Here is a 144,179-nt window from a genome sequence, read left to right as displayed (position 1 = left end):
ACCCAAACAACTCAAATATCATTAATCTTTATGCCAACATCTGATAAGCAAAGCCAAAATAGTTGACATATATAATTACATTCGGCTATGTTACTAAATGTCAATTTCTATAATCCATATTTAAACATCAACTGCTATCCTTTTGTTCATTCACATGTACAAATGTTTCACACCATAAAAAATTCTCAGTCTGAATATAAGGTCTTGTCTTTTAAATGTCACTTTTGGAAGAGCTAGGTATTACATAATACCTTACTCACTTCAACTAACTCATTCATTATTTATATTCTTTTAAATAAAAATCCAAGCAAAGAGCTCTGGTCTTGTGGAATTGAGGACAAGTAACAATGATGAATTTTAGAAGAGACAGGAAACCTGCTATCCCACAGCTTTGTCAATAGATGCTTATCTTTGATTTTGGAGAATTTACAATGTTATGAACTTAGACTTTTGCTTACACTTTCTGTGAACTGTATGAAATTGAGTAAATTATGAAATAGGTTTATGGTAAGAAGACAATGACCTGGCAGCAGAAGCCAGGAGAAAACACTGGCCTTTAAGTTGGAAAAAATACAATCTTGTGATATTTGTAAAAGAAATTGCCAAAATTCCATGGGTATTTTGTCAAAATATAATAGTGGCTATGGCAATTGTGGATGCAGCTGGGACTATTGTTCTTTCAGTTCTTCTGAAATATTTACCACTGCAAAGAATGAGAATTTCTAACATTTACCTTTCAACAGAGCCCAGAAATGCTACTGTTTATATTTGAAAACAAAGATCATAACACATTCTCTTGGAAAAAAATTCATGATGTGAAATGCGATTTCAAAACAATATCCTGTGAACACTGAGGAATTGAGAGATTTTAGACACAACCCCCCCACACACACCCACACACACACACACAGTTTGATTAAAGTTACTGATTCTTCCAAAGCCTAAAGTGGGTATTATTTTAAAATGTCTACATCTTAAACACCTTTTCTTAATTCTCTAGGTAATTCTTTTCATAATTTTCTAGGAAAGATAAAGGTGGATGGATAATGGTATGTATTATTCACACATGCTTTCGTTCATTCATCAAACATTAATTTAGCTCATGCTGTATGCCAGGTTCTGAAGATACAAAGTCAAGCAACACATAGTTCTTGTGTTTTGGGAGTTCATAATCCATTTGGGAGAGACAAATAACACTTTATAAAGACTACAGTATGAAAAGTGCTAACTCAGAAGTTTCTAAAGATTGCTAAAAGAGACCAGAAGAGGGAAACCTTAATCAAATCTGAGTATTAGGTAAATACTAAAAGAAAGGTCATTTTATGCCAATTATTCAAGGTGTTACCTATAGGCATTAAAGGGGTCCAGGAGGATTAGCAGAAGAGAATTCCAAACAGAAGGAACAGCATGTGGAAGGCACGGAGTAGTACAATATGGTTGATAAGTACAAAGTGATGAGAGGATCAGGCAGCAAGTACTTCTATTCTGATTCTTTCTCCTACCACATTAAGCATCACTCCCAGTTCACCATCCAATCTGTAAAAGAGAATTCCTTTTTAGTTGCTCAGATTCTGCCTTCTGAGGCATGCAAAACCACCTGTATACACAAAGGTGGCAAGGGCCTCCTTTCTGAAATCCTCTTCATTAACACCAATCTGGAAGGTTAATTTTTAAGAAACTGATGAAGGTGCCATGCTATCTAGGATGTAAATGTAAATGAGTTAATTAGCACATTTCTGCCCTTGATGGTTTCAAAGATCAGAACTTGCAGGCAAGTGAATTTATAGTTCATTTTTGGGCTCCCTGGAGTTGCAAAGGAATGGAGAGGGAGAGGCAGAAGAGAACAGTGGGGAATGAAGGCAGCTTAGTTAGTATCAAGTCTCCCAAGAGGTGGAAAAAGAAGGAGGCATGGGTCCTGAATGAAGAGCTGGGGCAGCTTCCAGAAAAATACTTGCGTGGTACCATGGAAAGAGCAGGGAGATTTGAATTTTGATTCCTATTTGAGAGTTAATTTTTCTTTCCTACCTAGGACAAATCATTTAATTCTCCACACATATTTTTTTCTACAAAAAAGAAATAATAATAACTAAAAGTGGAGAATTTCTGCAACCCTTTCAATGTCTAATATTTTAATGTTCAACTATTTCAAAATTTTGCCCAAGGCTGCTCCTTACATATACACTTTATTCTTGGTCTTTTTTTTTTTTTTTCTTCCAAATGTCTTTAATGTTCTTGTTCCTGAAAAATTAGTAGTGATAAAAACAACCAGGGAGTTTTGAAGGGGCGTGGGGTGGGAGGTTGGGGAACCAGGTGGTGGGTAATAGGGAGGACATGTACTGCATGGAGCACTGGGTGTGGTAAAATCAATGAATACTGTTACACTGAAAATAAATTAAAAAAAAAAGCATTAAACTAACTTAGTGAATATTATGTAATGTATATGTATAATATTGAGTTTGTTTTGAAAAGGATGGCTGTTATATAATAATTTGCCTTGTCTTTGTCCCAGGTTCTTGGGAGACAGTTCCCAAATCCTTGGAATTTCCTGAGTGATAGGACTCTCTTTGTTTTTTTTCATGGAGAGCCTCTGAGGCCACACCTGCATTTATACAAATAAGGTGGGTCTCTTCATGGTGGGTCCCTAGACCCAGAATGTGAGCTAGACATATCAGAAAAACTACGCATATGATTAGATGATTGGAGTCACATGATATCTGCCTTTCCTCTGACCTCCAGGGAGTAGGCAGAAACTGGAGAGTGAATTCAATCCTGTGATCAATGAATCAATTAATCATGCCCACACAATGAAAGCCCAATAAAAACTCTGAACTCTGGCATTCAGGTGAGCTTCCCCGGTAGGTAATCTGTCCCCGGGCTAGGAGGGTGATGTCTCCTGATGACAGGCGAGCTTCACATTTGGGACCCTCATAGGCTCTACCCTATGTGTCTCCAGCTGGTTCAGATTTGTACCCATTTGTTAAAATAAAAGTGTAATTATATATACAGCATGTTCCCAAGTTCTCAAGTGATTCCAGTGAATTATTGCATCTGAGGGGATAGTGGAAGGCCCCAAATTGGTAGACTGTTGATTAGAAGTGTGGGTGGTCTGGACAGCCCTAAACTTTTAATTCATGTCGGTATAAGGGCAGTCTTATCAGGGACTCTTCCTTTAACCTGTGAAGGCTGGGTTACATGTGGGTAGTTAGTATCAACATTGCACCGTAAGGGCTTATTGAACATTTCAGCAGATTTTCAAAATTAAATTTTTTAAGAAAAATTATTGACGCCTTTTTCACAATTAAACTCTGGTGTTACTGCTTTGTTATAATATCCACGAAAGAGTTAAATGTGGATGAAACAGGAGCACATGGTATCTTCAAAGCAAAGAATTAACATTATTGGGTTGCTGCTAGAAGAAAGGATTAAATGAAGAGACAGGATCTTCTGCCACCATGAAACAGAAAAAAAAGGACAGAGAAAAACTTTGATTGTGGAGGGGAGGGTGGTTCAAACTTCTTAAAAATTTTTTTCAAAGAGTCAGTGTGTAGAGTAAAAATAAAAGAAGAAATAAGAAAAGATAGAACTACCCTATGACCCAGCAATTGCACTACTGGGTATTTACCCTAAAGATACAGACGTAGTGATCCGAAGGGGCACGTGTACCCGAATGTTTATAGCAGCAATGTCTACAATAGCCAAACTATGGAAAGAACCTAGATGTCCATCAACAGATGAATGGATAAAGAAGATGTGGTATATATACACAACGGAATACTATGCAGCCATCAAAAGAAACAAAATCTTGCCATTTGCGACGACGTGGATGGAACTAGAGCGTATCATGCTTAGTGAAATAAGTCAATCGGAGAAAGACAACTATCATATGATCTCCCTGATATGAGGACATGGAGAAGCAACATGGGGGGTTAGGGGGATAGGAGAAGAATAAATGAAACAAGATGGGATTGGGAGGGAGACAAACCATAAATGACTCTTAATCTCACAAAACAAACTGGGGGTTGCTGGGGGGAGGTGGGATTGGGAGAGGGGGAGGGGGCTATGGACATTGGGGAGGGGAGGCGAACCATAAGAGACTATGGACTCTGAAAAACAACCTGAGGGTTTTGAAGGGTCAGGGGTGGGAGGTTGGGGGAACAGGTGGTGGGTAATGGGGAGGGCACGTTTTGCATGGAGCCCTGGGTGTTGTGCAAAAACAATGAATACTGTTATGCTGAAAAAAATAAATAAAATGGGAAAAAAAAAAGAAAAGTTGATACCAGGAATCATTAGAATATTACATAAATTCAAGGATGTGAGTTTCGAGTACAGCACACTGGAAAAACACCACCTGCATTTGAAAAATGTGGCGAAAGAAAAGTATGGTACAATTCCATGAGAAATGTCACTGATTGATTAATGTATAAGAAATGTTGGAATTCTTTATCGTGAGATATAATTGTGACCCACCTTAAAAATGTGATACAGCCTTTTTCCATTTGAGAGAATATAAATTTCTAGGAAAAAATGATGCCAGGAGAGCCCAATTCCTTTTTCATAATTCTTTCAATTATGAAAATAAGCTGGAAAACACATATTGATTTTCATGAGACAGTTTGAGTTTAGTTTAACTTAAGAAAATGTAGTTGAATCATCATGTGCCTTTTAAAGAAATATAATTTCAAATGTGAGTTGCTTTGCGGGATGGCAATGTTGTGCTTTAGAGGGAAGCATTTAATTCAGAGGATAGTCCATGTGACAGACGATCCCCATTCCTGGAAAATACAGGAAGAGCACATAGAAAGATGCATCATTAAAAATACCATCATATTCTGTGAATGTATTTTTCAGAGACTCTACACATGGCAAAAGAAACATAGACCTCTTATAATCAAAACACTCAGTATTCAGGTGTCAATTGTCTGTGCTAAAACACCTGTCACTTCCAGAGGTCTGGTGATCATCCTCGTGTGAGGTGGGAATGCAGGTAAGTGATTTGCCTAAAACAGAGTGTCAGCATGACTCCGATGGTCACCACAGCTATCTACATAGCTACCACCATCTCTTTCTGGATGAAGGCCTTTGGAGTTGTGAAACCAGAGCACAGTCCTTCATTGGTTCATTAATCTTTCTGACAAACTTATTCATCACTTACAGCCCAGAAGCCACATTGGCAGAATTAATTACTCCATTATCTAGGTTCCTATAGTTTTTCAGGAATATTCTTACATGCCCATGCACTTACTTACATAATTTTGCTCTTCCTAAATGTCTTGCCTAACCAGAATTTTGTACATTGATCATACATGTGTGTGCGCATGGGTATAAAACATATGTGCATGGAATCATCCATATATTCTACAGCTGTCAGAATTCTAAGAGATGGGATCAGAAAGCCTAAGTTTCTATGGCAAAGAGACAACAAGACACATTGGCTTCAGTGTTCTAGGGTGTTACCTTTCTTGCATTGTTGAAGCTGGGTGACTCCTGTCCATGGTCCAGCTCTCAGTAAATAGGAAGGGTAAGTAGAAAAGAGTTTGCTTGCTCTTTATTTCAATGCCAATGCTTACAAGTGTCACTAATAGCTTACTTAGTTACTAAATGAAGTCAAAGGGCTACATCTACCTGCAAAGGAAGTCAGGGATATAGTCTCTAATGGGGTACCCCTGTGCTCCCATACTGTAGAAGAAGGAAAGAATGAGTTCAGAGGAGGTCCAGGAATTTGCCACTTTGACTGCATCTATGACAAAAAAATAACAAAGGAGGATGATACAGCAAAAATCCAAAGAGTCATCGAAATAAGAACGAACCAAATGCTCTGCAGCAGTGGTTTTCAACGGGAGGCATTTTGTCCCCTAGGGGAACAGCTAGCAATGCCTGGGGACATTTTTGGTTGTTACAACTGGGGGTGCGTTGCTACTGGCATCTAGTGCATAGAGGTCAAGGTCCTTGCGGTTGACGGCCATTGTTTGTATTATTTCTCCTTATCCTCCCCCAGTATCAGTGGTATCTCTACTCATTTCTGTCATATTTGCAATCCAAGTTGCTCTAACACTGAGTTCACCCTACTTGGAAGGTCCAAGTTAGGGACCCAGAGCCATGCCCATCACATTAAGAAGTACTTCAAACATCTTCTGTTGAATAAGCACGCCAAAGCAGGAAGCAGCTCTAGATTAACTTTTAAACAACTCAGCTCAAATGGAAACAGAGTTAAGATTTACAGGACTATAAAAGAGGTGGTTGCTATTTAACCAGTCAAAGTAGGAAATAGAAAGAAAACCCCAGGCTTTAAACAAGATCCTGTGGCATAACCAGCATACTCAAAAAGCTGAGAGGAATGAATTAGGGAAATGAGCATTGATGAATTTCATATGAACTTTTGACCTCAAGAGTTGCAAAATTGCTCTCCTACCAGATGATCTAGCCTAAGAAATTCCCGTTTTTCCTTTGTCTTCTCTCTTTATGCCTGTCTCTTCTCCTTCCCTCTCTCTCCTCCCATTTTTCCCTTCTTCCTTCCCTTTTCAAACTGCTCCAGTCTTCGTTTCTGGGCCATCAATTCAGCCTTGCCTCGATGTCATCTAATGCCCTCTTGCTAATTTCTTCAATTCAGGTCAGAAATAATAAAATACGAAGGCTCATCTCACTTAATTTTCATATATCCCCTAATTTGCACAGAGACAAAGTTTGATTTGGGGGCATTGCCTCTGTGTTATGATCATTATCAACCGCACCAGAAGGAATCACATGAAAGGCAACGTTGTGCATGGAGCTTACTGAATTGCAAGCAGTCTTCTCAGAAATCAAGGCCGCCCCCTGATGCAAATCAGATGCTTACATAATACTATTTGCTTGGAGGGTGACAAAGGAGTGATGGGATTAAGATGCCCCATTGTGGTGTGGCAAAAGCTTTTCTGTCTTCTTGCTTAAAGCAGAACATTTTGACATATTAACTGGATGGACAAAAAAAAAAATGTCTCTAAACCTATTGAATGCACCTATTTTTCTTGATAGAAATTGTACCAAACCTCTTTCTAAGGGATTCGAAGCAGCTGAAGTTACTATGATATTTCTGCCCTTTTTCCCCCTCCCTTTTCTCTGTCTCTCTGTATCCATCCCTACCTTTTTCATAATCCTTAGTTATGCATATTTAGGGGAAAAAAAAAAAACCTGGTCACAGCATGAATGGAAAAAATCCATCTTGTTCTCACTGGATTTCATAATTTAGCATCATTTCATATCAATCGTACACATATGTGCTACAGTGCTCTTTTTTCCTTTCCTTTTTATTCTTTCTTTCTTTTTTTACAGATGGCACACTGAATTAGGACCAGTGATCCAGCAGTCATTTTGCATAAAGCCAGATTCCAGTTTGACAGGCGCTATGCATCACCACACATCCTCAAGAAAAATGCTCTGCTGTGTTTACACGTGTCTTCCCAGCAGCTGATTTCTGAATATGGGCGCTGATGCATGGCATGTATTAGAGACTGGAATATACCTCCTATTGTGCAATCCAAATGAAGCCAACTGCATTTCCTACAAGATTACCCTGCCTTCCTTTCCTTCCTCTTTGATCTTCTCTTCCCCTTTCTCTTCCTGATTTCCACCCTTCCCTCCTTCATCGTTTCTTCTCTTATTATTTTTCTCTTTTGATCATATTTTCCCTTTCCTACTAATCTAGAGACTCCTTGAAAATGCACTGTATCTTAGTCTTTATGCCTTCAGGATCTGGCCATAAAAGGCTGTCCATAAATGTTTATGAAGTAAACTGTCGATGCTATATTTCTATTAGTTATAATCATATCCATCTAAGATGATGGCATAATGCTGATGCACAGAAATTTTATCCTTGTCACTGTTATCACTATTACACTTCTGTCATCATCACTGACATAATTACCATCATATGAGTGCCTACTCATATTTTCATTTACGTCTATAGTGACCTTGATGGTGCTTGATCTATAAAATACAGATAATAATAGCATCTTCTCCATAAGTCTGTAGAAACTGAATGGAATGATATACAGAAAGTGTTTAATATATTACCTGAGTAAGAAGTACTCTATAAAGGATTATCATATTAATCTCAACCTGCAAGTGAAGAAATAGGAACCTAGAGGTTAGGTGGTTTGCCAAAAGCCACTCAGTTGATAAGAGGAAATGGAAACAGATTCCCAGTTCTGCCTTTCCATCATGAGAGCATCTAAAGCTCTTGACAAGAGTAGCAATAGTGAGTCAAATAAAAAACTGTGACAATTTTAGGGAGAGAAATCTTTTTCTTAAAAAAAAAGCGGAGGTTCAATAAAATTCTAAAATAAAGTATCTTAAGGTTTTACTCTTGCCATTACCACCTTCTTTATCACAGGTTGGAAGCACAGGACAATTACAGTTATGTCAGAAATTTATCTAGAAGTTACTCTTTCTGCTAAAGCAATAATATTCCATTTTTACAATTGTTATACTTTGATATCAAACAAAGGTTTGAATATTTGATGAATCTCATTGCTATGGCAATGTCTAAATAATGAAATCTGCTCTAAAGAAGAAATGCCAGACTGCCTTTATCCCTTTCTTCCTTTCATCTTTCCTGCTTTGATGGTCTTTGATTTTGATTAGTATTTGTTGGATGAAATTTTATTTTGTTATGTAGGCAAAATATATATGATTGTAGGTTGAAGTAAATATTTAAGGATTTGAAATAAATATTCACATGGGAGATGAGGAAATTAACACATTTTTAAAAAAATTGTAGTAAAAAAGATTTTGTTTAGAAGAAAACGAGAGTTCACAACAGATGAATGAGTTAAAAAAACTAATCATTAAAAATTACTACATATGACAGAACATTTATCAATGATCATATTTTAATGACTCTCATACCATTCTTACGTACCTTATTTTTTGTAGAGCTGAGAAAGAGAAAAATCATCCAATCAAGTGACATAATGCTTTCTAATCACTTAGACTTTTTACTTCAAATACTAAAAATGATTTTTTAGACTTATCTAAACATTAATTTTGATCATATTTGTCTCCTGTCTACATAAAAAGAAAAAAGTAAATGATATTGGTTAAGGCATTCCTAAAGTATCTTCCTATTCAGAATCTGAGTCTTAATCACTTTGAATCAATCACTTAATCACTCTGAGTCCATGTTGTCTCGCATATATCCACTATACCAGAAGATTGTTGGTGGTGTACTATTTCTGATGTGTCTATATACGAAATCAAAGCTATTGGTACTCAATTTTTAAACCATCTTGCAAATGTGTAGGATCATTTTGCCTTTGATTTCAATTTCAGGAATTCTGTTACACACTTCTGTTTTGTCGTTCCTGCTGCTCAGACCACATATGTACTAAGTGTTTGAAAACTGTTTCACTAGTATATTATGTCCATGTTTCCTACCCTACCAAATCAGACACCCATACTCATGCAATAATAATTACATTTTTACTCAGGCAATAGTAAACAAAATGGCCTGATCAAGTATGATTGTAAAAGGACTTCAATTGTCAGAGACATCTTAACTTCATTGTTAAAAAAAATGTTTTTAAAGTGTGCCTTAAAGTCAATGAGATAAATAGAGCAATAAATAAATATATGGAACAAGGTTCAATCTTTATAGGAGGAAAAAAGGCAAATTATAGCTAAACCAAAGTTCTGGTTTCACTTAAGATGTATAAAAGCATAAGAAATGTCCACCTCCCCTTATAAATTATTCAGCACTCCTCTAACACAAAGGACAAAGATGTTTCAAGAGAAATTTAAAAATCATGGGGCGCCTGGGTGGCTCAGTGGGTTAAGCCTCTGCCTTCAGCTCAGGTCATAATCTCAGGGTCCTGGGATCGAGCCCCTCATTGGGTTCCCTGCTCAGCAAGGAGTCTGCTTCCCCTTCTCTCTCTCTGTCTGCTGCTCTGCCTACTTGTGATCTCTGTCACATAAAAAAAACAAAACCTTGAAAAAAGAAAAAAGAAATTTAAAAATCAAATGAAAATGAAAATATAAAATTATCAAAATTTGTGGATGTAGCAAAAGCAGTTTAAGGAAAATTTATAGCAATAAATCCCTATATCAGAAATAATGAGCTATCTAAAAGCAATAATCAAAGCTGTCACATCAATAACCTAGAGAGAGGAATAAATTAAACTTCTGAAAAACAGAAAAAAGGTGATGATAAAGAGAGACTTTTTCAAACAAATAAAAGCTTAGAGAACTCATTGCCAACATACCTGCACTATAAGAAATGTTAAAGCACGTATTTCAGGCAGAAGAGAATTAAGATGCCATATGAAAACTTGAATTTATATAAATAATTAATCCTAGAAATCATATAAATTAAATTAAGTAAGAGAGATTTCCTTATTTTTAATTTACTAAAATAAGAGTAAATAAAAAATAGTAACAATACACTACAGCATTTTTAATACATATAGAAGTAAAATGTAGTAACATGACTAGAAGTGAGGAAACAGATATGTGGAAGTGTACAGTTGTAAAATAAAGTAAAGTGGGTAACATAATTTGCAGTGGTATAATTTGAAGACAGACTGTGTTTTAACTATAGAAAAGCAACAACAAAGAGAAAAAAGTAATAATCAGATGATGCAAATAGAAAATGATAGTATGCTAGTAGATTTAAATTCATTTATTTTAATAGTTACATTTATTTATTTATTTACTTATTTATTTAATAAGAGAGAATGCAAGAGCACCAGTTGGGGGGAGGAGCAGAGGGAGAGGGGAGGAAAAGATTCCCTGCTCAGCAGGGAGTCTGATGTAGGGTTAGATCACAGGACTCTGAGATCATAACCTGAGCCAGAAGCAGATGCTTAACAACTGAGCCACCCAGTTTCCCCTTAATAGTTACATTTAATATAAATTACCTAAACCCTTCAACTAAAAGTCAGAGTGTCAGATTGGATAAATAATTAAGACCAAATACTTCCCACAAAAAGGCCACTTTAAATATAGAGATATTGGTAAGTTAAAATCAATGGATGAAAAATACATGCCAAGTCAATACTGATCAAAAGGAAGAGCTACTGGCTATGTTAATACACAAAATAGAATACAGAATGAGGAGTATCTCCAGGCACAAAGAGGGACACTGTTAGGAAACAATTCTCCAAGGGTCTCTAACATACTCTCACATGTTTTGACAGCATTTATTATGGATAATCCTTTCAAAGATATTTATATAGTAAACAGCCTTGAAAGATAGACATAGTATCTCCTTCCATCTCCAGGGCATAGGGGAGATTTTTGCTATCCAGGATAATAAGGATAAAGTCCTTTGGGGAAAATTTTGGCCAATTACCCAGCAGCCCTCTTTATGAGAGTGAAGTTTCCTAACTTCAGGATTCCTCTTATGTACAGAAGCTCACTATGTGTATCCACCTGGGATTACCTTTGTCTTGCACTTAGAGGAAATTAATATAAACATGAAGCTCTTACTATTTTCTCTGCTGTGAGTAATAAAAGGCTTTGTCTCTGACCCAGGGATCTTGTGTCTTCTGCCAGACTCTCTGAAACCATGGTATTGTGCGGGTAAAGGAATCAGTTCTTTAAGAGAACATAACAATTCTAAGTATGCATTCACCTTACAGATCATCAAAATATATGAAACAGATATATAGTTTTTATATATAGTTGGAGATTATTGTTGGAGACAGCAAATTTTCTTTCTCAATAATCAAACAAGAAAACAGAAAGATAGAGAAGATATAAAAGAATAACATTATCAATTGATTTGATCTTCACATCAAAAGAACACTTTTACATCAAAAGAACAGAATACACATTCTTTCATTATACACAGAGACTTTTCACCAAGATAGACCATGTGGGACATAAGACAAACTTTAACAAGTTAAAAGAATTAAACAAAGTAATCTATCCAGCCACAATGGAATGGATATAGATATTGATGGCAAAAAGGAAAATCCTAAATATTTGGATTTAAACAATACAATCCTAAATAATCCATAACTCAAATGGGGGGAACTACAAAGTATTTTGCAGTGGGTCAAAATAAAAATACAACAACAACAACAACAAAAAAATACAACATATCAAACTTTAGGAACATTTTAGCTAAAGCAGCACATGTAGATAATCATATGAAATAATTGTATCAGAAATATTTCCAATCAAAACTAAGCTATTTCTTTAAAAACTACAAAAATAAAACTATAACTAATGCAATCAAAAGGAAGGAAATAATAAAGAGCAGAATTTAATGAAATAAAAATAAAGAACAAAAAATAAAACCAACGAATCTGAAAACTAATTCTTTCAGAAGTTCAATCAAATTGATAAAGCTCTAGTCAATGTGCTACAGGGGGAAAACGTAGGTAAAAATTGTCAATATCAAGAATAAAAGATGGGGCACCTGGGTGGCTGGTGGGTGAAGCCTCTGCCTTAGGTTCAGGTCAGCATCTCAGGTCCTGGGACTGAGTCCCTATCTGGCTCTCTGCACAGCAGGGAGCCTGCTTCCCCTTATCTCTCTGCCTGCCTCTCTGCCTACTTGTGATCTCTCTCTGTCAAATAAATAAATAAAATCTTTAAAAAAAAAAAAAGAATTTCTGCGCTGAAATCTGCTGTGGAAACTGGTCAAGCAGATGATGAGCGTGTTCGTGAGTATTACCTCCTTCACCTTCGAAGGTGGATTGGTATCATCTTAGAAGAGATTGAGAGCATTGACCAGGAGATGAAGATCCTGAGAGAAAAAGACTCCTCACCAGAGGCATCAACTTCTCATTCAGCTCGTCAGGACAGGCCTCCAATGAAACCCTTCGTTCTCACACGGAATGTGGTCCAAGCCAAAGTATTTGGAGCTGGTTATCCAAGTCTGGCATCTATGACGGTGAATGACTGGTACGATCAGCATCGGAAATACGGAGCATTACCAGATCAGGGCATAGCCAAGACACCACCAGCAGAGCTCAAAAGAAGTACTCAGCAACAGGAAGATCAGGAACAAAAGGAGGAGGATGAGGAGGATGAACAACCTCTCCACAGAGCTCGGGAGTGGGATGACTGGAAGGACAACCATCCTAGGGGCTATGGCAACCGACAGAACATGGGTTAGCCCTCCCACAACAAGACCAAGAGGAGACTCCAGGGGTCACATCTTCCCCTCCCCGGGCTCCTGCTTAAGCTGTGTACAACAAAGGCAAAATAAAGTGTCAAACAATTAAGTGTATATCTGTACCCTAGGTGATGAGCCAGCAATCTTGTTTCAGCATTCTCCTCCTCATCATGGTGTATTCCAGTTTCTGAAATGGAAAGAAAAAGGTACTGCGAAGTGGCTCTGTATAATCAATGGCTGTATGAATTCCCTTAAAAAAAATAATAAAGTCCCTTATGTTAAAAAAAAAAAACAAACTGCAGGTCTTAAAAGGATAATCACAGAATATCATGAACATTATGTTAAGAGATTTTAAAACTTAGATGACATGAATAAATTTCTAGAAATACACAAACTACTGAAGCTCACCCAGAAAGGAGATAACCAAAATAACCTATCTTTTAAGCAAATTAAATTTATAGCTTAAAATCCTCCCTCAAAGTAAACTCCAGACCCAAGTGGCAGCCATGTGTGAATTCATGAAACATTTAAAGAATTATGACAATTTTACACAAACTTCTTCAGAAAATGAAAGATGAGGGGACACTTTCCAACTCATTGTGTGAGACCAACTGATCCCAAAACCAAACAAAAACATTACAAGAAAACTTAGATTAATACAAAAACAATATTAAAAAAAAAACACAAAAAACACCTTCCCATGATCCAATATCTTTGCATGAACTTAGATATAAAATTCTCTAAGAAATCATTAGCAGATCAAATTTAGAGACATTAAAAAGAATGATACAAAGCAAATGAGTGTTATTTATCCCTGAAATATAAGACTGATTCACTATTTGAAAATTAATTTTGTAATTCACTATATCGAAACAATGTGGTAGGAAAATGTATCAATCTCAGTAGTTATAATAAAAGAATGTGAAAAATTCATCTATTTAAAAAATCTTTCAGCAATCTAACTATAAAAGGGAACTTTCTTAACTTGATAAAGGACATCTACAAAAACCAATCACTGACAGTATGCTTAACAGTAGAAGAATAGGGTTTTCCCCATAAGGTAGTGAATGATAAGATGTTCAACCTCAGGACTCCTATATATCACTATATGGGAGGTCCTAGCCTTGTGATAAGACGTGATAAGCAAGCTAAAAGGTATTCAGACTTGAAATGAAGAAACATGATTATAATTACTTGCACAGAATCATAGTCATCTATGAATATGATTGAAGAGAATCTACAAAATATGTTCTAGAATTTGTTAATAGGTTTAGAAGGGTCACTGGATACACACTCAACTTGCAAAACTGAATATTTTTATATACTAGTACTGAACAACTGGATATTGAAATAAATTTTAAAATCTCCTTAAGTTATAATAGCATGTAAAAGGAAAAACAAAATATTTCTACCTAATATGTGCAGTAATTTTATACTGAAATTAAAAAACACTGAAGAGAGAAATTTAAAAGGATCTAAATAAATTGAGAAATATACTCTGTTCATGGATTAGAAAAGTCAATACTGTTACATTGTAAATTATTCTCAGATTGATATATAGATTCCAAACAATACTAAACATAATCCAAGGAGGCTTATTTTTAGATATTGGGAAGGTGTTTTATAATTTATATGGAAAAGCAATGGCCCTAGAGAGCCCAATCAATTTGAAGCAGAACAAATCGGGAGGACACACAGCCTGATTTCAAGCCTTACTATAAAGCTTCAGTAATCAAGACAGTGTGGTTTTTGTTAAAGAATAGACGTATTGATTAGTGAAACAAAATGGAGAGTCCAAAAAAGACCCACATATCTATGGTCAATTGATTTTTGACAAATGTAATGTGCCAAGGTAATTTTGAGTATACCCTTTTCAACAAATTGCGCTACGGAAAGAAAGGGAAAAAAAAAAATACTTCATCCCTTCTCTTCCCACACATCATATACAAAGAAAAGATTAATTCCAATTTTATCATAGATCTAAATGTGAAATTTAGAGATATAAAACTTCTAGAAGAAAATGTAAGAGAAAACTTGTGATCTTGGGGAAGGCAAATAATTTTTTTGAGAGCACATAGAGGCTCAAAATAAAAATTGATAAATTTTACTTCAAAATTAAAACTTTTAGCTCTCAAAAGAACTCTTAGAACACATAATAACACACACAATATAAGTGGACAATTATTTTTCTTTTTATAAGATTTTATTTATTTATTTGACAGAGAGAGAGATCACAAGTAGGCAGAGAGGCAGGCAGAGAGGGAAGGAAACAGGCTCCCCGCCAAGCAGGGAGCCCGATATGGGACTCAATCCCAGGACCCCTAGATCATGACCTGAGCGGAAGGCAGAGGTTTCAACCCACTGAGCCACCCAGGCACCCTAAGTGGACAAAATTTTTTAAGAGAGACTTAATAGACCCCAAAAAGAAGCCCAGTAGATATAGAAACATAAGAAAAGATGTTTGGCCTCACAAATCACTAGGAAAATTCAAATTTAAATTATAGTGAGTTATCACTACATACCTACTAGCTCGGCTAAAATTACAAAAAGAAAAAAAAAATTACTGGTGAGGATGTAAAGCGTTTGCACCTCCCACAGATTGCTAATGAGAATGGAAAATGGGATAGCCACTTCAGAAGACGGTTTGGCAGTATGGTAGAAAGTTAAATATATACTTAACATATGAACCAACCATCCCACTCCAAAGTATTTTTACAAGTGTTGAAAACATATCTCCACACAAAGAGTTGTACTTTTATGTTCATAATAGTTACATTCATAATCACCAAAAGCTTCAAACCGTTCAAATTCCATCAACTGGTGAATGGATATGTAAATGGTGGTTCCTCCTTTGAATAGAATACGATGAAGCAAAAAAGGAACAAGTTGACGATACATCAACAACATGATGTTCTTAAGATTCAACTAAGTAAAAGAAATGAGTTGAAAAATGTTACATACCCTATGTTCTCATTTATATATTATTTTGGAAACGAGAAAAATTATCACAAAAATAAAATCAATGCTTTGTAGGGGCTGTGGGTAGGTGGTATCTACCTTACTACATGGTTGCACAAGATAACTTTTTAGGGGGAATGGAAATGTACTAATTCATTGTGGTTGTGTTACACTCAGTCTACAATTGTCAAGTTCAACAAACTGTACAACTAAAACAGGCAAATAAATTTTGGTATACATAAAATGTATCTCCCTTAATAATAATGAACAAAAACTAAAGAACAAATAAAGGAAAGTCAACATGATAATGCTATTAGGTTTATATGTTTCAGCTGTGACTCCCAGAAACTTTTTTAGGAAATAATTTGGCAGTATGTCTCAGGAGCCTTAACTACGTTCCTGTATTTCATCCATAAAACTCCATTCTAGCATCCAAAGAAAATAATCTAACATATAATGGAAAGTATACCCATAAAGATGTTTACTACAGAATTGTTTATAATAGTGAAAACATAGAAGTTACCTTAAAATCTAACAACTTGTGAATGATTAAGATTTAGAGCAGTATCTTGACTCAGACTTCAAATAAATATGAAGCTTACTGAATAGAGAAGTTCATGATGCAATGTAAACTGAAGAAAGTAACCAATCCAATTTTATTTAAGGTCTTCTGTTAAATAATGGCTAACCAAGCACATACATGTGCTTCCTATTCCGTAGAGCTGATATAGGTGAAAGTATAAAGTTAGGAATGTAACCTTATGTAAATAGTCTGCCATTTTTATTGATTCTCATTTCTGCTTTAAGCTACTCTCAAACAGCCCCTCACCTTTGAGGCATCCACTCACAAACCAAAATTCAATAAACCAAGTTTTAAAATCACGACAGTATTTTCCTCAGTCCTTTTCTCTGTTTTATAGTTAAATAATAAATCTAAGTTCATGATTACACAAGTGAAATATATAAAGGCTATACAAATGAAACATACAAAAAACAAACAAACAAAAAAAAACAACAAACAATAACAAGGAAACCAAACACAAACAACCACAAAAACCTCCATTGCTTTAAAGGTAATGTTTATCATGAATAAAAAACAATAAAAAACATTGATTTAATTGTAGCATTGATTTGATTTGACATTAATTGATCAGTTATTGATGATTAAAAATGACTGAAAATTGTTGATGTAATGAGTATGTATATAATCAACTTAAGTAAAAGCTGTTTGTTCTTTAAAGTTTAAACGTAGATGATTTTCAAGGGAGAAGTTGTCATTTGTAAATATCGTAGGATTAAATAATCGAACTATCAAAAAACATTTGGGATTCTGAACCGGTTTTTCTTTACTTCTTCTTTTCAACCTTACTGAAGTATAATTGACAAATAGAATTGTTAGATACTTTAAGTGTACAATGTGATGATTTGTTATATGTATACATTGTGAAAGGAATACCACCATTGAGTTAATTGATACATCCATCACCTCATATTTTACCTTTTTTTTTTTTATGAGAACACTTAGACATTCTTCTCTTAGTAAGTTTCAGTTAAACAACATAGTGTCATAAGTTATGGTCGCCTAGTTATACATTAGAGACACAGACCCTAGTGATGTTGTAACTCTCTAGCAGCCTCCCCTAATTCATCCTCCCCAGTCTGTTTCTGAGTCCAACTTTTTTGTTGTTCCATTATAAAGGATATCATTACTATTTGTCTTTCTTTGTCTTGCTTATTAGTATAATGCCCTCAGGTTTCATCTATGTAGCTGCAAATGTCAGGATTTCCCTTTCCAAGGCTGAACAATGTCCCATTAGGTAGGTATATGCACTACATTTTCTTTATCCATCCAGTATCAACAAACACTTCTCTTCATACCTTGACTACTGTTAATAATACTGTAATGAACATTAAAGTACAGAGATGGTGATTTTGAGATGTTGATTTCCTTTCCTTCAGATATATAACCAGAAGTAGTGTTGCTAAATCATATGGTAGGTCAATTATTAATTTCTTGAGGAATCCCCATATTGCTTTCCATTGTGACTGTACCAGTTTACGTCCCCACCAACAGCGCATGAATTCCCTTTTCTTCACATACTTCAGAAACAGTATTTGTTATTTCTTGTCATTTTGATGAAAGACATCTTAACAGGTATGAGGTGATACTGTGGTCTTGAGGTGCATTTGATCTGCGTTGATGATTACGATGTGGAGTGTCTTTTCATGTACTTGTTGGGCATTTATCCGTTTGTTTTTTTTTTTTTAATGTCTAAGTTCCTGCCCCTTTTAATTTTATTATTATTATTATTTATTTTAATTTTTTTGCTATTTGTATGTATTCCTTGTATATGTTGGATATTAACCCTTTATTAGCTTGACCCCAAATCCTAGTTGTGCCTTAAAGTGTTGTGACTATCCAAGCCACCATCCTTTTTCTTAGTGGCTCCCAGTAGGTGAAGGTGTGCCAAGACCCATCAGAGTCCTCCAGGGGAGGATCACAGTTAATACCTAGATGATGAATAGAATCCAGACCCTCAAACAGGAGCTTGCAAAGCATGTAAAGCCCCTTCCACAGAGAAACTGGAAAGTAGGGATTTTTAATCCTCTCTCAGTGGGGGGTGGGGGGTTTGGAGGAGCAGCGGGTGGGCTGTATGTTCCTGAGCTCATTGAAAAACTGCTTCTTTGTTGACTACTGCACTGTGGGATCTTGCATGCAAGCCTCATGGCTGTCCGAGCCAGGCAGTCCAGGTGCTCAGTCCTAGGCCAGCAGTCACAACAGCTCAGATGCTGAAGGTGTATAAAAGATCTTTCCAGGGAGATGCTGGTGATCTGGATTTATCCCCAGAGAGCCAGAGGAGAAAGCAGGGAGGGAATGCCCTGGGCTCCTCTACGCCTTATTTCTCCAGGGAAGTTCACAACCACCCCTTAGAAGTGTGGTAAATTACAGGGGCGCCTGGGTGGCTCAGTGGGTTAAGCCTCTGCCTTCAGCTCAGGTCATGGTCTCAGGGTCCTGGGATCGAGCCCCGCATCGGGCTCTTGGCTCAGTGGGGAGCCTGCTTCCTTCTCTCTCTGCCTGCTGTTCTGCCTCCTTGTGATCTCTCTCTCTCTCTGTCAAATAAATAAAAATTTAAAAAAAAAAAAGTGTGGTAAATTACAAACCAGTCAGACCCTCAGGTAGGAGTTTGTAAAGTATGCAGTTGCATTCCTGTCCAGAAAGACAGGGAAATGGGTGTTTTTTTTCTGCTCCCTCTATGCTGAACCTTGAGGGGATAACCTCAAGAGTGTTTACCTGCCCCTTAAGAACTCTTTGTTTGCTATAGTCCTTTGGGTCCTGTGGATGCAAGCCACAAATGCCTTGTCACTACTGAATCTCCACTGTTCCCCAGGCCCCTCCAAATGCAATATTGGCACAGATCAGGTGCTCACATAAATGTTTAACAGACGGATGGACTGAATTAAGAATATCCTCATTAAGGGGTGCCTGGGTGGCTCAAGTGGTTAAGTGGCTGCCTTAGGCTAAGGTCATGATCCCAGGGTTCTGGGATCGAGTCCTTCATCAAGCTTCCTTGCTCAGCAGGGAGTGTGCTTCTCCCTCTGCCTCCCTCTCCCCTTGCTTATGCTCTCTCTCTGTATCTCTTTCTCTCTGGCAAATAAATAAGTTAAATAAAATCTATTTTAAGAAAAGAATATCCTCATTAAGAGGAGAAAAGTTGATCAAGATAGCCATAGAAAAGATAAATATTTAGCTAGTTCACCATAACTTCAGAATACTGGTTTCAAGTGCAAGTTTATATCAGAATTATTTTTTTTAAAAGCTTTTTAAAAATACAGATTCCTGCTGTGGCTCCATGTGTGCTGAGCCCAGGTGTACAGCTGTGGGGGATGGAGGCCCTGCTAGAAATTTATCGAATTAGAATCTCTGGTCATGGATCTTTAAAAACAAATGCCTCCTGGGTTTTCTAATGTGGTTACTAACCTCAGCTGCAAAATGAGCTTTCCCTATATGATTTGAAGAGTTCTACTTTTAACCTTAGCACAGTCACACAAAATTCTCTTCACAAATAGCGGTAGGACTATCTACTATTTCAGATGTTTTAGTTGAGAACACTCTGTCAATGACTTGGCAGAACCATGTAAAATTATTCCAGCACATGTACTATGTAAAAATTCTACTCATTTAAAATAACCTGTTTTTTCTCTGTTTCTAACGATTGCCTTTTATTTCACTATTCCAGCTCCTAAAAGTAGAAAAGATTTTGAGATTTAAAATGTGCCCTTGCCATGAACCACTCCAAAGTAAAAGGAACCAAATGAATTCAGGTGGTGTCTTACAGAGTAATTGCCTTCTTTTCATACTAATAAAAGTGGTCTCTTATGCCTACTTCCCTGGCTTGTCCACACAGCATAGGCAACTGTGTCAACATTTAGCAATCTTAAATGTATGCCAGACATTAATATGCACATCATAAAGGTTTCTGTACTCAATAACCATCTTACAAATGGTTCTGTGCTCCATTTGCATATTAAAATGCCTCCTTCCCTTCCCAACAATGACATATGTTGAAAAGTGGATAAATCCTGAATGTCTGTTATATATGTTGGCTAAATGATAAAATATTAAATAAGACGTTTTAAATGAAATCTAATGAAAAGACCACTCCACACCAAGTTCTTTCCACAATTAGCATGCTTCAACACTCATTCTGAAAAGATAGGAAGGACCTCTGCATGGAAAAGAAAAAAAATAGCATATTTGGAATATGGTGAGGAAAAGAATCTGTAAAGAAAAAGATTGAGGCATTTATTTAACAGTGTGGATGTAAATGGAAGTTCCCGCCTTCAAGTTTAAATTAGAGAATTTGTATCTAGAGTTGACAGTAGACTCTGATCGTCAAGGTAATTCAGTGGTATATAGAGCCATTTATTTCGATGGGAAAGAAGGTTATCATGCCTGTAATTTTAAGAGTGGTAAATGCTCTTTTTTTTTTTAAATCAATCAATACAGGAATGAATCAAACAGAAAGTGGAAGTCCTTACTTTCAAAGCCACTGTTGTTGAGTCAGTAAATACTTTCCTAGAATTGTATGTACACAAGCACACATACACAGACACGTGTGTGTGTGTGTGTGTGTGTGTGTGTGTGTGTGTGAAAGGTATCCTATAGAGAAATTCTAATGGCTTCCATAAATTTGGTAGTGGCTTTCTGGCAGCATGTAATAGAGATACTCAACATCACTGAAGGGAGAACAGAGAAGCTCCTAATTGCCTATCACATTACTTTTGGAGCTAAATGGATGTTACATTATTCAGGATTAAGAGATATATTTCCAAAGCACCAAGCAAGATGGATGTCTCAGAAACCCTCATTTGGTCCAAAAGCTGCTCATTGTTTGCCTTTTCATTGCTTTGTTATTGCCACCATGAGGAATACCTTCGGTACACGCTGTTGTTTGCAGCACAATTTTTGCCACAAAAAAAGGATTAATTTTTTTCTGCCATTTTCCATTTTCATCACCAATTTCCAACTGTCATGAAAGTGAGCTCTGTTTTTACACGACATTCCATTCTTATTACCATCTTCATCCCAAGAATGAAAGTCTGTAATGAGAGCAAAGCCATCGCTGGCATTGGAGGGCTGTTATAATTCACTCTCATGACAAAGATAGTAATGAGAAATGACAGTGGCACAAAATGAATCCTTTCCGAGTCCAGCCCCTTGGATGATAACGAAAACAGAAGATGGCACCAACTTTATTCATCTTCATGACACCTATTGTGACAGGATTGAAAGCTGCAGCAACAAACCCATCTGATGTTACAGTCTCCCAGACTCATTCCCATCATGTGTTTAAAAAACAAGCAAACAAAAAATACAACAACAACAACAAAAAACAAACAAAACAAAGAATCCTCCCTGCCACCATTCCTCCTGGGAATCCAGTTATGGGGAGGCGTACAGACACAGCAGAATTTATACTGTCCACAACTGAAAGCATTTCAGGGAGGATGAAATGTTTCAATCTCCTAAAATTGTTTTCTCTTCTTTATGAAATCACCTTAGCAATGCCTCTAAAAGAAGTGATGGGACAGAGAAGGGACAGAATATGGAAATAAAGTCACTTTTGGAAGTTCTAATTGAATTCTCTGACTACCCTGAAAAATACAAATTGAAGGTACAAAACATTCAACTCATGCAGCTAATACAGAATCGAATGCACTTTTGCATATCTTTCTAACCTCGCCCACCCCTTATCCTCTCCTCCCCTTCCCTCAGGTCCTTCTGTCCTCCCCCACTACCCTCCCTTGCCTTCCTCTCCTCCCTTTTTCTTTCCTCCTCTTTCCATTCCTTTATGCTCCTCTCCCCCTTTTTGAGCTATGATTATATCTTAATAAAATCTAAAGTAGAATTTAGAGCTGACTTGATCCAATCTTTGCATTTTATAGATGAGCAAAACGATGCTTAGGGAGGTGAAGCAACTTATCCACCATCTTCATTATCCATCCACTGTCATCCCAACAGTGCCAGAAAAATCACTGGCAGTTTTCCAGTATGATCCTTCTAGGATGCATGTTGAAAATGCCACAGAGAAAGGTAGCATAGATTTTATGTGTTCTGCTCCATTTCTTTGCAGGCTAGCTCTAAAGTGAAGGTGGCATTCTCTCAAGAAATCCATTTTGGAGTCACGAGACTCCTGGCTTTGTCATTTCCTACCTTTGTGCCTTTGGTCAATCTTCTTTCTAAGTTTTGCCTCCTCTAACTATTAAAAAACAAGTTTAGAAAATTATAACTGATATACCCCATGATCTCTCTTAAATAGGCTAGAATGATTATCTTATTTTTTCTTCTCCCTACTGACTTCAAATATGACTTTCTTGCACCTCCTTCTCCCTCTGTTTCTAACTATCCAGCGGTCAGTGGCTAGAGAGGGTGCAAAATAAAGTGGCAAAGGCCCCACTCCCCTTCCTGGGTATTTCTGTACCGCACCATTTCATGGTATAGGGGATGGACCCTCTAGATGACTTACTACAACTTGCCCACTCCTGCCAATAAAGCAAAATGGTACATTTTTTCCTTTTGGCAGACACCCAGTCATTTCTAAAATATTCAAGCCTGGCTACTTTTCTGGGTATTCAGGTGATCCATGTGAAAATGCATACCACCTGGCCCTGACATGCTTCAGGAGTGAGGCCAACTCACTGCATCCTTTATTCTTGCTCTACAAATGAAGCCTGCTCTAGGCAATCCCCTGTGAGAGACAAGCACCATTCTTTGCCTCCACAGACTCCAGGGAACACATGCCAAGCTGGAGGCATCTGCTATATACCAGCATGGGCAGACCTATGCATTTTTGCAGTTAGCCATCATTTGGCAAAGGGATTGGGAGTGTGTTAGTGAAGGTCCATCTCCCTTTTGACAGACATTCCAGTCTCTGGGTGGTTCCTGGGAGGGACTCTTACTTGACTTAGAGGAAAGAGGGGATATGATTGTCTTAAATGTACCTATGAAATCCCTTCATTGACTTTCTTCTCCAACAAACCTGTGATCTTTTCTTACACTAGCTATTGGGAATGATGTTGGTTGGACTAGTTTGGCCATTGGGGGATCAATCTGTTGCTCCTCTTTCAGATAAGTAACAAAACTTGTCCTTCACTGTCTCAGCTTTCCGATTTTATTTTTATTTTATTTTTTAAAGATTATATTTATTTATTTATTTATTTGACAGAGATCATAAATAGGCAGAGAGGCAGGCAGAGAGAGAGGGAGAAGCAGACTCCCTGCTGAGCAAAGAGCCCATTGCGGGACTCGATCCCAGGACCCTGGGGTCACAACCTGAGCCAAAGGCAGAGGCTTCAACCCACTGAGCCACCCAGGTGCCCCTCAGCTTTCAGATTTTAGAAGAAATTCTGAGACCCGGCAAAAGTCTCATTGTATTCTCTACAGATCTCTCATGGTTGTAATATGCATAACTTTCTGATTTTGTGATAACTTATTTTGCATTTCTACTAAACTGATGTAATAACTGCTGAGTTATGAGGTGACTGATAACAGAGAGAAGTGACTTTTGAGGCAAGAAATCAGTACTCTGCTCAGATAAAAATATTTTAACTAATATAAACTGAGAATGCTTACCACAACACACTGTAAATCTTAAGCAATCAGAATATCCTAGATGTCTTAGAGCTCCCTGTCTTACAATTTCAGTGACATTATGGAGCTCAACCATAATCTACATTATAGATTCTCTACATTGAGGATCCAGCATGACTTTAACCCAATTCAGAATTGACCAGAGCTCTAATTCTTGGGAAATTTCTTCCCTGTCAATGCCCCTCTGTATGTAATGAAGCATTCATGGTTCCAGTGGTAGCTAGGGTTCCACCAGATTTGTGAAGCAGCAGTATAGATTAAATATTCTGTAGTTCCCTTAGGATGACACGCTGAGATCTCCCCCCAAATTTTTGTAAGTTCCTTGACCTACCCATAGGTTTTGGGGCTGACTTTCAAAGGTTTATTCATTTGTTTTAGAGAGAGAGCAAATGTGAACACATGCGAGGGGTGGGTAGTGATTGAGGAAGAGGATCTTTAAGCAGACTCCCCACTGAGTGCAGAGTCCAGCATGGGATTGAGTCTCACAACTCATGGGATCCTGACTCGAGCCAAAACCAAGAGTTGGAGACTTAACCAATTAAGCCACAAATGAATAAATGAATAAAATGTTCCATTAAGCAACAACGATAATTTTGATGGGAAAAGATCCTCTAGATTTGAAGATTTGCCTCTTTCCCTGATTTATATAACATCTACCCCGATAACCTGTATTTTGAGACCTAATGTGCACAAGGCTTTGTGTTCTCTAACTTTGGATGGGTAACTTCACTTCTTTAGGCTTTTGATGACTTACCTGTAATATGAGAGAAATTGGAATTAGATTTGTGGCTTGCAATCTGTTCTGAGAATCTCTTGTGTTCTGTTGAGATGCTCAATAGCTCCTGCAGAGAAAGAAGGGGTAGAACAAATGAACTGTAGGGCCTGCCCAGCAGCCTCTTATTCAATCAATAAAGGACTTCTGCTTATATCATTTTATGTCTTAGGCCTCTACACAAGATTGATTTTTTGAAAAAGGAGTTCAACTCCACAACCACTGGATTAGAATTTCCTTCTGACTCTACTTATCTGTGATTCTATGAAATAGCGCATGATTGCAAAAACCCAGAGCAGCAAAGTTAATTCACATTCCCTTTCAAGGCATCGGGTGAGATTGGAGTGTTATGAAATTGCTCTAACACTCAGCCTGACATCACCTGCTCAACTTTGTTTAGTGAGCAAATAATAGCACAAAACAGGATGTTCCCTTGCCATACTCATCCCGACTCAAAGAAAAGCCTTCCTTTCACATACATACTATGAGTCTCAAAGTAAACTTGAAAACGGGTATAAATTTGCCAAAAAGGCAAATGTATGCCCTTCAGAACTTACCATAGAGAGACAGAGGAAGAAGTTAGCCATGATGTTGGTGTACAGAAATGCAACTGATTTCTGTGCATTGATTTTATATCCTGACACTTTACTGAATTCCTGAACAAGTTCTAGCAGTTTTGGAGTGGAGTCTTTTGGGTTTTCCACATATAGTATCATATCATCTGCGAAGAGTGATAGTTTGACTTCTTCTTTACCAATTTGGATGCCTTTAATTTCTTTTTGTTGTCTGATTGCTGAGGCTAGGACTTCTAGTACTATGTTGAATAGCAGTGGTGATAATGGACATCCCTGCCGTGTTCCTGACCTTAACGGAAAAGCTTTCAGTTTTTCTCCATTGAGAATGATATTTGCGGTGGGTTTTTCATAGATGGCTTTGATAATATTGAGGTATGTGCCCTCTATCCCCGCACTTTGAAGAGTTTTGATCAGGAAGGGATGCTGTACTTTGTCAAATGCTTTTTCAGCATCTATTGAGAGTATCATATGGTTCTTGTTCTTTCTTTTATTAATGTGTTGTATCACATTGATTGATTTGCGGATGTTGAACCAACCCTGCAGCCCTGGAATAAATCCCACTTGATCGTGGTGAATAATCCTTTGAATGTACTGTTGAATCCTATTGGCTAGTATTTTGGCGAGAATTTTTGCGTCTGTGTTCATCAAGGATATTGGTCTGTAGTTCTCTTTTTTGGTGGGATCCTTGTCTGGTTTTGGGATCAAGGTGATGCTGGCCTCATAAAATGAGTTTGGAAGTTTTCCTTCCATTTCTATTTTTTGGAACAGTTTCAGGAGAATAGGAATGAGTTCTTCTTTAAATGTTTGGTAGAATTCCCCTGGGAAGCCGTCTGGCCCTGGGCTTTTGTTTGTTTGGAGATTTTTGATGACTGTTTCAATCTCCTTACTGGTTATGGGCCTGTTCAGGTTTTCTATTTCTTCCTGGTTCAGTTGTGGTAGTTTATATGTCTCTAGGAATGCATCCATTTCTTCCAGATTGTCCAATTTGTTGGCGTAAAGTTGCTCATAGTATGTTCTTATAATTGTCTGTATTTCTTTGGTGTTAGTTGTGATCTCTCCTCTTTCATTCATGATTTTATTGATTTGGGTCCTTTCTCTTTTCTTTTTGATGAGTCTGGCCAGGGGTTTATCAATCTTATTGATTCTTTCAAAGAACCAGCTCCTAGTTTCATTGATTTTTTCTATTGTTTTTTTGGTTTCTATTTCATTGATTTCTGCTCTGATCTTTATGATTTCTCTTCTCCTGCTGGGTTTAGGGTTTCTTTCTTGTTCTTTCTCCAGCTCCTTTACATGTAGGGTTAGGTTGTGTACTTGAGACCTTTCTTGTTTCTTGAGAAAGGCTTGTACCGCTATATATTTTCCTCTCAGGACTGCCTTTGCTGTGTCCCACAGATTTTGAACTGTTGTGTTTTCATTATCATTTGTTTCCATGAATTTTTTCAATTCTTCTTTAATTTCCTGGTTAACCCATTCATTCTTTAGAAGGATGCTGTTTAGTCTCCATGTATTTGGGTTCTTTCCAGCTTTCCTCTTGTGATTGAGTTCTAGCTTCAGAGCATTGTGGTCTGAAAATATGCAGGGAATGATCCTAATCTTTTGATACTGGTTGAGACCTGATTTGTGACCCAGGATGTGATCTATTCTGGAGAAGGTTCCATGTGCACTAGAGAAGAATGTGTATTCTGTTGCTTTGGGATGAAATGTTCTGAATATATCTGTGATGTCCATCTGGTCCAGTGTGTCATTTAAGGCCTTTATTTCCTTGTTGATCTTTTGCTTGGATGATCTGTCCATTTCAGTGAGGGGAGTGTTCAAGTCCCCTACTATTATTGTATTATTATTGATGTGTTTCTTTGATTTTGTTATTAATTGGTTGAAGAGAAATTAAGGAGTCAATCCCATTTACAATTGTACCCAAAACTATAAGATACCTAGGAATAAACCTAACCAAAGAGACTAAGAATCTATACACAGAAAATTATAAAGTACTCATGAAAGAAATTGAGGAAGACACAAAAAAATGGAAAAATGTTCCATGCTCCTGGATTGGAAGAATAAATATTGTGAAAATGTCTATGCTACCTAAAGCAATCTACACATTTAATGCAATCCCTATCAAAATACCATCCATTTTTTTCAAAGAAATGGAACAAATAATCCTAAAATTTATATGGAACCAGAAAAGACCTCGAATAGCCAAAGGAATATTGAAGAACAAAGCCAAAGTTGGTGGCATCACAATTCCGGACTTCAAGCTCTATTACAAAGCTGTCATCATCAAGACAGCATGGTACTGGCACAAAAACAGACACATAGATCAGTGGAACAGAATAGAGAGCCCAGAAATCGACCCTCAACTCTATGGTCAACTAATCTTCGACAAAGCAGGAAAGAATGTCCAATGGAAAAAAGACAGCCTCTTCAATAAATGGTGCTGGGAAAATTGGACAGCCACATGCAGAAAAATGAAATTGGACCACTTCCTTACACCACACACAAAAATAGACTCCAAATGGATGAAGGACCTCAATGTGAGAAAGGAATCCATCAAAATCCTTGAGGAGAATGCAGGCAGCAACCTCTTCGACCTCAGCCGTAGCAACATCTTCCTAGGAACAACGGCAAAGGCAAGGGAAGCAAGGGCAAAAATGAACTGTTGGGATTTCATCAAGATCAAAAGCTTTTGCACAGCAAAGGAAACAGTTAACAAAACCAAAAGACAACTGACAGAATGGGAGAAGATATTTGCAAACGACATATCAGATAAAGGGCTAGTATCCAAAATCTATAAGGAACTTAGCAAACTCAACACCCAAAGAACAAACAATCCAATCAAGAAATGGGCAGAGGACATGAACAGACATTTCTGCAAAGAAGACATCCAGATGGCCAACAGACACATGAAAAAATGCTCCACGTCACTCGCCATCAGGGAAATACAAATCAAAACCACAATGAGATATCACCTCACACCAGTCAGAATGGCTAAAATGAACAAGTCAGGAAATGACAGATGCTGGAGAGGATGTGGAGAAAGGGGAACCCTCCTCCACTGTTGGTGGGAATGCAAGCTGGTGCAACCACTCTGGAAAACAGCATGGAGGTTCCTCAAAATGTTGAAAATAGAACTACCCTATGACCCAGCAATTGCACTACTGGGTATTTACCCTAAAGATACAAACATAGTGATCCGAAGGGGCACGTGTACCCGAATGTTTATAGCAGCAATGTCTACAATAGCCAGACTATGGAAAGAACCTAGATGTCCATCAACAGATGAATGGATAAAGAAGGTGTGGTATATATACACAATGGAATACTATGCAGCCATCAAAAGAAATGAAATCTTGCCATTTGCGACGACGTGGATGGAACTAGAGCGTATCATGCTTAGTGAAATAAGTCAATCGGAGAAAGACAACTATCATATGATCTCCCTGATATGAGGACATGGAGAAGCAACATGGGGGGGTAGGAGATAGGAGAAGAATAAATGAAACAAGATGGGATTGGGAGGGAGACAAACCATAAATGACTCTTAATCTCACAAAACAAACTGGGGGTTGCTGCGGGGAGGTGGGATTGGGGGAGGGGGAGCGGGCTATGGACATTGGGGAGGGGAAGCGAACCATAAGAGACTATGGACTCTGAAAAACAACCTGAGGGTTTTGAAGGGTCAGGGGTGGGAGGTTGGGGCAACCTGAGGGTTTTGAAGGGTCAGGGGTGGGAGGTTGGGGGAACAGGTGGTGGGTAATGGGGAGGGCACGTTTTGCATGGAACACTGGGTGTTGTGCAAAAAGAATGAATACTGTTACGCTGAAAAAATAAATAAAATGAGCTGAACTCCTTAAAAAAAAAAAAAAAAAAGAAGTTAGCCATGATGTAATTGTAATTGTATAGCTGTCATGTGTCCATGGGAGCTATTTCCATGGTTCCTCATCTCAGGACCTTTCGGAAAGATATACTAAGGTATAACTTATTTCCAAAACACATTCACTTAGCTTAAAGATTACTAGACATTTTCCCGGTATTGCAGGTAAAGATAAAAAATTATGCCTGGGGCGCCTGTGTGGCTCAGTGGGTTAAAGCCTCTGCCTTTCGCTCAGGTCATGATCCCAGGGTCCTGGGATCGAGCCCCACATCGGGCTCTCTGCTTGGCAGGGAGCCTGCTTCCTCCTCTCTCTCTCTCTGCCTGCCTCTCTACCTACTTGTGATCTCTATCTGTTAAATAAATAAATAAATAAATAAATAAATCTAAAAAAAAAAATTATGCCAACTTAAAATGATATGGATATTTTCTATAGTCATTCAGACTATGTAGAGTTAGTATCAAACAACAGTATCAGGAAGAGCAAATATTAAATGCATATAAAAATCATTGATTCTATTTCTAAACCTATTTTGTAGTCAAATAAGACCTGGCAAAAAAAAAAATTTTGTATTAGTTTTTAGTTTTCATATTGTATTTGTAGTCCAGAAGATTTGTTCGAGGGTATATGAGGTCTTTACATACTTTTGACAAAGTAATCTTATTTTGGCTATTAAGGCATCTGCAAGATTAAAAAGATGACTTAAAAATTCCATTTTTAATGACTTACAGTGAAATCACAATTACTGCTTTGTCTTCCTGTTTGGTTCCACTACATTTGGATTGCAATAACACGTCAAGCTTCAGAAAAATGCATATATGTAAACTTGCTCACAATTACTTTGCCTGACAGTCATGTAAAATGTAATTAAAATGTTTGAATTGTACAGGTGCTAAAAAGCAGTGTATTACAAAATAAGCAAACCATAATGTTAAGAACTCCAGTTGGGTTATTAACATGTTATGATCTTAGTTATGACATTCCGGCAGTATAATCTCAGGTCTATTGCTAAGGAGAGGAGGTTATAAAAGTAGGTTGTCAAAATTTTTATCAGAGAGTTATTTTAACATCATTTTTAAAGGAAATTTATTGTTTAATTATAAAGGTAATATAACTACAATCCAGAAATTATGTAAAATGATGAAAAGAAAATTAATTTCCTATTATTCCAGTACTCAAACTACCATTGTTATTATTTTGGTGGAGTTCCTTCCAGGCTTTCTTCATATGCTTTTATTAATTTTTTTTTTGTTTTGTTTTGTTTACAATTCTAATGTGTGTCCATAACATTTTGTACCTGGTATTTTTACTTTATAGTATATATTAAACAGAGTTTTATATTTTCAAAATGAGTCTAGTTTGTATCTTAGGAAATTACTTAGCAAGAGAAAGGGGTCAGCGGGGCCCTGAGTCTCAGGCCTGGTCCAGAAGGTAATTCCACTTTGCTGGGAGGCTTGCAACAACTAGGTCATTTTCATTCCCTGGAACCATTTCATGAGAAATGCTTTGCTCTATACTGAATACTAAATACGGGACAAAGTCTCCATCAATTAAGGCTTGGAATGAGGCCAAACCTAAATCACTGGGGTAGAATCTTTGCATCTCAGCTTCATAGGGATCACTGTGTAAAGAGACAAGATGATACAGGACACCATAATTGCTGCCCACGTAAGCCGAAGGAGGGCATTTGAATCCACAGAGATGAAAATGCTTCTTTCAAGGACACCTGAAGGCAAGTTATGAAACCAAGAGTTGCGATAAAATCAAAATTACTTAGAAAACTAATAAATGCACAAGCCATTCTATGAGAGAGTATAACTTCAATTTAAGAATGACCAAAAAAAAAAAAGATGATAAAACAATATATTAGCAGTGCAAACACTAAGAGCCCTTGCAATTTTGTTCTTTGTGATTGAAGAAAATGAATATGGAAACCTGTAAAATCAACTTTATGTGCACAGATGTAGGGATAAACTGGCATAAATCTTCATGGGAACACTATTTTAGTAATACCTAAATTATAAATTGCACTTTAAGTAAAAAGCCCCCAAAAGGCCAAAGTCAATGAAGAAGTTTCAGTAAGAAAAGGCTGAATGTCTCCAAAACTGCCAACAGCCCCATTCATCATTCCGAAACCACAACAGGTTAAATATTAAAGAGGTTTAAAGATGCTACTATTTAGAATATCAAAGTTACAACCAAAATTTGTAAGATTATTTTCAAGGGCGTGGAGAAAATCTGCTGAATTTCTAGAGAGTAGATGGAGTGTATACATCCCAATCTTGAACAAACAAACAAACAAACCTGTAAACTGTTTGACCCTGTAATTGTACTGCTTGAACTTTCTTTTTTCTCCCTGTAGCTTCCTTTTAAGATATCACTCTACCTCTGGTTTTTATCAGTGTAGCGATACTATTCCTAACAGTGGTTTTCTGTTTTTACTATGTGGTGTTTGCAGACCTTGAACGTATGGCTTGATATCTATTCACATCTAGGAAATTCTCAGTCACTATTTCTTTAACTATCGCCCCTTTGATTAACATAGTTAAGCATTCTCCTTTTATCTTAGAAGTCTCTCATGCTTTTTTTTCTGTAAGCTTTTTCTCTCTGCATTACTCTGAATACTTTCCACAGTTCTATGAAAGGATTTACTCAATCTTTCTTTTTGCTATTTCCAATCTGCTAAGTAGTAAATTCTTCATCCTTGTCATTTTATTTAACAGTTGTAGAATTTCTGTTTGACAGGTTGTTTTTGTGTGCATGCTTGTGCGTATGTGTGTTTATTCTAGATGTCTCCTGAAACTTCCCATTTTCCTCTCTGTTTTCTTGAACTAATTCAATTGTATTATTTAAAAATCTGTGATAACTCCAATATCTGATTCACTCATGCATTTACTTTAATGGTCTGTTTTTCTCTTGGTTTTGTTCCATTGGTCCTGTATTTTAGCATGCCTTTACTTTTTCACTTAATACTGGAAATGGTAGACTAAAAAATCTCATAGTCTCTAGGTAATGTAATCTTCTTTCCAAAGAAGATTGGTTTAATTTTTACTTTTTGGTGGATTGTTGGTAGGTATCGAAAGATCACCTTACTTCTTCCATGAATTGATCATAGTTATTTTTTTTCTTTTTAAAGATTGTTTCCATTTTGTTGTTACTCTGTCATTGCCCTTCTGGTAGTTCAGAGAAAAGCCTTAGGTATATAGTAAGTTCTTCTGATTTGGTGGAACCTGAACTTCAATCTCTTCTCTTAGCAGCAGGCAGATATTAAAATGTGCTCCACTTATTCCTCCCAGCGGCTGCTCTCCATTGGTTTTTCTTGCATGAATAATTAAGAGTCCATCAATATCTTGAAGAGAATCAGTAGGAGATTTGGGGACTCTGCAGTCTCCTTTTTTTTTTTTTTTAGGATACTGCCATCCAATTGCACCCTCTCTGAGAGTCTCAAACTCTGACTTCTTACACTGGAAGTCACTTCTACACACATCCTCACTGCTACTAGAAACAGCCCTGGGCACTGTGGCAACTCATTCCTGAGATTCTAAATTGTTCCTTAATGATGACTAGATTTTCAAACAAGTAGGCCTTTCCAAAGCCAATTATTTTCAGGTAGTTCATATAATGGGAGAGCCAGCATCATGTTCATAGCTACCAATAATTCTCCATATAATTCAGAATTGTATGTATAACTGATTTAACGTTTGATTTTCTGAACTGGCTGAGACTGGCACTGCAAGGAGACTCACCAAGCATTGTTCCTCTCTTCCATCCTGCCTGTCTGACAGCCTTCTGCCTGAAGATATGCTTTCTCCATACACGATTTTGCATTTAACTCAATCTTCGTTTGGCTTTTTAAGTCTGCAGGCTAAGCTGGGTCCAAACAATGAGTTCTCAGATAGACCCCTCAGTCTAGGTTTAGGCTACTTAATTTGGTGAATGAGCCAACTTCTGAAATCTTCAGGCATGGACATTACCTCTGGGAAGCCTTCCACTTTTCTTTCTGATAGTCACTAAATTTAGCAGCCCTTTCACATATTTGGCATAGTTTATTTTTCCTGCTCTATGTCCTAACACTGTGATAGCCCTTAGAGCATAGATGGCACTCAATAACCATTTTAATAAAAATTTTTAGCATTCTGTATAATTAATGAATAAATCAGATCTCTCCCTAGCTTCCTTAGAGATTCCATTTTTATTTCTCTGTCATTCTCTTTATACTTTCATGTGGCTTTCTGGAAGAGAGGATAAAACTGCCATCTTTTTATTTTAAAAACTACAAAAACAGCCAGTTAATAAATGTTAATTGAACTGAACTAGTAGCATGCAATAACAATGCTAAATGGTTGTCCATAAGGTAAGTCTAGGGGAAACTAGGGGAAACTTTATACCTCTACTGAAAAAAATCAATGTTATTAACTACTGGATAATCCCTTTTTCTTTCCTTCTACCCATCCTTAAGGAGAAAAAGGAAATGGACATCTAATATTCTAATTGTTGATTGTTACTGACTAGTGAGATTGTGGGGATAAGAAGGTTAAGTCAAAATTCCTCTACTATACACAAATTGTTATTATGGGGCTATGCCTTTTAGCTAAACATATAACAACAGATTGTCAGACTAAAACCATTATGGAACAATCTAGAAATAAAAGGGTCTTTACTTTTGTGAAGTCTAATGGGAGCCAGTAAGGAGCAAGTGAACAAAAATAAATAAACTAGAGATGTCAGTAAGATAAGACTTGCACAGAATTTATATGAAATAACACAGTTATGGAATAAACATCCTGTGTTAATAACTTATCCATTAAAAAGACATCTGATAAAAAACTATTGAAAAATCATAGCTGCAGTATAATGATTTATAGGAAATATATATTGTCGGGACGCCTGGGTGACTCAGGGGGTTAAAGCCTTTGCCTTCAGCTCAGGTCATGATCTCAGGGTCCTGGGATCGAGCCTCGCATCAGGCTCTCTGCTCAGTGGGGAGCTTGCTTCCTTCTCTCTCTCTGCCTGCCTCTCTGCCTACTTGTGATCTCTCTGTCAAACAAATAAATAAATTAAATCTTTAAAATAAATAAATATATAAAAAGAAATATATATTGTCATTCAGATGGCCAAATACATGTTTCTCAGAAATATTTGGTTTTCATCCACAGTTCCTGAGAATGCTTAAAGTGACATAAAAGTGAGATGAGTGTCTTGTTATTAACAAAAGTGACTTAAAAAAAAAGATTTATTTATTTGAGAGAGGGGTCGGGAGAGAAACAGAGGAAGAGGGAGAGAATCCTCAAGCATACTCCCTACTGAGCATGGAGGCCAATACGGGGCTTGATCCCAGGGCCCTGAGGTCATGACCTGAGCTGAAATCAAGAGTCAGAGGCTCAACCAACTAAACCACTCAGGGTCTCCTAAGGAAAATGACTTTTGAATCCTATGCAAGGGCAGAGCTGGTTGCCAGAAGAACCAGCCATGTGTTTAAAGGGATGGAAACTTCCATTCCACTTCCCCAGCCTCAGGGGAGGACAGGGGGCTGAAGATGGAATCAGCCAATGGCCAATGACTTAGTCAATTATGACTTTGTAATGAAACCTCCACAAAAACCCAAGGACAGCTTTTTGGTGTGTTTTTTGTTTGTTTGTTTGTTTATTTGTTTTCCCAGAGACCTTCCACACTTGGGGAACCAGAACTCTTCCATTTGCCACTGTGGTCTGCCCAAACTCCATGGATAAATGTTCCTTTGCTCAGGACCTCACTTTACATACCTCTTTATGTAGCTAATGATTTGTATCCTTTGTCATATCCCTAATAAACTGGTAAACATTAAGTAAATGTTCCATTGAGTTCGGGAAGCATCTCTAACAAATTAATCAAACTTAAGGTTAGTGGGGAGAAGGGCAGTCTTGAAAGACTGAACCACTAACCTGTAATCTGATACTATCACTAGAGAGACAGTGTCAGAATTCAGATGAATTCTTGAACACCCTTCTGGTGTTTGAGAATTGCTTGGTATTGTGTGTAGAGGAACTTCCCCAGAACGTTGGAATTGGGTCTATAAACCCTTAAGAGAGTGGCTTATTCATTAGACTCAAGAACAAATTGGTATTTGGAGAGAATATCGTATTTTCCTTCTTCAAGGGACAGCACAGAAGATTAACTTTCTCAAACTTTACTCACACAAATTGGTTCTGCTTTCGTCAACATTTGGAATTGCCACACTTTAAATTTTGTCTTCCTGGGGGGTTTGTAACCATATTTCTTCGTGGCTTTAATTTGCATTTTCTTGATTACTATGAAGAAATTTAGTTCCTTTTCATGTGTTTATTTGATTATCTTCTGAAATATTTCCTGAAAATATGCATATTTTTCCATTTGATTCTTTCCTCTTCTTACTGATGTGTAGAAATTCTTTGTGTATCCTGAATATAAGATCCTTGAAATGCATTGCAATACTTCTCCTATTTTTAGGTTTACTTTTTTTCCTTTGTAAATAATATCTTTACTGTACTGCAGCCCTTAGTCTAACAATTAAAAATGTTTTATTATTTTATTTTAAATGTTTATTTATTTTGAGAGAGAGAGAGGGAGTGTTGGTGGGGAGAGGTGACAAAAGGGGAGGGAGAAAGAACCTCAAGCAGATTCCATACTGAGAGAAGGGCTCCACTCTGGGCTTGATCATGAGACCATGAGATCATGACCTGAGCTGAAACCAGGAGTCGGATGCTTAATCGACTGCATCACCCAAGTGCCCCCAAATGTTTTCTTTTATTATTCCCTTAGTATTGGTAAAGGAAAAATACACTATTGCTTTCCTTTACACTACATATGATGCCCTGAAATCTCTTTACTCCGATCACCAGGTGTATGTGGGGGAGGGGAGTTCCCACATTGACAATACCTACTGGTATCCTAGAATTTAACTAATTCTGACTCTTTGTATTTAAAAAGAGTGTCATATCCCACACATTAAGGATTCAGTCCTACATACCTGCCCTTGCTCCCAATTAAGATGCCAACTGCAAGTTCCGGTTGTTACCAGTGCTTCTGACCCACTGGCTATAGATCAGAAGTCCACACAATCTTCTCCCTGGTTTTGATTAATTTGTTACAGTGGCTCACAAAACTCAATTCTTATTAATTACATTATTATAAAGGGATGTAGCTCAGGAATTGCCAGATAGAAGACATACATAGGGCAGGGATGTGGGAAGGAGTATGGAGCCTGTGTGCATTCTTTGGGCAGATCACTGTCCCAACCCCTCCATGTGTTCACCAGCTTTGAAGCTCATTAACCCGGTCTTTTGGGATTGTTTTTATGGAAGTTTCTTTACATAGGCATGATTAAATCATGGGTTATTACTGACTGAACTGAATCTCCAACCCCTCTCCCTTCTTGAGCAGTTGGGGTGGGGGAGTGGTGTTGAACTGAAATTTCTAATCCTCTAATCATGTGTGGTTCTTCTGGCACTGAGCCCTGGTCCTTGGAGGCTTTCCAAAAGTCACCTCAATAACAAAACTCTAGTGTGGTTGAAAGGGGCTTGTTATGAATAACAAAAGACGCTCCTTTCACCTTTCTCTCTCTCAAGCCATTTCAAGAACTAAGGACAAAACAAAATATTATAACAAAAGATAACCCTGTTGCTCTAATCACTTAGGAAATTATGAGGGCTTGGGAGCTATGTGTCAGGAACTGAAGGAAGACCAAATATATATTTCTTATTATAAACCACAATATCAGAGTATCTTATTTAAGAAATTTTCCCTCTAAGGCATTTTAAGTAGTGTCATATCTTTTTGTGGAAGCATGATTATTTTGCTTTTCACATTCAGAAACCTAAAAATACTTGAAATAAATTTTTGTGAGTGCTATGCTAATTTTTTAAAAATACGGATACCTAAATGCTCTACAAACATTTATTGAAAGTGATATGTATATTAGCTCTGTAACAAATCAATTGTCTATATATGCCTGGTTCTGTTTTTGGATTCTCCATTTTTCTTTGGTCAGTTTACAATATTTTGCACCAATATCACACTGATTTATTATAGCTTTTCAAGTCTTAAAAACAACCCAAGACCCCAAATGGAGTTACTTACGGTAAGCCCCACATCACCAAGCAGACATAATTATATTTTCAGTTCTTCCAGAAATGGAATCTTAAACCAGTTAATCAAGAATCAGCATTAGATAGGTAATCTGCCTGATAGAACTTTCACACCCCCAAAAGAAAGTAACTTTGCAAAACCAACCGAGTTTTTTGCCCAGTGTATCTTTCTTGTTCCTGCTCTGCCTGCGAAAGTCTGTCCTTCTGTCTGCCAGTTTGGATGTTGCCTTATTCAAATAGAGTTTTGCTCAAACTCTTAAAAACTTTAATATGCCAGTATCATGCCGTCTCGGCGATCACAGCTTTGTAGTAAAATTTGAAAACAGGCAACATGATGCCCCCAGTTTTGGTTTTTTTTTTCAACATTTCCTTAGCAATTTGGAGTCTTTTCTGGTTCCATACAAATTTTAGGATTCTTTGTTCCAGCACTTTGAAAAATGCCAGAATTTTGATCAGGATGGCACGGAACATATAGATTGCTCTAGGCAGTATAGACATTTTAACAATGTTTATTCTCCTAATCCATAAGCATGGAATGCTTTTCCATCTTTTTGTGTCTTCTTCCATTTCTTTCATGAGTATTCTGTAGTTCTTCAAGTACAGATCCTTTACCTCTTTGGTTAGGTTTATTCCCAGGTATCTTATGGTTCTTGGTGCTATAGTAAATGGAATCAATTCTCTCATTTCCCTTTCTATATTTTCATTGTTAGTATATAAGAAAGCATTGATTTTATATCCTGCCACATTACCGAATTGCTGTATAAGTTCTAGTAGTTTGGGGGTGGAGTCTTTTGGGTTTTCCATATAAAGTATCATGTCATCTGCAAAGAGGGAAATTTTGACTTCTTCTTTGCCAATTTGAATACAATTTATTTCTTTTTGTTGTCTGATTGCTATTGCTAGGACTTCTAATACTATGTTGAACAACAATGGTGAGAGTGGGCATCCTTGTCATTCCTGATCTCAAAGGGAAGGCTGTCAGCTTTTCTCCACTGAGAATGATATTTGCTGTTGGCTTTTCATAGATAAATTTTATGAAGTTGAGGAATGTTCCCTCTATTCCTATACTTTGAATCATTTTAATCAGGAATGGATGCTGTATTTGGTCATATGCCTTGTCTGCATCAGTTGAGAGGACCATGTAGTTCTTCTCTCTTCTCTTATTGATTTGTTCTATCACATTTGATTGATTTGTCAATATTGAACCACCCTTGCATCCCAGGGATAAATCCCACCTGTCATGATAGACCAGTGGAACAAAGTAGAGAGCCCAGATACGGACCCACAACTCTATGGTCAAATAATCTTTGACAAAGCAGGAAAAAATATCCAGTGGAAAAAAGACAGTCTCTTCAATAAATGGTGCTGGGGAAACTGGACAGCTATGTATAGAAGAATGAAACTTAACTGTTCTCTTATACCATACACAAAGATAAACTTGAAATGGATAAAAGACCTCAACATGAGGCAGGAATCTATCAAAATCCTAGGGGAGAACATAGGCAGTAACCTCTTCGACATCAGCCACAGCAACTTCTTTCAAGACATGTCTCCAAAGGCAAAGGAAACAAAAGTGAAAATGAACTTATGGGACTTCGTCAAGATCAAAAGCTTCTGCATAGCAAAAGAACCAGTCAACAAAACAAAGAGGCAACCCATGGAATGGGAGAAGATACTCCCAAATGACACTACAGACAAAGGGCTGATATCCAAGATCTATAAAGAACTCCTCAAACTCAACAGTCAAAAAAACAAAAACAAAAACAAAAACAAACAAACAAACAAAAAAACCGGATAATCACGTGAAAAAATGGGCAGAAGACATGAACAGACACTTCTCCAAAGAAGACATACAAATGGCAGACTCATGAAAAAACGTTCATCATCATTAGTCATTAGGGAGATTCAAATCAAAACCACATTGAGATACCATCTTTCACCAGTTAGAATGCCCAAAATTGACAAGACAGTAAACAAGAAGTATTAGAGAGGATGTGGAAAAAGGGGAACCCTCTTATACTGTTGGTGGGAATGCAAGGTGATGTAGCCACTTTGGAAAACAGTGTGGGGATTCCTTAAAAATTAAAAATAGTTTATGATCCTGCAATTGGACTACTCAGTATTTATCCCCAAAGAAACAATGTAGTGAAAAGAAGGGCCATATGCATTCCAATGTTCAGAGCAGCAATGTTCACAATTGCCAAACTGTGGAAAGAGCCAAGATGCCCTTCAACTGATGAATGGATAAAGAAGATATGGTCCATATATACAATGGAGTATTATGCCTCCATCAGAAAGGATGAATACCCAACCTTTGTATCAACATGGATGGGACTGGAGGAGATTATGCTGAGTGAAAAAAGTCAAGCAGAAAGAATCAATTATCATATGGTTTCACTTACTTGTAAAGCATAAGGAATAACATGGAGGACATTAGGCGAAGGAAAGGAAAAGTGAATTGGGGGAAATTGGAGCAGGAGATGAACCATGAGAGACTGTGAACTCTGAAAAATAAACTGAGGGTTTTTGAGGGAAGGGTGGTAGGGCATTAGGTGAGCCTGGTGGTGGGTATTAAGAAGGGCGCATATTGCATAGAGCACTGGGTGTGGTGCATAAACAATGAATTTTGGAACAGTGAAAAAATAAAAAATAAAAAAATTTTAATATGCCTCAGCTTATCTTTTGAGAGTCTTAGTAATAGTTAAAGCAAGTCCTTCTATCATTGTTGTTATTATGTAAAAGGCAATTGGCTATTTCCCTTTCTTTATAAATTTTAGAATATGTTTGCTTTGTTTCACATAAAATTTTGTTGGGATTTTACCTGCAGTTACATTAAATTTTACTATCAACTTGAGTAAAACAGATATCTTTACAATACGTAATTATCTAAACCATGAACATGGTATGCCCCTCCATTTATTTGTGCATTTCAATTCCTATCAATATTATTTTGTGGTTTTCAGTGAAAAGGACTTGCATGCTTTTGTTAAAATTAGAGCTAGTCATTTGATATTCTTTGATGCTATAACTCTTACTGGGTAAACACTGAATTATATCATACCTACAGAAAAGAAAACAATTCACTATTGCAAAGTGCTATGGATATTTACAAACTCAACACGTTCATAAAATATGCAAACAGACCAAAAAGTAGAACATAAGGAGAACCTCAGAAGGTCCTATTGAGTTACATTCCAGGCATATCATGACTTCTAAAATAAGTTTTGCCTGTTCTTAAGGCTTATAGGAATAGAATGATACAGTATGTATTCTTTTGTTCCTGATATCTTTCTCCTAGATATATTTGTGAGATTTAGTCATGCTATTGTTTATAGTTATAGTTGTCTCATTTTCATTCAAGGATAGTGTACTATTAAATGAATATACCACAATTTATTTAGACAAATTGTTATTTACCAACATTTGGATTGTCTCTCATTTTAGGCACTAAGAATAATGTTGTTATACATATTGATGCTTTTTTCCTTGTTTTTAAATGTTTGGCTGTTGCAAATAGTGATATTATATTTTTCTTTATATATATATATATACATATATCTTTGATAGATAGATATAGATATAGATATATATCAGACATGCATTTCTGTTTAATATATACCGAGAGGGGCGCCTGGGTGGCTCAGTGGATTGAGCCGCTGCCTTCGGCTCGGGTCATGATCTCAGGGTCCTGGGATCGAGCCCCGCATTGGGCTCTCTGCTCCGCAGGGAGCCTGCTTCCTCCTCTCTCTCTGCCTGCCTCTCTGCATACTTGTGATCTCTCTCTCTGTCAAACAAATAAATAAAAAAAAAATCTTAAAAAAAAAAAATATATATACCTAGAAATAGAATACTAAATCATAGGCTATGCATACATGCACCATAAGTATATACATCAAAACCATTTTTCAAAGTATCTATTCAATTTGCATTCTCACAGTGCATGAGATTTCCAACTGCTCATCATCTTTGTCAAAATTCAGTATTATATGCCTTCTCATCTTAACCCTTCCGGTGAGTGTAAAGTCATACATCATTTTGCTTGTAATCGACATTTCCTTAAAGACTAATAAAATTAATCAGGGTGGCTGAGTGGGTTAAGCCTCTGCCTTTGGCTCAGGTCGTGATCTCAGGGGCCTGAGAATGAGCCCCGCACTGGGCACTCTGCTCAGCAGGGAGCCTGTTTCCCCCCTCTCTCTGCCTGCCTACTTGTTATTGATCTCTCTCTCTCTCTCTCTCTCCCCCCCCGCCCCGTCAAAAATAAATAAATAAATAAAATCTTAAAAAAGATGAATAAAATTAATCAATTTTTATTTGTTTATTATTCATTTATTTTACTTTATTGTGAAATGTCTCTTCAAGGGTTGTAACAGTTTTTTATTCTATTCAATTATCTTTTAAATTCATTTGTGAAAGTCCTTTATACATTCAGAATGTGAGTCATTTGTTAACTATACGTTTTGAAAATATTTTCTCCCATTCTGTGGCTTTCTTTTTTTTCCTTTTTAAAGATTTCTTTTGACAAAAAGATTTTTAGTAGTCCAATTTATCAATCTTTCTTTATATTTAGAGTTATTGTTTACTATTTAAGAAACTTATGACCACCTAAAGTTTATAAGATTGCCTTTGTTTTTTTTTAATACCTTTAAAAATATTTTCTTGTACCTTTGACATTATTATTTTCTTGTACCTTTGAACATTTATTCTCCACCTAGAATTGAGTCATGTATAGTGGGGGTGAGTACCATTTATCAGAAAGCTTTCCACTACATTGCATTGCAACTTTTCTCATAAATCAGGTGGCGGTTTATGTGTGGTTGTGTTTTTGCCTTCTAGAATATATTATTTGTTCTTTTATTTTTCTTTTCTGAAATTCATTCTGGATATTTTCTTTTACTTTTCTTTCCAGCTCTTTAATTTTCTTTTCCTTTAGATCTAATAAACCACTAAACCCATCTCTATAGCTCTTCATTTTAATTATTACATTTTAAAATTCCTAAAATTTTAGTTTTAAGCATCTTTTCTTTAGCTTCAAATTCTCTTAAGTTCTCACTCATCCTATTCATTTCCTTCAATATTTTAAGCAATTTTCATCTAAAATCTGCATCTGACAACTATAAAATCCTTACACCCTGCTTATCCTCACTCCGGCACATGCTATTCAATCCCTTTGTGTTTGGTCAATTTGCTGTGAGATCTGGAACCAAAAATTATGCTCTCTTCAGAGATGATAGGCTTTTCTTTTAGTCAGAAGTCTTACTTTAGAAATCTATAATCTCTTTAATGGGATTTCAAAAACTGAAGTGATTCAAAGCTGTGTTTTTGTCTCTGCAAGGGACAGATGACTTCCTATCAAACTTCACAGGTCACATATTGTTTACTGATGCTGTACCGTCCTCTTGGAGTCCCTACCCCAATTTTTGCCTTCTGCCCATACCCATAAGACACTCAGTAATACCACTTAGCTTCCCAGACATTCAGTAACTCTTTCAGAATCAGCAAATATCCACAGAGAACAAATACTCCTAATGTAAATCTAACCTGTATAGATCTCTGTATTCCCCAGATCTCAAACTGGATCTTCAATAATTGTTCAGTCTTTCTGAACTAACTTTATTCAGATTATTTTTTTCATTTTTTCCCCTACATTTTCTAGTGTTTCCTCAATGGGAAGATGTTTTGATTAGTCCATAGTTACTGGAAACAATTTTTTTTTTAATCAAGCACATTTAAAGGTATTTTTTCCAAATATATCAAGGTTCCACCTGAAAATAATCCTGCTGTTATGAATTCAGGCATTTAAAAGTATTCACTTTATTAGTTTTTTTTTTTTCAGATTTATTTACTTATTTGAAAGAGAGAGAGAGGAGGGGAGGAGAGGCAGACGGAAATGGAGAAAAATCCTCAAGCAGACTCCCCACTGAGTGTGGAGTCCCATGGTGGGGGGTAGAGGTTGGATCCCAGGAACCTGAGATCAGGACCTAGGCCGAAATCAAGATGGGATGGTTAACCACTGAGTCACCCAAATGCCCATTCTCTTCATTAGTTATAAAGTTCCTGCTTGAAGGACACTAGCTTCTACTTGTACCTCCCACTAGCTTCTTTCTTAATAAGACTGCGTGTGGTATTAGGTTTTATGTAAACATTTAGGATGCCTTAGACAGGGGAAATATAAAGAATTTGACTCTATAAAAAGAATCAATAAATCTATAGATTTATAAAAGAATCTATAGGAATCTAAAAGAATATAGAATATATTAGAGAATATAGAATATATTAGAGAAGAATGGAATATAGAATCTATAGAACTATAGAATCTAAAAGAGTCTATAGTTGGCCTTGCATAGACACTAGCAGGTTCTAGAAATGTAGAGGTGATGGAGGTGACGGTACAGATCAATCATTCATAGAAAAAGGCTCTGGGGTTTCAGAACAAAAATCAGGAACAACTGACTATACATATTTCAGCTCCAGATGAGACAGAGGAAAAACAGAAGAGACTGCCCTTGTGTGCCCCTGGAATATTTTCTGGGGAGGAAGGGCAGAGGTGGCGAACTGCTATGATGCATAATCAGAATTTTGCCTGTTTTAACCCTAGGAGGTAACTTTTCCCATTAGTTAGGAGACTTATGTTTAAATACAGTAATAAATAAAACAATCTTCCCAGGGGCATTTACATGTTAAGTCTACTGGTTCCCTCATCAGTTGGAGGTTAGCCCAACAGAGAGGGTCATAGGGTATGGTAGAGTTCAGAAACTGGAGTAACAAAGGGCATTAATGAGCCCTGTGATACTCTGGAGAAGTAATTGGTGGGAATAGAAGGGATTATGATGGAGAAGGCTCAGCCCTTCCCTACTGATTTTGCTGCCATAAAAGGGATGCCCACATCTGCTCTGCTATCCTTCTCTGAGCTAGTAGGCTAGGACAAACCATTAAATAACAATGCAAATGGGTAAGTACTAAAAAGGAGGTAAGTAGTAAGCTCTGAAAGTAGAGGGACATGCCTAATATTGTTCACAAATGGACTACCTGCCAAGCATTATGCCCAGTGTAGGAAAAGAAGGAAGAATGGAAGGGTGGTTGGGAGAGAAGAGAGGTGGAAAGGAGTAAAGGAAAATTTGCTCATGTATTCAGGGATTTCACTAATTTTAAAGTATCTAACATTTATTACTGGAAAAAAGACAAAAGAAAAATATACAGTCCAATTAAATATATTTACATATTACTAATAAAGGACGTCCCTCCCCCAAAGCAGCTATTCTATTACCTCAGTACTCTATGGTACTCTTCTGGTCATAACAATAAATTGCTAATCTGTATTCTTTCAAGCTATATAATAAAAGCAGTATTTTAGAACATAATCTTCACTTCCATCCTTTGAAGCACAGAACTCTTAGATATCTAATGAGTATTTTATATAAATATTTGAACAGACTTGAAGGTCCCACTACAGTCCCCCTTTCCTGCCCCTGCCTAAAGCTCCCACCCTGCCCACACACAGACACATACCTACTCTCCTGCATCCTACCATTATGTTTGCTGGAAATTATATGGCTTTCTGTCTGGGTGAGAACACAAAACAGGCTCCAAGCATTCCAGAAGATTTTATAAATTCTGCCATCTGCACATCTGGTATGTATGCTGCCTATAGCACTCTTTAATCAGTATACAGATAACTGTGCTTTGGGCACTTATCAGAAAGTTATACCACAAATTGACTGCAAATAACCAGGTCTTGCCAAAATTTACTTCAATGTGGGGTGATTTAAAGAGACAAGCTAGCCAGCCATTCTTAAATATTCTCCAAGCTCTGACCTATGTTAAGAAATATAATCCGGACATGACATTGCTGAATAACATCATTCATCTTCCTTAAGTTAAAATTGGACTATGTGTAATAAAAGAGGAATTCATCTTAACAAAGACACTTTGTTATTGGTACGTCCCCAAAACATTAATATCTATATTATATATAAAGACGGCTCCTTGTACTTAATAATATATATTTAATATGTACATAATAATAACTCTTTATTAAGGATTGATAAACCACAGTTTAGTAACCAGAATAAATCACAGTTTACTTACCCATTCACCTACTAGAAGACATCTTGGTTGCTTCCAAGTTTGGACAATTATGAATGAAGCTGCTATAAACATCCATGTACAGGGCATGAACATAAGTTTTTAACTTTTTTTGGTAAACACCAAGAAGTACTTAGTTTTATATGAAAGCTCAAAACTGTCTTCAAAAGTGGCTGAACATTTTTGCATTCCCACTGGCAATGAGAGAGTGTTCCTGTTGCTCCACATCCTTGCCAGCATTAAGTATTGTCAGTGTTCTGAATTTTGGCCATTCTGATAGGTGTATAGTCATATCTCATTGTTTTAATTTGCCTTCCCCTGATGGCAGGTGATGTAGAGCAACTTTCTATGTGCTTATCTGCAATCTGGGTATCTTTGGTGAAGTGGCTGTTAAGGTCTTTGGCCCATATTATCATCAGGCTGTTTGTGTTTCTAATAGCTGAATTTTAAGAATTCTTTATATATGTTAGAGAGTGATTTTTTTAATCAAATGTGTCTTTTGTAAATACTTTCAGTCTGTGATTTGTCTTCTCATTCTTTTGACATTGATTGTCTTTTACAAAGAAGAAGATTTTTTTTTTTAATGAAGTCCAGCTTATCGAATATTTCCTCCATGAGTTGTGTCTTAGGTGTTACGTCTAAAAAGTCAAAACCATGACCAGTGTCATCTAGATTTTCTCCTGTATTACCTTCTAGGAACTTTATAATTTTGCATTTTACATTGAGGACTGTGGTTCATTTAAGTTAATTTTTGTGAAGGGTGTAAGGTCTGTGTCTGGATTAAAAAAAAATTTTTTTTTTTTGCTTGTGGATATCCAGTTTTAACAAACATTTTAAAATCTTTTGGAGAATTATGTTTTCACTTAATATCCAATTATCATATAAAAAACTTATATACTTATCTATGAGATAAATTCATCATAGAAATCAAAGTAAATTACACTATTTTTCCAAATGACTTAACCATGCTTTATCTAGTGGACAACTAAATTATTTAATTTTCCCCCTTGCTTGTCAGGAATTTCAGGGAATAATTCAGTAACTACATTTCTATTTATTACAACTTAAATAACAGATAATGAACAACAAAAAAAGGAAGCTACTATGCTAGGAGATAGATGAACTTAACTTTCACTGAAGGTTTGGAAAGAAAGAATATCTATTTCAGTTAGAAGAAAAGTAGGGGCCCCTGGTGGCTCAGTGAGTTAAGATTTGGACTCTTGATTTCAGCTCAGGTCATGATCTCAGTCCTGGGATTGAGTACTGCACTGGGCTCTGTGCCTAGCCCAATCTCTTGAGATTCTTTCCCTCTTCCTCTCCCTCCCCCTCTGCTCAACCACCATGCTCCTCCTTCTCTGTTCCTTCCCCCGCTCCTGTGCTTTTTCTCTCTAAAAATAAATAAATAAATAAAATCTAAAGAAAAATAAATAAGCTATTTAGTGATTTTTTTTCTTTTTCTTTTTTTTTTTTAAGATTTTATTTACTTGACAGAAAGAGATCACAAGTAGGCAGAGAGGCAGGCAGAGAGAGAGAGGGAAGCAGGCTCCCTGCTGAGCAGAGAGCCCGATGCAGGACTCGATCCCAAGACCCCGAGATCATGACCTGAGCCAAAGGCAGCGGCTTAACCCACTGAGCCACCCAGGCACCCCATTTAGTGATTTTTAAGTGGTCTTGTTTAATTGCAGCAAAGATGTGTGATATTGCAAAATGTGAAATAAGCATAGAAAGATAAGTTTTCCATACATGGTATATGGCACTGAAAGCTATGGTGAAGAATCAGTCATTAATTGATATCATTCATTTTCTTATCTTCATGGTATACTATATATTAATTTAATTTAAAAAATAATTGTGTTTACTCTATTTTTTAATAATGTAGGCTGCTTCAAATTCATTTGGTGGTAGCAAAAAATAAACAACACAATATATAAATGTTGGTAAGAGAAAAGAAACTCCAGTAGCATTTATTTTTAAAATATTCAAAACAGCTATCTGATGTAGAATGGAAAGAGAATACAATGACAACTAAATTTGTCTAGAGTCTTATGAGCAAGCCAATATGCAAAATATTTTTCCATATTTTAGTTATTTATCATGAAAATCTGGTTAATAGACATTTTTATCTCAATTTTATAGCTGATATTCTGAAGCCCAAATAAATTAAGTGACTTTCCCAAAGACTCACAGGTCATAAGTGGTCAAAATCAGATTGGAAGGCAGAACTCTAAAGCTCATTTTCTTCCCATGACACTGTGCCATAACCAATAAAACACAGTGATCAATTTGTCCTAATTTTCACATTTCAGCCAATTGTTCTGACATCAACTTGATGCGCTTTCATATAAATATAACTTCATTATCACTCATTCAGATTTTAAATAAATACTTGAAACAAAACAAACTGGAAGAGAGGAAAACCTAGACCATGAAATCCATTTTTGCCTTATCCATAAGATTATTTAATATAGATATATTTGTCAACAACATCAACTGGTACAAAATGGAAATCCCAATGATCGTTGTATTTACTATTTTGCTTTTTGAAAAATTTTTCAGACAACTCATTTTGAGAATAGAACCTCCTACACCTATGGAAGTTGTTTTGTAATTGCTCTGTGCGGTTATTAATTGACTTCAGTAGCCCTAGGAGTCAAATAGCTCAATCTTGTTGGCTAAGACATGCTAGCATTTAACAAATTCCAGGCATATACCTAGAAAAATATGGGAATCTGAGGACTTTTGGACTTTATATGAGAAAGGTTGACTGTCTTTATAGTTACTACAGTCTGTTCACCAAGACAAAGTCCGATCATTTGAACGTTAGTTCTTCCAGGGCTTATATATTTGACTTGAGAAAAGAATGTCTCTCTCAATGTAATGCCTATGTCATGACTGAAATACTGGAATTCCTTCTGTGCATTTATTTACATTTCAGTGCGGAGTGACAGAAGGCATAACCTATAAGGAGTGGCAGACCAAAGGAACCCAGATCTCTTCCTTCACCTTCCAGTTCAATACCTTCAACAGCTATAAGTAACTACGGACTAAATCTCAACTCCTTACCCTGACATTTACCAGTCTCCATGCTCTGTCTCCATCTGGTCATTCTAATATTTTCCCCACTACAATTTCCATGTACCCAGCACATTACCAAAATGGAAATATTTGACATTTCCCAAAGCAGTCCTTTATCTTTATAGAGTATGTCATTATAAACAAGACTGGCTGGGCACCTGCTCTCATGGAACTTACTTTTCATCTTCAGGTTATAAAAGGCAGGTCTTGTATGGCTTTACCAGCCTTAGCATATAAAAGAGACCACAATAGTAGCAATACTAGTTGTTTCAATGACCTGTGCTAACCAGCAAGACTGCTGTGATCCCTTCAAAGTATCCCCTGATTCACTCTGAGGAGTTTCAGAAGGTTCTCACTTGAACTCATATATTGTCGTCTTTGCTATCACAGGGCATTGACCATATTCAATTTGGCACTCATTTTTGACTCCCCCAAAGCTGTAAATCATGCACACATCCAAACAGCACTGTATCTCCTAAAATCCTCTGAGGCCAAGAAGAAACAGGATCATGTTCCTATTTCCTTATGTCACACTTCTCCACCTAGGCATGAAAATATGTAGCTTGTGAACACACATCTCATAGCATCCCTCATAAAATACAGCTTTTCCCTTTTCTGGTTATAGCTCCTGTTGCTATATAGCTAAAGTGATTATCTTTTACTATTAAGTAACAAAGATATTTTCACAAGAAACATACATTTCTGGTTCTGTTTGGATAATATTAAACAGAGACATTTTCCTTAATGCTATCCTGTATTTTGGTTATGAATGGTCTGTTTATCTTCTTAATCCAGTATGTTCACATGTCAGTCAATTATTTCATTTTTATTAATTACTTTGAGAACAATTACATGAAAATGAAAACCAGAAAGACTTCCTTATATTGGGAGGATTTAGTGGAAAATGTTATATGACAGTAGTAGACCCTTAATAAAATAAAATGATAATTCATTGGATTTTTTAAAAGCCCATGGGCCCAGTCTTGGGGACCAGTCTTTGAAATAGTCTAAGCTGCTCTTCCTAGCCCTATCCTTCTGCATCTCCACCTATTAGAATACGAAAGCCTACATTGACTCTGGCTCCTTCTGTTTCTTTTGCCCCAAACCCCCCTCATTTGAATGGTGCAAAGTAAGTTCTGTTGTTTCATTCTAACTGTCCCAGGAAGTCCAAATGCAGCCGTAAGCAGAGGTTAGGCTATAGTTAGAACCATTATTTTGCAACCCTTACTTTATAACCCCTAGGTATTTGCATACATAACTTTTTTCCTTTCTAGTTTTAGACTCTTTAGGAGAAAGAACCAGGTTTTGATCACCATCATAACTCCCAGGATTCCTTGCATACACTGTACACTTGAAAAATGATTGTTGAATTGATTCCTTTTGGCCACATTATACTCACTTAACCCAATTATCCTAAATTAAACATTAAACAATGCCACCTATATTTAAAATTTTTTTATTTTATTTTATTTATTTATTTGACAGACTGAGATCACAGGCAGGCAGAGAGGCAGGTAGAGAGAGAGGAGGAAGTAGGCTTCCAGCTGAGCAGAGAGCCCAATGCGGGGCTCGATCACAGGACCCTGAGATTGTGACCTGAGCTGAAGGCAGAGGCTTAACCCGCTGAGCCACCCAGGCATCCCGCCACCTATATTTTATATCTAACCTCAAATCAGTTAGAAAGGCATATAAACTCAAAGAATTCCAAAACATAAAGCTGGTTATCTTTTGTTTTATAATGATTTCCCTAATCACATGTATGATGTTGTGAAGCTAGTGCCTTTAAAGCAGCTGCTGAAAGCATGTGGATTATGTTAGGAGGCCTTCTGACAGAAAAACAATTATATTAGTGTAACTGACATGATATTGGATAAAGAATGATTAAACCATCAGTTCCTTGGAGCTACTTCTGAGCTACTGCTGCTGGAGGCACACAAAGGAAATATAACAGTGGCTACATTTTACACAATGGGGAGATTCATTTTTTGTTGGGAACTCTTCCAGGCAAATTAGATTTAAAACAGCATTCTCATCAGAAATAATAAACCTAAAAGAGAATGCAGCCAGCAAAGGAAACTGAGACTTGGAATTCTCAGAGAAACAGAGCTGAAGCCTCACAGTCTTTGCAACATTTTGCAGAATGCATTAGAAGGAAGCAAAGCTTCCAGCAGGAATCAAAACATACAACTTTGGCACTGAAAGTTGGTACTTTGAGACGAGGCCATAAAAAAGAACTTGGCTTAGCATGAGATACCCTGATTCAGCAAGGAGATAGCTCAAGGAAGATGTAAGTTGGAACAAAGGACGATCACTCACAGGAAGAGTCTTTTAACCTAAGTGAAAATCTGTCTCTTCTCTGATCACATGTTACTCTCCTCTACTTATTGGTGAGTGAATGGAAAATGGTCTTAGAAAACAAGGCATCAATTTTAGAGTGTTCCATGTCATAAGCTAAATATATCCCTTACTATGGTATATGAGTTAATTTTTCTTAGCAAATGTTTTTGCTGCCTGTATAAAGCCCAAAGCTGATGGACACCTCTGGTTATTAATGCAAGTATGCAACCGACTGGTTGGAACTATGGAAATTTCTAGAGTCAATATGGTAGAGTTAAACAGTGCCCCTTAAAGAATTCTTTCCGAATGAAGTTTCTTCCTCTCTGAATGTGACATATTTTAAACAAATATAGGTCAGAAAAGACTATTTTACAGAGTCTGAAGCAGAAGTAATATAAATGATTCCATAAAGCCAAAAAGAAAAGAGTTACATAAATGTGACCTAGAAGCAATGTGCTGTGGAGAAAGAAAGTCTAAGAGGGAAGCAGAAAATTAATTATTCCATTTATTTGACAGAGAGAGAACCCAAGTAGGCAGAGCAGCAGGCAAATGTAGAGGGAGAAGCAGGCTCCTCACTGAGCAGGGAGCCTGACATGGGGCTCGATCCCAGACCCCGGATCATGACTTGAACCAAAGTCAGATGCTTAACTGACTGAGCCACCGAGGCATCCCAGGAGGTTCTCAAATGGGTAAACAAATATTATCTAAAATATTTTTTTGCTGATACATTAAAATGTATTCAGCTACGTGCTATGTAAAAACAATTTTCTTTCCTAAAAGAAAGCTCAGTTTCTTTTTTTTTCCCCAAAAGTAGACCCTATACCAACACATCTGGATATTTTATCTATACAATTAAAAAGTTAGGTATTTGGGACATTTTAAAATATCTGTCTGTGAGTATTTAGATTTTGGGCTTTCAAAAAACGTAAAAGTTTTTAAAATAGGATTATAGAATCAATAGCACATTAGAGGAAGAAGGGACTAAGGGTAATCTAGTCTATGCATTTAATATTATAGATATATAGCTATGTTCATAGGTTCAGAAAATATATATTAAATTTGATAGGATTTGTAAAAGTAAATATATATACATGTGCATATATATGTATGTGTGTATACATATATGTGTGTGTATATATATATATACATGTATATATATATATATTTTTTTTTTTTCCCCCTGATGTCTTTCCTAGAAGACTTTTTTTCTCCTGGAAGATTTTTTATCACAAATACCACAAAGGTGTTGGTCTCTTGACTTACCAAACATTAAAAAGAAAAACTGAATAATAGCATTTATTTCAAATAATATTTGTTGTGTAACCTCAATGAAACAGAATTGATTAATCAGTAATTTTAAAAAAGTAGCACAAAAGATCCTTAATGAATCAAAACTGGCTTATTAAATTTTGACACTAAAACTAATTAAGTTTATTCATAGGTGATCCTTCAGTCCCTCCCTTAAATAATATTTGCAGTCATTGTAGGCCCAGTAACAATAATTTCACTTCTCATATTTTACATATCCTATCAAATTTGAAACAACAAATACAAAAAGATTAATTAAGCACATAGTATGAGAAAGGCATGTAGTACGTGCGCAGAGGTGATAAAAACAGCTATTGTTCCTGCTTCCTTGGGGGTAATTGCCTGGGAGAAAAATAGAGAGCACCAATGAAGGAGAAAGCTACTGACAGTGGGAAGAGTATCTGCAAAGTGAGATAATAAAAGAGAATAGAAAATTGTAGAAAAGCAGCTATAAAATCCTAAGTAGCATCATTTTCTGGTTCACTGATCATCAGGTCACACTGCTTTCCAATACAATATTTTGTAGTATCTGATGTTCTATGTGATGCATTTTCCCACTTAGAAAATACTCAAAAAACAAACAAAACCAAAACAAAATCCTCTATCTGAAAAGGCAAAAATATGTGGGCATGTTGTAGAATCTCTAACAGGGATCTCATCTTGAGCCAGGTCTGTGTCTAATGATTGGGTTCAAGGATACTTGGTTATTTCTGGGGGGTGTTCGAGAGAGCCCATAATGTCAACTCACTAGAAGGGATCTCCTATAAGGGAGTTCAAATCAAAGAAAGATGTAGCAGGTACAACAAACTGACCTAATAATAAGCCTTACCCGGTAACAGAGGTACCAACTCTCACGTTGCTTTTGTACATATTCCATAGCTCTAAGAAAGTCACATTGCCACATCTAACTTCTAGGTGTGGGAAAGTAAAACACTACCTTATTCCCAGAAAGAGGAGAGTCAGAAATACTGGAAAACATCAGTACTTTACCAGGTAATTCCACGTGTTAGCATGGTGTAGACATAGATAAAAATCCTCAAGCAGTGGCGGGAGTATAGACAGGCACTGCTATTCTGGAGGGCAGCCTGGAAGCTCATAGTTATATGTAGTGTGCAGATACCTTACTGCCCAGCGATTCTCCTTTTAGGTATGCAGTTCAAACAAACCCACTGATAGGACTAGGAGGGGCCATGACCTGCCTTGTAAATTGCAGCATCACTTGAGATGATGAGAAGCTGGCTACTATCTAGAAGTGGATAGGCCATATGCTAGGGTACCATGCAACAGTGAGAAGCAATAGAGTAGATGTGCATATAACTGACTTAAAGGCACAGTGACAAGAGGAAAAAATAAAAATACATAGTTATGATATATAGTACAATATGACATTCATTCAAAATAACAACATACATTTTTTTTAAAGATTTTATTTATTTATTTGACAGACAGAGATCACAAGTAGGCAGAGAGGCAGGCAGAGAGAGAGGGGGAAGCAGGCTCCCCACTGAGTAGAGAGCCCGATGCGGGGCTCGATCCCAGGACCCTGGGATCATGACCTGAGCTGAAGGCAGAGGCTTTAACCCACTGAGCCACCCAGGTGCCCCAACAGCATACATTTTTAAAACATAGTTACAACATCAAAAGGATATGCATTAAACACATTAGAATTACTGATGATGAAGAGAAAGGAGAATGGAAGTGAGTAATGGAGATAAAGGAGAATACATACAAATGAATAAATTTGAGAGGAACTTTGAGCAGATCAGTGATCAAAGTAATTAAATCAAAGACCTGGATTTAAGACCCCAAAAAACAAAACAAACAAGCAAACCAACAAACAAAGCTTGAGGGATTTATTACAACTAAACCATAAAACAAATCTCACCTCTAACATCATTGTTATAGGGTCCCCCAATCTGTCATAGGATATACCCCGTGGCTTTGGAACAATGAATACAAGAGGAGCTATCAATGAGCCTCTGGAGCAGCAGCAGCAAAGAGTTTAATACTCAAAAGAGAAGCATGGAGTGCCAGCAGGACCCCCAGAACATACTGGAGTAGCAGCATCTGGCAGGGGCTGGGGCTAAGGAGCAGGAGAAGACAAAGCCTATTTTGTGCTGCAGGAACAATGGCATAGTAGTGTGACTATCCAGCTTAAATACTGGAGCCCGGTGGAGCAGGGTCAGGGGCCACATGCCCAGTGAAGAAGCATTTCCACAGGCAGAAAAGAATTGGACTCTCCAATAGAGTTTGGGAAGAATGCAGCATCTCTGGAGGCAGTGTGTATACCCTATCAGATCCCTTTGGAGATACCTGGAAATGACTGGTAAAAACTACAGGGGGGAAGAAAGGAGTCTATAAAACACAGGTATCTCTAGCTTCACTTACCTAAGGACATCTAGATTATAAATAGTGAAAACAAAAGGTCGATGCATAAAGGAATATACTTCAAGTGACCAGAAAAATCCCCTACATTAAATTTCTCATTTTATGATGATGTTCTTGGTATAAATGAGGCATTAATCCAATTGAGTAAATGTTGCCATTAATTTGGCCTAACCTTTTCAATGAGATGTGAAATGCAGCTATTATAAGAAAAGTCCCAGCAATGAGTTTGTTGAAAATTGCAGGAATGGGAGAAGCGGAGTTGAGGTTTTGTGACAAAAATAAATGAATGGAAACTGGGGTCGGTGTCCAGATTGGCACTTCAGAAAGGAAAGAGGGAGAGACAGCATCAAGTCACACTGTAACAAAAAATGATCGTATGAATCCATTTGGTATGTCAAAGAAAATTAAGAAGGGATCTCAAAATTACACCGTGGCTGAAATCTTCAGTGACAGGAGGAATAGTCCCATCATTAATACTAACATGAAAACAAAGAATAGAGGATGCTGGGAGAAAATTTATAATCTCAGGATATGAAAAAAAAATCATCAGTATCAGGTTCAGGACATCCATAAATTGTGGAGATACTTGATTGAAAACATAAGAAAGAGGTGCCAAAGGAAAAGGGGACTTCTATTCCTTAAATATTCTCTGCTACTACAGATAGTGATATTAGAAAGTTAGAAATCTGCCAAATATGTAATTACAGGTGTAATTAAATATATAATGTACTCCTATACAAGTTCAGTATTGCAGGGTCTAATTTATATATATAGAGTAGGGAAAGGAGAATGAGATATAGAATGGAAGACAGATATCACCATAAGCCAACAATTGGATGTCCTTTGGCAAAGAACTTTGCCTCTGACCTTCAATTTTCTGGGCTATAAAATGGAAATGGCACTTATGATATCTCCAGAAATATTAACTACTCAAATGAAATCACATATTTTAAAATGCTTTCTCAGTGGAAATGTGCTATAAAATATTATTTATTTATATTGCTATAAAATGTTCTTATAGTATTTCTTACTCTATTCACTGTATGTGGTAGGACTGACAAATCCTAGGAATGTCCCCCGCATAGCCCCAAGAATATTCAATAAACCAAATCTCAGATGACGTACTATAATTGATGTCACCTGTAACTGTTACAGAAATTACTCTAGTCAAAGAGACCATTGGAAAGAAGAGAAAGGCAAAGTTAGGAGAAGTATTTACACCAGGCAAGCATAAGCAAATAAAAGGTAAATGTCCCGATTCTTGAGCCAAAATATAATAATAAAAGGAGCTATAATTTTTTGCTTTTTTTTTGCAAAATATGACATGCATTTAATTTTGGACCTTTCATTCAAAACCTTAAAATCATATTGACATTTAAAGTTGAACATTTATATTTCAATGGATTTTTGTCTATTCCCGATATGGAAGAAAAACACCATATTTTATAAATGCATATTTTCTAAAGCTGCATTTTTTTTTACCAGACCATATGCTAGGTAATCACTATGTCTCAGGGTGAAGATCAGTAGAACAAATGGTTTTGACAACCACAAATGACAGAAGAAATTACATAGCCAATCTGGAAGATTGTACAGAAATTAATAATAATAATAATAATAATGATAGCAATTTAATTACAGCCAGTTGAATTGGTTAACATATTGATTACACCTTTGAAGCAAAACAGGATGTGACCGAAACACCTTTGACCCATTGCATCAACCCAGTGCATTCTACCTACCTAAAATGCTCATTATGACCCACAAAGTCTTGTTGGGTCTCATCTCTACATTCCCAGTGCTCGTTACACACTAGTATCACCTTTGCCCTCTTAATTCCAGCCACCACGGCCTTCCCTCAGTTCTCCTTGTGCACTATACTCTCTTTGTTCTTCAGAGACTTCAAGCACTGTTTGCCATGGTCTTCCTCCTGTGCTTCACTAATCCTGAGTTATTCTCATCTGAAATCAAGGTCACTTCACTGAAGTTATCCCTCACCCTCGAAACCTGGCCAAATTCTCCTCTTCTTTCATGGTGTTCCATATGTTTCTTCCCAGCACTTATTTTTATGCTTATTAATGTCTGTTTTTCCAACAAAATAATAAAATCTTTAAAAGCAGAGACCATATATATCTTTCTTATTATTTTATCCCTAATACTAAAGCACTTGTGTATAATATATGATTATATTATGCATAGTTAATATATGCTTATATTATATGTAAAGATATATTATATATTATATAATAGTCACATATTAAATAATACATACATATATTAAAGGAAGGACTAAATATTTTGCCTCTGAATGGCAGAAACCTCATACAATTCTCAAACTGTAAGTAAAGTCATTCACTCATTATCTCTAGTAAATCCAAATGTTAAAAATCATTGTGTGGTATTTATTTTGTCAGTCATGTTGAACTAGTTATACAAAATCAAAAGAAGGGAAATCACAAAGTTTAAATTCAAGGGAACATTTAACTCAATTTGTAGAGCACTTAAGGAGAGGCTACTCCATTCACTTCATGTTTACTACCATCTCTGTCACATGTAGTAGGTAAAGATTTCTGTACATAGGTGAGGGCAAAGTTGTCTAGATAAGTGTTTCTTTCAGCTGTGTGTGTGTGTGTGTGTGCATTTGTGTGAAAGACAGAGAAAGAGACAGAGAGAAATGTTTGATAGATCATCTGTAAAAAGCTCTTACAGTGATTTCCAAAAACAATTTGTACTTTCATTTTGTGAAACTCGGAAATTCCCACAGCAGTCAGCACCTAAGAACTAATCAATACCTGGCTTCTTTCCTAAAATCTATCCTGAGTTTCATTATATTGTAGAGCCATGGTGTTCAGGAAAAGGCAAGAAGCCCAGTTTACGGATGGCTCCAGATTTCATAAGGAAGTGAATCGGTAGTGGAATTTTTTTTAAAGGTCATATATGAAGCAAAATTCAGAAACACTTCAACTGAACCCAGTTCCTTGTGGTTTGAAAATAAATAAGGGAAGCCAGCATGGTAAAGTAGGATTTACTTAGAATCACAAGATCTGGGGCACCTGGGTGGCTCAGTGGGTTAAAGCCTCTGCCTTTGTCTCAGGTCAAGATCTCAGGGTCCAGGGATTGAGCCCTGCATCTCGCTCTCTGCTTGGCGGGGAGCCTGCTTCCCCCTCTCTCTCTGCCTGCCTCTCTGCCTACTTGTGATCTCTGTCTGTCAAATAAATAAATAAAATCTAAAAAAAAAAAATCACAAGATTTAAAGATCTAATTAAATCCTTATGTCCACCTCTGTTTTTAAGTTTTTATTTAAATTCCAATTAGTTAACATACAGTGTAATCTTAGTTTCAAGTGTACAATATAGTGGTTCAATGCTTCCACAAAACACCCGGTACTCATCACAGCAAGTGCACTCCACTTCTTAATAGCTGCATGACTTTAAGTACATTTTTTACCTTTCTGAGCTTTACTTACCTTTACGTGTTAAATGGGGAATGTAAAAATGGCCTCAGTGGGTTCTACTTAAAGTTATTAATGCCTACCATTTGTCAAGTCTGTGCTACATACATTTACCTGTAGATTTCATCTTAACTTCTTGCAAAGTGGTATTAAACATCCCCAGCTCACAGTTAGGCTCAAAGAGTTCAAAGTCACACAACTAATAACCACCCAAGTGAATGGTACTGAATGAGATTGCTAGGGATCCATAGCAAAACTATGAAATGTATTTTGCTGCTGACACAGCTGTTGAGATTCAGATCAAATCCCAGCACCCTAGACCAAGAAGTGATCAATTCTCATGACTCAGATCGTGGCCAGCAATATTGCAGCTGTGGTTGGTTGTCATGGGAAGCTCCTCAGTGATTCCTTACCCACCAATGTCAATTCCAGTTTCTTCAAACCTTAGGTAAACTGGGCAGGAACTCTCTCTCTCAGTGTAGATATCATGATAGCCACGGCTATCACCCTTTCACCTGCATGTTGTCATGCTAGAGAAATTTCAGAATTGATTTTTTTTTTTTAATTTGCAGAAAAGGCATGTATGTCTTTTGGAGTTTGAGAGGCTGAGGGGATCATATGTAAAAGTGCTTGGGATTCAGGCATGCCCTCCTCACTATGGTGCTCACCTGCATTTTCACTTTGTCGAGCCCCGTAAAGACAACATATATGACAGGAACACAGATGAGGAGAATGAAAAGTCAGATTCCCTCTGTGGGAAAATAAAAAGGTGTTGTAAAAGTCAATCCTCAAAACTTTTACATAGAAAATATTCAGAGCACGCATCAAACATCTGGCCAAATTTTTAGGGAGGAATCAAGGGTGTAGGAGGGAAAATTCTGGGCTGAATGGTAGAACACCTGGTTGGAAATCTTGGTTGTACCATTTATTGGCTATGTCCTTTTTGTCTAAAGTCACAAAACATAGGCCTGTTTCCTTATTGTGAAATGGCCATATTGATGCCTTCCTAGCCCACCTTCCAAAATGCAGTAAAGCTGACGTAAAATAGCATGAGAGACTGGGGCAACGATATGATTCCCATACTATTGTTTGGATTTTATGTACTGAACTGCCTTTATTGTAGGCAGTATTTTCCAAAACATGTTCTGCAGAACGCAAGTTTTGTAAGAAAAGGGATAGAAGTTATTTTTATAACAAGTTTGTGTTCAAATACGTTTGGAAAATTCTTGGTTAAACACAGTTAACCCCTACTTCAAGACTTCTCAGAGTCTCTAATAGGCTAAGATAAGTCTCCAAAAGGGAAGACTTCAATACTTTGCTAAATTTATTTAACCTCATACGTTTTATCTTCTAGGATTAGTATTACCCAAAACTCATTGTGGAAAATTTAGCTCTTTGAAGAATTAATAAATACCATGTTGAGGTTTGGATTCTCAGGTAAAACCTCTTCTATACATTACAATAATGGCTACCACACACTGAACATTTTCTATGTGCCAAGAACTGAGCTAAATGTTTTCAATCTTGGAATCCAATTTATACTGCTTCATGGTCATTTGAATTGCATGCCTTAACCCCATTTTATAAGCGAGAAAAATGACAGAGAGGTTAAGTAACTTAACCAAACTAATAAATCACAAGGCCAAGATGCAAATCCAAACCAAAGTCCATGCCCTTGCTCACTGCTGAGCACTTTTTTGAATGACTAGCTGAATGAGCCATGTGATCACATGTAAGACAGGTTTTAAACAGCACAAAGCAATCCTCTGGGCATGGACAGAACTTAGGACGGAAGTTCCACTTCTTCCTCTGGCAACCCAGCTCATCTAAGCTTCTAAGAGACATTATTCAGCTCATTGGTCAGAGCCATGGTTATCCCCTCAGCCCAGTTAGGTCCACTTCTATAGCATTTTCTACCATCACCCAGATTTTGGTCTTCAAGCCAGACCTCTTCTCTCTATTGCTGTCAGTGGAAGACATTGGCTGGAGCAGAGTCTACCACCTTAGAGTGGCCTGACTAGGTCTTTCTCTTTCTGGTCTTTTATACAGTCAGTCAGAATGTGCAGGTAGGCTGCTGTCTGTTCCACATAGGGCAAATAACAAGAAATGCTCAGAGAAACCTCAAACCTATGCCAAGTATACTTTCCAGAGTTGAGAATTATAGAATTACATTTGGTTTTTAATTTCAATATTCTTCTTCAGCAGGAATTCCCATGCAACAATATCAAAAGTAGGACCCTATTTGACAAGTAACCATGACATCATCAAAGTACAGTAAAAAACCCAGCAAACCTCCAAGAATATTCAGATAAAGATTGATCTTTCAAGAATCTTTCAAGAACTGGGCATCCCTCAATGATAATTTAAATACAGAATTTCAGGATTTCAGCATTTTTGGACTTTTTTTTTCCATTTTATTTATTTTTTCAGCGTAACAGTATTCATTGTTTTTGCACAACACCCAGTGCTACATGCAAAACGTGCCCTCCCTATTACCCACCACCTGTTCCCCCAACCTCCCACCCCTGACCCTTCAAAACCCTCAGGTTGTTTTTCAGAGTCCATAGTCTCTTATGGTTCGCCTCCCCTTCCAAATTTTTTTTTTAAATAAACATATAATGTATTTTTATCCCCAGGGGTACAGGTCTGTGAATTGCCAGGTTTACACACTTCACAGCGCTCACGATAGCACATACCCTCCCCAATGTCCATAGCCCCCTCCCCCTCTCCCAATCCCACCTCCCCCCAGCAACCCCCAGTTTGTTTTGTGAGATTAAGAGTCATTTATGGTTTGTCTCCCTCCCAATCCCATCTTGTTTCATTTATTTTTCTCCTATCCCCCTAACCCCCCATGTTGCTTCTCCATGTCCTCATATCAGGGAGATCATATGATAGTTGTCTTTCTCCGATTGACTTATTTCACTAAGCATGATATGCTCTAGTTCCATCCACGTCGTCGCAAAAAGATCAAAAGCTTTTGCACAGCAAAGGAAACAGTTAACAAAACCAAAAGACAACTGACAGAATGAGAGAAGATATTTGCAAACGACATATCAGATAAAGGGCTAGTATCCAAAATCTATAAGGAACTTAGCAAACTCAACACCCAAAGAACAAACAATCCAATCAAGAAATGGACAGAGGACATGAACAGACATTTCTGCAAAGAAGACATCCAGATGGACTATTTTTAACACATAAAAAGCAATCTAATTTTATTCATCCAAATCAACTTGATTATTTCTATAGTAAATTGTTTAAGGAAATGGTATGATCCATAAAACCAGATAAGTCAATATTATCTAATTTCCTAAAACATGCCAAATTTATCTTTGATCTCATCATAAAATTAAAAGTTTATAATTCAGTTGTATAAGAAAGACACCAAGTGTAGAATTACTTTATTACTAGAGTTGATCCCTTCCTGTCAAAGAGCTTTGATGAGTAGTTTTCATATTTCTATTTTGTTTTATTTTTTAAGATTATATTTATTTATTTGACAGAGAGAGAGAGAGCACAGTGGCAGAGGGAAAGTGGGATGCAGACTCCCTTCTGAGCAGAGAGCCCGACACGGGGCTCGATCCCAGAACCACAAGATCATGATCTGAGCCAAAGGCAGATGCTTAACCACCAGAGCCACCCAGGCGCCCAGTAGTTTTAATATTTTTAAAACTGAAAAACACTTTCTTCAGATATTTTACAAACAGCTCAATGTATTAAGCAGAACGAAATAGAATCTGTGAGAAGCAAGAGAAAAAGTCTAGAAAAGGAGTCTGTTCAGAACTTCCACCTACCGGGACACCTGGGTGGCTCAGTGCATTAAAGCCTCTGCCTTTGGCTCAGGTCATGTTCTGGGATCGAGCCCCGCATTGGGCTCTCTGCTCGGCAGGGAGCCTGCTTCCCCCCCCCCCCTCCCTCTGCCTGCTTCTCTGCCTACTTGTGATCTGTCTGTCAAATAAATAAATAAAATCTTAAAAAAAAAAAAGAACTTCCATCTACCAACTTCTGCAGATGAGGTTCAAAGAGAATCCCTAGGGAATTAATACAGCACTGTCTACAAACCACTAGTCTATGTTTCAGACAAAAATTGAAGAAAGGTGATTTTTCTCCACTATTTAAGCTCATAGGTAATACATGGATAAAGCCATGAAATCAAGAAAGAAGAAAGAACTGTATAGTAGGAAGGGATCATGATAATCATAAAATCTAATGTTCACCAATTTTATTAATGAGGAACAGGCACAGAGAATTTAACTCACTTAGCCACTATCACACAGCTGATTGGTGGCACTCAGGAATAAAATTACTGCCTCCTGACACAGTCTGATGCTCTCCTAAGACACAACATAGATCTGCATAAATCATTTGGAGGTGGCATATTTTTGCTAAAATGCTTTAGCATAGGTTACCATGAGACATTCTTCATTCTGAGACACAAGTATAATGTCTTCAGTAAACTAACATAATAATCAATATATACTTAAGTATCTTGAAGTCTCTTCCTGGTGTTCTGCACCGAAAAAGACCCAGAGGGAATCTATATAGTATTCATCCTTGCCTCAAGTGGGGTAGCCATTGTCCAGTTGAACATGCTTGTCATTAGTTTTTTCACCATCCAGAACTCATGTTGAGTAACAATTACCCAGCAGGTGATCCTGTCACAGTTCAAAGGTTAAAATTTTTTTATAATTGAAGTATTTAAAAATCAAGGGTCATAGCAAGTTAATATTCTCAGCTTATTCTGGAATGTTCTAAATAATCAAAAAATGTTTCTGACGATAATGGCATTTTTCATGAGAACACTTCCCTTTTCATGTATTGTACTTTTAGGGTACTTGAATGAATATTTTCATTCACATGTCCCCTCACATTGTTTCTGCTACTCTTACGACAGGAGTACTTTGTTACATCAGTCCTGGAAAACTAATGCAATGACCCTGACGAGACTTGTTTGATTAGGTAGATCCATATTAAATGTCATTTTTACATCAAAAGTAGTCAAGTAAGAGTAATTTCATATGCTTAGCCTATATGTGGTAGCTATGTAGCAGCAATTTCATTTTATGGTTTATTATCTACAAAAGGCTTCACGATTCAGGAAAAAATCAGCAAACTTTAAATCACACAACTGTAGTTCTTACATAAGGACATCTTGAGAATGCAAAAATGTGCTCTACTGTATTGTTGTACACTTTTTTTTAAAGTATCTGGTTTGTCCAGCACCAAAGAAATGTATCTATAATTCTGCATTATCTATAGCTTTATTTCTGAGCTACTTGCTTTAACCAGTTTCATAGAAAGAAAGAGGTCTTTTTCCTTTTTTTTTTTTAGATCTGATCTCATGATTTATCTTTCTGATCACTGATCTTCCCCTCCTTTCCTCTCCTTTACCCATGGAATTTGGAATTCTCTCTCTCTCTCTTTTTTATTTTTTGTTTAATCTGAAAATATCTTCATTTAAGACTATCTAGTATACTGAGTTTTTTGACTATTTAGAACTCTGTAGTATAAAATAATGACATCACATAATGCGGTGAATGGTAGATATATAATTTAGTAAGAATAAAGTCCTTAGGATGTAACTACCACAGGAGAGTTTCCTTGGGAAAGTAGGACTGCCCATACAAAATCAACTGTACTTTTCAAAGGTAGAATGACCAAGATTTATGCAGACCATATTGTTATAGCTCTAGACATGTTACTGTTCCCAGTAGTATGCAATGACAAATTGCAATATCATTCAACTTAACCAGCTGCAAATTAAACTGGTTTTGAATAAATAAAGAAGAAATTGGGGCATCCATTCATTAACATTTATGATTTACTGATAAAAATGGGAAGGAACATATAGACCACTTTCTAAGATTTGCTGAAATACTCCTAAAGAAAGTGACACATCCTTTAAAACCCATTACAAAGACTAACCAAACTTAACGTTAAGGATGTTTTCTTTGTCTCATCCAATTCCCTCAATTCGCAATTCAAGCTTGTTTTAGGCAGCCTGCTCTTTCTCATGTTTTAATTGGTGTTCACAGAAGATGCCATCTTAACATGGATTTTGAAGGGACCAGAGTTCCACTCAAGAAAGTTTGGAGGTGTGACTAACATAACGCAATATAAATAAATAAATAAATAAAAACTAAAAAAAGAAAGTCTGGAGGCCTGAATGTTAAAGGAGAACTTATTAGGAAAAGTGAAAACAGCAAGATTGTGTTTGTGTTGCACGATAATAAGATGAGAGAATAAATGGTCAGGAACATCTGAGTGCCTGGGTGGCTCAGTGGGTTAAGCCATGGGCTCAGGTCATCATCTCAGAGTCCTGGCATCAAGCCCCACATGGAGCCCCACATCAGGCTCTCTGCTCGGTGGGGAGCCTGCTTCCCCTTCTCTCTCTGCCTGCCTCTCTGCCTACTTGTGATCTCTCTCTGTCAAATAAATAAATAAATAAATAAAGTCTTAAAAAGGAATAAAATAAATGGTCATAAACATCTGATGTGAGAATCATTATGCTCCTCATGAACTTTACAGGAAATGTTTCCAATTTTTAAAATATTTTTCTCCATGATATCTTTTTTTTCCCCCATTTTATTTATTTTTTTCAGCATAACAGTATTCATTGTTTTTTTACAACACCCAGTGCTCCATGCAAAACGTGCCCTCCCTGTTACCCACCACCTGTTCCCCCAACCTCCCACCCCTGACCCTTCAAAACCCTCAGGTTGTTTTTCAGAGTCCATAGTCTCTTATGGTTCGCCTCCCCTCCCCAATGTCCATAGCCCCCTCCCCCTCTCCCAATCCCACCTCCCCCCAGCAACCCCCAGTTTGGTTTGTGAGATTAAGAGTCATTTATGGTTTGTCTCCCTCCCAATCCATGATATCTTATCGAAGGAAACAATGTTAAACTATCTTCCCAAGGAAAAAATTTGCAAAATGCTATTAAGTACAATCTAAAAAGCATGTGCCTTGAAGATTCTTTGAAAGCAGAAGGGATGGAAATTCTACAGCTGGCCCAGAAGCAGTTAACTTGTGATTTCTTCAACACTCTAAGTTTTTTTGCTTGTTTGTTTTCGGTATGTCCTATATGTCTTACTTCCTAAAATGTGATGGAAACTTTACAAGTACTGAAGTCTCCAGAGACAAAGGAATTAGTTTGGAAGGACAGAAATTGAGGTTTTTGATCAGAAAACAGGCCAAATTAAGGTTTCTAGAAAGAAGTGAATCTTCTATTTTTTAAGAATTGTTCAAAAATTGGAATTTCTAAGGAACAAATATTTTTGAAATTGTTGGTCTATGGAGTAGTAAATATAATTTTCCTTCATTGTTTTGTCATAAAAGCAATGCTCTTATTACCGCATAAAAATTGTCTTATACAAAATGACTGTTTTGAGCACTCATTATATTAAAAAAATATACACATGTATCTTTATTTTTATTTTTTTAAAATATTTTATTTATTTTATTTGACAGAGAGAGGTCACAAGTAGGCAGAGAGGCAGGCAGAGAGAGAGGGAGAAACAGGCTCCCCACTGAGCAGAGAGCCCGATGCGGGGCTCGATCCCAGGACCCTGAGATCATGATCTGAGCCGAAGGCAGAGGCTTAAACCACTGAGCCACCCAGGCGCCCCCACATGTATTTTTAAATCTTAACCTTCAAATAGCTCTGGGAAGCAGATTCTTATTCACTTAAAGAATGATAAATTGCAGGACCACAGAGATTAAGTAAGTTGAACATGGTCATAAAGGCAATGAGTGACCAAACTCTGATTCAAATCCCATTGAATTGGTCTCATTCCCACTCTGAGAGCAAGCATACTTGGATTAAGTTAGGTTTCTAGAGGATCCTCAAAAAATTAGAAATTGAACCACCATATGACCCAGCAAGTCCACATCTAGGAATAGATCCAAAGAAATGAAAATAGTAAGATATCTGCACCTCCATGCTCATAGCAGCATTATTTGCAATAGTCAACACATGGAAACAACCTAAGTGTTCCTCGTTGGATGAAGGATAAAGAAGTTGTGGTATACACACACACAGTGGGATATTATTCAGTCATAAAAAGGAAATCCTATCACTTGTGACAATATGGATGGACCTTGAAGGCATTCTGCTGAGGGAAATAAGTCAAACAGAGAAAGACAGATACTGCATGAATTTACCTGTATGCTTACATATAGAATCTAAAAACAAGCAAGTGAACAAAATGAAAAACACAACAGACTCACAGAAAAACAGATCAGATTTCTGGTTAGCAGGGGTGGAGGGTGGGCGAAGGGGAAAATGGAGGAAGGTAGTCAAAAGGTACAAACTTTCAGTTATAAGATAAATAAATAGTAGGGATGTAATGTACAACACGATGACTGTAGCCAACACTGCTGTATGGTATATAGGAAAGTTGTTAAGAGTAAATCCTAAGAGATCCTACCACAAGCATAATCATTCTCCCTATATTCTTTTCTTCTTTCTTTTCTTTTTATTGTATCTGTATAAGAAGATATATGTTAGCTGAGCCTATTGTAATCATTTCACAACATATATAAATCAAACCATTATGCAATAGTCTTAAACTTATACAATAATGTATGACAATAGTTTCTCAAAAAAAAAAAAACAGGAAAAATGTCAGATCTCCACACTTACATTTCTCATATTATATGAACATATTAAAAATACTCAGCCTGTGAATAAGAATGTGTTAGTCTTGTCCCTTGAAATCTTTATTTTTAGGGGCTCTGTTTTGCAATGAATGAGCATTTTCACTGTCAATATTCCAAAACTTTAATTCTCAGTACACTAATTTACATGGTAATTTTATTCCAGTTTCTATTTTGTTTAATTTGACAAGAAAATTCTAGTACTAGTACAGTTTACATTAGAACCCATCTAGGAATACAACTCACCATATTGATAGCCTTAAGCATCTACTGACATGGTAAAGCATGGCTTTAAACAAATATTAGACATAAAATCCAAGATATATCATAATGAAGGATGGTAAGAGGCTTTGTTCATTTATTGGTAGGAAAAACAGGTGGTGTTGGTGAGACTGAATATCAGGAAGGAAAACAAGAGTGTTGTACTAAATTAAATAAGTAAACCTTGAAAATAATTATTATAAGTGTGTGTGTGTGTGTCTGTGTGTGTGTAAAAATGATAACTGTCAGCTTCGGTAAGGGAATGGGTAAAATTAATATTTTAAATACTGTCAATGAGAATATAAATTGCTTTAATGTCAATTTGAATATAAGTTATTTCACGGCATACACCCAGGCACTTAAAAATATTTGGCGTAGTCTTAAAATATTTAAACTTTTTGACCACATAATTGAATTTCTAAAATTTCTTAGGCTAAAGATAATCAAAGATGTAGATAGCACAATTTTGCTGCTCATGGTATTATTTTGCATAGCAAAATATTAGACACAATTTTATGTCCCACAGTAGGGCAATGGCTAAACGTCACGCTAGAGTCATACAATAGATAATTGTGCAAAAACTGAAAATTATATTTCACAAACATTTGATGACATTATGAGGAGCAGATATAAAATCACCTGTAGTAGGAACTCAATTATATGTGCATACATGCTCATAGAGAAAACAGAAAAATACCAGAATATCGATAGTGGTTATCTCTGATAAAGCTTATTTTCTTCTTTATTGTTGTCTATTTTTATTTCAGAGATTTGTGTGACTAGGTACTGTATTTTAACAAAAATAAATCATTTTTAAAAACTGGGAAATTGTTGGGAGGTGGTGCCCATGGAGGTTAAAGTGGAAAACTCAACACCTCACTGGGGTGATTCTAAGGAAAACAACACCCAGCCTGAATGCACATCCCCACAAGTATAACTGCTCACGTACACACTCAAGGGCATTGCCTGATACCAGATGGCGCTGGAGCACTTTGCACATGCCTGGTTAGAGAGCTTTTGTAGGAAATTATGCCATAGGGATCATGATGATTATATTCTTTCTTATATATGTCATCCGAATTTTAGTTGTAGGATGTGATCTAAGTAGAGCTAATGGACTGGGCAGAGTGTTTCTAAGAAAACCTCACTTGCATTTTTAGTTTGAGATAAATCTCTTACGTGTTTTTATACATTTTTAACTTGCACAACAATCTATTTTACGAATTGGAAAGACGAAGCTCTTAGAGACTTGATGATTTGTCTACATAACCGCAGTGAAAGCAGGTCAGATTTAGAAGGTCTGTACTCTTTCTACTACATATACTGAGGTATGGCCTTGTCAGAATATTCCATGGCATTTAAGCGGCACTTGCACTTAGTGTAAGAAACATTATTATCATCTTAGTGCCTAACTTTTGAGAGAAACCAAACTGACAATGACCCATTTATAAAGTAAAATCGGGCCAACCTAAGATAGTCCTCCCACTCCGGACAGCACCAAATGTGTTGTCGAGCAGACGTGTAGAGCAGGAGAGGTGTTGAACCAACTCATGTGCGCAAATGAACAAAGGCAGGCTCAGTCACTGCCTTTGCTTTTGTTTCATACATGCAAATAAAGATAAAATATATTAAGACTTAAGGTAATAATCACTCAAAGCCATTTGCATTTTACCTCTGTAAACAGAGAGAGGATTAATATAAAAGTATACACAGTTGTTATTTATATTTATTTATTTATGCCCACAAGTTCGTGGTAGACATACAGATACATCCCAAAATCCTCACACGCAAATAAGAGAAATAAAATACACAAGATTGACAGAAGGGGAAAGATAGGTTAGATTCGCCTTGGAGAATTCTGCCCATTTTCTTATACCCAGTGGGACTCATTCCAGGTGGCAATTCAAAGCTGTATTTATCATTTTAGAAAAATCACAACAAAATCCCTGCTCGCTGATTTTTTTTGTTGTTGAAAAATCGTCCTGTATTTTTTTTTATTTGTACCAAATAAATGAATATACAGCACATGAAAGAGCCGCGAGGTCTAAATCCACTATTTTAATCAACGCTGAATAGCAGCACTGGGCTTATTCCAAGGAAACGTATTGTTATAGTTGACAACCTTCTCCAACTACTCTAGAATGTTATTTTAAAGGCCTCAGGAATTAAAATTAAAACAAATGCTTTAAGCCTTTTCAAAACTCTGTCCCAGAAAATAAAAGCCAAGTGCCTGCTCTCCAGAGCATTATGGAGAGATGCATTTGGCTGAGGTTGAAATATCTCTTTAACGTGGAGTGATGGGAAAAGCTATGACTGAACAATGGTAAATAACCCTCCTCTGAAGATTAAAAAAAAAATGGGGTTATTTAACCAGAAATACCCATTCTAAAATAGAAAATGACCCTTATGCATTTAAAATCATTGTATATAACATTTAAAAGATAATTTGGCACATACAGCAGTGTGAATAAATAAAATTAAGTGTCCAGGTCTCCTTTAATACTTTTTTAATAGAATAAAACAAAGCAAAACATGACCCATCTCAACCAACTGTTACTTTCATTAGTTTCTTTTCAAGAGCGATAGCTTAAAAAGGCAATCTCAGGAAGGTTGCTTTCCTTTGATAGAATTCTGAACATTTATGTAAATATAAATGGTAATTTTTTGTGTTAAAATAGTAACATAATTGAAATTTAAAGTGTTCAATATACATAAAAATGAGTTACCTTATGATTCTCCCATTTTTTTCCATTTGTACTTTAATACTTTTTTTTTTTTTAAAGAAATAGGTTTAAAATATATTCATTTGGGAACTGGATATAAAGTTCTGAAAAATTGTGATAACTTTTCCCTATGAAAATGTTTGTGGAAATGATTTTATTAGGAAGTCCAAATGGGTTATCCTAGACTAGCCTGATGCTTTAGAGATGAGTAAACAGAGGTTCCCCCCCAAGTGAGGAATCAGATGTCATACCAGGGTTCTGCCTTCTCATCTAGGACTCTTTCCCTTCCCACACTGACCTCCACCTGAACAATAAAGGTTAAGGAAAATGTTAGTTAAATTGACTCCAGTTTTAAAAATTATTAAACTATGAAAGGGTAAGCTTTTTGTTCGTTTCCGTAATACTTCCTGCCACGCCCAGTAGTTATGAGCTGAAAAAAACATGTCTTCATGCAAGTTCATGAGAGAGACATGCTGTAGACCTAAAGCAAATAAAACATGCATTGTTTCTTTCCAGGACTTGAGCTAGAGACAAAAACTTAAAAAGGCACCAATGTGCTTTTTACTCTTTATTCATTACAATGACATACTGAAATAATAGAGGTCAAAATGCTAACATTTTCAGAAGACTTTCCTCAATGGAGTGCATTAAATTGATGTTTCAAGGTTAGTAAAATATGAAGTTGTTTTTGTTCATATGGGAGACTATAATATCTTCATGATGTTTTTAAGACACTCTAGATAAAATATAAATCAAAGTGACCATCTCAATAGAGGACCTAGGAAATTACTTATTGGCTGTGACTATTCCATCATAATTAATGAGACTCTTCTATTACAATTAGACATTATTCAGTGGTTAACATGCCAATACAAATATTATCCCATCTTCACTGCTTTATTCACCTATCTGATCAAGTAACAATGGCTTATTTAGTTCCACATATAAAGCTTTCAGAAAGAAGGATATGGGATATTACTCACTTGTTTTTACATTTCACTCTCAAAGAGTAAAATGGAAAATTAACTTTGTATTTTTGTTTGGAGAGGACTAGAGAAGAATGATTGGCGCTCTTAGCACAGGAAGCCCATTTGGCTCTTTTATTTTCCTCTAATTTTTCCATGAGACGGGGATAATTGTAGGAAGCTGGGAATAATAGCACAGAACCTCCGAGATGTCTAGTGTTTAAACGTATTTGAAGCAGAACTCTTTCTCAAAGAAAATCTTAAACAGAGCTTCAATATGGAACAATGGGAAGAGTCCAGCTTCTGTCTCTAAGGTGGATAGGGAGAGATCAGAATCCTGGGAAATCCAGCTCCCCATCTCTCCACCCTGCCCGGCCCCTCGACACAGCCCCAGGTCTCAGTAGAACACAGCTTTAAAAGCATGGTTGTGAATGATACAAAAGACTAGGAGAAGAGTGAAGGAGTTGGTCAATGAGTGTCATCACCTTGCTAGGTTAATCATGGTTGTGTGTGATAGATAAACAAGTCTGCAGGAGCTCTGATGCACTGAGACAGGAATTTGAGCTCAAGCGGCTAAGAGCTTTTGACTAAACCTAGAACTGAAAATGAATTCATGAGAAACATTCTAAGTGATGTACATACACATTATCATGGTTACATTATACAGAGAAAGAAGAACAATGAGAACAGAAATTATTAGCTACTTTAATAGTTGCTCTATATGTCTCTCTAGTAATAAAAAATATACCTCTTTTTTACAATTATGTGTTTGGAAATTATTGTGTCTAGAAATAATTGGATGGGGGGAAATAAAGGCCTAAGATCTTATTTTGCAAATACTTTGAGTCAGTAGACTAATAAAAGGCCAAGCTATAAAACTAAAAATAATATATGTTGTTGAAGAACCAATCTTTATACTCATTTTAAATAATTGATGGGAATATGAAGTTCTTTCCTGTTAAAAAAAGAAAGTCTTTTCCACATTAGGAATGAGTTATATTAATGAAATGATTAATATACTTACTAGATTTGATTTGGATATTGGTATATTAGCCCATATATTTAGATCTTAAGAGGACCTTTAGTATGTTTTTTTTTCCTGCCCCTCTCCCCCCAAGAAAGTGGAAGAGAAGCTGTGTTCTCCAATATCCATTCTCCTTTTTTCTCTTTTTCTAATTTTAATTTAATGACCAGGACACATGGCCACTTGCCTAGGGACTGTTTTTCCCATTGTCCCTTGCAGTCAGTAACTATATGCGGGCCAGTGGGGCAATGCAAAAACTATGTGCAACTTCTGGATTACTTTCTTAGAGATAAAGCCGCTCTCCCAGTGCATCCCTGCTTCTCTTATTCTTGGCCAAGAACAGCAGCTGGCATGAATCTTAGACCTAAAGATGGAAGCCACATGTTGAAGATGAGGCAGCCAACTGACCAGTCAGAGTTCTTGGGGACCACACACTTACCATGAGGGAAATCTTCTGTAAAATTCAAGTCCCTGCATTTTGAAGTTTCTTTGTAATAAATCTTTAACCTATACCTTAGCTAATTAAAAATTTGGTGTCATAGTGGTGTGCTGCCATAAGAAAACATATGTGGCATCATCTTAGTGGTGGAGTTGTAGACTGTGAGTACACAAATACTGCATGCTGGAAAGCTAATAACCTTTGTTACTACAGCATAGCAGAATATTTATGTCAGCTACAAAGAAAGGGAGGCCATCCCTACCAATTCTGTTGTTCTAAAGGAGACTATAAGGAGCAGGCTAACTATTTGTCTGTTAGCTTCCCCTTGACACTTGTATTGCAGTGAATACGTTCTGTGTGTGCAGAAAGAAACAGAGAAAGGAGCAAGCTATTACTATTGTCAAAAATTTCTCAATATTTGTTCTTTTTTTTTTTAATCTCTTTTAGCAGTTTATGCATGTTTAAGCACAAAAGTGGACACAATGGTATCCAGGAAGAGATCACCTTTCTTAGCATTGCTAGCAACTTAGGGTAGCCATGTGCTTAAGTCTGGGCCAGTGGGATGTGAATGAATGTTAGGTCTGAATGAAAGAGTGAATGAATGAGCACTGAAAACTATCCCTAATTATAGGGAAAATACGCTAAAACTAAAAAAGAAAAGTTTATGAACTAAAATTATAATATGATGGGACAAAGCACAGTTCCCCACTGAAGATTTAAATTATACTATAAAATTACCTCTAAAATGTCATCAAATCTCCAAAGTGAACTAACAAGTTGATAATTCAGATTACTCATACAATTTGAGTTACTCCTGATTTCTAATTTTAATCCAATTAGAGGGAAAAGTATTTGATTTGGAATTACAATTTTTTATTCTTTTTGTTTCTTCATGTTTCACAAATTGAGCATAAATCTGAAAAAAATGTCAGCTGACAATTAGGTAGTTAATCCAAATTACTTTTTGTCAGGGCAAATATTTGAACATCTACTCCTGACATTAAATTCTTTATTTTTACTGATTTTTAGAACTTATCAATATCCTTTTTTATTCTACTTGCCATGGCTTATTTAATTACATGTTTTTCTGCATTTTAAATTGCAAGACTTACTCAGTATGTTCCTTTAAAATTTCATAGAAAACTGCAGGTACAGATGGTCCATTACTAGCAATAAAAAGGCAAATTAAAATTATGCAAAACCCTTTGGAAAGCAATTCATTCCACAGCTATCTCAAGAAAAGTGTCTGTGTTTAAAATCTAATGTGATAAGACTTCCTGCTGATACAACAAGCTATCCTAAAAGAAGTGTTGTATCATCTGAATTATCTGCTTTTGGCAAGAAGGAGAGACTACTTAATTGATTTTAATAAACAATAGCTATGAATAGGATTTCAATCTGTCACGGTTATGTCCTAATTCTTTATATGATTTGATAGACAATGACATTCAAAACCACAAATTTCTGAATCTTGTATCTACTATCTAGTAATGTCTTCTAGGGTTATAATAGAATTTTTGTACTATCTAGAATTATTATGCTTGTTAATATCTCTGTAGGGATAGTGGCTTAAGAAGCTTTTGTTTGAATGGGGCACTGCAGTGGATACCAAAGATTTCGGAACGAAAACACACACAATTTCATTAATGATAACTATTAATGACAAGTCTTTAAAGAGCTGTAAATGTATCGTTACAGATGTGAAAATACTTCACATAATTTAAAGTCCAAGCGAATATTAATTAGTATTACACGTCTAGATTGGGAAGAGAAGAGGAAAGATAAACCAAAGGATGGTTTAGAATCTGATGTGGGTGATTGCCTTTGAGCTAATTTTCTTAGAAATGTAAGGAACGACATGAAGAAAAACTTGTGTCATCAGCAGAAAGAAGGAAAAATGACAGAACTTTCTGAAGAGGAATAGAAGAGATAAATTGAGGAACAAATAGAAGAAAGACCCAGTGAAGGAAGAAAGGGGGAGAAGGAAAGTATATGAGCAAATAAAGGCTTCTCCACTGATGCCTTGTCAGAATGTTAACATGGTGGAGGAAAGAGGATGGCACTGTAAAGAATTCTGACAGATTACTGTCCTGCAGAAATTCATTCTGTCAATACTCCCAACTGGGATCTTATCTCTATCAGTGAAAGGATTAGGTTAAAACTATGAAAGACAAATTCTGTTCTTAAAGTAATTAGCCAGTAGATGCGGAAATGTCATACTTCAATGAGAATTTATTTTTGGAAATTGAAGGACCAGAGTCACCTCAAGCAAGGAGCATAATCATATTATACCTGATCAACGAAGAAGAAAGCAGGGTACCTCCAAATTTCTGGAACAGCTGTGTGGTAATTATTCTATAATTAATTTCGCGTGTGTGTGTGTGTGTGCACGCGCGCGCACGCACACATGTGTGTTCTTCTCAGTATTATTCCTTCATCTTATTCAGCAATTTAAAAGAAGCTTAATTTCCTGGAATTTGTTTGGAGTTTATTATGCACCAGGATGCTGAGATGCTGAGTTTAAAGCAACTTCCTGTGTTGTTTCTTATAATGCTACAGTTGAATTGCATTCCTTGTACAAAATCTATTTGAGGTTAAAACAACAACAACAACAAAACTAAGGATAAACCAGTCTATATCCATAGCACAAAAGGTACTGTATACTGAACAATCTCATTTCTAATATGACTATGAAGTTCTGATATGAAGCCAATCCAAAGAAGGGTGTTTTTCCCAGGGCCCATTTTCTCTTTGCTTATCACTTAAAACCCTTTGAAAGATTTCACAGAGATTAATGGTCAGCACGGGGGGAGGAATTGGGGCTCTTTCAGCATTGTGAGCTAGGCTGACACAGACTTCATTCTTCAGCATTCTGGGGTACGAGGCACATGATTTTAGCCTTCATCACCATCCTAAAGAGATAAAAGCCCCTTGAAGTCAGTGGGAGATTCATTTTAAAATTAGTTCTGTAGGAAACAGAGTAATTTAAAAAACTGGGCTGCAGACAGTATTTGAATAAAGCAGACATAATGTGTCAAATAACACTTTTATTTGAACTCTAGTGTTGGTGTGGGGGGCTGTGTGTGTATGTGTATACAGAAGACATTATGGGAAATGTGCATTTGAGCCCTTGCTTTGCTTCATTAACTTCCATTGTTCAGGAAGCCTCTTAACATTTGTTTGTATAGTACCTGTTTGCATAACTTTGCATAAATATCAAAACCAATGTCCATCATGACAGACTGAGAGTAAGCTCTCTGTGTGCTTATCTGTATCCATGTCCTCAAAATATGGTCTGTTTAAGTGAGTATATGACATGGTCCTCATTGGAAGCAGCTCACATATCAAAAGGGGTTTGAGACTGGATTTTAAGAATCTAAAATGAGGCAAATATAAAACGTATTATACACTGAGATTAGGGCATATTGCCCATCTCATACCTCAAACTTCTATCAGTGGCTGAGTTGGAGGAAGATAGCAGGAGCCTATACACAGTGAAATTCTCTTTTTGCAATGTGGCAGGAAGCGAAAAGCAAAAACAAACAAAAAACCCTGAACTTCCCAGTAATTGACATGTCATGCAAAAGATCAAAACAGCATTATGTCAGTCCTATATCCCGCCATGGCCAAGTCTGCTTTCACAGAGGTGTGTAGCCCTCCCTCTCCATTTCTTTCTTGGAATCAGTTTAGTAATTGCAGAGGAGGGCCTCCAAAGGGTGAGTTCTGGGGGAGAATTGTAATCAGCAAGAGAGACTCTGGGGAAGAATTATAAAAGACATCTTCACAGATGCTTGCTCTAAACACAAACACAGGTGGTTGTTGAGGAAGAAAACGCATAGGTCTTCACTAACCACATTAGTAAACTGTCAATCATTTTAAAAATCTAACCCAGTGTCGCTGGTTGCAGCTTGCACACTCTGAAGAGAGGAACAAAATAAAACTCAAGGATTAACATGACTGTACGTCAGTGTATTTCTCCAACTTGGCTTCTTGGAGAATTTGAGTCCAAGGAGGATTATTATTAAAGGATTATTAAAGGAGAGGGGAGAGTTACTCTGAGAAGAGTGGGCCATTGTGAAGGGCTCTGCAGTTAGAGTCTCTGGTATATGCCTTTCATTGGGCAGGAAATAGAGCAACAAGCACTTCAGTGTTACTGCCCAGATGTGGCAAAAGATTAGGCTGGAGAGTCAAAAGTCTTATTATTATCATATATATATACACAAACGCACAGATACATATATCTGCATACCAGTGACACAAATATGAGTACATAGACAAGTAAACATATATCCCAAAGATCTTTACTTTTGCTCCCACTTTCCCTTGCATCCAACTCTCTCTGCTGCGTGATTTACTTACTCTTTGGCATTTCTCATTTCATAGCTTCTTGTATAATGCTTTGCCTGCAGTGGGCTCTCCATCAAGATATGTTGGCTAACTAACACTATGGTCAAAGTGTTTTCAATCAGTCCAGATTTCAACTCTGGGGATGACAATGCAGTTGACACGCATGCACACATTCAACTGATGAAGAAAAAATCAGGGCTCTTGACCACTTCAATCAGACACGTTTGCAATTAGCCAGGAAGCATGACTCCCCCAATAGGCCAAGGACATGGCTAAGCTCCTTACAATCATTATTGCATTTCCTACTCATTAGGCCATCATTTAAGGAATCACCCGACTTGTTTGTAGAAGCAAAGGAATAAATTTAGGAAAATAAAGAAAGAACTTACCCTAAGGGGGTGCAAAATGATATGAAAGCTTGATACAAGGACATTCATCCAAGCTGGGAGAGAGCAAAAGTGTTTGTAAATACAGCATGAATATATGAGGCATAGAAATGAATGTGTGTTACTAGAGTCAATCTAGTTTTCGCTAATGAAGTTCTGTACATTAGATCAGCTGAATTACATTTATCAATGTTATCAAACCTTTTGAGAAAAATTATATCACAATAATATTTCTGCCATGTCACATATGCCTTTCCTTTGGAGAACTTAAAGGCGTTCCCAAAAGGCATTTACTGGTTTATTCTTTAAGTCAAGATGGCAGGATAAATAAGACTAGAAAATTAACAGCTGGCTCAGAGTTCTCCTTAGGGTGAAAACTAACTTTGTTTAGGAAAACACCTTGATATGCTGCTTTAGATCTGTGAACCCTGAGGGCATGTTTTGGAACAATCTTGGAAGAAAAAAAAAGATAAATTTATCTGTCCAAAATCTTTTTTTTTTTTTCATTTTATTTATTTTTTCAGCGTAACAGTATTCATTGTTTTTGCACAACACCCAGTGCTCCATGCAAAACGTGCCCTCCCCTTTACCCACCACCTGTTCCCCCAACCTCCCACCCTTGACCCTTCAAAACCCTCAGGTTGCCCCAACCTCCCACCCCTGACCCTTCAAAACCCTCAGGTTGTTTTTCAGAGTACATAGTCTCTTATGGTTCGCCTCCCCTCCCCAATGTCCATAGCCCGCTCCCCCTCTCCCAATCCCACCTCCAATGTCCAAAATCTTAATAGGAATTTAAAAGAAAACAAGAATTAGGAGAGGGCAAAAAACCAAAACTTGCTGCCTCTGCAGGAGACAGAGATAGAGACAGAGAGAACAAAGCAACATGGTAGGAGGCTTAGATGTAGAACTCTGTAATTACTGAGAAATTCCTGGTGGGTAGGTGGCAGACAAAAGGCTTTAAAGAACAGGGCTAATATTCGGTATTAAACAGTTTGGGAATGATTACTGCTATGCAACCCTCTTCTGTTGCCCCGTATCTTGGTAAATTCTGCTGCACCTACAAATGTCTTGTGGGGATGGCATTTTGGAGAAATTGAGGTGGATATTCCATCTTCAGGTCAGCACAGGGCAGAGTCATAAACAAATACAGAATATGTATTAAGGAGGGCAAGTATTGCATGGAGAACTGGGTATTGTACATAAACATTGAATCTTGGAATGCTGCATCAAAAATTAATGATGTATTTTGTGGTGACTAACATAACACAATAAAAAAAAATACAGAATATGAGACCCTTATGGGAACCAGCATTTAGTAAGAAAAAAATTCAGCATTAGAAGTAACCATGAAATAGGGGCACCTGGGTGGCTCAGTCTGTTAAGCAGTCAACTCTTGGTTTTGACTTACGTCATGATCTCACGGTTATGGGATTGAGCTCCATGTCGGGCTCTGTGCTCAGTGTGGAGTCTGCTCCCTCACTCTTTCCATGAGAGTATCAGCCTTGGAATCTTGCTGGGAACCTCAGATTTAGCTTCTAGGAAGAGGAATTGTTGCCATTTTAAGTAAATCCTGAAAGATGGTATGACCTTAACTGACAATACAATATATTAATTTTTTTTAGGGCATGATTGGGTATTAGACTGAGTAATTTCTACTTACCTCCTTAGACAATCACAATAAAGAAAAAGTGAGAAAGAAGAGAGGGATGAGGAAAACAAGAGCAATACAAGAACATGCAGAAAAGTAAAGTAATAGAAAAACTGTTATAACTAAGCTCAAATTATATGGGCTAATGAGATAAAACATAGAGAAAATTGACTCCAAATAACACACACTGGACAGACCTGTAGTTGTGTACATTCACAGTCTCCTTCATGGGGCCATTTTTACATAAGTCAGAGCACTTCAAAGGTCTTTATAAATTCAGCCTAAGTTAAATAGCCATCACTACTAAGTTTGTCAATAGAAGGAAAATATCTGGTGTGAGTGTTAACAAAAGCTAAAACACCATTACTGTGATCCTGCCTGTAGCCAACCATAAATGGAGGTAAGTTTTCAATCATTCCTAAAACAAAGAAGAGCAAATGTAAAAAGTGAGCCAAATGCCAAATTTTTCTTAGCACGTTTAGTCGTTGACATTAAGTTGTCATGGTCACAACCAGATTAAAGAAAAAAAAAAGGAGAAGAACAGGTTAATAATAAGGGGAAATTGAGATAAAGAATTGACACAAAACATGTATTATCATTATGTGTCAGGGAATAATTACCATATGTAGCATTACCCATTATGCACCTCCAGCCATTTATGTAAAAAACACCTCTCCCACAGTTCTTCTGTAGCACCACATAGATATATAATATCTATATTATATATACAATCTATAATCTATAGATCTATACTATAGATTATATATATAATCTATATATTGTATATATAATATATATATACATTATACATCAATATATATAGATTATATATATAATCTATATTATATATACAATATATAGATTATATATATATAATCTATATTATATATACAATATAACTCCCCTGCATCAAGCACGATTAGACATATTCGGAATATCATACGCAGACATTTTAAGAGCATTAAAAAAAGACCAATGTTATTTGACGCAACCTCTTAGAATAACAATTAACACTCACTGAGTACTTTATGCTGTGCCAAGCACTGTTTCCACGTTAGCTCAAGTAATTCTCACAAAACTCCCATGAAGTAGCTACTCACAAATGAGGAGTATCTCACAAATATCTCAGAAATGAGGAGACTGAGGCATAGAGTAGTTAACAAGAGCTAAGTTGTCTACCCAACATCACAGCTATGAGGCAGCAGGGCGTTTATAAGAATTTACCTGTGAATCACCTAACTTGACCTACTAAAAACCGGTGTCAGCTTCATGGATGTTTTTGAGGGCTTCTAACTCGAGTTTCTCCCTGAGTCTGGCTTCATTTCATCACATATTCCTGTGTGCATTTAGCTCATGATGCATTCGGCTTTTCCTCTCTCCTTTGACTCTATGTTCATTTACTGAACCTGACAACAGGTTAGCCTATTTGGTTATGATTCCTTAGGGGTATGGCTTGTTTATCTTTTACTCTCTTCCCTCTTAGTTTTTCAGAATTCGTAAACATCGAGAATTTATTATGCACAAGATATTATGTTAGTTTCACAGAGGGGACTACTAAAAGAAAACAGAGGTAGTAGTTATGATTGAATTGTATATTTTAGAGAGCTTGTCTCTCTGTGGTTTGGGGGTGGGTGTTCTGCAAAACTTATGAGATACAAGAGAAATCAAGATTTGGATGGTAGAGGCCATCATGTAAAAGAGATGATCTGAACACTTGAGTCTCTGTCCAGCTAGTCAGGAGCACATGAGCATTAATCCTGACATCATGGAAGTCCCAGAGTCCCAGAGTTACACTGTGGTCACCTGTTTATTCTTGGATGTGACTATGACCTGGGTCTTTTGGGCATCTTTGCACAGCTTAAATCCTAGACCTGTGTGAGGATATAGAGAGGTCTCATTTATTCAGCAATGGAAACAGATTTATTCCCCTCCTGTACTGTATCATTCTATTGTCAAGTTGGTCAAACTGAGAAATATGTTTCCAGAATTCTTTTGTCTACATGATACTGGGTTTTACTTGGCAAAGGAAGGAGGGGAGCACTGTGAGAGACTTGAGAGGCAATTAGTTGATATGATCCTTAGAAGGTCTTCATGACTGGGTAAAGTGACAGACAGTTGCCAGTTGCTAATGTGTCTGGGAGTTTCCTGTTTGTCTTTGGCCTATGTCCCTCTAGATCTAGTTCTTTATCCTGGCCGCTGGACACCCTGACCAATAATGTCCCCGAGACCACCAACAGATGTTTAACTGAGTATCATCAGAGATGGTTGCTACACATAGACCTCTCCACAAGTGTTCCTTGTGTGGTCCCACCTCGGTGGTGGAATTTGTCTGGCATCTCAGAATCTCCCTGTAAACCTCAATCTATCCTCCTGCTGAGAGAATTGATTAAAGACTCCTGTTTATCCTTCGCTTCACTGTTCAAGGCATTCACTTCCCCAGCTCCTCCAGAAAGTATGTTAAGATCTAATTCTTATAATAATTAATCCTTAACATTCGAAATGGTTTAGCCATCTTGACCGAACCCTGGCTAATTCAGACTCTTCGAAGTATGTTTTCATCAGAAACCTAAGACATGTGGCAATGGCTTGGAAATGGGTGCCAGGTAGAGGCTGGAAAGACAGCAAGAAATCTATTAGGAAAGGCTAGGAAAAAGGCCAAGACACTCTACAGGTTGGAGAAAGGATAACCCATGTTAGGTTATGGGGAAACACATTGTCAAAAACCTTGCATACAATAATGTAAAAGTCAGAAAATGCACCTTGTGAATTTGTGGGCCCAACTATCCATCTCCATCTTTATTTACATAAGATGCTGTAAGTGCCAGTGGTTTCTTTTTAGCTGCATGTGAAAAGTATATAAAGACAGAGATGGGGTAGGGAGAGGGTAGTTGGGTTATGGACATTGGGGAGGGTATGTACTATTGTGAGTGCTGTGAGTGTATAAACCTGGCGAGTCACAGACCTGTACCCCTGGGGCTAATAATACATTATATGTTAGTAAAAATTTTTTTTTAATTTTTAAAAAGATAGAGATCGGTTCAAGAAAGAAACTTTCTGCTTGCAAGCAGAATATAGAAGATATATGGATGTGTCAGGATTTATTAGGCTGGAAAATAAAATTATCTTTCATTTCACGTATTGCTTCCAGTAAAAAAAAAAAAAAAAAAAAAATTAACTCTCAAGGTGAAATGAGACCTGGGACCCAAGAAGATCAAGTCAAGGATTTATCTCTAAGAAACCTTGTTAAGACCTTGAAAGATTTAAGGCAATATCAAACATATAACCAAGGCAGTGTGTGGAAGAACCACCCTACCAACTCACAGAATTGTAAGAAATAATAAGTCATCTTGTTCTTAAGTCACTAAAAGTTTTGGGGTGATTTGTTATGCAGCTCTCAAATTCAAGAGTTATCTCTAATTAATTTCCTTAAAATAATACATGTTATTCTAAAATCTACTTGATACATAAATCTAAACACGGGCAGTATGACTCTTTCCTTCTCTTTAGTCTAGATGAGTTAAATAATTTAGTGTTCATTAAGATATTACTTATTTTATAATTTGTAACCCAATTTCTGCCACCATTTCCCTATGCAGTTCTTGATAATGATGTACTCCTTGCAGATAATACATACTTTCATGATAATAGAAGCTTTTCTAGTGTATCCAGTGCTTGAAAACATCATCATTGGACACAATATGTGAATTGGAACAACTGCTTGATATCGAACAAGTTAGTCTCTCCAATCCTCAGTTTCCTCATCTATATAATAACATAATGTTTCTCAGTGTTGTAAAGAATAAATGAGGTATTCCTAGCATAGAAGAATGCCTCATATATATTTGGTATCTTTAGTTCTAAGACGATGATTTACTCACAAGATTCAGGGTTAGGTGAGATCAGACATCCATTCAAGTTCAAAAGAAGAGCTCAGCTCTGGCCTTAAATCAAAGTAGGAATGTATAGTGGCAAATCTGCTGATCTTACAAAAGCAATCCAGTGAGTAGAACTACAAATGGGGTATTCTTCCTCCCCATGGAGATCTAGCAAGGGAGATGTATTTGCTGTTAATAGTGGGAAGGCCAGGACATTATCAGATGCGTTTACACTGGTCTGGACTCAACATTTTGAAACATCCAATGATAATTTGTCCTAGCTTTATATAAATTGATGTGAAAAACTGGGCAAAAAAAAAAAAGAAAATATTTTCTTTGCTGCCTCCCACCCATTTCCAATAGATTTTATTTATTTATTTGAGAAAGAGAGAGAGAGATTGTGTGAGCAGAGGGAGAGACAGAGGGAGAAGGAGAAGCAGACCTTCCATTGAGCAGGGAGCCTAGACACCAGATTCAATCCCAGGATCCCAGGATCATGACCTGAGCTGAAGACAGATGCTTAACCAACTGAGCCACCCAGGTGCCTGCCATTTCCAATTTTTTTAATTAAACTTTTTAATTTTTTAATAAACATATAATGTATTTTTAACCCCAAGGTACAGGTCTGTGAATTGCCAGGTTTATACACTTCACAGCACTCACCATAGCACATACCCTCCCCAATGTTCATTTCCAATTTTTAATAAAAATTTTTACTAAAAAATTTTTGTTTGCTTTTCTTATATCTTCACGTTTTTAGATTTCTTTTCTTAGAAATGGAGCTACTGGGGCGCCTGGGTGGCTCAGTGGGTTAAGGCCTCTGCCTTCGGCTCAGGTCATGGTCCCGGGGTCCTGGGATCGAGTCCCGCATCGGGCTCTCTGCTTGGCTGGGAGCCTGCTTCCTCCTCTCTCTCTCTCTGCCTGCCTCTCTGCCTACTTGTGACCTCTATCTGTCAAATAAATAAATCTTAAAAAAAAAAAAAAAGAAATGGAGCTACTGACCTAAAATCTTAATATTTATTAATTCTTGGATTATTCATTTAATAAATATTTATTAAATGCTTCCTATGTTCTGTCTCTATGTTGGATGTGGGAATATAATAGTGAACAAGAAAGATGTGGTTTTTGTCCTCTGGGAATTTTCAGTTCAGGTAGAGATACACAGTAATGACCAGAAAATTACTATACAGCATTATAAGTATTCCCATAGAGGAACTCTATGCTGCTGTTGAAGCTCAAAGAGAAGGTATATGTCCCTAACATGGGTGTCAGGGAAGGTAATACCCATATGAGAACTAAAGGATAAGGAAGAGGCAAGCAAAGAAGAGATGCGGTGCTGGACGCAGTGAAAAGGAAAGGGGTACGAAAATGCCAAAGGAAAGGAAGCAGAGCTGATTTGTAGGTAAAGAAGAGAAGTCTGTGTGGCCAAAGAAGCAATGGCAGAGATACCTGGATGCTAAATCACAAACAGTCTAAGAACCTTATTATGAAGCCCCGTCTTCACCTGGAGAGCAATGGGGACCTCCTATTAGGTATTATGGAGGGATTTATATCTTTAAATAATCACCCTGGAGGGATGGAGAATGGTTTCAAGGGGAAGTAGAAGAAAAACTTGGAGGCTGGGTGTTCTGCCAAGAATCTTTCTTGACATATAGGTGAGGGACCTATGCTAAGAGAGAATGGACAATCAGAAAGGTAGGTGCGGTTAGTGAGTTATTATGATGTAGACACCACAGAGAACTTGTGGGTCAATTAAACTTGGGACATAACTGAAACAGAAAAATTTCAGGCATTTGCAACTATACAAATAGTGACATTCCTTCATGCAATAGAGAATATAGAAACAAGAGAAGAGAAGCAGGTTTGCAGGATATAATGGTTATTTTAGTTTTGAATCTAAAGACATCCAAGTTTGGATGTCCAGCATGTAACTGATTATAGTAGTCTGGCTTTCAGGGAGAGATCTGGCCACTAGAAGTGAAAAACATTTACTCAGTTACCCAAATGTTTTCTCCTGATGATCATCTGTTTCAAAATTGGCATTAGAGAGCCCAAGAATCTGGATATTCGAATGAATTTTTCTCCTTTTGCATCAGTTGTGTGCTCCAAAACCTGTGGACCTTACATACTAGCAGCTACCACATCAGGTATTCAACTGGTAAGAGTCAACAATTGACCTTGTCACTTACTTAACCTGTGTATCTCTCTTAGAACCGAAACACACATAGAGGGGGCACCTGAGTGGCTCAGTGGATTAGGCCTCCGCCTTTGGCTCAGGTCGTGATCTCGGAGTCCTGGGATCAAGCCCCACATTGGGCTCTCTGCTTGGCAGGGAACCTGCTTCCTTCTCTCTCTCTGCCTGCTTCTTTGTCTACTTGTGATCTCTCTCTGTCAAATAAATAAATAAAATCTTAAAAACACACACACACATAGAGATTTCCAAACTAGTACAAAAACTTTTTGATTGCTTAATTTTTAATTCTTAAATGAGACAAATTTTAAATAATGGGTGAATGATTTGCTTAAGCAAGTTGATTCTCAATTGGCAAAACTTTTTGTTCACCACTGTTAATCATTAAATATTGAACTCAATTTGTAAGAACATTACAGAAAATGCAGATGGAAGGTTATCAATGCTTCCTAAAAGATATGAGTTATCTTTTCTTCTCTCTCTCCCCCCCCCTGCCATTTTTTTTTTTTTTTAATAACTGAAGCCTTGCTGTAATCAGGCTGGCAGTTTATTCTTCATGATGAGATCATTATGCACAGGCAAACTGCAGGTGAAGAAAATTGGCTGACTGGTATATTTCCAAAGCAGAGATACTTTTCATTAATGAGGAAGATAAAGAAGTTCATTCTTTGTGTTTAAAATGAATTATTTCCAAAAACAAATGGCAATGAGTGCCATCTCAGTAGAGGTAAAATGAGAAGATTCTAGAGTGATTTAGAGATGGGAGAAAAAACTTCACAAATGTTCATGGTTAGAAGTCAAAGTATTTGAGGAAGGAGCCCAGGCCAGCAAAGTTCCAGAGCTGTTTCAATGCCTCTGCTGGTTTTTTTCTATCCTTGAACAAAACATAATAAGACAAAACATTTAGTGGCTTAGCAGGTGTAGAAATTTAGACATATGGCCTTTGATGTGGAATCCTGGAAGGGTCAGGTCTACCCTCATGCAGTTATCAACATCACTGGATAAGGTCTATTCTTCAGCGCCCCACCCTCCCCCGCCCCGGGGAAAAGTCTAAAGGTGGCATCTGGAAAAGTAAGTGCCTTACATCAAAACCAATCTTACTTGACTTTGCTGGCACAGCAAGTATGAGAACTTAGAAGTTATTCTTCCAAATGATTAATCACAAGTCTCTCCTTGAAAATTCACCTAAAGTAAATTTCCAGAATTCTTTTAGATGAAAGCTATTTAAATAATGGGCTGTTTATAACTATAGAAATATTTATGATCATAGACTTGAGAAAAGAAAAGACAAAAATTGGAGAAGATGAGAGAGCGATTAAGAAAGTGGTGATGTCAGTGACATCAAATAAATTCATGAGACCTGCATTCCTTGAGGCTTGGATTACATTTCTTAAAATGTCAAGGGTGCTCCAGATAATGGCAGAAGTCTTTCACAATTGTTGGTAAAGTGACTAAGCACCTACAAATAATGTTTTGGAGTCTTTATCTAGGAAGACGGAACTCATGATCAAAATAAAATGTATAATTGTGTGCATACCAGCTGTGTAATTGTAGGCAAATTACTTCTCTCAATCAATTTCCGCATGTTAAAGGTAGAAACTAGAATGCTCCCATTTGCAGGGTGACTGCCAGTATTAAGTTATGCCATCCTGTCTACACTACTTAAACTGGGATAGTGGGCAATGTTCCTGGCACTACTTAAAACCACCAAATAAACACGGTACACATTACTCAATGGCAGATAGTTGGGAACACATTTGATGCATGTAAGGTTGGAGGAAAATTCAAGGCAAAGCCCAAGACTACAGAAACATTTCAGGCTTGCTGTAGCCTTGTCGGGCTGCAGGTAACCCCTTCCCCCAAATCAAGGCAAATTACATGAAATAATTATCCTTTCTTTAAGGCAATTTTCTATGGGGAAAATAAGAAGCTTTGTTTTATGTGTATCTATCTAGTACACAGTAGGCCTTCCATAAATTGTTTTTTTTAAATAAAAGAAACTGAGTCATCAAGAGGTAAATATTTAGTACAGAATAAATATGTAAGTATATTCACTGTGTTTGAATTATCTCATCAATAGCCCATGAGGTAGATACAATTATCATCATTATAAAAAAAAAGTAAAATAATGTGTCTAAATCCTGACAGCTAATGGATACAAAAGTCAGAATTCGAACTCAGGCCGTTTGACTCCTAAATTGACACATTTAGCAATGATGCTGTACTAAAGAGTACAATCATGAGCCACAAAACATCAAGATTCATGTAGTGGCCTAAACACCTGAAGAAACAAAGGAAGCCCAGGAAACAGCAACACAGAGACATTCAGAACCCAGAACTGTCCTGTGAGAACACCACCACCAGCATATGGTCCCCGCTAGGACTCCCTTCCGCTTCACTCCAGCAGTCTGGGAAAACTTTAAAGCCTTCTCTGCATTTCTGTATTTAAGGTGCTGTGTCCTTAGGAGACATATATGATTGGCCAAGCTAGAGTTACATGTGTAGATCTTGGCTTTTGGGAAGCACAAAGAGGGGTTTTCACGCTTTGGGATTCAATTGAGGGAAGCAGAATCATAACTTCCACCGAATCACATCGTTTGGAGTATTTCTCTAAAATATGAAAGACCAGTTGATGCTGAGCAGTTAAGAAAAATGTGTCCACAAACTTTTTCACCTAATGTGATGAAAATGTTTTGTGTGGCTGAACAGAGACCTGCTGTTTCCCAAGGGAGACAATCCAAGTCTTCAAGTCAGAATCACCGGATAGTGTACCGGCGTCCTCTAGTTCTGTCACAGCCCCCCTGAATGGTCTGCAAGCTCTAAACCCGCATTCTCCAATTAGTAGCCACTAGTCACATGAGGCTACCTTGTAAGCATTTGAAATAAGGCTAGCATGAATTGTGATGAGCTATAAATATCAAATATACAATGGATTTTAAAGATGTGGGTTGAAATGGTAACATTTTAGGACCATTTGACTTTAGCTAAGTGAAATGTACAACTTTTTGTAATTTTACCTTTTTTTAAAAAATTCTTAATGTGAATACTTACAATTTTAAAATAACATACATGGTTCACATGATATTCTCTTGGACAGTGCTGCTTCAGGCTAAATGTAATAGTTAATAGAAGCATTAACACTAACATGCCCTACCTGCCTTATTTGGAGAAATGGGTAGGAAAATATGGACATTACTTAAAATATATAAATTTATATGCTACATGTACCAATGGACACAGTGAAGTGCCTGGTCAAACTAACATTACCACAAAGAATGACTATGAATAAAATGTATAAAAAAAACAGATTGAAAGCATCAATGAAAAACTTAAGGTGCAAGGACACGAAAAGCCAAGACCTTAGAGAGAAGTAAAATGCACTGGGATGAGCTCAATATTTTCCTGGTGATTTTCCCCCAAAACAATTGCCAACTCCTAAATCAGAAATGTGCAGAATGAGATACTGAGGGGGGAAGAAAAAAAATGCAGAAAACAGCTGCTAAGAAGATAAGCAGAGGATGGAGACTTTTTTTTCTTCAATTCTCTCTCTTTTTTTTTTTTAAGATTTATTTATTTATTCGACAGACAGAGATCACAAGTAGGCAGAGAGGCAGGCAGAGAGAGAGGAGGAAGCAGGCTCCCCACTGAGCAGAGAGCCCAATGCAGGGCTCGATCCCAGGACCCTGAGATCATGACCTGAGCCGAAGGCAGAGGCTTTAACCCACTGAGCCACCCAGGCGCCCCTTAGTTGTCTCTTGATGCTGGATACACTGAAGTCACCATGCTGTGCGTCAGATCCCCAGACTTACTCTTCTGATAACTTGAAATTTAGACTCTGATTAATATCTCCCATTTCTCCTATGCCCCAACCCTTGGCAAGCATCAATCTACTCTTTGTTTCTATGAGTCTGGCTTTATTTAGATTCTACATATAAGTAAGATCATTCAGAATTTTTCTTTTTCTGTCTGACTTATTTCACTTAGCATAATGTCCTCAAGTTTCATCCACGTTATCACAAATGGGAGGATTTCCTTTTCTTAATGGCTTAATAATATTCCATTGAATATATATGCCACATTTACGTTAGCCATTTCATCCATCAGGGACACTTAGGTTATTTCCATATCTGGCTATTGTGAGTGATGCTGCAGTGAGTATGGGGATGCAGATATCTCTTCAAGATAGTGATATCCTTTGAAGGTCTTTCTTTTAATATTTTATTTTTAAAAAAAAATTTTGGAGAGAGAGAGTGAGACAAAGCAAGCACAGGAGGAAGAGCAGAGGGAGAGGGAAAGAAAGAATCCCAAGAAGGCTCCCCGCTCAGCATGGAGCCCAAAGGGAGGCTTGATCTCAAGTCCCTGAGAAGATGACCTGAGCCAAAATGAAGAGTTGACTGCCTAACACACTGAGCCATCCAGGCACCTCCCTTTTAATATTTTCTTGTAGTTAAGGTGAAATACTGAATTATTTAGGTTTTTGTATATCTGAAAGAGTATTCATTTCATGCTTGAAAGTTATTTTTTTCTGGGTTAAGAGTTCTAGTTTGAGGGCGTCTGGGTGTCTCAGTAGGCTAAGCCTCTGCCTTTGGCTCAGGTCATGATCTCAGGGTCCTGGGATCAAGCCCCACATCAGGTTCTCTGCTCAGCAGGGAACCTGCTTTTCCCCCATCCCTGCCTGCCTCTCTGCCTACTTGTGATGACTGTCTGTCAAATAAATAAATAAAATCTAAAAAAAAAAAAAAGAATTCTAGTTTGGTAGTTTCTATCTTTCAATACATTAAAATACTTTTAATTCCACTGTCTTCTGGCTTGCATATTTCCAAAAAAATTTTTTTTATAAGGAAATAAGATATTTCCTTATCTTTGTCCTTCATATCTTTTTCCCTCTGGCTTCTTTTAAGATTTTTCTCACTGTGAGGTGCCTGAATGGCTCAGTTGGTTAAGCATCTGCTTTTGGCTCAGGTCATGATCCCAGGGTCCTGAGATGAGTCCTGTATTAGGTTCCCTGCTCAGTGGAGAGCCTGCTTCTCCCTCTCCCTCTGCTTGTTGTTCCCTCTGCTTGTGCTCTCTCACTCTCTCTCACTATCTCTCTCTCTCTGTGTGTATCAAATAAATAAATAAATAAAATCTTTTAAAAAAATTCTTTACTACTGTTAGAAGCAGTAATGATCATTATTATATGTTACATGCAGTATTGATAGTATTGATTATTATATGCTTTGGTATTTTTATTGTGTTTTTGTGCTTTTATTAACTCAGATTTATAGTCAGTTCTTCAACTTTGGGAAAATTTTAGCCCTTATCTTTTCAGAAATTTCTCAGACACCTCTCATTCCAACTCCTGCTGCCCCACAAAAAAAAAAAAAAATTTGTTTTCATTTTTCAGTTTGAATAAAGTAAAATTTTAAAACCAAAATGAAGAATGACCCTTTTTTCCAACTCTTTCCTGGACACCAGACAACCTCCTATCCCCCTGCCCAGGGAACCCAGGCACCTGGGCTGGTATAACAACATCATGAGACCTGGATTTTCACTTAAAAGTAGTCTTTTGATTTCTCTAAGCTTCATTTCCTATGTCTAAAGAGACAGCTGGGCAAGTTGATATTTTCCATCTCTGACCAATAAATAGAGTTTTATCCTGCAGTCAAGTTACCTCAGCTTGAAACAATATTTTTTTAAATCATCAATTAATACCCTCAAGAATCTCCTCTGATCAGTGGATCCCAGTGGTTCTAATAGATTTCTAGCTATTGTTTTAGCCTGGAGGCAGTGTCCAATAATTCCCTGAGGTCCACGTGGATCCTTTTTACTAGTGTGCAGTTTCCTAAATAAGTATTTGTACATTTCCTTGGGTAAGGCTACTTCCGCAGACATACTTGTTCATGGTTCTTCCTGAAGGAAGAACCTTAATCTGAGAACCATTCAAACCTTAATCTGAGACACAGACCTTAGATTTGGGGAAGAGTCGTGATTCTCTAAAGAGTGACTTAAGTCATGCCTCTCTTTGTCCATTTTATATGCAAATAGGACCTTAGCAGGCTGTCCACATATTTGGCTCTGGGGAAGGTCGTAATCATTAATCATCAGTAAATGTCTCTGAGGACCATATTCAGACTACCACATAGGCTCTGATAATTACTGACATCATGTCCAACTTGCCTTAGCTTAAACACCATGCCATGGTCTTAGCCCTCTCAGAAACCTCCTATCTCCAAAAGAATTAGGGACCCTATTTCAATTGTACCATTTCTCTCTCCCAGTTGCATGGTGATGCTTCCTTTAACAATGTAGAGCTCAAGGTCAAGGTGAAGGAAGCCATCTGGATCCTCCAACAGCATGCAAGTGGTGGGCACATAATTATTCAAGCATGATAAATCTATTCTAGCATTTCTATCTCTCAACATGCTTGAATTTTATCTGGTATATTATACCAGAGTAGTTTCTCTCATTTTAACTTCATTTAAGGTGGGCCACCATTGAATCGCATTTCCTATCAGTTAGTACCATGGCAGTGAATGCAGATTCTCTAATAAATTTATCAGCTATCAGTAATTTCATCCAGACCTTTAGTTGAGAATCCTGGACATTCCTACAGTCATTACTGAAAATTTTACCAATAAAATTTAGCAAACTCTGGAAGTTTTATATATATGCCTTCCTTCTGTGTCTAAATTTATAATTTTTCTTTTAGGTCATGTTGATATTTACTTACAATTAAAATAAAATCCACATAAAAATGGAGCTTTTGTCTGTCTTATTCATTGCTGCATGAAGGTGGCATTTAATGAATATTTAGTGAATGAAATAATGATTGAAATTTTGAGTTGTAAGTCTGGGAATAACGGAAGGTAGTAAAACAAGAGGAGAATTGACTCCTTGTACAGCTACAACTCTCTCAGGGAGAGACAGTGCAATGTGTTAGCACTTTGTAAAACTTATATGCTGAATTCTCTCTGTGTTAAATCCTAGCTGACACCCAGGATATAATGTGGCTTTTCTTATTACTAAAGATTACTCAGTCATTATATTCATTAGTTTTAATCCCAATGGCTTTTGCTCTCTGCGAGAAGTAGATTAAGTAATAATTTTCTCAATAAGATATAACATTATAAGTTTCTAAATAAATGCAATATTGGCATTCAGAGAAATAGATCTAAGCACTGGAATGATTTGTTTTCAAGCAAGAGCCCTTCTTTTGAAAGTCTTCTTGAACAAGTCTTCTAATACTTCAAGATGATGAGTAGGGTACATTGAACAACTTCTTTCTGTTATATATCAAGGTGATCCTTTTAGGTCTTTTTGCTACCCTGCACGATGCTGTAATTTTTCCCAAAGGTAAGATCTGCAGAAAGTAAACCTTGCCCAAATTTAGTCAATCACTATATATTTTAGCTTACAACTTCTTAGATGAAAGAAGGTACAATTTTAAAATTGTTCTTCATAGCTCTTGTTATAAATTAAAAGCTTCATCTGAAACTTAAAAAAGCACTCCAGTTCCCTAGATTACCATTCTTTTCTTACATCAAATAAATATGAGAACTTCTACTGTAAATCAAACAGTATTTCCCCCTGAAGCCGCTCTCTGGAAACTCCCCTGTTTAGAAGATGATAGTATCTTCAAAAGCATCACCCTCCATGAAATTCCTCTTCCAATCTGGACAATCTTCCCTGTGATTTCTCCTTGGCTAAATTGCTTTTAATTACATTCCTGTTTGCTTTTCTTCTCATCTTCTGAATTAAATTTGGCATTAATATGATGTGTCCCAGCAAGCCATGTAGTTTTATTACTTTTCTAACCTGGATATATATATATTTTTTAACAGAGAGAAATTTTAATGGCCTATATTTCTTTTCACCTTCATCCTCTCAATAAACATTTCAAATCTGGCTTGAATTTATACAACAGAATAGTGTGTGAACATTCAGAAAAGCTTCCCACATTAGCTAAAGGCTAAAATATTTAAAGTTGATATTAATATAAAAGGTACTTCTCAAATGGATGATACCTGAAAAAAATAAAGTGTATTTTTAACATTCAGTAAAGTGGTTAATGTGGAATATTCAATGCATATTAGATCAGACTATTTTGGTGAAAAAGATTTTATTTGTCAGAGAGAGAGAGAGAGAATAGAGAGAGGCAGAGGCAGAGGGAGAAGCAGACTTCCCACTGAGCAGGGAGCCTGATGTGGGACTCGATCCCAGGACCCCGAGATCATGACCTGAGCCAAAGGCAGGAGCTTAACCAACTGAGCCACCCGGGCGTCCCAAAAAAATCCATCTTTTTACAACTGGTTTGGTCTAACTGGGATCCAAACGAAGTCCCCAGCGCTGGGATGCAGGTCTCTTCGACTGCTTTCACGTTTTGTTGAAAAAGATTTTATTTGTCAGAGAGAGAGAGAGAGAATAGAGAGAGGCAGAGGCAGAGGGAGAAGCAGACTTCCCACTGAGCAGGGAGCCTGATGTGATCAGACTATTTTGGAGGAAGGAACCGTATTAATTTTCTACTGCTGTGCAACAAAGCACTGAACATTTAGCAGATTAAAACAACACCTGCTTATTCGCCCACAGTTCTGTAATTCAGAAGTATGACATGGCTGATTCTCTTTGCAGGGTACCACAAAGCTAAACTCATGATGTTACAGGCTGACTTTTTATCTAGAGGTCTGGGGAGAGCTGCCTCTGAGTTCATTCTCATTGTTTCACAAACTTCAGTTCCTTCCATTTCTAAGACTCAGATCCATGTTTCCTCACTGACTGTCATTCAAAGGCCACTTTGGCTAAAGTGGCCTCACACATTTATTCTTTGCTTTGTGTTCCCTTCTATGTTTAAGTCAGCAAGGCATGTTGAATGAACCCTTCTTATGCTTTGAATCTCTCACTTCTTCCATCTCTGCCCTTGAGACCCAGATTAAAAAGGCCAATGTGATCAGATAAGGTCCACCTGGATAATCTCCCTATTTTAAGATCAACTAATTTAGGGACTTAATTACATCTGCAAAATCCCACTTGCCATATGATGTAACATAATTATGGGAACAATGTCTGCACATAATCCAGATTCCACCCACACTGAAGATTGAGGGTCATTGGAAGTCATCTTAGAATTTACCTACCACTGGGGGCAGTGCATAAATTAGACAAGCCCACTGAAAATTTCCCCATTTAACGAGTTTTTTAAGCAATGCCAAAGTGATTACTTAACGTAATTAAAGCACTACGGATAATGTGGAAATTTACTTGGCTATTTAATTTAAAAAGTTTTACTTTTTAATGTAACAAGAGTAGAAATCAAAGTCATAAAAATATTTACAGATGTTTCCACAATGGTTCTCAGGAATCAACTTTTAAATTTATTTTCTTGTAAATGTTTTAATCTATTAAATCACACGGGCTTCAACAGTTGCATATAGAAATATAGACCTTGGCACCTAAGTAGCTAATGAATGCAATAGAGTTTTCAGCACCCTGTCATTCATCCGCTGTCACCCCTGCCAGCACCTCCGCACTCCAGGGAATTAGCTCTTTGAAGAAGGGTCCGAGACTCTGAAATGGTGTTGGAGCTTGTGTGTGGAATGACACCATCTTGACTCAATGCTAAATGTGCTGGAAAAGAGTAAACAGCCAGAAGTAGCTGGGAGTTCGAAATAATACATTTGAAAAAGAAAGCAATATGTGATAAGTGAAATCACGTTCATAAAGATACAAGAACACTTTGCTCTAGCACCATAAGAGTCATTTGAAAGGATAAGAAAATAATTTCCAGACAAATTAAAAACGCCTGTACGTAAATTTCTATTTTGATTTAATGGAAATTGTCCCACCAACTACATTTACCCTTGTTTCATTTTCACAATTTAATGAGAAGGTATTTCATCCTTTACAAAGCTGACTTTCTATGTAAGTATTCTGAACGCTCTGTCCTATTTCCAAGTTCATTTGAGTTAGTATGTCATGATATCAAACTGAAATTCCTCATTTGATTAAAATAACACAGACATTACTCACTACAGGCAAATGCCACTACAGAAATGAAACAAAATACTCTTCATTATACATCCTCTTAGATTTCTTAGGGGGTGTTTGTGAAGAGTTGCTAAAGCAAGGATTTTTATTTTACAGATTGTTAGGCACTTGCAGTGTAGCAAACAATGTTTATGAAGAGTTTCCTGGATTTAAAAACATTTTCTCCTTGGCATCAGAAATTGAGTTATTTCCTTCCTTGAACTCACAGGAAGCTGCTCAATGCCTGGGGTTATTGATACCCAGTACTCAGTCCAGGTACTATAATGACAGCGGCCACTGACTGACTGTTATGATGGCCAAGAGACTGCTCAAAGCTTCCCTCCCAAAAGCCACAAAAGTATCATTCTGATGTAACAGGTGGAAAACGGAGATCAGAAACATTTGGCAATTTGCCCAAAGTAATAAATGACAGAGTGAAAATTATTTGAACATAGGAGTCTTTAAATCCTCCTAGCTAACTCATTCAATAGAAGATGTAAAGGTGTAAAGCAGAAGAAAAAATAAAAATCAGCTCCTCTATCTCAATATGACAGCCATCGTTCCGTTTCAGTGAAAACATTTTAAGCTTCTCCATCACCCCTCATTGTCCATTTGTATCATATGTTTCCTTTTTCAATAATATTTTGGGTTTGTTTTATAGCTACTAACTCACAAAGTGCATATATTTTAGATCTTATAACAAACAAACAAAACTCTCCCTTTCTACAGTAATCGACATAGGATAATTGCTCCTTTAAACAGGATCAGAGCAATCCCCAAGCAAGAGGCACAACAATTAGTCTCTGTGGCAGGTGGATATTATGCCAAGGGAATGGGACCAGTCTGTGTGATTTCTATTAAAGAGCCAAATTGCACTTGGGACCTCTTTGGGGACAAGGAGAGATTCATGAGGATGCAGGAAGGATGTCTCTTACCAGGTAAAATGTTTATTAAAGTAGAGTCATAGTGAAAAGGCTACAAAAGCAGCTAAACCCGGGAAGGTAGTTAGAAAGAAATTTGAGATTTGGAAATTTTGAACAGTTTGATCCTGGAGCAAGTTACTTAAAATAACTTTCAATATATTAAAAGAAGTCAATAAGCTTTTTGAATGATATCAGATAAGTGTGTGAATGAATGGTACATGCTCCCCATTCCTACAGTAAGTTAATACTTTGACTACAGTAAGTTAATACTATGACAGTTTGGTTGACACTGAACAGCTGAATATGACAACCAGCAAGAACTACTGGACTTCACAAGTTAGGCGACAACCCAAGGGAGGTAAATTCCCCTTTCTTTTCCTATTGGCTGAATCTGCGAACATGATTATTCAAACAGCTCTGCATAAGTTTACAGTATGGTGATGACTTTCTATGCAACACAAAGGATAAGGAATTTTATTAACAAAAGATCCCTTTCAAACTGAATTGTAAATACAATCTGAAATATGTGATATGTAGATAAACAACTATTTTTCAGTATATTCCAAGTGTTGTTATTTGGAAAAAGACCTAGATCTTTATATAATAGTAGAACCTTTTGTCTGTAATCTTATCTAACATTTGAGGCAGAAGTTTTGGCAAAATATTTTCAACTGCCAGTTGTCCTGCCTTTATTCACTGAATTTCAATGAATAACACAGAAATGTCAACTAGAAAGTTAAGAAAGTAGCATATGGGCAGTTCTTTCAAAGAAATACCATATTTCTGTAAGATTAGATAAAAGCGTAAGGATTTATAAGACTTAGTCTTGGCAATGATGCAGGGAAATGTATAGTGACATATTCATACATTGTTAGCAGAAATAGTTTTCAGCTTAACAACATTTAAAACATTAAACTGTTGTATGGGTTTTACCCCAACGATTTAATCCTAGAGAAATATATGCATTTGTGCATTTATATATAATACATATAAGGAAGGTCATTGTTGTACTGTTTGTAACTAGGAAAAAGCTGAATGGTTTTATCAAAAGAACAAGTATTTAAAAAGGCATTCTGGGGCACCTGGGTGGCTCAGTGGGTTAAAGCCTCTGCCTTCGGCTCAGGTCGTGATCTCAGTGTCCTGGGATCAAGACCCACATCAGGCTCTCTGCTCAGTGGGGAGGCTGCTTCCTCCTCTCTCTCTGCCTCCTCTGCCTACTTGTGATCTCTATCTGTCAAATAAATAAATAAAATCTTAAAAAAAAAAGGCATTCTGTATCTATACAGGTAAATGCTTTGCAAACACAAAGAAAGACTTAAAAACTTTGCAGTCATGGGAAAAGGTATACCTATTGGTACTGACATGAAAAGTTTTTCCAGTGCATGTTGAATGAAGAAAAGCAAGACATGGAAAACAATGGACAAAATGATCCCCATTTGTTTAAAATATTGCAGCCGCATTTATTTGCAAACGTAGAGAATAAAAGCAGCGAGGACTGCATTAAGCAGGAAACAGTGGTCATCTCTGATGTGGGTTGGGAAAGGAGAAAAAGGAACATGAAAACTCCACTTTTTTTTGGATACACTTCTATACTACTTAACTTCTTACAACTAGAATGTGCCATTTGTGACTTTTTAAATAATCTATAGTTTCTAAATGTAACTTCTAACTGTAAATGGTGAAGTTTATAGATTTCATAGTGTCATTTGATTGATTTCATCTGGCTTTACGATTGAGAACCAATATTTCAACATCAGTAATGTAGCTGAGATGCTTTATTAGATGCTTTACTAATCTCCCTCAGCTACAGTTTATGTGACTGGTCAAATATGTAATTTTTCTTTTTCTTTTTTTCAAATAAAGTGGTTGCTTTATTGATTAATATTCCTTAAAAATCAGTCAGAAGATTCAAATAAGCAATATGTATGGTTTGTCTATTTTCATATTGCTATAGTTCGTCCAAAAATTTTAAGTCTAAGTACAAACAATACTTTTGAATATTAGCACAGTTACAATTATTTCTGTGGGATGTTTTTAAAAAACATAATGAAATTGTCCTTTAGTAAGATCAAGCAATTATTTAGTGAAATAAACCCTACGGGTTTAGACTTTAGTTTTATCTTACAAAATATTTGCATAAAATCTATTATAACATGTGTTTCATAAGATATTCACTGGCATTTACCCAGAGGAAACACAGTGCCAGGAATATTGTAGACACTGAATAAATATTTCCTAATTTATGCATTTTTAGTGACCATCAACAGGACACTGCCTTTTGTATTCATACACTCCTTTGTATTCATGAAAAAAACTACTTCATTAGAGAAAGAAAGAGCATAATGTTCAAAATAATAAAAATAAAACTTCTGCCTGTGTTTGGATAAAGAACATAAAATAATGACTTAGACACTTTATTCTGTCCTCATTTAACCATATCCCTCATAACTATGACTTGGAGCTCAGTAAGCAGTAAGTCGTACACCAGAAGTTTGAAACAATAGTTTCTTGTGTTTCTTTTCTGCTTGTCATTCTTAAATTTTCAATGACTTCCCATTGTTATCAATAAAGGTAAAACTCCTTGCCATGTCAAGAAAACAAAAACAAAAATAAAACTTGAGCCCAACCCACTCCACATCCTCCAAATGATAACAGATTAATTCAGATGAGCATACCCAGAATTTTATCATTGGAAAACCTAGAAAGAAGTCTTTTAAATTTTAGCATGCCCATATATCTGTGCTTAAATAACATTAAAAACATTTAAACAACAAAAGAATGTTACTTAGGGGAGGAGCATCTGATTGGCTCAGTCAGTTAAGCATCCTACTTCAACTCAGATCATGATCACAGGGTCCTGCGATCCAGTCCCACAGGGAGTTTGCTTGTCCCTCTCCCCTTGACCCTAAACTCCACTTGGGCTCTTGCTCTCTCAAATAAATAAATAAAGTCTTAAATAAATAAATAAATAAAATTTTAAAATATTACTTAATTTTGAATTTCCTTCTAAGTCCTCATCTAACCCTGACCCACTGATTTCCGATGTGTGTTTCTTCCTTCTTGAAATCCATCTCCCCGATCCACCTGAGGATACCTCGCCCCACCAAGGTTATTCTTCACCTTACTACTCACCTGGCTGGCTTCAGTCGATTCAGCAAGACATAGCTGCTGGCACCACCTCTTCCAGGAAGACTTTCCTGATATCACCCTTTTGGGTTAGGTGTCCTTTCTTTGTGCTCCCATATGTCCCTCATGAATGTAGATGTATTATTGTTAAGTATTTGTTTAATTGTTAACCATGTATTTATGTGCCTCTCTCCTCACTAAAAATGAGCTGACTTACTGAATGAATGAATGAATGAGTAAATGTGTAGAAGAATATTTATTTCAACTTTTCATGTATTTCAAGGTCTTAAGAAGAATCATTTCTCAAATCTTCATATGCATATAATATATACTGTTAATAAAGTGTTAGCTGGTGAACTAAAGAACCAAACAGAATAAATTATGTTCTAGTAGCCTAGTAGAAGGCTATTAATTTATCTTTTTGAAAATGCCATTGATGAGACCAAAATTGCCAAAAGGAAGAGTGGCACTGAACAATGCTCACCACTAAGCAGTCTTTATTTAATTGGCATTTAAGGCATTTTCAAAGGATGCTTGGTCAAAGAGATGTATAGTAGCCTTATGCTGAGCACTATTTAATTATTTCAGTCCTCATCTGTCACATTAGCACTCTCCTGTCTCATTTTCAGTGCCCCCAAAGCAATGCAGTTGATGGATTATGGAAAATAAATCTAGTGTGGAAATACTGATAATTTGCTCAAGGTCAAAAAAAAAGCAGGCAAGAGTAATTTGCAACTACTAAATTGCTAGATGTAGTGCTTTGGCTTGCTGCTCTGTAAAACATGGGAGGGGGACTTGACAAGAGTCAAGACTCTTTAGAGAAATATGCAAATCAAAAATTTACCACCTTTCTAAATCCTCTTAATCCACCAGTTAATCTCAACAATGACCTACTTTTCAGAACATTGAATATGCTTGGCTACCTAATCACATTATCTCACTTCTCTTTCGCAAACTTTGAAGTGGGAAAGATATATGTATAAAGGAAAACGTTGATAAAGCACAGCTGTCTGTCATATTTCCAATCTTCTCAGAAAAACAAGTGATTTATAGCGTGATGAGATCAAATCTTCCTCCATGGCATGCTAATGGCTATATTTTAAAACACAGTTAGCGGAACTCATGCAATAGCCCAGACTGATGACATTAACGTCAGATCTTTGAACAAATCTAGTTAATGTGAAAGCAAAAGAGAAAGATGATCTCATTTTGGAAACAACAATAAAAATGATGCTGTTTGGGAAGGAATTGAGACCATGAGAGTTTAGTGTTATATCTTCGAGCTTGCCTTTTATTAGCTAACTTTCTGCTGTAAAATACATTAAAAATTCATTTATGGAGACTATAGCTCAAAAATGTTATGAAGTGGATGCTTTGCTGAGAAAAAGATCATCATATAGTTAGCCTGTTCCTGCCTTTACATCCAGAAGCATTTACTGAAAGCCTACTAAGTCCATAATACTATGCAAGGGACTACAAAGAGACTACAGAGATAAGGAAGAACATATCTTGCCTGTAAGGGTTGTAAGTGGGGAATCCAAGACATAGAAACATAGCTTGTTAATACATATGTATGTTAAATATAAACATATACATCTGATTAAATAGATCATCTGGTGGCAAATGTCTTAGTTCAAGTTCCTTAGAAGCAGAAGCTAATATAGGGATTTTTATTCAAATAGAACTTATTGGGGACCTCTTTCAGAAAGAAGGTAATAGAAGCTGGACAGAACAAAGGAAAATAAAATAAGTGCATAGTTTTAAATAGAGATTAGTTTCAGTCTGATCACATGGACACATTTTGGAAGATTACACTGAAGAATCGTTTCCACTCTGAGGGGACACATTTGTATCCCATACCAGCCCGTCTTGGGTCACAGTCTGGCTCTGGATATGTAGGGGTGGGCAGCAGTGCCTCATCGGTAAAGTAACTCCCATTTGGCTAAAGTCAAATTTCTGGCAAAAGGGACAGCTGTGAGTTGTCATCAGTCAACACAACAGGAGAGAATGGGTGTACTGGCTGTGGGGGGGGGGTTGGGGCGGGTCAACAACATAGTGTCACAGTTTTTAAATATTGTTAATTTTACATCATAGTTTTTAAGCTCCAGGATATCAAGGAGAAATCTCATTTTAAGTATTTTTATCTTTTTTATGAGGAACAGTTATGTTAACTAATAACAGTTAGTGTTATTTCAGCTCTACACACACAGTTGTATCATGTTTCATGGAATTATGACCTTGCTGTTGTCTTTACTTGGAAATTAAGCATGGTTTAAGGAGATGTGTATAGGTGCCAAACTGATGAAAGGTGGGTTTGTGATGGTGAATCTTCTGTGTCAACGTGACTAACCACAGGGTGCCCAGATCAAACATTTCTGGGTATGTCTGTGTGTTTCTGGGTAAGATAAGGAGTTGAATTGGTAGTTTAGTAAATTAGATTGCCCTCCTCAATGTTGGTGAGCAACATTCAAGCTGTTGAAGGCATGAATACAACAAAAGTCAGAAAAAGGAGGAATTCACTGCTTTTTCCTGTCTCACTGCTTGAGTTGGAACATCTCCTCTTGTTCTCAAACTAAGGTCACACCATCATCCCCCCATGTTCTTAGCCTTGGGACTCAGACTGTATTATGCCACTGGCTTTCCTGGATCTTCAGCTTGCAGACATAGACCATGGGACTTCTCAGTCTCCATAAAACTGTGAGCTGATTTCAATTTAATAATTTAATTTATTTTTAATTTAATTTAATTAAGCTGATTTTAATTTAATAATTAAATCTATTATTATTATTATTATTATTATATCCTACTTGTTTGCTTCTCAAGGAACCTGACTAATACACTTGTGAATATTACCTTATATAGCCAAAGGGAGTTTGCAGTTGTAATTAAATCAATGATCTTAAAATAAGGAAATAACCCCGGACTACCCAGATGGGTACAGTGCAATATGAGGAGCCCTATAAGATGAAAGAGGAAGGCAGAAGAGTGAGAAATAGGGAAGGAGATATGATGATAAAAACAGCTATCAGTGTGACTCCTCATTTTAGAGATGAAAGGGCCATGAAACAAGGAATGAAGCAATCTCTGGAAGCTAACAAGAACAAGTCTCTAGAAGCTAAATAACAAACAAAATGATAGTTGTCTTTCTCCGACTGACTTATTTCACTAAGCATGATACGCTCTAGTTCCATCCACGTCGTCGCAAATGGCAAGATTTCATTTCTTTTGATGGCTGCATAGTATTCCATTGTGTATATATACCACATCTTCTTGATCCATTCATCTGTTGATGGACCTCTAGGTTCTTTCCATAGTCTGGCTATTGTAGACATTGCTGCTATAAACATTCGGGTACACGTGCCCCTTCGGATCACTATGTTTGTATCTTTAGGGTAAATACCCAGTAGTGCAATTGCTGGGTCATAGGGTAGTTCTATTTTCAACATTTTGAGGAACCTCCATGCTGTTTTCCAGAGTGGTTGCACCAGCTTGCATTCCCACCAACAGTGGAGGAGGGTTCCCCTTTCTCCACATCCTCTCCAGCATCTGTCATTTCCTGACTTGTTAATTTTAGCCATTCTGACTGGTGTGAGGTGATATCTCATTGTGGTTTTGATTTGTATTTCCCTGATGGCGAGTGACGTGGTATGAGGACATGGAGAAGCAATATGGGGGGGTAGGAGATAGGAGAAGAATAAATGAAACAAGATGGGATTGGGAGGGAGACAAACCATAAATGACTCTTAATCTCACAAAACAAACTGGGGGTTGCTGCGGGGAGGTGGGATTGGGGGAGGGGGAGCGGGCTATGGACATTGGGGAGGGGAAGCGAACCATAAGAGACTATGGACTCTGAAAAACAACCTGAGGGTTTTGAAGGGTCAGGGGTGGGAAGTTGGGGCAACCTGAGGGTTTTGAAGGGTCAGGGGTGGGAGGTTGGGGGAACAGGTGGTGGGTAATGGAGAGGGCACGTTTTGCATGGAGCACTGGGTGTTGTGCAAAAAGAATGAATACTGTTACGCTGAAAAAAATAAAATGAGAAAAAAAAAAAAAAAAAAAAAAAAAAAAGAAAAAACAAACAAAATGGATTCTCCCTTAAGTCTCTAGAAGGAACATAGTCCTATGTCATCCTATGTGACTTTAGCCTATTAAATCCATTCCCAACTTCTGAACTCCAGAGGGTAAAAAAAAATAAATTTGTGCTGTGTTAAGGCCCCAGAATTTTGGCATTTTGGTACAGGAACAGGCATTTGTAATTTCTATGGTAGAAGGAGTCTGATGTAATCTACTTGCCAACATTGGGCTGCCTGGTTTCCTTAAAGCATGTTACCCCATTTGAGAGGCAGCTTTGGTCTTTGTTCCTGTCCGATCAGACATCCAGCTGCAGCAATCATTAGGACAGCCTTGGTAAAAGGGAGCTCAAGGTGTTGAATCAATGCATAACCTCTATCTCTACCACCATGGTTATAACATTCGCAAACCCATTTTGCTGGCACTGAGATGTCTCAGGACAGCTCTCTGACATCAACCCGTTGATCATTCTCTCCACTAGGTGATTGAATACCTCTTGTGGTGATTTAGTGTCTCTTGTACAATGGCAGTCACCAATGATGTTCACATTTTGGGTCCATTGCCATAAAGCTATACACCTGTCTCTTCCTCAGACCTCCTACTCCCTGCACTTTTAACCTCATTCACTAAAGGCCCTTGACCAATCAGCTAAGTCATTCATTACTGCACATTAATATATGCATACCCTTCAATAAAGCCACTTCTACTCCACATAAAGTGGATGGCCAGATGCACTTCCCAATACTCTCCCAATTGGTAGACTTTCCCTTTACCACTGTATTCCAGGAACATCCCTGACTGGAACTTTGTTTCAAGAACAACTGATTTCTACTTGCACCCATTTATCAAATTGTCCCATTCATGATCTCAGTTTGGATCTTTTCTTCCTTTGTCAGCTAGTCATAGTTCATGAAGCCATAGTTATGAGCTGAGGCAGTGGCATCATGCAATAATTGGTGACATGAATTGCTGGGCCACCTCTTTATATAATTTCTGGCCTGCTCAATTCCAATCTCTGACATACAATATCCATCTTATGATAAATTGCTGATCAGTCTACCTTACCTGACAGTCTGGAAGGTCTCATAATAACCGGCCCATAAAGGTTACTTGATTTTCCAAAGTGCCACTCAGCTTCTGCTATGGCCCTGTAGTATGTCAGGAGCTGTTTTTCAAATGATGTATAAGTTCTCTGACGCAGATGGCATGGCCTAATTCCATAATGTTAGAGTTCTGGGCTATGATTCTCCTACTGGTCTTGCCAGGGTCTCCATTTGGCATCTTTTCCACAGATACTCCTAATAACATGGTACTGGGTCTTGCCTGAAGTGGCACAGCTGCTTAGGTTTCAGCCTAAGATGATGCAACCATAAGGACAAGAAGGGCTTATACTGGCCCTTCTTGCTCTGACCCCACTTGGAATAAACAGTCTTACATGTAATACAATACAGTCTTACCTGTAATGCAATAATTGTGTCATAGCAGTATTTATACTTGAAATATGCTGTCTACCAATGGATATAAATATCAATGAGCAAAAGTTTTAGGAGAAACAGGATGTTAGCATAATCACAAAGTATCTTTTCCAGGATGTTTATCAACTGAAAGAAATATAGTAACTTTAGAGTGGAGGAATTCAGCAAACACCACTTTCACCAAATGATCAAGATTAATACACTAATATTAAGACATACTGAAATCTCTCACTCTCTGACATCATGCACTAAGAAGGACACAACATTTCTGTGGCCTGCTTCCCACAAAATGCACAACCTCAAACCAATCACAAGAAGACATCAGACCAATTCAAATATTTTACAAAACAACTGACCAGTGCTCATCACAAGCGTCAACGTGATGAAAGATAAGGAAAAATACCCGAATTATCACAGATTAGAAGAGACAATAGAGACAAAATAACTAAATGCAGTATGAGATCCTGAAAAGGATCCTAGGAGAGTAAAAGAAACGTTTTGGGGGGGGGGGGGGTGGAATGGTGCAAGTTAAGGAAGGTTCGAGTTTAACAGATGATCTTCTACCAATGGTAGTTTCCTGGCTTTGATAATTGCACAGTATCAGTGTCATTTATCATCAGGGGAACAAGACTATGACATACATGTGAATTCTCCGTAGTGCTATTGTAACTTTTGTTCCAAATCTAAAAAGACTTCAAAATAAAAAATAAAAAAATAAATTGAACACAAATAAAGTAACTGGATTATTACTCCACGTTTTTATCTAACCTGGATAAAAGAGTCAAACCCAACTATAGGCTGCTTACTAGAAACACATTTTAATATAATATGTAAATAGGCTAAAATTAAGATGATGTAACCATAAGCACAAGAAAGCTAGTGTAGCTAAACTAATATCAGACAAAAAATAGGATAAGGAGTATTACCAGAGATAAAAAGAGATATTTTATAATAATGAAGGGGTCAATTAGTCAAGAAGTCACAAAAATCTTAAATGTGCATGGTTTAATAAAAACAGCTTCAAAATATATGAAGCACAAATTGACAGAAGTAACTGAAGAGTTAAAAAATCTAGTTATACAAAAAGGCAACCCACGGAATGGGAGAAGATATTTGCAGATGACAGTACAGACAAAAGGTTGATATCCAGGATCTATAAAGAACTCCTCAAACTGAACACACACAAAACAGATAATCATATCAAAAAATGGGCAGAAGATATGAACAGACACTTCTCCAATGAAGACATACAAATGGCTATCAGACACATGAAAAAATGTTCATCATCACTAGCCATCAGGGAGATTCAAATTAAAACTACATTCAGATACCACTTGACACCAGTTAGAATGGCCAAAATTAGCAAGACAGGAAACAACGTGTGTTGGAGAGGATGTGGAGAAAGGGGAACCCTCTTACACTGTTGGTGGGAATGCAAGTTAGTGCAGCCACTTTGGAGAACAGTGTGGAGATTCCTCAAGAAATTAAAAATAGAGCTTCCCTATGACCCTGCAATTGCACTGCTGGGTATTTACCCCAAAGATACAGATGTAGTGAAAAGAAGAGCCATCTGTACCCCAATGTTTATTGCAGCAATGGCCACGGTCGCCAAACTGTGGAAAGAACCAAGATGCCCTTCAACGGATGAATGGATAAGGAAGATGTGGTCCATATACACAATGGAGTATTATGCCTCCCTCAGAAAGGATGAATACCCAACCTTTGCAGCAACATGAACGGGACTGGAAGAAATTATGCTGAGCGAAATAAGTCAAGCAGAGAGAGTCAAGTATCATATGGTCTCACTTATTTGTGGAGCATAACAAAGAACACGGAGGACATGGGGAGATGGAGAGGAGAGGGAGTTGAGGGAAACTGGAAGGGGAGATGAACCATGAGAGACTATGGACTCTGAAAAACAGCCAGAGGGTTTTGAAGGGGTGGGGGGGATGGGAGGTTGAGGAACCAGGTGGTGGGTAATAGGGAGGGCACGTACTGCATGGAGCACTGGATGTGGTGCAAAAACAATGAACACTGTTACGCTGAAAATAAACAAATAAAAAAAAATCTAGTTATAGCTGGAGATTTTAAGAACTCTCTATAAGTAATATTTAGAAGAGGTAGACCAGCATATCAGTGAAAATACAACCTTATTAGAAAATTGATCTAAATGACATTTTTAGAATATAATGCTCAACAACTAAAGGGTTGAATTAATATGAAAATCTGCAAATAGTGAAAGTCTTAAAAGACTGACCATTTGGGGCACCTGGGTGCCTAAGTTGGTTAAGTGGCTGACTCTTGACTTCTGCTCAGGTTATGATCTCAGGGTTCTGGGAGGGAGTCCCACATCAGACTGTGTGCTTCATGGGGAGTTTGCTTGAGGATGTTCTCTCTTCCTCTTCCTCTGCCCAGTAAAATCAATCAATCAATCAATCTTTTTTTTTTTTTTTTTTTGAGGAATGGATCATGGAGATCTTTTACATTAAGAAAGACTTCACATTTAATATAAAGGGTAATGAGAAGACAGTAAAGAATTTTAGCAGGATGTAAATGATATAAATCAATTATATAGTGTCTATTTACCAAAATCCACTCCAAATATCATCATGCGTTAAGCCAAACATTTAAATGGGTTTGGGCCTTGAAGAGGAAGTTCTAAATCAAAACAGAACACAAAAAGTAGAATATCAATACCAAATCCTTTTTTTAACATGTAAAAATAAAATTTATAGAATTAAGAAAGGCAATTTTTGATAGTGTTTAGGTATCTATTAGGCCAACTGTGAATGAGCAACAAGGAAAGAGATTCTACCTTAGTGCCACCATCAAAACACAGATACACAGGCATGGGACACATACACACACACACACACACACACACACACACACACACACATGTCTGCGAACAGGAAGATCATGTCCTGACTCAGAATCTTCCTATATATATATATATATATATATATTTATTTATTTTAAGATTTTAGTTATTTATTTGTCAGAGAGAGAGTGGCAGGCAGAGGGAACCTGATGTGGGACATGATCCCAGGACCCTGAGATCATGACCTCAGCTGAAGGCAGGAGCTTAACCAACTGAGCCACCCAGTGCACCCCCCCTTTTTAAAAAGATTTTATTTATTTGAGAGAGAGTGAGAGAGCACAGAAAGAGAGTGAGAGAGAGAAGCAGAGACTCTTCCAAGATATTCTTGTAGGATAAATAAAGTTTCCCAATTTTGTTGGTCTCCTTAGACCACAAACCCCACAATTCTCTGTCTCTGATACTGCAAAAATTTTAGTCATTTCTCTAGTAAGGGAATGTAGAGATAATGGTTTTTATTCACTAAATGTGCTTTGGGATTAATCTTTTTAAGTACTGGATAGTTCTAGGCCACCAGTCAGATGGATAAGCTTGTAGGTCACTGTGTAATGTTTAGACCAAAAACAGTTAGGAAATAAGGGCTGAGCACAGATTTAACAAGGACAAGTCAAAGGGAGTCTTCTGATCCTCTTGGTCTCGTACATTTAAGAGCAGACTCAGATCACACAAAACACTACTTCTTCCCTGTAATTTTCTTTGCCTTTATTTGGCTCTCAGAGTTTCATGGGGCTACCCAGAAGGATCTGTTTCTTGCTTTGCTTACCCCATGCCTGAAATAATCCCTTAACCTTTAAATTTCCAGTCCTAAGAAACTGACAAAGCAAAATCCAACCTGACTTGAAATGTAAATGTTGACCCAATTTTCTCTTTCATGTTGCTCTCTCAGCGCTGATTTGTGTGAAACGGGAACAGATGGCAATGTGTTACTTGTGGGGGGAAAAGAATCTTTACTTCTAAAATGCTCCCCTTCACTCAATGACATACTGCCATCAATAAATATTTCACTTGCTTCATTTAATTACTCTGGCCCAGAATGCTTTGGCCACACAAGTCTAATAAAAACTCAAATAAATTATATTATTCTGGAAAGAAAGTAGAAAAATAATGATAACATAAACCATTTGATAGAGAAATATTAGAGACTAAAAGCTTTGTGTCTCAGACTGAAGGGCAGTTGAAGAGATGGTCTCAGGGGCAAATTTCAAAATAAGCTGTGGAATGAATAATATACAACTCTGTATGTTCAGTGGCCAGCATAAAGCAGGCTGGGAGCAAACCGAGGACAGGAGTGCACAAGAAAGCCTCAGTAGACGGAAGGTGTGCCAATGTTGGCTGATCCACACACACCCCAGAGGGGTTATTATGCGTATAAAATAGTTTACTGAGAAACAAGCCTAATATTTCAAATTCTCAAATAGAATTGAAAAAAAAATGTTGAACTAAAAAATATGAGAGTTCTTTTGGAATAAGAGGGGAGTTCCTATAGGGATGGACTAAAGGGAGCAGTCAGCTGCTTCTATTTAAAATCTCCCTCGTGTATGTGTGCTTTCCCTTTGGAGGAAGGGCATGCAGAAATGCTCTAAACCCTCCAGTTTGCCAGTAGTCATGCCAGGGTAGGAAATGATTCTCTTCCTTTTCTTTCCTTCCTCCCTTCCTCCCTCTCTCCCTTCTTCCCTCTCTCCCTTCTTCCCTTCTTTCCTTTCCCTTCCCTTCCTCCCTCGCTCCCTTCCTTTCCTTTCTTTCCTTCCTTCCCCATACCTCTGAGGCTTACAAATAAGTCCCTTGAACTCCCTTGACTGGAGGCAGCACATCAAAAAGCAGTATCTCTCCCTGTCCTACTGGACCTAATGGACATAATTTCTCAATGACTTATACATTGGTGTTAGTCTGGATCATGGTGGAAACTAAATTCTCCCCAGGTGGTTCAAATGAAGGGACTTAACAACAAGAACTACTCTTAAAGGGTTCCCAAGGCAGAATTTCCCGAGACTGAATTTCTAAAACCATCTTGTGGCTGTGTAATGAGCTGAAATCATGGCAGGGCAACTATAACAATCGGATCATCATCAGCTCAATACTCTCCTGGCATCAAATTGAATATTCTTTCTAACATGGTCTGCTAATCTTATTTAGGCTGCTAAAAGAAGCTCTGGGTGAATCATGACAAAAGACACTGGTGGTATAAAGGGCAGGGTGGTATTTAGGACCTCGGAGGACTAGGTTTGACTCCTCTACCTTCAGTAGAGACTGAACTTTAGGAAAGTCATTTAAACTTCTCTGGGCCTCGGCTTCCTTATTTATAAAGTAGTGATAGCCAACAGTTCCCCCCAAAACACGATATTGTTACTATTTGTCAAATAGAGCTAGAATAAAGGTATTGATCTTACTCTAGTGTTCAGAAGGCAGACAGTAGAGTCACACTTTCTGGTCTTTTTGAATCCTCTGAAACGTAACAAACTATAATCTTTGACATGTTACAGAACTCTTGGTGTCTTCCTCCATAAATGGGAGGTATTGTACCACTTAGTAAGATAATACATTTAAAGTGATTTAAATAGTGACTGGCACATACTTCATTTATGGAAATTTCATATATAGAAATCTACATAAAAATGATTCCTGCAAATATGCAGACATGAACTATACCCATAGTTGGACTCCCAGTTTGAACTTTCACCCTAACTTTAAATTCCTTTGTTGCAAAATCAGTATTTACTAGCAAATTCTTTTGTAAGGATCTCAGAAATGTTACACCTGAGAGTTGAAATTTCAAGGCCTAGGTGCCAGCTCTGGTGGTGTACACTAAGTTCTGTGGGTCTGGATGTGAGCATCATGCATGAGTGTGTTGTGTCTGTGTTCTTCATTCTCCAGCCTTTACAGCTAATGAATTCTCTCCTATAGTTTTCCTCTTTTCTTTTGTTTCCAGACTCAGAGAGAACTTTCAAATTTTGTATTTTTCCCTCTATATCATTGATTCGATATTTTTGAGAATTGGGTTCTAAGGATGGTTTTAATGTGGCTGTTTTAAAATGTCCTTATAACATTCCCTTACCTTTACAAAATTTTAAGTTTTTTACTGAAGTCTGCCAGTTTTTTTCAACCAACCCCTTTTTAAAATTGACTCCTTTTCTATTATCTCATTTGAACTCTTTTACTATAATCTATCATCTCAGTATTTTATTAAAAGCATATGGCAGTTGTTTTCAACTCTGCCAAGAGCTCAGATGCTGGAGTCAGGCTCCCTGAGTTTGAACCCTGGCTTTGCCATTTACAAAGCTATATGGCATGAGCATGTTATTATGTCTTGTTTGTTTCTTCATATGTAAAATGGGAATAATCTTATAATTCCTCATGTTAATTGTAAGAGGGGATATGCATTAAATATTTAGAATGCTATTGAAAAATAGCTCTCAAAACATAACTGTCATTTTTAAATGGCTCTTTTCTCCACAGAAAATATTTATATCTATGTCATGTGTACCATATTTGTATCAACACAAATGCACACAATATACACATATTTATTTACCTATGTGTATTGTGCATGTACACATAAATCCTTTTTTGCACTGAGTATCAGAGTTTTAGTCTTTTTTATGTTGCAGACTTTCATTCTTTATGTCTACTCCTCCTTGAAAGAAGCCCATCCAGTTCTGATTTTTGCCCGTAAAGAGAGAAGACACATTCTCCACACTTGCCCTCATGAGCCACCTGCTACTGTGAGAATGTTCCTATCACAATGTGGGTGCTGCTTGGTGTCTCCAAGCACCACATACTTCCTGGTATTTCAGTCTTTGATGTGGGATATATTTGCTGGCGTCAGTGTTGGATTATTTTACTAGGAAGAATAGAATGTAATCCTGGTTAATATATAGGAACTCCCACAGAAATAAGAATAAATTAAAAAGTTAAACCTGTCACCTGTAAGAGTACAGGTCACCACTATTATGAGCATCTCCTGTCCAGCTCATTTCTACTGACGCCTCCCCACCCCCACCTTTTCTGATTTAGGGCTTTAATATGGCTTTTGACAGAGAAAGTGACTATTGTATTATTGAAGTTGACTATTGGTTTCTAGTGATGCTTTTCAAGATAGTCTATGGTTTTAGACTTTTTTTAGGTCTGTGCATATAAAGCTTAAAAATAAAGGCAGTTCCTGGCTCCTACGTGTTAACAATCAATTTTTCAAAAAAGTTTTTATGGTAGTAAAATACACAGAATGCAAAATTTGCCACCTTCACCATTTTTACATATACAGTTCAGGGATATTAAGTACATCCATACCGTAGTGCAACTATCACCGCCATCCATACCCATAATGCTTTTCCTTCCTTCCTTCCCGTCCTCCCTCTTTTCTTTTCTTTTCTTTTTTTTTAAAGATTTTATTTATTTATTTGACAGAGAGAGAGATCACAAGTAGGCAGAGAGGCAGGCAGAGAGAGAGGGGGAAACAGGCTCCCTGCTGAGCAGAGAGCCCGATGCGGGGCTCGATCCCAGGACCCTGAGATCATGACCTGAGCCGAAGGCAGCGGCTTAATCCACTGAGCCACCCAGGCGCCCCCATTTTTCTTTTTTTTAAAATATTTTATTTATTCATTTGACAGAGAGAGAGATCACAAGTAGGCAGAGAGGCAGGCAGAGAGAGAGGGAGAAACAGGCTCCCCACTGAGCAGAGAGCCCGATGCGGGGCTGGATCCCAGGACCCTGAGACCATGACCTGAGCCAAAGGCAGAGGCTTAAACTACTGAGCCACCCAGGCGCCCCTCATTTTTCATTTCTTTTCTTTTCCTTTCTCTCCCTCTCTCCCTTCCTTCTTGAATTCTTTTACAGAGAGGTGGGGGTCGGATAGTGGGAGAGGGAGAGAGAGAATCGTATGCAGACTCTATGCCCGGTGTGGGGCTCAACCCTATGATCTTGAGATCCTGACCTGAGGCAAAATCAAGAGTCAGATGCTCAACCAACTGAGCCATCCAGGTGCCCCTCAAAAACTTTTCATTTAAAACTAAATTCTGTCCTTATCAAATAATTCCCAATTTCCCTCTCCCCCTTGGCCCCTGGTAACTACCATCCTACTTTCTGTCTTTATGATTTTGACTTGTCTGAGTACCTCCTGTAAGTGGAATCATACAGTATTTGCTCTTCAGAGACTGGCTTATTTTACTTAAAATAATCTGCTCAAGGTTCATTCATGTTGTCGCGTACTACGAAATTTCCTTCCTCTTAAAGATTGAACAATATGCCGTTGTTTATATATGCCAAATTTTGCTTCTCCATTAAATCATTGAGGGACACATGGGATGTTGTCATATTTTAGCTCTGACAAATAATGGTATTATAAACATGCGTGTACAAATATCTCTTTAAGATCCTACTTTCAGTTCTTTTGGGTATATGCCCAGAAGTGGAATTGCTAGATCATATGTCAATTCTTTGTTTCTTTTTTTTGGGGGGGTGGGGAGACACAATTAAATTTTACAATGGATATGGGGCTATCTGAAAATGTAAAGAACAATTTTACGCTAATAAATTGAACACCAGAGTGAAATGGTCAAATTTAAGAGACAAATACTAACATTCATTCAAGAAAAGAACAGATAACCTGTATCCATTAAAGAAACTGAATTTTCAGTTAAAAACTTTCCCAAAGACATTACAAGAAAACTGTAGACAGAGATCCCTCATGAAAGTATATGTTGCATTTTTATAAAATATGTAAGTAAAATCCCTATATATGTTTATATAGCTTTGTATGAAGGATAGAGGAAATAGCAGAACCATATTTTTCACTTTGTCTAACTTGGGGAAATTAAGGATAATGAAGAACACATTGAGGTTGTTTTTTTTTTAAATCTGTATTACTTAAATTTTATAAGCATACATTAATTTTAATTTTTTAATTTATTTATTTGAGATAGAGAAAGAGAGAAAAAGAAAGAGGGGAGGGGCAGAGGGAGGGAAAGAAGCTTAAGCAGACTCACTGCTGAGCATGGAACCCAAAGCAGGGTTTGATCCCAGGACCCTGAGATCATGACCTGAGTCAAAATCAAGAGTTGGACTTAACCGACTGAGACACCCAGGCACCCCCATTGTTTTTCAAAATTTAAAAAATGTAACGAAAGAAAGAAAGAAAGAAAGAAAGAAAGAAAGAAAGAAAGAAAGAAAGAAAGAAAGAGAAAGGAAGAAAGGGAAGAGAATCCACTTCATTGTTTTGGCAAGAGGAATATTTGAATCAGCACATCTGTTTAATGCCTACTAGGTTTCGGCCCCTATGTGTGGTTCTGAGGACACAACAATGAATAAATGAAACAGTATCAGTCTCAATGATCCTTAATACAATAGAGTGAGATGGACAGAAAGGAATGGAGTTCCTGTCTCAATTACAGTTACAATTAGTATGCATGGTCATTGAAAGCATGAAACCTCCTCCCTCAGTTGTGTGTCTGGCACATAGCTGATATTATTTAATAAGTGTTTGCGGAATGAATGAATGATGTGTGTGGAACAGTAAAGCACACATAGAAAGTGAACACTTCTATCCATGGAGCAGGAAAGGAGAGAGAGAGAGTGGTGGGGGAGGGGCTTTAGTTAGCCTTTCAGCATTGTAGGTGTTCATAGTGACTGCTAAGGAGCAGATAAAGGGAACTTCAGGCAAAGCAAGGCATGCATGAAAAACTGGGAATCACATGGCATGATTAAGGAATGGAAGTTACTCAGCACAATTGCTGCACTGTACACAAATATGGTTGGTTTCAGAAATAAGGCAGGAAAAGGGATAAAGAATAGCTTCATTTACCAGGATAAAACATTTCGATTGGAGTTAAGAAGATCAGAAAAAGCATAGAAGTAAGGCTCTCAGAGGCAGAAGATTATTTCTTTCTCTGATTGAATATATGTATTGATATATTCATGTGTGTAGGGACCATGATTGTTGGTCACACTCTCTATGAAACAGTGAAATAGGAGATAGGAGGTAGGTCCCCTATCCATAAATAAATGTGAAGATAGCTAGGGTGTGAGAGAATGAAGAGAATTTATAATTACTATATTTATTTTATGAGTCTTTTGAGTCTCAAACTCAAACTCAAAAGGAGTTGCTCATATTCATATCCTGCTGTCTGGTCATGAAGGGAGTGACTGCAACTGCCGGACAGAACGTTGTCATGGCTGCCTCTGTAACCCTCAGGGTTTATGACGAATGGCCCCAACCCTCTCACTGACTGGAGATTATTTCCTACAAAATACTAACTTTCATGAGTGAGCATGAAGGCACAGATTTTTTTTTTCAGAATCCATTTTTGTTTCTCTTATAAAATTTCACCTATTTCCAAATACAGACATATTTGGAGATTGAGAATCTAAGTAAATAATTTAGGGCTAAATTCTTTTGACTTGAGAGCTTCAAACTGAGAAATCAGGACACTAGGAAATCCTGTTGAATTATTTTCCCCTTTTCATTTCAAAGTAAACAGTCGACCCAACTCCCTCCTCATTTCTTCTGTTTGTTTATAGGTACTGAGATTCAAGAGTGAGGGGCTCTTCCCTGCTCTCAAGCTTCTGAAACAAGTCTGAATCCTAATCCACAAAGACAATTGTCTGAGAAACAAAATTTGCTTCATTTTCCTCTAACTCAACTTAACCTCTTACACAGAAGCCCCATGACACCAACGAGAAACTTTTAGGATTTCTATCTTGTGGTCATACTCCAGCTTTTGTTCCAGGATATTACACGGGTAAGGTAGGTGGAAGGGTAGAGGATGCAGGTGGGGGGAGAGGGAATCTGCTTCTCGGTCACTTGTCCACATTGATTTTCACTGGAACATCCATTATCCCCATCTGCCTGGTTCCCATAAGATCCAGGGATTCTCTGCTGTTCTGAGCCATGATTCTGGCATGGAATTTTTTTTTTTTTTTTTTTTTTAACCAGACTGAATATGGGGTCATCTGCCTTATGTGCCCCACAGCTATTTCTTTCTTGGGTCTTGTGGCCTTCCCAGCATCACTGTGGTGTACAGTTTTCCTCTGCTTTTGGGACACATAGACCTCTCTATTTAGCTTGCCATTTCTCCCCCACCCCAACTCAGAGGACTTTTTATAAGGATATACAGTAAGGGATTGTTTTTGTGTGTGTGTGTGTGTGCTAGTTTATTTCAAGATAATCTGTCCATCCCTTCAAATTCCTCCTTCCAAATGTTTAGACATTTTTACAAACTACAACCCAGAAAGACTTGTGGGGAAGTAGAGGAAAAGAAAAAGATAATATCTCCAAATGTTTACCCACTGCGTTTTTATATATCATAGCCATCCTCTCTGTTAGGCAACAGTAAAACTGTCAAACACAGACTTGGCCATCCATATACATCCTTTTGTCAGGGGAGGCAAAAAAATCGTTCCATATACCTATAGGCTCAGACTTGGTTTTATTTAACCAATGTTTACTGAACATGCGCTGTTTGCAGAATACGGTGCGTAACACAGAGTTGAAGAAAAACAAGATTTCTGTCCTGGAGGAATTTGCAGTCTAGTGAAGAAGAAAAACTCGAACATAAATAACAGTAATGTAAAACCCAAAATGATTAATCTGCCCACTTGAGTCATAAACAAAGAGCTTTGGGAGTGCTGAGAAGGCGATTAATTTTAATCAGGGGATTGGAGAAAACTTTAGACCTAGCGCTGACTCACACAGCCTAACCGGTAAACAGAACATTAACAACTCTCTGGGCATCTGCTGGGGTGGGGGGCGAAGGGGGTGGGAAACAGCGAAGAGCTCACTGCTTCTTCAACCCCTGGAAAAGCTCAGGTGTGTGCCTTGGAGGGTCCAGAATTTAAACGTAGTTTCTGTGCTAAGGAACTCTCCCCATGCATCCCTGCTCACTGTTAGAGTGAGCCATTTCTCTCTGCCATTATCTACTTTTCTAAAGCTTCAGCCTTCAGGTCAGTCATTCTCTTGCCTGCTTGATTTTTTGATGGTGGGGGTTGGGGGGAGTGGGGGGGGTTTGTTTGGTTCTCTGTCTTTTTTAATGTTTCCTTTAGCTGTCCTTTTTCAACCTCACAAACGGACTTCAAATTCTGAACCCCTTTGTGCTTGGCATTTTCCGACTAGCTAAACTTTGTTCATAAGCCTCAAAGAATCAGAAGCTTTAGGAAAATGACATGGTCAATAAAGCAGAAGAAGAAAATGGGATTTCTTTGTCTTAAAAAAAAAAAAAAAAAAGCTAAACCCTTAAAAGCATATTACTAAGTGAAAAGAGCCAATCTGGAAAGGCTACCTACTATATGATTCCAACAACATGACAAAACTGGAAAAGGCAAAATTATGGAGACAGTCAAAAGATCAGGGTTTGCTAGGGGTTTAGGGGCTAGGGGTCGGGAGAGATGAATAAGCAGAACACAAAGGATTTTTTTTTTTTTTTTTTTTAGAGCAGTGAAGGTACCATAGGTGTGGGTATATGCCATTATACATTTGTCAAAATCCATAGAATGTACAACACCTAGAGTGAACCAGAATATAAGCTATGGACTTCGGGTGGTAATGATGTGTCAGCGTAGGGTCATCATTTGTAACAAATGTACCATTCTGGTGGGAGACCTTGACAGTAGGAGAGTTTCTGAATGTATAGGGTGAGGGGATATATAGGAAATCTCTGTACTTTCTAATTTTTGCTGTGAACCTAAAACTGCTTTAAAAAATAAAGTCTACTTAAAAAAATTTTTTTCAAGTTAGTATGCATTGTTTTTTCTACTTCCTCCCCCTGCCCCACCAATGAGGGACTGTTCTTATATTCATTTAACTATAATAGTGCCTTCGGAGTGTCTGTACTAGTCTCTGCTGTTTGTCAGCCTTGTAGAGTGAAATTGTCTTTCACTTTAACAGGACATAAGTGGTAGGTAAATCTTTCACTCTCCTGGTCCATATATATATATATATATATATATATATATATATATATATATATTTAAGATTCACTGTATTTTTGCTTCCTGCAATAAGTATTGTGCCTTGATGTATACTTCAAAGAGATATGACCCAGATAAGAAAGGGCAAAAAGAAAGGAGAAAATCAATATGGGAAAATATCATTCTTGATTGCTGTGAAACATTTCAATGCTCCCTATTTGTTTTATCACTCAAAGAAAAACTCTGACGGTATACAAGACTTATTTAGCACCATACAAAGTGTGTGATGCTGAGAGAAGACAGTGTGCCTTGACCAGTCACCATGGTAACTTCTAAAAGCAAACATTATGTCTGATTAGGTTGCCTTCTCAGGAAGAACTGACCAGGAAAAGATCTTTTGAAAAGTTTAAAATGAAGGCTAGGAAGATACTGGTACTAATTCTACCCAGCTGCTCTCCTCCCCGACTCTCCTAATAAGAGTGACTCACACAATTTTTTAGAACCTTTTCCCACTCCCATAGAGAGCTTCCAATGACATCCTCCCCTTGTTGAAAATGTGCCTCAGTTCAGTTCTTTGTGGTTATTGTCTCCACAGCCCATAATCAGAATTCCAGATATCTTTGTGGTTGCTTGTAAGGAGATTAATGAATGCTCCTAAAGAAAAAAATAATAATAATAAAAGAAGTGAAACATAATCGGCTCTAAAAAAAAAAGTTGTAAAAGGAAGCAAAAACTCAATCACGTCTGTCTTACAGAATTTGGGAGGCAGGCAGCAGTAAGGTGAAAACATCGAAGAAGCCAGGAGACTGCTTTATGTTAGATTATTTTGGGGGAAGCTCTTATGCTTATTTTGTGAAAGCTCTTTTGGAAATGATCTCTGCTTTTAAAAGAGGATCCTTATAAACAAGATATTTTTCCCACTAAGTTTCTGCTACTAGCACTAGTGTCCATAAAGCACAATGTGTATCCATTAGTCTATTCTTCCTATTTAATTTCTTAAATAATGTAAAAAAGCAAGTGACTTCACGGGAGGCTAACGAATGTAAAGAGGGTCACCAAGTAAGGACGTGATCGTTTTACTCCTACTATAACTGAGAGGGTAAAGTCTTCCTGGGCTGGTATAATATTTGATAGCAGTGGGCTTAGACAGAATTCAAGTAAAGTCTGCAAAATATGCGCAAACCTTCTGGTGCTTTGTAAACCTAAAACATTGGGCCGCATCAAAACGTCACTGTCCACACTTAACACTGGTGTGGTAAGTAACTAAGGAATCAGTTATTCAACTAACATAGGAAACAATTTTTGAATTTGAGCAAAAGGTAAAACTAAGTGTCATTCTTTTTTTTCTCTTTAGTGAAAGGAAACAGCTTTTTTTTCTGATTATACATGAATATTGCCACAAATCCTAGAGAGAAATGTGATAATATACATCAAAATTAAAAATGCACAACTCTTTTGCCTAGAGATAGAGCTCCACATGTGCAAATGAAAATGCGTGCATTCCAAGATTCTTATTAAAGCAAAAGATAGGAAGTTGTCTAAATGTATTCTGTGGGCAGGAGGTTAAAAGTGATGACGTAGTCATACAATGTAATACTATTTTGTTTTTAAAAAGAATGAGGACGTGCTATATGGACCAATAAGGATATGGACCAATAAGGAATAATCCCCGAAGTATACTCTTAAATGACAAGACAGCAAATAGATATGTCCTAAGTGCTTGTCATATATTAACTCATTTGAAGCTCACAATAATCCCCTTGTGTTGGTACTCTTATAATTCCTGTATTATAGATGAGATCTGGGGCACGTAAAGATTAGGTAACCTGCTCAAGGTCACAGAGCTAGTAAAGGTTAAGGCCAGATTTGACCCCAGAGTATCTATCTAACTTCAGAGTTTGCAGTATTAAACACTGAAAAATACTATAAAGCAATGTTTAGAATCATGTACATAATACACTGCTAATGTGTAACAAAGAAAAATATATACACACACACACATACTTAAGCATGTGCACAAACACGCACACACAGTCTGCAATATTCATGGATTCACCTACTTGCTAAAATGTCCTTAAAACCTCAAAATCAATATTTACCAAACTTCCTAGGTCAAATGAGGTGGCACTTGGCCTTCTTGTTTGTATTCCTATACTGTGAATAAAGTGTCCATTTTATAGTGTACTTAGTGCCCATTTTTGTTTTCTCATTTTTGTGCTTTTAGTTGGTGACTTTGCTGTTTAAAATGGTCCCAAGCATAGCGCAGAAGAGTCGTCTGGTGCTGCTAACCCCAAGAAGGCCGTGATGTTCCTCAGAGAAAATAACGTGTTAGATAAGCTTTGTTCGGGCATGAGTTATAGTGCTATTGGGTGTTAGATCGATGTTAATGACTCATAAATAAGATATCTTTAAACAGAAACACATAAAAGAGAAAGTTACATATTGATCAGTTGGTGACAAGGTTGCAACCAGAGGTCACAGGAACTTAACTCTGTATTCTGTCTAGGAGTAATGATGCAGGAGTTGCTAGTTCAACGTTCACAGAGACTCTGGAACATAAGTACTGTGAATTACAAGAATCAATTACATACATATGTATGTGGGTATATGTGGTTCTGTATGTACCATGCATAGGGAAATCTTAAGGTGATAAACTGTTTACAGTGGTTGTTTGGGGGAGGATAACTATGATACCAGATGGTGTTCAGAAGTGAGAGAAAGCCTTTCTTTTCCCCTTATGAAATTTTACCATGTGTATCATCTATTGACATATTTTCATGCAAACATTACAGAGAAAAGAAGTTTCCCAAACTTTTGCATAATCCCACCTTCCTGCAAATGAATTCATAAAAAAAGTTCCTAGGCTTTTGAAATGCAAATAGAATGTACATGATCATACTCTACTATATCTTGCTTTTTTAAACTTTGTATGTTGACCTTTTTTCTAGGTCAAAACATAGAGAGGTACCTGTTCCTCCTTTTCCTTCTACAGCCCGCCACAAACACAGCCCCATACTGAGACACAGACATCACAGATTTCTGGCTTTCCAGACTGCCCTCCCACAACTGGCATTTTTGCAAGACCATAGCAGCAATGTTTTGACAACAAAATCATGCCTTGACTCTGAAATTTGAAGTAAGAACATAGAGGAGGGTATATCAAAAAATGAGGAGAATTTCCTGAAAAGTTTTGTCATTTTTGTATGTTTTTACTTTTCAGCCTGAGCTGGAGAATTTTCATTACAAAAAAATAGAAAAAGAAAAAATTTACTGAGTCAGTCACATACTAGGTACTGTATGCATGTGTATATACGTATTTTTTTGATCTCACACTATGGGAGTTAGATAGAATCATTCCCATTTTATAGACAGAGAAAACAGGCTTACCCAAACGAAGCCATTCATGTCTGTTGATAGCGAAGAAGGGAACCCCTTTCTACATTCATCTTCAGGCTAAATGTTTACGGATACTTTTGTCCTAATCCTAATATTTAATAGTCATATCTTCAGGTTATATGGCCACTTTTTATCAATTTATACCACATTACATGGCATCCAGATTCCCCAAGACCACATAACAGGTACAATGTTAATTCCAGAACATAAGAACCAGACTGACTACTGGAATCACAAATGCACATGACTCATTGCATTAGACAATGAAATCCTAACCTTTTTGGTACATCCACGTTTTCTAATAAAACTAGTCTCCACCAGGAAGATTCTGGTTTTGCTATTCAAAAATAAATAACAACAACAACAACAACAACAACAACAATGACCCTTAAGATACTGACATGCCAGCTTAGAAAAAAAGATGACAAAAAATTATAGTTACTTAAAATAATGGCTTCCAGACCATAGGACAAAGTTAAGTTGAATATAAATGAAATCAAGGAATTATTCTCATGATTTTATTTCAATTAGACCTGCTGGTATACTGGGTGTTTAAGTTTGAGTTGTAATACCCACTAATTTCCCCTAGAGGGAGAATGAAACAAGAATAGGCAAATAGAGCGTTAAAAGGTAGATAAAGTACAATGATCTTGAGGATGGCCCCTTAACAGAGAAAAGACATTTTGCTGAAACTGTTATAAGCAAAACCAGAGTGGGTAGTATTATTATGATATATTTTCTAAGTACAGTTGACTCAACATCTAAAATAAAAAGGATCATGTTTTTAGTTTCCCTTTAATTTTGAATAGAAAATAACTATGCACACACACAATTTCACCTACTGCACTCTTTATAAATTGCAATAATATCCACATTCTAAAAGAGATGAAGAGCGGCTAAAAACACTCTTTTAAAAAAATGTGCATTTAGTACTTAGTATTCATGAAATGAATACGATGCTTATCTACTTAAATATTCAAGTAAAGCAGCTTAAGTAAAGGAGGACTCCTGCAAAGCAAATTATCCAATGCTATATAAAATAATGCATAAAATTAAGTACCAAGATGATTATCCTTCCTCACCCCACAATCTCCTCATGATGGTCAATGTTCTGCTAAAATGATCCAGTCTTTTAAAGTTTGGAGATCCGGAGGAAAACCACTGAAATAAGTGTTTATGTGCATTGTGCAGGAACTGAAATTCAGGTAGCTTCACTGTTATTACAGAATCTGAAGAGATAAACAACAAAGGGAGATGAGATCACTATCTCCAGAAATAAAGGTTTCCACAAGAGAAACAATGTGGAAGAAAATTATCCTCCTTGCTAACAATATGGTGATCAGCCTTTCCTGCTTTCTCCTGATGATGAGGTGATGTCACTGGTCAGAAGCGCTGGCCTATTTTCTGTTCTGCCTATGGTGGGTTGAATTGGATGAAAATAAACATCTTACATAACAGGCCGGCTGTGCACTTGATCTTTTTTTTTTTTTCCCAAGGAGATTTTCCCAGTGTGAATTCTGCATGTACAATTAACATTGGCGAAATTTCAGCTAAAAAATCTGTTAGGTTTATAAGCAGATTGACAATACAGCCCATGTATGCTGCCTCCCGTTCCCCGCAGCCACCCTACCTCCTACATGCGCGCACACACACACACTGCCTCTCCGCCACAATCACCTCCACCACCATCACCTCCACTCCTCTGGTAATCAAACCAGCTTTGTACTGAGAGAAAAGGGAAAATAGGCAAGTTAAAATTGAAATTGGTCTTCAAAGAATTGTAACAAAATAGAAGATTGCAGATTAGAGCCATTGTCTTATTCCGGTGATGTCAATCAGACCCCTTCCCCCACAACTTGGGGCTTGCTTTCTCAAAATTGAAGATGGTGAATCAAAGATTACATGCCTAACCAAAATGATGCAGCCCAGTGTTAGGAGCCTTCATGGTCATGAAAAGAACAAACCCAGCAGAGAGAACTTCCATTGTAATTTGTGATAAATAACACAAATTCTGGGGATCTCTGTCATACATCCCATTTTATGAATTTTTAGGCTCTGGCATTTATTGTGGAGGCTACATATGGAGTGAATATGTTAAACTGAGCATTCAAGCGGGTTTCCCTAATTCCTGAAGATACAATAAAATCAGAAGTGCCAAAGAGCTGAAGCAAACACGCACTGGAACAGCCTGTATGGAACGCATTTGAAATCAGCAATATAACTTGCAGTGGGTTGGATGAGCCCATCAACGGATTTAGTGGTCTTACTTCCAGAGGAAATAATCACACAGTCTTTACTCAGTACAGTAAATATTTGAATACCTATCATATGCCCAACACCTGACAAGTATTAAATAACCTACATAGTATAGAGTGAACTTAGACTATGATACAATATTTTTACAAGCTAAGCACTAAATATAAATGTTACTAATCCATAGTTCAAGAGAGGAAAACTATTAAAAGTAAATGCGAAGGAACAGATGATGAATTAAGATTATAGGATCCTTCCTGGCACAAAAATAATCACCAGTTTTCTGTTCCAAGCTGAAGCCAATTTGGGAAGGGCCAAGATGCAACTCTCTTTTGCTGGGCACATATACATAATGTCAACTCAAGAAAACCAGTCGTATACCTATACGTGCATCACTGTGTACCATTTAGAGGTGCTGACCTATGTTCAGAGGCTACTCTTTTTTTAAATACAAGTATATAGTTGACATACGATATCCCATTGGTTTCAGGTGTACATCACAGGGATTCAGAATTCTTATCCATTATGAAATGATCCCTATGATAAATCTAGTTACCATCTGTCTTCTATAAGTGCACTCGTATGTTACATACCTGCTTAATATACACCAGCAATAATAGAGAAAAAATATACATATATACATAAATATACATATTTTTATATATACATATATATACATATATACGTATATATATGTATATATGTGTGCATGTGCGTGTGTGTGTGTGTGTGCGTGTGTGTGGGTGTGTGTGTATATACACAACGTGCCATCTATGTTACTCTGGAAAGATAACTGCATTTACATTCTAAAGATTCGTATTTAAATATCAACTCTTTTCCTGCCAGTAAGACCTTAAGCAATTAATTATACTTCTCTAAGCCTCAGTTTTTTCAACAGTAATGTGAAGACAATGATGCATTTACGAAATGCTTTAAAATAAGAAAGACACATGCCACAGGATCTGAGGGTGCACAGCAAATAACTGGCTATACATATATATGATACATGTGTATGACGGAGTGATCAAAGTCATAGCTAGTCATTCAGTAATTTTACAAAGACAAAACTGAATTACTTAATATATACCAAATTTTGATTTCTTAGAGCAATTATTTATCCATTTGACTCATATTTTATATAAAGATATATAATTATTTGCACAGAATGGGTTGTATTCAAATTAATTTCCAATTGTTGAGCCAGTCAAATATATTTTCATGCTTATTTTATGTTTACTAATAGAAGGAAGTAAGAATAAATTTTTTCAATACTTTATTGTCTTTCAGGAGATTTCAACATTCTTGGGAAGATGATAAATTAAAGAAACAATTATAAGACGTTAAGTAATTATTATATTATATAAGATATAGTATAAGTGCTCTGGGAACTAAGTGGGTATTTTATTGAATTAAAAAACTGTTATTTTCATGTGCATTTTCAAGATGGTAAGAATGTTTATATGTAGAAGAAAAAATTTTATGAAGGTTTAATATATGATCTTTTCAAGTATTCCCATGAATTTTGGAAGAAAAATATTTCTGGACATAGGGTTTTTTTTGACAATGTTAAAGAACTTAAATATGGAAAAGTTTAAAGCTGATAATACTTGTTTTAAAAAAGATAAAATCTAAAATATACATGTACAAATGCATAATTTTAACAAATATATGTACAATATAAGAATTCAGGAATTTAATGAAATATTTTCATGTTTTCATGTGAGAACATTAAAAAAAAAAACCCTATGGAATTACAGTCTTTAGTCATAAGCTCTGAATTACCAATGCAAAAATTGGTGGTTAAGGCTTATTGACTTAGAGTGCAGGGTTTTATTTTACTATTTCTAAGGACATTTAGGTTTCATGTGTTCTGGAAAAGGAGGAAAAACTCAGCTTTCTCTTTGTGTAAAATCGCAAGTCCAGATGCTGGCTTTTTTTTCTTCATGAAAATTCATAATGTATCTGTTATAGCTTCCTAATTAAAGTCACACATGTATGAATAATGTTTTGAAAATCAGTCACCATCCACTTTACATATGTTAACATATATTATGTTCAGAGTCATTTTCTCCCAAAAAGCTCAGTGTACTAGATACCTTACAATAAAGTCATAGTACAATATTAATTTTTTTACTCATTGATTGGGTTCAGGGATTTTATAATATTGAAAAGGAGAAAAAAAGCTACAACTATTTATTCTAAACTCAAATTTTTTTGACTAAAAAGTGTTTTATTTTCTTGTGCTTCCAAAGAGCTATAACTTTTAATTCATTCAGCAAATAGTTTTTAAACATCTACTTAAAGCCAGTTGCTCTTGAAAGCATCGGGAATATATCCATGAACAAGGCAGAAAAAAAGTATGTGTATCTCAACTCTAGCTCATATTCTGAATCAACAGTAAGCGAAAACCACGATTAACTCTATGACAGAAGGTAGTGCTATGAAGAGCAACAGAACCCTCTTGGTGAATGGTCGGAGGAGGGAGTGTAGTTTTGAATAGAGTGGTCAGGATTGGCTTTACTGAGAAACTGACATTTGAACAAAGATGTGAAGGGTGTGGGGAGGTGAGATTTGAGTGTCTCTCTACCACTGAATACAGCGCAGTACCAATTATCAGGAGTCTGGCTCTGATATTAACTTCACTTGGTGATTCTGGCCAACTCTTTTATTTCTTCAGCTATAAAATAAGAACAGTGAAAATACCTACTCAAGATTGTGATGAGAAACAATAAAACCATTTTTTCTACAAATACATTGTTCAAGACCAACTCCAACAGAGTAGCACAGAATTTTGAGCCCTGGAGAAACTTACATTCTAATAATGATTACATTGTGGCCATGAACAATGACCATGCATTTCAAGGCTTTTAGAAGAGGGCACCGTATTTTGTAATTGAATAGATACTAAAAACAGAATCCCCTCTCATTCATCATCCCCAGACTTCTAAATTATCAAACCTGGTCATCTTGATCTTCCTGAAGCTTCACTTGAGCTGTTTCTATCTCTACCCTACTTCTGTAGCTTCTCTTACCTCTCAACCACCTCTTCTACCTTGAATTTAGTGACTCCTTTCCGTCTTTCAGATCCTTTAAAAATAGCATGTTGTAAGAGGACATTCTTCATCCTCTTAGTTTTTCTCTGTTCATTCTTTCCATGGATAATTTAAGTATTACTGATTCTAAATATCACCTCTGAAAAAAAATCTGCTTCTCCACCGTACCTATATTCTGAGCAGAGACATTAGACAAAAGTCTAGAGATGAAGAAAAAAAAAATGACTATTTTATTTCTAAAAGCTAAGAAGGAGGATACAACTTTACATGGGAACCCAAGGGGCTGGCTAACTGAACCTCATAGTTCCTTGCTCACATAGGAAGGCAAAACTTTACCTCTACCCTCCTTAGGATCTCGTCTGAGATAATTAAATTGACATAAGATGGATGAACAGGAGAAAAGCATATAGATTTTACATGTACACTCCTAGAAAATGAAGATCCAAAAAAGTGGTGAAACCTAAATGTTTATACACTATGTTGATCAAAGAGAGATAACTGTGGACAAGTAACTAAAATATATAAGAAGACTAGGGGAAGATAAAAGTTATTTTAACAAGGTCTGCACAGAATTCTGTTAGCCTCAATGCCTCACCTCTGATGATAAGAAAGTTTCTTCCCTTTGGATTGTGGGGGAGGGGAATCTTTCACATGGGAGTTTTATCTCCTGCTTTCAGGAAGAAAAGGAAAACTGAGAGCACCCTTCTTGCACCTGCTGTTTTTCAAGTGCCTTTAGTTTAAAATAATCCTATGCCACTCACCACAGTTGTAGACCATGAGAGTCTCCCCACGTGGAGTGTCATCCTGGGACTTTTGCAGGCAGAGTAAAGTCTGATCAGAAGACTCTGTACCTACAGCTGAAATTCTGCCCCCTAATCTTTCTTCTTCATTCCAAACTGTATCCAGCCATATTGTTCAACAAAGCATGTCAGTTCTGCAATAGAATTTAAAAAATAGCATTAGGATACTCATATAAGAAAAAGTATAAAGATGCCCTAGCTTAAAAAACAAAATAAAACAAAAAAATTAATTATAACAATATGTAGATGTCCCAAATGTGAATATAAGCTCCTTGGCATTATCAAAGGTCAGAAAGAAGTTAAATATTAAATGAAATTTCAAACTAAATTCTAACAGTGACATTGAATTCAAAATAAAATTCTATGTGAATTATAAGTTCACCGAAAGAAGAGTCAAACATTCATTCTCCACCTTTCCTAATCTTGTCCATCTTTGCCAGGAAAGTCCCCAGGCAGAGTTGAAGCTCAATTAGCCGTTCTAAGCCTCAGCTATCATTTGCTAGAATGGTTACAGATCTTTTAAACCTAGGAATTTTAATTATTTTTAAAGTAGGTTTTAAAATTTTATTTTTGGGGGCACCTGGTGGCTCAGTCAGTTGGACCTCCATCTCCTGGTTTCAGTTCAGGTCATGACCTCATGGGTCATGGGCTTGAGCCCCTCATTGGGCTCCACACTCAGCAGGGAGTCTGCATGAAGCTTTTCTCACTCTGCCCTCCCCCTACACTTGTGTATGTGCTCTCTCTCTCAAATAAATAAATCTTTTAAAAATTATTTTTATGTTTTTTTAATTGAAGCATAACTTACAAGTAGTGAAATGTGCAGATCTGAAACACACAGTTCAATTAGCTTTTACAAATACACACACTTCCCAGTGAATTCCTATCCCTCAAGATGCAGTCATTCTGATTTATGTTAGCATACATTAGTTTTACCTGATCGAGAAACACATACACATAGAATCACAAATATGTACTCTTTAGTGTCTGGCTTCTCTCACCCAAGATATTTTTGAAATTTACCTCTGTGTATCAATAGCCCATTCCTTCTTTATTGTTGAGCGACATTCTACTGTAGGAATATGCCACAGTTAAAAAAAAAAAAATCCATTCTCTTGTTAAGGGATACGTGAGCTATTTCCAACTTTTTTACGTTATGAAGCAAGTCACTCGGGCAGGTTATTATACAAAATTTTTTGTCACTATAATCTTCCATTTTCTTGGATAAATACCTTGGAGTGGAATTTGTAAGCCATGGGATAGAAGAATACATAATTTCACAAGAAAATCAAACGATTTTCAAAAAAGATGTATCATTTGACAGTCCCATGGGAATATTTGAGAGTCCTGGTTGCTCCATGTCCCTGACAACATGTGATAGTCTTGTTCATTTGATCCATTTTTTAGGTGTGTAGTGGTATCCTACTGTAGTTTTAATTTCTGGGGTTTTTTGTTTTTTTTTTGTTTTTTGCCTCATAATAAGAGAGTCCAGACATTTAATATAATTATAGCACTGGCCTCACAATACAATCCCCAGCTCTCAGAACAGTTTTGCTCTTAAGCAAAATTATAAATCCTATACTCGGCAATATTAAAAAAATGCACAACTGTTTTGATATTTGAGTGAAAACATAAACTCTTTGGTATCGAAATGAAAAAAAGAGTAGATGGTAAAATTCTGCCTGTTTTCAACTTCATTAAGATGCCAGTCAGTCTGGGGGTGCCTGGGTGGCTCAGTTGGTTAAGCATCTGCCTTTGATTCAGGTGGTGATTCAGGTCACCTTGTTCATGTGAGTAGGCTGATGGAAAGGAATAAAGCAGAGTGGATGACATGAGGAAGCCACACCTCATGTCCAGGAGCCACACCTGGAAAAGGGTATACTGTCATTTCTACTTACATTCTATTGGCTAAAACTCAGTCACGTGGACAGAGTTAATTGCAAGGGAGACTGGAAAATGAGATCTAGTTGTACCTGGAAAGAGGAAAAATAGGTTAAGGGTAGCCTCTCTGCACACCTCAGCCTAACCTGCAATGCTAGAGCATACAGTGCTTGCACCGTCAGTGCCCGTGACGGCTAAAAGCAGGCAGTGACACTATCTAAAAGGTCCCCAAATGTTTTCTGAGCCTCCCGTATGCACCTGGACCACCTGAGCCCTTCTGACAGGGCCCAAGTACCTTTGCAGTGGTCTGAAAGCCTTTGTTGAAACCTCATGCTTTTTTAGGTCTCTGCCTCTGTGGAGTCATCCCATTTGCCTGTGGAAAAAGTTACCCTCTAGTCAGACACCAAAGTCAAACTACCATTGATCCGAGTTTTAAATTTTTGTTCAGGCTATAGCTGTTGAAATCTGGCCCAATATAAGCTTCCAGAGCCATCAACGTTAAAACATCTTGCCCACAACATAAATTAATGCCTGTGTCTCTTTCAGGTCTCAGCTCAAATAACGCTTCTTCAGAAAAACCTTCTTTGACTCCTGAGAAGGTTCCAAGCTTCTCTGTTATATATCTAAATATCATTTCCAAATTTTTTCCTAAAGGAACTTGCCACACCTAAAACCAATTATTTGTACAGTTTTTTGTTTGCGGTCTCTTTCTCACTAAAATTTTTGCTTCATGATGAACTGTCTTATTCATCATGGTTTCCTGCAGAAACCTTCAGTATTTAGCAGCTGCTCAATAAATATCTATCAAATTAATATATCTAACCTTCAATACTCTTCATAGTATGACCTTCAACATACACCACCTTGTACTTTAAAAAAAAAAAAAGACTGAGTTTCCTCAAAACCCCTTCACAGTCCCCCTGCAATAATGTGGCTCACAATTAACCTAGTATTTGGAATATCTTTGTTGCCTTGTCTGGTCTGAAAGGGTCCTAAGTAACCCTCTATGCCACTTTTTACAATGATTATTTTTCCATAAACTCATTCCTGATATCCTTCATGAATGATCATCACTGCCTTCCTCCTTTAAACTCAAACCGAATGACGTATCGTAACATATTGTTTATTGCAGTACAGTGATTTGTGTTCCTGCCTTAAGCCTCAACGAGACTAGATTTCTCTTGGACAAATGATTATTCTCCGTAGATCTACCAACGCCTCCTACAGTGCCTAATGCAAAGCCATTGTTCAACCAAAGGTAACCGAATTTAGGACCATAGGAAAGAAAACTAAATATCTCTCAGTCACAGACCTGAAAACTAATTGTTGAACACCATGATACACAACCCACAGCCTCAAGATTTGACATACATCAGTTCATTGATTGTGTGCTGAGCCCCTTCCCTTGTAAGGTCTCTTTTCTTTCCTTGTTTTCCCAACCCCCTTCATGTTGTCTCAGAGGATGGACAACAGTGATGCAATTACATAAGCACTACTCTTGAAGTTAGGAAAGTCTGGATTAATATGAGCCCTGTTTCTTACTAACTCTTACTGGGAACTCTTACCTAGTCAGTTCCAATCAGATGCTTTAAATTCAGTATCTCTTGCATTTGTAAAGCACTCTAGAGCTCATAGACTGTTTTCATTGACATTTAATGAATTATCCCTTATATCCTATGAGGATGCTTTAAAAAGATCAAATTGTCTTTACCTCAAAACCAGCTGCCTGCACTTATTAACCTATTTTCTCTTTCAATTATTTCATTGTCTCTCAGGCATTGATGAAGGAAAATGGGTGGTTCGTGCCTAAGGAGTACTCAAGTCCTAGAAACTGTTTCTTCCTAATTCTCCTATTTCCACTTTGACTGCCACTCCTGTTTGAGGCTTTGCTCACTCAAATCAGGATTGATATAAATATTCTCAACCAAACTCTTCTATGTGTCTCCTGAGAGAAAATTCTAGCACAGCTATTTTAATATCCTAATACACAGTCTTCATTTGACCACTCCCAATTGAAAAATATTTAGTGCCTCTCCTCTGAGAATTATCTGTAAACTGTGCTGTCTAATATGACAGCCATATGTTGTATATGATTACTTCAATTTAAGTTAATTAACATTAAAATTAAAAATTCAGTTCCTCAGTTGCATGGGCCACATTTCAAGTGTTCAGTAGACATGTGCGGCTAGTGGTTACCATGCTGTCCAGTGCAGATGTAGAATATTTCCATAATGGTAGAAAATTACATTGGAGAGTAATTTTTTCTCACCTCTAAATAGCCAGTGCACCTATAAGTATCTTTTTAAAGCACCTGACAACCTTGACCTTGCATTGTTATTTGCTCAGCTATGTGGTGTCACAGGGAAAAAAGCACAGGATTTTCATTCAGAAAATGCTTTTGCATCTTGGCTCCACCACTTTCTAACCGCATGGCTTGGGCAAATCACTCTAGTTTCCACATCTGTAAAATGGAGTTAAAAAATAGGACCAATCCTATTTCTTTCTCTGAGTTGTTCTAAATTTAAGTTAATGTATCTATGAATGCTATAAAAACCGAATGCAAATAGCAGTGATAATAGAAGTCATAATTGTTGTTCTTAACATGATATTATTTCTTCTCATCATTTTCAATAAGACCGCATCGGACTGTGTATTCTAGCTCAAACAGAAAGCAAGTTCTCTGTATCATTAATATTGGTTGAATTTGAACATTAAAGTAGTTCTGAAATACAAAATATGAACAGCCAAATGTCTAAAAACATTAGTATATATTACATAAATATTGACCTTTTTCCTTCAGTTAACATTAAGGAATAAAAATAGTTTAAGTATAAAATATTGAGAATCAGTTCCCATATTTAGACTAATGAATTTTTCATTAAATGTGAGTTTTTGTCTCTGTGATGATAAGAAAATGTAAAACTAACTTATCCAGATAATTCTGTCAATTCTCCCTGACTCTGCCCTTATTCCAAAATATCTAAACTAACCAGATGTGAGGGAAACTGCATCCAAAATAGTTTTAGGAGTTAGCCAAATATTTAATACCAGGTGCCTTTCTGTTCATTTGTAGTCATTTCTATTCATTAATCTGGAATAATCATGCTTATTATAGTTTTTCATTCCTTTTCTTAATTTTGAAAGATTTGACTTAACAACTGAGGGTTAACAATCCCGACAGCTTCCTTTCCAGCTGTTCTTTTGCAGTTGCGGGGATTTGCAGAGCCTGAATGAGGAAAGTGTTAAAATGGACTCTGCTTGGGTCAGAGCAGACCTACACAATGCTTGCATGCAGATGCTCACTGAAATGTGTGGACTCTTTTAGCAATATGACTCTATAGGACTTTCCTGGCTAACAGTAGAGCCCAGACACACAGCAAGCCAGGAATGAAGGCTTGCAACTTGAAGTAATATTCCAATTGAGAAAAAATCATCTCCAGTAAAAGATTAGGATTAAAATCAATTCTGAGAGAGCCTCATAGGACTCAGCAAAAGTTTGCCTCACACTTCCTCTCTTGGCCGATCGGACTGAGGAAAGCTAAAAGAGAAGGATATATCTCTGTTCCAGAGGGGGGGAAATTATGCAGTTTGCATGCTTTTTTTTTTTTTTAATTATTTTTTTCAGTGTTATAAAATTCATTGTTTATGCACCACACCCAGTGTTCCATGCAATATGTGCCCTCCATAATACCCACCACCAGGCTCACCCAACCCCCCACTCCCACCCTTGCCCCTCCAAAACCCTCAGTTTGCTTTTCAGAGTCCACAGTCTCATGGTTTGTCTCCTCCAATTCCCCCCAACTCACTTCTCCTCTCCCTCTCCCAATGTCCTCTGTGTTATTCCTTATGCTCCACAAGTAACTGAAACCATATGATAATTGACTCTCTCTGCTTGACTTATTTCACTCAGCAGAATCTCTTCCAGTCCAGTCCATGTTAATGCAAAAGTTGGATATTCATCCTTTCTGATGGAGGCATAAATACTCCATTGTATATATGGGCCATATCTTCTTTATCCATTTGTCCGTTGAAGGGCATCTTGGTTCTTTCCACAGTTTGGTGACTGTGGACATTGCTGCTATGAACATAGGGGTGCATATGGTCCTTCTTTTCACTACCTCTGTATCTTTGGGGTAAATACCCAGTAGTGCAATTGCAGAGTTATAGAGTAGCTCTATTTTTAATTTTTTTAAATATTTTATTTATTTATTTGACAGACAGAGCTCACAAGTAGGCAGAGAGGCAGGCAGAGAGAGAGGAGAAAGCAGGCTCCCCGCAGAGCAGAGAGCCTGATGTGGGGCTCAATCCTAGGACCCTGGGATCGTGACACGAGCCGAAGGCAGAGGTTTAACACACTGAGCCGCCCAGGCACCCCTATTTTTAATTTCTTAAGGAATTGCCACACTGTTTTCCAAAATGCTTCACCTTCAAAGTACTGCACTTGGCTCGGCATCACGAAATGGGCCACTATCCTATTCCCTAGCAAAAAACATAATTTTGAGAACCAGAGTGAACAAAATTCCACATGCAATCTAGTAGGCTCAGAAAGCTGTAAAGGGCAGTAAAATTACAAAACCTCACTTTTTTTTTTTAAATATTTTATTTATTTGACAGAGAGAAATCACAACTAGGCAGAGAGGCAGGCAGAGAGAGAGGAGGAAGCAGGCTCCCTGCGGAGCAGAGAGCCCGACGTGGGGCTCGATCCCAGGACCCTGGGACCACGACCAGAGCCGAAGGTAGAGGCTTTAACCCACTGAGCCACCCAGGTGCCCCAAAACCTCACCTTTTTTGTCTTTTTTTTTTTTCAACTTTTTATTTAAATTCCAGTTAGTTTCACCTTTTTCTTGATGCAAATCTCTTTTTGATGAATCTTGAGTACCATGATCTCATGACTGAGGAATAAGTACTGACCAGAAGGAGAAAAGTTAGACCCTCAAGAAATTCCTAATCTGTTGTCTCCCAGGCAGCCAGCTGAGCTCACAGAGAGCTCGAAAGTGCTGCCTCTGTGAAGTGAGTAATGTCTAGTTGTGTCTGGGATTACAGATACTCCTCAAAGAAATCTTTCTGTAAAAATGGAGACAGTGATATCAGCTTTGAAGGTCAAAGTATGGTCCAATAGCTCTATAGCTTTATGAAAAGAGAGAAGTATAATTCTTCCCAGGAAGCAGAGGGAAGAAATCATCTTTCCTTGTCTCTGGGGAAAATGTGCTTTTTTAAATTCCTAAGAATAAGTGATACAAAAGCTGAAATAGCATTTAGTTTGTTGTGGGTGGTGATCCCAAAAATATCTCAGGATTGCTTGACATATGACTAAATGAGTGGCAGTGAAGCAAATTAACTAGAGCATGTAGATACGTCTGCTAGATGCTTAACAATCTGTTTTGCTCCAGGTAAACAAAGTATTCAGAGATGGAGTTAAGAGGGTGATTTAGCCAAGAAATGGTTTGCAAATACTTCTCATATGGAAAGGAAACACCAAACATTTCGACCCAGTAATTTGATTTCTTTGACTACACACACACAGACACACAGACACACACACAATATCTGTGTGTGTGTGTGTGTATGTATATATATATATATATATGCATCTATAAACATGTGTATATATACAAAGCATGTTTATATACACATGTCTAGATTTGTATTTGTATTACTTAAGTGAATATCTTATTTGTAGATATTTGAAACACATATCGTTTAAACAACTCAAACTCTAATGCTACAGACACAGTGGGGGCCAGGGGAAATGTATCACAGAACTGAGATTTAGGATTAACTTTAGACTTGGGGCTTTAAGAGGGGACAGTAAAAAAAGGAAAGGAGTTTGGCTCCACTTAACAAGATAAGAGACTATATCAAGAATTAGTGAATACATTATTTTAGATGTATTATTGTACAAGTAATTAAAATAGATGATGGCAAACTTAAGCCACAAAAAGGAGCAAGCTTGGATAGCTCATGGAATTAAAATAAATACTGAATGAAATCCCTGAGAAGGTATAAACTAATATAGTTCAAGAGTTTTAGCAGTGGAAGCATGTAAAACTTTTCTCTAGAGAGCTGGCATTTGGATGAATGAGTTGTTGCCTCTCCATTCCAAATTCCAAATTCTTGGGAGACTGAACTTAGCCTTGTAGTGATGGGAGGAGGTCACTGTGGACCTACCTTTGGGCATCAGGGATGGTTGCATATGTAAGAAATTTTAACAGGAAAAATGGCTTAGATTACAAGGGAGAAGTTTTGACTTAGAAAGCAAGAAAGCAAGTAAGCAAGCAAGAAAGAAAACATACATACATCTGGCCGGAACGATCCTGTATTTTATCTGGGACACTTCAGTGAATCTATAGGTTAATGGGTTGCAAAACCAGGAAGAAAAGAACAACCCACCCCTTTCCCACTGAAAGTGAAAATTAAAATACCCGTATGCTGATCTTCAGGTTTATAAATGAATGGGGAGATGCAAGGTTGATCACGACTAACTCCACAGGCATTTTTGAGCAGAGAAAGCATGTAAAGGGTAAAAAGAAAAAGTTTAAAGAGGAAAACAGATAAAACTCTTAGTTCTTGGGTATAGCAGAAGAAAGGGGGAATGGCACAGGACATGTCAGGGGCTTTGTATTAAGCAAGGATTTCATAAATTTAAAGCTCTGATTCAATTATGATTATGTTGATTACAACATCTTAATAGAGAAAGCCACTGGGATTTTACAGACGTCTTGGTGGAATCCTACCTCAAGATCATCTGGATCTTTTTGCTCTATTCCTATGTTCACCTCAAACCTTCAGATGACAAGTTCTATTTCTCTTGAGACAAGAGAAGAATAGAGACAACATGGGCCTTTTTAACACATAATAGCTGAATTCTGATCTGCACTGTATTAATTGCTTGATAATTCAATGAGATGACAATGAGATAACATGTAAAATTCTGGGAGCACAGCAGGTTCTCAGGAGTAAAATTCCATTTTTCTTGACTTTCTCCTGGTACTATAAAAGAGGTACCCAGGAGAACAGATTTTAGTATTCTGGTCTCTGGAAAGGGACAGTGCCTGTTGTGGTCTAGTAAATTTGGGGGTGAGTCTGTAGAAAAATCCTTTCAAAATTTGCTTACTGTGGGTCAGTCTTACAAAATATCTCAGGATCTGATGAAATAGGAGTATATAGTTTCTGCGTGCTTAGCAAAACTAAGATTATCCATTGTCTTCTGTGGTTGCAGAAGGGCACTACCCTTCTTTAAACAGCTTTTAATAAGACACTGTCCATTTATCAAGAACTATGTGTACTCCCAGATTATTTATTCACTGCCATCTTTGATGAGACCTTTCCAAAGCTAAGGAAGGTAGCTCTGTAGTACAATGTTGTGATTGTTCTTAGCTCAAGTCAGAAGTGATCTGGCTTCTATCAAATGGTTAGCTGTAAACAATACTAGAGGGGATTCCTATGTACTGAAGTACCTAAATATATATGTGTGTGTGTGTGCGTGTGTGTGCGTGTACCACACAATACACAGTTGGTGTGTGCTGAAATTTTTGCCAGTAAAATTTGAGGTGGTAGTAATGGTAATAAATCAACTCATTTGAAACGCACTGTGGAATTTTGTCATTTGAAGCCAACCAAAAATAAATCTCTTTGTCAAATGATGCTTGTAAATATTGATTTTTTAAACATTGGATTTGCTAAAAGACATAACTCATGCTGTATGTGAATCTATAAAATCTAATATCAAAGGGAGAGGGGCTCCCTAGTGATGATCAGCATGTACACACACACACACACACACACACACACACACACATTCATTCACCCTCCCCCAAAATCCATATATAATTAACTAATGAATGAATTGAAAGCTCCAGCAGTTTGTGTGGCCACTGGTGAAGAAGCTCTATTCTGCTACTTCAAATAAATACAACTGAAGCCTGCCAGGGATTGTATCAGGCAGACAATAGTAACACTGTCTCTTGACTATAGACTCTGCCAGGGCTTTGAGCCTTTAGGAATCAAGCAGAAGGAATTCTTCACCAAGCCATGGCTCTGCCCCCAGAAAGCATCTTTGTTATGACAAATGGCAGCTTGCATTCATCTATCCTCACTACCAGTAGAAAGGGAAAACAGACAGTGCCCAACACCGAAAAAAATAAAAATTAAAACTGGGAAGAATTTTTAGATTCTCATCCAGTCTCACCCAGTGTTTCCAGACACCTGAATTTCATGAAATAGCAACATCTGAAAATGTAACTAGAATGTTTTTTAAAAATAAAACAGGGAGAAGGAGGCCAGATATTGATGTAAGATTTTTATGAAACAACAAAAGTTTTAAACTATCACTGCCAGTTTGAAGATGGCAACTTAGATTTCTATCCCCCTCATATCTTCTTACAAATCATAGAAAGCAGAAAAGAGACCAGGAAACAGCAGTACAAAACACATTTTCAGTAAAACCAAGAGACAGCTGGAACCCCCAATTTCGGAGTAAGTGAGGGGTTTCCAAGAACAGTGGCAATGGAACAGAAATGTGGCAGAGACCTCGGGAGCCAGAGAGCTCAAAATCCGAGTACTTTTCAAGAGCCACTTTCTGAACTAAAAGTCTGAAAAGTACAGGGAGACTGAATGATAGCCCAAAGTTGTAAGTAGTTGTCTCCTGGAAGCAAAAGAGAAGAGATATACATTTATTTTCTCCGTGTGTGTGTGTGTGTGTGTGTGTGTGAAAATGCCACAGCTACCATCCCTTTGGGCACAAGAATACAGAGTGAAGAAACTTTCACCCAAAATCCTGCATCAAAGGGAAATGTAGGCAAATTATGATTACTTCTCATGAACCCCTCCAAAATAAATGGCATAGAAAATACACAACCTTAAAATTTACTCAAAATATAACCCAAAAGTGATTGATAAAAATATGCTATAAGAATCAAAAGAAAGTAACAGAAAAACAGATTAAATATATTAAACTCACAAGAAAATTGTTTTCATGAAGTTTATTAAAACTGAGACCAGGTATTTCTTTATCATTAAAAAAAGATCCTGGCGGTGCCTGGGTGGCTCAGTTGTTTAAGTGCCTGCCTTGGACTCAGGTCATGATCCCAGGGTTCTGGAATCAAGTCCCACATGGGGCTTCCTACTGAGCAGGGAGACTGTTTCTCCCTTTCCCTCTGCCCCTCTGCCCTGCTGTGCTCTTTCTCTTGCTCCATATCAAATAAATAAATAAGTAAAGTCTTTAAAAAAAAAATAGATCCTGAAGTAATTCTCTATGCAAAGTCATGCAAAGAGGAGAGGGAATAGCTTAAGGAGAATATGCCAATAGAAGAGGAGAATGTAAAATAGAAGTTAGCAGATCTTCAGGAATAAAAAAAAATAGAAAGAGAAATATAGGTGAATCTGGAAGATCCAATATACACATGACTGGAGCATTGCAGAAAAAATACAGTTGTACACAGAACACATATGTGAAAATAATGTCTGATTCCACATGAACAAGTGCTCAGTATTATTAGTTATCAGGAATATAAAAGTTACATTGTCTATCAGATACCACTACACACACAGTAGGATGGCCAAAATGAAAAGACTGACAAGTTCACATATTGGGGGATGGGGAGCATTCTAAGTCTCATTCATTGCTGGTGAATATAGATTCAGTCACTTTGGGAAAAGGTAGGTAGTTTTTTTGTTTTTCTTTATAAAAGGTAAACATAGGTATCTTAGACACAGAGATTCTACTTCTAGATGTTTATCCAAGAGAAGGGAATTCTTCTCAAATACTTAAAAATTCTGAAATAAGAGGTTTCATTTAAATATAGAATTGGCATAATGCTCCAAAGAAAACTATTTTTTTTTGGCCTGAATTCTATTTTATCAGTTATTAACATCAGGACTTATGTTTTCATTATACTTAGATTTGCCTATTATTTCTTTGCTAATCCTTTCCATTTAACCTTCTACATTTCTGTAAATGTGTCACTTCAAGGAGCTGTGGGTCAGATTTTGCTGTTAGCCGACCTGAAAAAAATTCCTTTTGATATGTGCCATAAAGTTACATTACTGATATGACTAATACATTTTGTCCTCATTCTACAGTATTGCTTCATGTTATTTTTTCATATCTTTTACTTTGTGGTTTCATGTCTCTATGGTTTTGTTATTTTATGTGATATTTAGAACGAATATATTTTTGCTCTATGATTACCTCTGTGTATTTTTTAAAGACTTATTTATTTATGTTGGAGACTGAGACAGCGCAGGCGTGCGTGTGCATGCACACACGCGCACACACACACGTGGTGTGGGGAGGAGCAGAGGGAGAGGGAGAGAAAATCCTAAGCAGACTCCCCACTGAGCGCAGAGTCCAACTGTGGGGCATGACCTCAAGATCCTGGGATCCTGACTTAAGCCAGATTACTTTTGTGTTAATAATTCAATTTTATACACAACCTTAATTCAACCCTTCTTTTGGAAATTTAGTTTTTAGTATGAATAATGTTGAGATTGGGCAATACCTGCTCCTTTCTTCACTTCTCTTTCTTCTTTCCTCTCATTTTCCAATTTTAATCACTGGATATAATTTTAGTTTTTATGCTTTTATTCCTAAGCATATCGAATTTATACTTGATTGTGACTCTCAGGTTATGCTATTATACTACCTACTAATATCTATGAAAATATCAGGGAACTAATTCTACTTTCCATTAATCCTCTCCCTTCTCTCACTCTCTCTCTTTCTCTCTCTATTTTGTTTTTTTAAGATTTATTTACTTATTTTAGAGAGAGAGAGAGCTTGTACACAAGCAGGAAGAGAATCCTCAAGCAGACTCCCTGCTGAGCATGGAGCTCAGTGCAGGGCTGATCCCAGGACCCTGAGATCATGACCTGAGCCAAAATCAGGAGTCTGCTGCTCAACCAACTGAGCATATTATATTTACACACTATTCTGTCATGATTCATCTTTATCTTCTCTTGGTTCTACAATTAAATATATTCACTCCACACCCCCACAAACCTTATGATGAAATAGTTCTAGTCATTTTGTAGTGGCAGATGCTCATTTGCTAATAGATTTCTCAGGAAGTGCTCATGGGAATGACATTCCCAGATGCTAGATTGTTCATCACTTCATTTGATTGGCTGTCAATGGCTTTGAATTTGAAAGATATAAAAATCCATGTCTCATATTTCCTTCCTGGAATGTTATAAAAAATATTCTATCACTTACTAACTCAAAAATATATTTTATTATGTCCCTGTTTTGTTTTTATTGAGGTGAAATTTACATTCATTAAAATTCACCAAATTCATCCTCTTTAGTGTATGGCTCTGAAGCTTCCAAATACATTCAGGTTGTTGTCAGAATTCAGCTCCATATGTTTAGAGAACTAAGGTCCCCATTTTCTTTGCTGGCTGTGAGCTGGTAGTTGTTCTCAGGTCCTAGAGGCTATCTATATCCTTTGGTTAATGCCCTGCTCCTCCATCTTCAAAGCCAGCAATGGTGGATGGAGTCATTTTCATGCTTCGAAGCTCCCTGAGCTCCCCTTCTGCCTTGTCTGTCCTGCCTTCCTCTTTTGATGCATCTCTCTTCCACTTTCCTCTTCTTTTTTCAAGGACCTCTGTGACTAAATTGGGCCCACTAAAATAATCTAGGATAATCTCCTTTTTTTAAGGTCACCTGATAATTAACTTTAATTACATCTGCCAAGCCCTTTCACAGCAGTGCCTAAATCAGTATTTGATTAGATTATCTTTATGGCAGGAATGAGAATATTAGGGGGACATCCTTCGAATTCTGCCTACCACATAGACATGAAAAAAAAAAACAACCTCACTCAATTTCACTCATAAGGGAAATATAAATTAAGCATACACTGAGATACCATTTTTCACTACTACATAGAAAAAGATCAAAGTGTGTCATACCATATTGATGAAAGAGAGAGGTAACAGGAATTTGAATATATTGCTAGGAAGAGTTTTAACTGTTAGAACATCTATAAAAGTAATGTGGCAAAATCCATCAAAATTATAAACATCAGTAAATGTTTATGTAAAAATTCTACTTCTAGAAATGTTTCCTACAGATATCACAAGCATATGAAAGGATCTATGTACAAGAAGGTTATGGTAGATTTTTGTAGCAAAATAGTGAAAGGCCCAGAGGACTAAGCAGTTAATACAACTTGATATCAATAGACTGCAAGACATAGAATATAACAGAATACATAAACACAATGATGAACCTCTTCACATACTGTTAATAAAATTATAAACAAGATATATTATTTTAAAAAGAAATTACAGAACAGTGGGCATTAAATGCAGTCAGTTATACAGAAAGCAAAGCAGAATATATATATATATATACCTATATGTATTAGCTTACACTTGCATGAAATACCTCTGAAACCATATAAAAAAAACATAACAATTGGTGCTTTCAGGGAAAAGAAATTGGTGACAGCTGGTGTCAGATATGGGACCCTTGGAGCTTTTTGAATCGTGGGCCATATGAATGTATAAACTATTCAGTAGTTAAATGAATAAATAAACTGTGTAAAGTTCTTTTTACTAACATTATCATTTCCTAGGGTAAATATTTTTCACTGGAGAAGCAGGCATTTAATGAGCAGGTACTACATACCAAACAGCCACAGAGCACCTTCTGGGCATCATCTCTTTCGATCCTTAAAACAGCTTGTATGGTTAAGACTATTATCCTCATTTTACAGTTGGAAAAACTGAGGTTCAGAAAGACACATTATTGCCCAAGATTTCATAGGTGCTAGGACACAGCCTGGATTTGATCAGGGCACATTTATATCACAAATTTCATCACCATGTGACAGTAACACTTTATTATTAAAAAAGAAAGAAGAACATAGCCTTAGAATGAATATAGAATATTCTTTTAAAAAATTACTTATATAAAATTAAATGCATTGCCCTTCTAGTTCCCATTTTCTGTGCACAGTGGCATTAGTCCCAAATTAGAGCTTAAGATACACTGATAAGAGTCCACAGAGAGATGCAGTGCTTCCCTGAATATTTCCATAAAGTGACTTGCTCACAAAACAGTCCGCTCCATGTAGTAAAGCTCACTTCCGTGCTAGAAAATGTGCTATGTTGGTATGACATAAGCTTTCCTTGCACCCTTCACACCTTTGTCCTCAGTTTGCCCTGTGAAGCCACCTCAGAAGTTCTAATTGATCCTGACTCCATGTGACAGCTCTACAAACACTCCAAGTATTTCCTTTTTAATACTAAACCTCCAAGATTCTCTGTTTCGCATACAACATGATTTCAAGTCTCCCTCTCGTAGGCATAAACGGATAATTCTCCTCTGAGATACTCCAGTTTGCCCATGTTTTTGATATATCTTACAAGAGAATATTGACCAGCAGAAAGCAGACAAAGGTTATCACCTTGAGTTGCTGAATATCATCCAATTAACACAGACAAAAATAGATTATCTTTATGACAAGAGGATCAGTCTGGTAACTTGTTTTGAGCAGGCGGACATATACAATCCTTAATTATTTTTCACATTTGCAACTTGGGGGTTTCTCACCACACCAGAGAGAGAATGCCCTAAAGTCTTAAGGGCAAGACTTTAATATTATACCTATTCCATTTAATTTTTTTTTCAATCACCCTGTTGAAACACCTAGAGGCTAAATTCAGAGGAATATAATGGAGAAAGTAGAAAGAATTTAAAAATAGAAAAAATAAACATTTTTAAAAAAGCTAAAATATACAGTAGTACAAATGAAGGGTTTTTTATTCCTTAGTGATCTATCTACTGAAGCACTAGTACTTTAATATAAAATTTTTGAAATATTTTGTTAGCATCTAGATTTTAGATCATTAATAAAATTGCATTAAGTTAAATAGCTAACATTTATAGAAGTTTACCGTGTATCAGGTATGACTATAAGGGCTTTTAATGAAATATATTCTTTTATTTCACAACAACCCTACAATATAGATCCCATATTCTCTCCACTTTTGAAGATGAGAGGGGTGAGCAAACTAATTTTCCTAAAGTTATAGAAAAAATGATCAGTAAAACTGGTATTTGCAACCAAGAAGTTCAGTTTTGAAATAAATGGCATACTGATAATTAAAAATCATTCTGTAAAGGGCCAAGCTTGCTTGAATTTCTTCTAGAAACAGGTAAAAATACAGAAATTCAGGAATATGTAGAATCAGTAACAGCTAGGGACCAGGGAAAAGTTGCATTAGAAAGAGAGACAAACTAGGGGCGCCTGGGTGGCTCAGTGGGTTAAAGCCTCTGCCTTTGGCTCAGGTCATGATCCCAGGGTCCTGGGATTGAGCCCCGCATCAGGCTCTCTGCTCCACAGGGAGCCTGCTTCCTCCTCTCTCTGCCTGCCTCTCTGCCTAGTTGTGATTTCTCTCTGTCGAATGAATAAAATATTAAAGAAAAAAAAGAAAGAGAGAGAGAGAAACTCAGTGATGATAGAAAGGAAGTAATGGGTGCAATGATCGGGTGTGTATCACACACAGTGGGTTTGAAATCAACTTGGCTACTCACCAGGGCCGAGGACATGAGCAAGTGACCTGTCCTGGGTGAGCTCCAGTTTTGTCATCTACAAAATGAAGGTAATGGTATCTCCTTCAAAGGCATCTTACCAAGAGCAAATACTATAATATATGTAAATCACTTCACAGTGCTGGACACATAGTATGCACTTAATAAATGATGGCTATTATATTATTATTATAGTCAAGTTTGAGTCATGACACCAGAAGGAGCTTATGCCTGGTAAATTCAATTTTCTCCCTCAGTGAAGTTGTTCATGTCCCTAACCTCTACTAGGGCCTAATTCAGGAATGTGTGCTCAATAATTAATCACAGATTATATTTTATTGCATTAGCTAATGTTGCTTTCTACTTTTAGCTGTTTCATAACTTCATGGGGCATTTGTCATTTTTTTTTTCATTAACTGAAAGAAAATGTAAAATAAGAAATCTAGAGAATACTTTTTTTCTACATTTCTAAATTAAAGAGTATTTTCCTTCCCTGGTAGAACATTTATCTTTCATTATGAAGTCTACCACAATGTCTCTAATAATGGAAGTTTCTTTAACTGGAGAGCAAATATAGTTTAGTATAAAAATTCAGCAGAAAATATAGCGGAGTGCCTGGGACAGTCACCAGACTTTTACCAACACAGAATTATCACATGTAGAATGGAAATGATTTTGTTTAAAATGGAGTTATCGTTTTATTATTTATTTAGATTTTAGTGCTCACTTATTTTCCACACTACTTGCAACACTGTTTATTATTACCATTTTTTGACCCATTCCTCAGGATATCTTCAGGTTACCATGAACATGTTTCTTCCAGGAAAAGTATCTCCAGGCATGAATGACTGACAACTCTAGAAACTACTAACCCATAGCCAATTTTATATCTCTTCGAGAAGGCTTATAAAATTGTATTCAATATTTTTTTTTTTCATGTGATGGTTTGGGAGAGGAGTTCTGGATTGCATCTGCACCAAGGAAACGTGCAAACAATCACATGTCTGAGTATTTGCCATGATATATATATTTTTAAAATTTATTTATTTTTATTTGTTTATTTACAGCATAACAGTGTTCATTGTTTTGGCATCACACCCAGTGCTCCATGCAGTACGTGCCCTCCCTATTACCCACCACCTGGTTCCTCAGCCTCCCAACCCCCCCACCCCCCTGCCGCCCCTTCATAACCCTCTAGTTGTTTTTCAGAGTCCA

At 37.0% G+C, this 144,179-nt stretch overlaps 1 protein-coding gene and 1 long non-coding RNA gene across 2 annotated transcripts; one reads left to right on the top strand and one right to left on the bottom strand.

The window, feature by feature from the left end:
* Positions 1-12,571: 12,571 nt before the first annotated feature.
* On the top strand, positions 12,572-13,348 carry LOC123947091 (immunoglobulin-binding protein 1-like; the record flags this gene model as incomplete). Its single annotated transcript, XM_046013067.1, has 1 exon — positions 12,572-13,348. A coding segment is annotated over one exon (522 nt), but the record flags the coding sequence as incomplete, so codon positions are not given.
* Positions 13,349-29,429: 16,081 nt separating this feature from the next.
* On the bottom strand, positions 29,430-121,603 carry LOC123946123. The gene is made up of 3 exons (XR_006819598.1): positions 121,524-121,603; positions 58,831-58,913; positions 29,430-29,498 (listed from the first exon to the last, which is right to left on the bottom strand). It is a non-coding gene; the product is annotated as an uncharacterized LOC123946123 (long non-coding RNA).
* Positions 121,604-144,179: the final 22,576 nt, after the last annotated feature.

The sequence above is a fragment of the Meles meles genome, chromosome 7 (assembly GCF_922984935.1).
Source record: "Meles meles chromosome 7, mMelMel3.1 paternal haplotype, whole genome shotgun sequence".
Classification (NCBI taxonomy): Eukaryota; Metazoa; Chordata; class Mammalia; order Carnivora; family Mustelidae; genus Meles; species Meles meles.
This window is presented reverse-complemented; position numbering and strand designations above follow the sequence as displayed.